This window comes from Acipenser ruthenus, chromosome 20 (genome assembly GCF_902713425.1).
Source record: "Acipenser ruthenus chromosome 20, fAciRut3.2 maternal haplotype, whole genome shotgun sequence".
Classification (NCBI taxonomy): domain Eukaryota; kingdom Metazoa; phylum Chordata; class Actinopteri; order Acipenseriformes; family Acipenseridae; genus Acipenser; species Acipenser ruthenus.
In genome coordinates this window covers 17933000-18054997 of record NC_081208.1, presented here as the reverse complement: position 1 = coordinate 18054997, position 121998 = coordinate 17933000, and the positions used below count along the sequence as shown (strand labels likewise).

Below are 121998 nucleotides of genomic sequence, written 5' to 3'. Positions count from 1 at the left end.
AAAAAAAAAACAGTGGAAATGGGCAACTTTTTTTTCAAATCGAATTACGTATAACAAAAAAGACAGCAGACAAGCAGTGCATCGTAGACATCGGTCTGTGTAATGAAACAAGTAAACGAATGTGGCTGCTCTCAAAAAGCTGGGGCAAGATACGTTTGGTTCTGTTGGTGTGTTATATCACGTGACCAGATGAGTAACGAATAAATGTACCAGGCAAAACATTTTCATACCTGTGGTAGGCCTACTAACAACGTAACGTATATGAATAACAATCCTTGTCACCGTGATAATGATGTTATATACTGTGTCATAGAAGTATCTGACTCTAAAATGTCGAGGTTAACTTCCCACTAGGGCACGGACGTATACTCGCAGCTATATGCTTAGCATAGCCACTGCAAGGCAATACAATGTTTGCGTCACTCAAGGAATACAATCCAACCTCTAACCACCAAGTGGCCTATACAACTACTTCTGTCATTTTGTCATTTTTTAAAATATATTTTTATTACATACAATAGATTTTCATAATGTTCTGCCAGGGAGCACGAGACTGGTAAACCCACGCGCCTCAGCCAATACAATAAGTTTTTAAGAAAGAAATACTATGCTAAAAAAAGTAAATGTGGCAATATTTTTCAGTGGTGACATTTTAAAGATAAAAGGCCCAAACCACTATGGAATAATTGTGAAATCCACTTCTGTCACAATATACATGTCTGTGAATGGCAATGCGCTGCATTTTCAAAAACACAGATTGAGTGACTGCTGTATGAAAACTTGACTGGCACTATTACAGTGAAGAAAGGGCTGATTTCCCAGTGTTACAAATAACATGTAAATGTGTGGTGGTTTGAAAATATTTTATCTTTTAACATAAGCTCACTTTTTGTAACGTGTTTGTCTTTCCCAAAACTGGTTCCAATTGAATTTCCAAGCAAATACCTTTATGACCAAAGACCAGACCAGAAATGACACAAACGGGGCTCTGCAGCTTTAAGATTGCTTGCAATAATTCGTTCAGAATGCTGTTGATTTTGAGCCCAGGCGCTTTAACAGAAAATCTGCAAGGGTCCGACCAAATTTCTGTGTGGAAAAATTGAGATTAGATGTAGTATTCGACAATGGAAGCACTCTGAGATGTGGTTAGTGTGTGTGTAAAAGTTACTGGAAAACGAACCTGCTCATTAGCCTATATAACGTCAATACTGGAATTCACTCAACCGCACGGACTTGCGCTGATGTGGACTCACTTCCTTGGTACACGGGAGGAGGAGGCTCTGTTTTACGCAGCCGGGGTTGACACAATTCTGTTGTTTCTGTAAATTTAAAGACGGTCACTAAAATCATGGGACAAATGGTCACTTAATGTGTATGTGTGTGTGTGTGTGCGTGTGTGTGTGCGTGTGTGTGTGTGTGTGTGTATTACTACTACAACTACTAAGACTACTAAAACTAATAATAATAATAATAATAATAATAATAATAATAATAATAATAATAATAATAATAATAATAATAATAATATGTTGTTTTTTTTTTATTGTGAGCTGTAGGCCTACTTTTGTAATAAACTAGGCGTTCTACTGATATTAGATAACGGTAGACTAATATTGGCACAAATGCCATATTTAAAAGATTATAAGCTCTGGTAATATTTTATTTTAAAAATCGTAAGTGAAAGAGTACAAGAAACAGAAAGGTGCGGGTAATTGAAAAGCGCCTGAACGAGATAGCAAGCCTGAATTTAGTCATTCACATGATGCTTGTAAAGGTTGTTGGCATTTGTCTTATTTGTTTTAAACCACGTGGGAAAAAAATGCATGCAAGCCTTTTTTATTATGCACATATCTCCTTGGACCTATTGTGGAGAGGGGGTTAATTGTTTGAAGGGTCTGTAATTCGAGCTAGCTTAATGGATTTGACACAGCTACTACAGAGAGATGCTGACAAAACAAGATCCATAGAGCACTCTCTTTAAATCACACAGTGCTGCTTCTTCGATTCCTGTGCGAGAATATATTTACGAAGTTCATATGGAAGAGTCTGAGTAGAGCGGCGTGTTTTTGGTGCGATTGTAATTTTAGAATTAAGCTATTTATTTTATCGCAGTTGTTTGTTTGCAGATAAACCCAGTAATACAACAATATAATAATATAGCAATTACCCATCTATCGCTCATTATCACAAATAAAAAAAAGCTCATGCTGTATGCACACTTGGCATTCAGAAAGCTATGTTACATTACCTGGACTGTGTTAAACTGGCCCCCTTGTTTTAAAAGATTATTACATTTATGTTCAGTTACACCTGGAAAAAAAAAAAAGGTTTTGTCCATCTATTGCAATTTTTTTTTGGATCGGTTCAAGCAATCCTTGAGTAATACTACCACTTGTTTATAACATTATCTTTAATAATATTTTAGAAATATTTAAAACTCTTTATTTAAGTAGAAAACTGGAAAATTATTTTTCTTTCTTTTTATTGAAGCTTACTGCGAAAAAAAAATGGTCTTCTACCAAACACACACACACACACACACACACACACACACACACACACACACAGGCATACTACCATTCTACAGCATGTATTTCCTTGTTAGACCTTGTTCAGTTGAGTCGTGTATTTTAAAAAGAGTTGACAAATTGACAGATTCTGTCTTGTATTCGGGACCCGCCATAAACATGACTACTTAACTGTGTGTGTGTGTGTGTGTGTGTGTGTGTGTGTGTGTGTGTGTGTGTGTGTGTGTGTGTGTGTGTGTGTGTTTTTTTTTTTTCACATGTATTATTACAAACCATTAGGCTAGTTTACGTAACCCAAAAATATTTACACTATTTCAGTGAAACCAAATACAGGTTTGTACGTTGTATGTTGCCGTCCTCAGAATGTGAACTATAGTAACTTCTAGTTCAGAAACAATATGTGTGTTATTACTATTTGTTCTACCAGTAAACTATAGCGTGCAGCAGTAACATATGTAATCCTAACGTTGTTTTAGTTCTACAATAGGCTACAGAATTTAAAATGACCCAATTGATTTAGCGTTAAACTGAAATATGTTTGTATACTACATTTAAAAGTAATCCAATTTAAATGCCTTCATGTTTAAGTGTAATTAAACTGGTTTGCCTACAACAAATAATGTAACACCAGTTGTTTCAATTTGACTTCTATGTGTACATTTAAAGTGTTTGTAAATGTTTACGGTTAATACAACAACTGTTACAAAATGTCCTGTCACCCAACATTAGGGATAATGTTCACCTCTCTCTCTCTCTCTCTTTCTTTCTCTCTCTCTCTCTCAAAATAATAATAATAATAATAATACACTTAAAACATATCCTTGTTTTTTTATTATTAGTTGTGATTTCTTATATAAACGCATAAGCTAAACTTAGTCTGTACATAATTGTAGAAATAGATCACATATGGGGTTGTTATTCACGATTTTTTTTTTTTCATAATAATTTTCACAAAACGTTTGGGCTCACACAACCCAAAACAAGCAGCAATAATTTGACGGACGCACGGTGCGTCCGACTTTAGTTGCACACACATATATACCTATATATACCTTCTAATAGTTCAAAAAATCAAATTCATTTTAAGCAAAAGAAAAACATTTATTTTCAACGTAAGTACAACGTATGTCAGATACTAATTCAACAAACTGAGGTCAAAAGCAAAAAAATAGTTCGGATAGTGAGACGCAAAGCCAATCCCCCCCCCCCCCCCCCCCCCCCCCAAAAACAAAAAAAAAAACACTCACATATTGTTAAAAAAAAAGGGAAATGATGGATGAAGAAAAGTTTTCCCAAATAAATAAGTTTGGTTCACAAAACCACAAATACAGACTTGAAGAAATAATTTGGATAAAACAAAACAGATTGAATTTTGGCACTTAATGAGTTTGGGTAACAGCTTACCAAAATAATCCAGTGAACTCAACTTTAAATATAATATTAATGGCTCTGTTACTGGACCCATTTAAAGATTCATAGCATTTACAAAAAGACAGGATTTGAAAAAAGAAAGAAAAACAACAGAGAATTTTGAAAGAAAAAAATACAACCTGCACTGTACAATATTGGTCCAAAACTTACTTCTGAGACCTTTTGGCACAGTTGCCTTTCTGCGTAATAAAGTTTTTTTTTTTTTTTTTTTTTTTAAATTTCAAGTAGTTTTTCGTTGTATTAAACACCAAGCACAGGTTGTGCGCGAACATAAAATAAAGTATTTACATTTTCTACACCTAAACTTTGGCCTTGTGTCCATTCGCTGGCAGTTTGCATATCTCCTATGTGTATCTTTAGTTCACGGTTACAGTTTTTAAGATTTCCAATACGATTTTAAAAGAGGTGTCTTTTATCAATATTTAGTGCAGTCATATGCATACGGACTCGTATGGCGGTAAATGGAAGAAGTCGATCTATACGGGATCTGACAGCTTGTGTTGCCGCTCACCTGGTGCTCGCTGAGGGCTGAACTCTCAATGCCGAGTCGGTGTGAGCTGAACATATCCCGAACATTGGGGAAAGTCTGCTGCTGGCTGCTAAAGCTATGTCCCGAAAGATGATTCAGATCGGCTCCGTGATTAAGATACCAAGAAGCTGTCTGTCCGGTGCCACCAGTCTGTTGGTGATGACTGGAAGCAAGGACGCTGTCTTGACTTGCGGCGAGGTTCATAGAGTTTAGCGGCGACGTTGTGCTACTGTGGTGATCTGAGATCGCTTCTTCCAGAGTGGTGGGGACGCACATGGGTCCCGTCCTGTCCCCTGCATACAAGCTCATTGCCCGCATGCTGCACTGGTAGCTAGCGTTAGAGTCCATGCCCTGGCTGCAAGCCTGGCTGTAAATAGACGATTGTGATTGAGGGTAGCTAAGCGAAAGAGAGGGCACCATGCCTGGCCTGCTTGGCGGCGCAGACACCGGGCTCTGGTCTCCTTGAGGGGAAGTTCTTAAGGTCATGATGTTCTCCACGCTGAACCCCGAAAGGCCGTTGTTTGAAGTGTGGTGGTCGGGGATGGAGCTCTCGGTGGACACTGACGGGGTTGATGCCATGCTCCTCGGGCTGTCTTGCATGACGTTACCGCTGTCTGGGCTCATATTTTCCACTTTGGTGATGACAGGTATATCTGGAGATGATGCCTCACTTTTGATCACGACCTTCTTTTCTGAAAGCATTTCTTTCGGCGTGCCGTCGCATTTGGACCCCGGACTCTGGATTTTCGTTTGCTCTTTAATCTGACTGGCCCTGTCCTCCTTCTCCCGACCAGAATCCTTCTTCTTGAATCGCCTCCGTCTTCGGAGAAAGCTGCCGTTTTCGAACATGTTATACGAGTCCGGGTCCAAACTCCAGTAGCTGCCCTTGCCAGGCTTTTTATCATCCCGGGGTACTTTCACAAAGCACTCGTTTAGGGACAAGTTGTGACGTATGCTGTTCTGCCAGCCTTGTTTATTTTCACGGTAGAAAGGGAAGCGATCCATGATAAACTGATAAATTCCATTGAGGGTAATTTTCTTATCAGGCGCATTTTGGATTGCCATGGTGATCAGCGCGATGTAGCTGTAAGGAGGTTTTACCAAGTCCTTGGGTGCTGTCTGTTGATGGTGGTAAGGTCCATATGATCTGGCCATGCCAGCAGCGTACTGGTCGTGACCCGAATATACACTCATCGGGGTGGGCATGCTGCCATAGCTGCCCGCTGTCCTGTAGTAGTTCTGGTCACTCAGGTAAGGAACGACGCCCAAAGTGTTGGGGTCTGACACTGCGTAGCGTGCCTGCATCATTGATGGTTCAAAACAGTGTAAACCAAGTTATAATACTGAATTGGTAATAGAAAAAAGTCTTAAATGCTTGTAGTTGTCCCCCAATATGCGCCTCAGTAATAAACGCAAGTCTGCATCATTTCTTCGCTGATTTTAAACAATGTGTAAACGCACACCACTGAAAAGCTGAAATAATCAACAATAAGCAACGCGAACTGGGTGCCAGCGCGCCTGTAAGTTAAACTCTGGAAAAGATTTGGGAAAGTTTCAAAACTTCTCAGGCGAGTTGCGCTTTTACTCCAGAAGCACCAAAGCCCTCCTCCAAACTGTAGACCAATCAGGATCGAGCTGGAAAACTTCTTGGCCAATGGAATCAGGGGAAGCGTTGCAAACCTTGAGCGCTAGGACCCCAGAATAAGAGCTGATTGTTTTACAGTGTTCAAAAAGTTATGAGGGTATCCAGCTGCACAAAACAAAACGTATTAAAACTTCCATTTAATTTGTTTCGACTGAGGGTGTTTAGCACATATAAATAGTATCTCTAAATGTTATTTTCATTCTGCACCTCTGTACTGTTTCTATTTGATCCTCCACAAAACTATCAGAGAACACTGTCAATTACAAGTAATTCATTCAGCTGGTTTCCATTTTAGTTACTTAAACAACTTTCAAATCAATTACAAGTATTTAACCGCAACATATTAAAAATACATACATGTAACCCAGGGTTACATTTCAAAATATTATGTGATTATCAGAACTGTACTGCAAAATAGTTTTACAATGAAAATCAAAACGCTCTGTGAAGAAATAAACCAAATAGAGTATTATAGCAGTTTTGTAAATGCACATTTGCAACAGCCTAAAAACGATGTTTATACAATGCTATCTCGAGTCGTGTAATTGCGCAGAATTGTAAACGGAATCTGGTCCGTTTAATATATTGATTCGCTTTGTTTTATATGTATTTTGTTAAAGGGAATAAGCTGTCTGCCCCAATAAATGATGTGTGTATTGTAGAAGAGGAGGGTCTTTGTTTATTTATCTTTTTGTTAGGTATAACTTTACCAGATTTCGTTAATTAATGAACCATGCAGAGAGGTGTTACAATCAGCCGCTTAACGCCATTCTGTTACATCGGGTAATCTTTCCCCTTTTAGGAAAGAACGACAAAAGTTTTAACAGTAACCTAAATGAAGTCACACTAATGTTAGAAACATACACGATTATCTTGTTTAATAGTATTCGTTTTATTTCAAATCAAATTAGGTTTCACAAATTTTAAAAAAAAGCGCATAGGTTTTAGTTAAGGGATTTCGATTTGCATAATACAAAACATATATAGGCTATTAACTGTTAGGGAAACTGTTTTGTCTTTTTTTTTTCAAGAGAAAACTTCAAATAAGCCGGAGTGTGTGTATCATTTTAATGTTCTATTTTATTTAGTCTTACTAATGCATGTAGCTTAACTCCTATGGTTTTGGAGAAATTATACATCTTTGTTATTTAAAAAAAAAAGACTGGTACATTATTTTTTATGGCTAAAAAAACATTTGTTAAATACAGCTTACAGGTTAGATATATTCTCTTTGTGTAAGTGCAATTTCTCATGTCCGAGTTTGCTTGTGCCAACTGATTTTATTGTAATTATTTGAACTATTGAGATTAATTACAGGCATACGCGTTTTACTTTTGCAACAAGAAACACATTTTTTTAGACATATATGCCACAACATAAAACACTTTTTTTCTTTTTTTTACCGTTACTTTTGAATGTAATTGTTCACCAAAATTCTAATCATTTTTGGGTTTTAACTGTCCCGATTTTACTATTAACATAACAGTAAAACAAAAGTATAAATTATTCTGATAAATTTATTTGCGTTTATGGTCTACATTTTTTTTTTTTTTAAGATAAAGGTAAATTGTGTATTTAAATGCCCTTTTATTTTAAAACTTTTTTTTAAAAAACTGTCAAATTCGTCATATTGTTTTTAACACATGAACATAGTAGTTTTTTTCAGGACATAACATTTCCTTTTTCTATTAATATAAATATATTGAGAATTCGTGTTGCGGCAAATTTAAACGCTTGATATAGGTCATACCTAATTCGTTTGTATCCACTTGAGTCTCTTTATTTAAAGAAACGTCAAACGTCTGCTCAAAACTGACATCTTCTTATAAACCTAAAACGAAATGCTGCTTCCCGACTCAGTGCTGCTTGTATTTGTATTAATGCCGAGGCGAAAGTCAAAATCAACTGAACGCACACGGATCAGTGGCAACAAAAACATTTCACTTGAGGGGGAAAAAAAGTCCACTAACGTAAAGGAGCGAAAGCGTTTTTTTTTCTTTCTAAATTACACATGTATATATATATTTGTCTTTGTAAAGTTTATACATACAGATATGCCTTCTCAGCAAGACTTTGACCTGCATTAGGGAAGTTGGGCTTTTCTGTACAATTTTTGCAATTTACAAACCAAAGCTTATATTGTTTTGTTGTACATATAGATAGATTTAAATACTTGTTTTAGAAGCTCGGTTCCTTGTTTTGAAGTACATACAGGAACAAAACCCACCATGTACTGCCTCACGTTTAACATTATCTTTACATACAGAATTCAGAACTTTTGAACTTTAGATGCTTACAGTTGTGAAGCAACATGATACTGCAGATTTTGAGAATAACCCATTCTATCCACTCACTTAAAGCAGAGTAAAAGCAGTCTAAAAAAATAAAGATACTCTTTCCATTTATTTTATTGGCAATGCTCCCATCTAGCGCTGAAAAAAAAACACTGAAGGTCTCCTTTTTGCAATGCGTTTTCTTGTGTGTTGCTGCTGCCACCTAGTGGATATTCAAGAAGTTGTCTCTTTTACCTATGTGACGATAACCCAGCTAATAACCCAGTTGATAACCCAACACAGTGTAGAGGAATTTTTAATAATGTGTATGTCATTCAGCGGCTTGCAGCAATTTGGAAACGTTTGGTCATTTATCAAGGAAAAAATATACATAGATTTAATTTATATATTTATTTATTTTTGTGAACAAAACTAAGCATCTGTTTAGTATAGTGTAAGGGCAAGTCAACTCTGTTGAGAAATAATTTGTAAACATGAAGTAAAATGGATTTGTGGGGAGAAAAAAATGTTCTTTTGATTTGGCCAGATGTTCAAATGAGGTGACAGTGAAATAGCTGGTTTGTATTGTAATGGAATGGAATGTGACTCAAAGAATCATAGGAAAAGCTGTGGCAGTATCACCAAGTGTGCTGTCAGTATCACTAATATGGCCAGAAGATTAAACAAAATGGCAGTGAAATCAAACTGGAAACTCATAGAAAACAGCTCTGTACCAAATATTAAGACAATACAAGAGACAGGGCAGCAGTATTCCATCAAACACCTTTAGCATGCCATGTTTACACATTCCTGTAAATATTAATGTACAAGCATTCCAGCAAGCTTTTCCAATTAAATAAACTAAAATATGTTTTATGCCTAATTTCAAAATACCCTTTGTCACAGGAGCTTCTAAATCTGACTGCCTCAGCACAGTGGCTTTTTAAACCCTTCCATGCATTAAATATTGAAAATAGATGAAAAAAAAATAGTTTTCATACATAATAAATATATATTTTCATTAAAAAAAAAGTTATCATTTGCTATATGGGGAAAAATGACATCCTCGTATGAGGTCCTCAACATCTGCGTCTTCCATAGAAGAGAGTTTTTTTTTGTATCCGTCCCCATATGAGGTCGCAATGCATGAAAGGGTTAATTGGGCCCTTAGATTTCAAAGAAAGGGCCAGGATGCAGGGGGTAAGCAGCTCAGTGACTGAAGTAACTGGGACCATAGACCATATAGCTGTATAGGTGAGGAGAAAAGTCACAACAGGATCAAAGATAAGCCTTGAGTTCCGAGCAAGAGACAAGAAACAGAAAGCTACCATCAAAAGGGAGTTGTAGTGCTGACCCCAAAACTGCAATCACTCTTGTACGATACCCATGATCGTACCTAAAGAACATAATTCATTGCTGAACCGAGTATGAAGCCAGTATCGCAAAGTGTTTGGTCTTTATCACCCTGAAGTCACATGACCACAACATGGCAGCTATCCTTGGTCACAGGCTAAAGTGAAAGGGTACAGTTAGATTTTGACTGAGGAGTTTCCATAACAAATAGCAATGACAGCAGTGTACATATAAGCTCCCTACATGGGGTTAATATTTACCTGTATACGTTTGCTACAATGATCCAGAATTCCAAATAGATTTGAAATATGTCTGAAGGTACAACAATTGTGTGCTATGTGATATACAGGCCAGTATTCAGAGAAGTCACTCACATTCACACTTTATTGTACGGCTACACAATTCTAATCATGAAGGGTCATTCCACGCCAGGTTTACTTGGTTCAATCAAACAATTCAGACACATGTTTTACCCACCCCTGGTTTATATTGTTTTAAAAAAGGGTAACCAACCCTGTGGGCAAACTGAAAGAAATTGGATCTCGCAAACCTAGGTGTGTTTTATCATTTCTCCAAATCTGTGATGGTTAATAACATGTGCCTGGTTTTCTTGGAGAAGGGTAACAATCAAGGCTTGAAAATGTGTTTTCTTAAATCTACAGGGATGGAAATAACACTCCTGCTGCACAGCTGCTCGATGCATTCCTGGTTTCACACTGAGTTTAATCAGACACAACTGAGCTTGTTGCCTATACACCGTGGTTAAACAAGCTTGCAGTAAAACCTGGAATGGTGGGTGAAACCGAATTAAGAGTCTTATTTCCATCCCTGATCTAATTAGCATAGAAATATCATACTGAGTGCTCTACTCATAAATTGAATATGGTTTTGGTTCTTGGTTTTAACTATACTTTAATAAACTAACATGCACACATTTCAAAAGCTGTAGATGTTGCTGCTGCTTCCTGGTAATTAATCACGTCCTGTGTCGTAGATCAGATGATCCCCAATTATTTAAATCTAACCTGAAAACATACCATGTGCCCTTCAGACAGGAAAAATAATAGTAACACAAGAAAATTAAGACATTATTATTATTATTATTATTATTATTATTATTATTATTATTATTATTATTTATTTCTTAGCAGACGCCCTTATCCAGGGCGACTTACAATCGCAAGCAAATACAAATACATTCAAGTGTTACAATACAAGTCACACAATTACATTATTTGCGTACCACAGTGACCAGCAGGGCAGCGATATTAAGGTTACTTGTGCAAATAGCCAGAAAAGGATCCTTGGGTCGCCTACCAGATTAGAAAAGTGTCACACTCTCTGAAGTATGGGCAGAAAGCATACTATTATAAAAGCATATGGACAGGGAAGGTTTTTAAATGTTTTTATAACTTGACCATTGTTAACCCTGGCCATTACAGGCAAGTGTGTCTGTTACTTAAAACATTTACAGTTGATGAATAAGCAGCATTTTCTCTTTAAAGAAAATAATAAACTATGCTGATGTTTCTTTTTTGAGAGCAACAATGCCTTACCTAAATTGTATGACGTTGCACTCAGTTGCCACTCTGCTGTTTTGTGATTTGCTACTGAAGCAACACGTTCCTGTTTTCCCCGCCCTCTGCATGTGGAAAGTGAATTGTCTGGGCGCTGGAAAATGACGTTTCCAGGAAACAACGTCGTTCATAATTTGCAAAAGGGAGTAGTATACAGCGCAGTAAGCTTGCCACGGCAAAAGACTGAGAAAGAGATTTTTGACTAATAAATACAAAAAAGTAAAAAGAAAAAAAAAACATAACTTAAAATGCTAACAAGAAACGCAGTTGGAATGGAACGGCATTGTATTTAAATACAGACAATTGCTACGTTGCTGTGGAAACTTTCATTACACATTGGATAAACTTAAAAAAAAACAACAACAACAAAACAAACAAACAAACCTAAAAAACAGGTGACAATTGTTTTTTTTTTAGCTCTGCTTTTTAAACCCCAAAAGGATACAGAAAACAGTAGCTGCACTGTGTCTGTTAACCTTGCCTTTTTTTTTTAATCTTGTATGCATTACCGGGAACGTCTTGCGACTCGGAAAAGTGTGCTGTTATGTCTGATTCGGCTGTGAGCTGTGGTTCGGTAGTCTCGGACCCAAAACATTCGTGCAAGGTGCTCCGGGCCCTCCGTTCATTCCGGGAGGAAAATTGTTTCCAAGATGCGGTACTTGTTCTTGATGGAGAAGAGATTCCGGTCCAGAAAAACATCTTGGCAGCCGCCAGCCCTTACATAAGGTACATATTTATATTGTTATTATTAATGCAATTTCTCCTAAAAGCTGCGTATGTCAATTATTACTCAAATAACGCTTTTGTGGCTAATGATGCTTTCTACAACTAACTATCCTTCCTTCCTGCATATAAAATATGTACTGTGTATCGTTTTGTGGCTTTTTAAGTTTAGGACATTTATAGTACCATATGAATAAGTCAACCACGTTTTTCATGAGTAATATCATCCTGTCTGATCCCAAACTGCAAAATCGCTTTGAAAGAACCGCAGCTGCAAAACATTTTATACTTGCATAATACATACACTAGCACAGGAACAACAGCCTATAGACTGGTAAGTTCTGCTTTTCACTGTACAATACCAGTTTGGACTGAGGTTCAAGTCGGCCGAATTTTGTCTGATGTTTCTGTACCTGCAAAGCAGCTCAGGTGTGAGTCATGTTGAGTGCTGAGTCAGCTGCATGCAATAAAGGACAGCTTCATGTGCAGGCTTGCACATTTGGGATTGTTCTTTTTTTATTTTTTATTTTTTTCACAGTACTAGGGCTTTACACTTGCACTAACCCTGCACCCAGTCCTGGATTTACAGTTTAGTATATTATCTAAACTATTAGGAGCTAGGAGTTTCATGTTAAATACGTCATCGTTATGTATTTACAAACTCCTATTAGTTAAGAGTGAGGTGTGACTTACTCATTTCAATAATATACCTAAACAAAGGACGATCAAGTTTCAAGCACTTTAGTCCATTGGTTGCTGGTCCCTACATTTGTAAATGTCAGGCTACTGTTTCCTGTCTCAGCCACATTAAACAATTCCAGTCCAGTTGCATGACTGTTTTACAGACTGCTCAGGTTTCCCTGCATGCACTCAATAACATCATGCAGATGAGCATCTGCAGCAAGGGTGAGACTTGCCAGTTTGGTATTGATGACCTGTCTAATCTAACAACCATTACATTTTAAATAAAGGGTCTTGAAGGAGTTTGTTCTAATGGCAACTTCTAAGTGGCATCGCAGGGTTTATTAGGCTGCTACACTCAGGGTTAAATATTTTTTTTTGTTTTGTTATCTGTGCAACATTACATCTTGAGTGAATGCCAGGAAAAGTGTTTTTCTTCTTCAATACAGATGGGTTATTTCCTTGGCGGAAATAAAGTTGCCATGCACCCAGTAGAATTTAATAGAGGCAAGATCAGAAATGTAGTCGTACATTTATCCAAACATTGACTAAATCAAAACACAAGGTGTTCAGACTTCCCCTTCTTTTAAATAAGTTCTTATTCATACATACATTAGAGTAAGTGGCTTCAAATGGAAGTTTCTCTTTCTATTTTAGTGTCTGCAGTCATTCAGAATCACTCAGTTATTGCAAAAACAATTAAAAGCAGAGTGAAGCGGTCTACTCTTTGAGCAAATGTCAATATAACTTGATCATGTGTCACATGTTTGGTTTTAAAGTGAGTATCCATTCTTTTAGATTAGGACACAAGTTGATGAGCCATGTAAAAACATTTGTATTTGAGCTACAATAGGTAGCTTATTCTACTTTCTTCTAGTATTATATGACCAAGTAGTGATTAATATGATGACAAATGCACTAATCTGTTAATTGTCACAATTGTACACCCCTTCCTTGGCTTCTTGTCTCATCCTGGACTGGTTTCAAGATTCTCCTCCTAAAACTCATTAGAGCAGACTTGTTCCAGCATGTGTTTTATCTACTGGTTTTACAGCAATCTGCATGTGCAATCTGTTGGGGAATAAAGTTTGAAAGCGGAATAGGTTGAGTGACCAACCTTGTTCTGAAATACAGTTTCACGAGAGGACATAAAAGACCAACTTGGTTCGGGTCTGAAAAACCACAGTTATATTAACTAATGTATTCTTGTTTGAATCGCTTTACCTCATTTTCTGTATCGGTCACCTTCCTCTAAAAGCACCCCTTTTGCCTCAACAGAACTCCTTAAAACATGTTTTATCTTAAAGTATAGCGAGTACACCAGAGCGTAACCAGTAAATATATCGGCAAGAAACCCCACATTGAACAAATTATCTTTCATACAAACACTGCGATGCAGGAGAAATCTCTTTCCCTGCAACACCATGCATGTAAGAAATACCTCATTCGTTCAATATGGGGTTTCTTACAGATTTATTTGATATACCCCAGGGGCAGAGTGTTGCAGGGGGAGCAGGTAAAGTTTACACTCTGGTGTACCTCAGTTGATCTTTGTAAGGTTGTAGCACTTTTTTATTTAAAGTTTTAAGTTTCCCTTTTTCATCTAAAAAGGTTACATGTAAGAAAACGTTTTACACCAAACCGGTATTTGATTTAAACACTGAAAGTATGCTGTAAGGTGCTTGAGGTATTGGTGCTTCATGAATCTAGAATGTTACAATTGAGTGTTAATTAAATTGAACCTGACCAACTGACTTGCAGGTCCTGGAACTAGGTCAGCGAGTCATGGTAACAAGCTGTAGCCAGATTCCTCAGTAACGAAGCACAATTTCATTGGACAGCAGCAAGATATAAATGAAATTAATTCGCAGCATTTTAAAAGCTGTTGCTCAAGTTATATTTAGTTTAATAAAGACAAAAATCTTACAAAGCAGACCGTAACAGTAAAAAAAGAACAATTTTAAAGATGTGCAAATCAACAGGTTCCATTTTTGCTTCTAGAAAATCCATTTAGAAACTGCTGGTCAACTACACATTGACTATTTTAAACAGTTTGTTGTCTGAAAGATTGTATGAGCACCACACACCATTAGTGCGTCTTATTTTTTTTTTTTTTTTTTTGCAGAACTAAATTGAATTACAACCCTCCGAAGGAAGATGGCTCTGTGTATAGGATTGAGCTTCAGGGGATCTCTGTCAGTGTGATGAATGAGCTTCTGGACTACATCTTCTCTGGCGAGGTGGGGTTTGTATGCAGCAGTAAATCTTTGACGGATTCAAATTTAACTCTTTTCTTTCTCTCTTTTAATTGCTTCCGTTAAACTTATGTGACTCTGCTTTGTCACGGTTTTAAGCAACATGTACCGTCATATTTGTACCGTCACAATTCATTACATATTACAGTAATAAATGACTGTTTCCACTAAGGAAGATGTTTGGTGCAATGCTGAAAATCTTATGCATGTAGCTTCAATGTTTTTTTTTTGCATCCCCCCCTCACTATTATGGAGTTTACAGTCCTGAGTGGTTGTGGGTTCTGTTGCTTCCATATGAGGTATCATTCTCCTCTTACTATGCCTTTTCTTGGATTTGAGCTTGTCTGGATATCCTAAAAGTGTGGCAATGCGACTAGTTGAATAGTTGGAATGGAATGAGGAAGGCTGTTAAGTCCCAATATATAGGATTCTTTGGACCAGCTCAAAGCCAGGTAAAGACAAATTTATAAGAAAGAGCATCGAAACCACTCAATGATTGAAAACACCATAAAAAGCTATTAAAATGATATCTGAAGCTACTTACTCTTTTAAAGTATGCCCAGCTACAAGTATAGGTTTTGTTGTAGCAGAGCATTCTGGATAAATGTAATTTTAGGTGAGTGTTCCTCAAGGCAACAAGTACAACCAAATGACACCACCAGGAAGATCACACATATATCTTCACTATCCTAGAAGAAAGTCTTTGTAGAGTTACATTCTAGGTTGCTATTAATTTATATCTTTTTGGATTGATAATGGAGAACCAACTGTCTGATTTTGGGTGAAAAGATGTTTTTTCTTTCTTTCTTTCTTTCTTTCTTTCTTTCTTTCTTTCTTTACTGTAAGCTGTCATTGCCTTGTTACACTTCCATACCAGGGTTATGATGAACCATCCTTGATCTCATTTATGTTATATTTGTATCCTGTGCTTGGTCAGCTTATGTCGGTGAGCTTTCTTTTCATGCAGATCCGACTCAGTGAAGAGACCATCCAGGACATCGTGCAGGCAGCAGACCTGCTGCTCCTCACTGACCTCAAGACCCTGTGCTGCGAGTTCCTGGAGGGCTGCATCGTGGCAGAGAACTGCATCGGGATCCGTCAGTTTGCACTGCACTACTGCCTTCATCACGTGCACTACCTGGCCACGGAGTTCCTGGAGACGCACTTCCGGGATGTGAGCAGCACCGAGGAGTTCCTGGAGCTGAGCCCAGAGAGACTCAAAGAGATCATCGCCTTGGAGAAACTCAACGTGGGCAATGAGAAGTACATCTTCGAAGCAGTGGTCAGGTGGATATCGGACGATGTGGATGCCAGGAGGGTAAGTGGACAGGATCCACTGCTATAAAACCCTCAATAGTGTGTGGAATTTTGTCTACACTTGGCATCCAAAAATAGTTTACAGTGGAGGTTGTTTTAGCTTAGACATTTAGAAAAAAAAAAAAAAATGTCGCCATGAACTATTATTGGTCAATTATGCGTCTACTTCAAAATTTTACACAAATGCATTCTCTAGGTGTTCATGAAAGATGTGATGTCAGAGGTGTGGGTGCACGGTTTGGACTCGACCTACCTGCGAGATCAGATGATGGCTGACCCTTTGGTGCGAGACATCATCCGGGAGTGTAACAACATCCCCCTGAGCCCAACACAGCACGGAGAGAACCAGCTCGCCACCTTCAAGCCCCGCGGCTACTCCGAGTGCATCATCACACTGGGAGGGGAGGAGAGGGCGTGAGTCACTCTGTCCCTTTCAGTGCTTTTCTTAGGGTTTGGACGATAATGACGTTTTCAGTTATTTACTATAAATCAGCTACAGCTGTGGCCAAAACTTTTGCATCACCCTAAATAATTAACTACATAAAGTCGAATGAAACCTGCTGAATAATGTCACGTTAACATGTTGAGTTACATACCGCTTTGAAGTTTTCGATATACTTAACGGAAAACGGAGAAATTGAAAAATGTGCAAAATGTTTGGCCATAGCTGTATAAATGGTCACTGTAGCAGGATAGCGTCAAGAATGAGACTCAGAGGCTAGAAACTGCATGGGTGAAAGTTTTCCATCTGTAGATGCAATTACTTCAAAATGACCTCTCCCAGATTCACGTAGAAATGTAAAAACAATTCAGTGGTGTTGAGGGTATATATATATATATATATATATATATATATATACTATTGTGGAAAACAGCTTAAAACACTCAATTGTTGTGCTGTTTTTAGAATGAAACACTCACCTATAGGTACCAAAACAGACTTGGTGTTACTGAATAAGAAAGTTTACTGGTCTAGAGCTTATCTGTATTCAAAGTGAGTATAAGTTAGATTTTGTTTTTATACAATTAAATAAACTGGGCTGAAGCTGTAGTTAAAGCGCTGTCACACGTTTATTAACAAAATAAACAAAACAAACACAGGAACAAAGCAGCTGGCACAAGGGCCAAAATAAACGTTTAAAATAACGTTTACTCAAAACTAAATAATACCTCTGTCCAGCTGGGCATTCGCCTTCACCGACCAAAACAAAAATGCACAGCTAGACTCTCCTAACTCCTCTCCAAACACTCTCCCCTAAACAAATAATTTTCTTCCCTTGTATCCCAAGTGGCTGGAGCAAATTAAGCATCCAGTATTCAGTTAAGGCCCCAGCCACTTCCCACATTGAGATTGAATACCCTTGTCCCTGGCTACAATTTATTTGAAAACGGAGGTGTAATACAAGTAAAAGGCCTCAGGGTGGTGCCAGAGTGTCAAACTTATCTGACTTCTCCAGCGACTTGAGTATTTATTTATCTATTTATTAATGTATTTAATTATTAGACACCCTTATCCAGGGCGACATACAATTGTTACAAAGTATCACATTACAAAGTATTACATTTCAGAATGTCACATTAAAGATAAGAGCAGTTGTAAGTAAAGTACAATAAAATCAGCAGAAAAAGATCAAATTCAAGTAAGAGCAAAAAAACAGAGATTACAGTAAATAATTACATGTAAGAGCGTGTTTGACTGAGAGCAGTTAACTTATATTAAAAATATTTGCTTATACGAGTAAAGTCCAGTATGAGCACGTAAGTACGATGAATAGATGAGAATGATTTCAAATAAGAGCAATTACAAAAACCGTGAATACGGATACAAGTCATTCCACGCCAGCTCAACCAGAAAAGGGGCATTTTGTTGCCCTGCCGTCTCAGATTTAGCTAGAAAAATTCACCTGGGGGGTTTCGGGCCCGCTGAGTTAGAAATGCTAATCTGTTTTTTATTTTTTTATTTATTTTTTTAATATATATTTTTTAAATTTCCACTTCGAGCTGTGACCTGGCAAAGGTCAACCTAAAGTGAAAAAGTGACCCTGACAAGAAAAATCACCCTGGGCTCAACTTAGACTCTATCATTATGTATATCACCTCGTTCAACTCTTAATGAATAGGACTTGAGAGAAAAACATACCAGGAGCACTTAACTCACTTTTGGCAAGTTGCCAGACATGGGGTAAGTGACGAGTTTTATTCGAACTTCAGCCCAACCCTTTACCCTGTAGGGGATGCAGGTCCTAAAATGTTAGTATTGCTGTAAGAACCTTAGGAACCAGTCTTCCAAATTTTGTGAAACATTTTTGGTTTCAAGTTCCCCCACTGGTCATTAACATCGCCTGAAATTTGAATTTTTTGGTATTTCTACCAAGTTTAGGATGAAATAACTCACATGGGGGGGCTCCAAAAAATCACCTAAAGATATTTTTGGATAGATGTTGATGAGATCTTCAAGAATCAAGCAAAACATTTTGGTATCCACGATTTTGGCCACTTTGGTGAGGCTAAAGTACCACATAGTCCTAACCGAACTGGCGTTATTCTTCAATTTTGCATTGTCTGGGGTTAGATCTAGAGTAAAAAGTAACAGGGTGTGCTTCCAGTGGCACTAGCTTGGAGTTGAGGAGTTACAAACTTGCATGTGGAACTTAGATTTCTTTGTTACAATGACACATTTGAAACTACCAAAACCTCAATTAGGTGTGTTTTTAAAAACTACAAACTGATCGAAAACACAAAAAAATAGATTACCATGGTAAACTTAAGGAACTTGAGGGGTTAACAACTTCCGGTGCCACTAGAATTTCACGTCTAATCCTACTGGAATTGAACTAAAATTCTCAGTTCTTGTGATAAGTATATAACTACGCATAAAGAATTGGATCTTAAACATTTTAAAAGTTGCATGCAAAATGTGGTTGGTTAACAACTGCTGTAGAAACCACACATCACATAGTTAAGTAATTATCACATTTAAAATTATTGCGGGCGTGAACCCGAATGGGGAGTGAGATTTTCTTCACAATGTTCTTCTCTTTCCTTGTGGTTTCTTTCCAACAAAAGAAAACTCTTTATTTTATAGGGCGTGGTGCCTACCTAGGGGGATAACTGACTGATTGGCCAACCATTCATGAGAGCCATTTGCAGCATTCTTAAGCATCCTAGGCAGGCGCACCTGAAAGTCTTTGGAGTTTAAGTCTTCAGTGGCAGGAAAGCTCTACCTTGCCACAATAAGCCAAGTCCTATTTCTTCAGGATGTGCCAGTTGCCAGTATGCATGGCGCCAGGACACTGGAGCGCCGCACGGAGTAGTGTTAAAAACCACATGGCAACCACGTTGCATTGTCAAGATGGCTGAAGACATGCATATTATGCAAACGGTGGGGTAATAGGTGTAGGGTTTTTTTTTTTTTGAAAAACAGTGAATTTCCCATTTTTTTTCAACACCAGACCTCACAGCCAAAGGATATTAAGATTGGAAGCCACATACAGTACGGTAAGCATAGATCATTAAATGGTTAACCCCTCAAGCACCTAAAGTCTGACAAGATTATCTATTTTTTGTGTTTTCGATCAGTTTGTAGTTTTTAAAACACACCTAAATGATGTTTTGGTAGTTTCAAATGTGTCACTGTAACAAAGAAATCCAAGTTCCACATGCAAGTTCATAACCCTTCAGCTTCAAGCTAGTGCCACTGGAAACACACCCTGTCACCTTTTACTATAGATCTAACCCCAGACAATGCAAAATTGAATAACACCAGTTCGGTTAGGACTATGTGGTACTTTAGCTTCACCAAAGTGGCCATAAGCAACAAACACAAATTCAAAAATCCAAAATCTGCAGATACCAAAATGTTTTTCTTGATTCTTGTAGATCTCATCAAATTGGTGGAAATACCAAAAATTCAAATTTCAGGAAGGGGTTATGACCAGTGGGGGGACTTGAAAACAAAAGTGTTTCACAGAATTTGGAAGAGTTCTTACAGAAATACTAACATTTTAGGACCTGCATCCCCTACAGGGTAAAGGGTTGGGCTGAAATTCAAATAAAACCCGTCACTTACACCTCGTCTGGCAACTTGCCAAAAGTGAATTAGGTGCTCCTGATATGTTTTTATCGAAAACCCTATTCTTTAAGGGTCGAATGAGTTGCTACACATGATGGTAGCGTCTAAGTTGAGCCCAGGGTGATTTTTCACTTTAGGTTGCCAGGTGACAGCTCGAAGGGGAAATTAAAAAGAAAAAAAGATTGGTATTTCTGAACTCAGCGGGCCTGAAAATCCCCAGGTGAATATTTCTAGCGGAGACAGTCGGGCAACAGCACTGGTTGAGTTGGTATGGAATGACCCATGCCTATAATAGTAAAGTCGAATACAAGATACAGGAAGTAGTTATAATTAAGAGCAGTAATAGAATATGGCAAAGTATGGAACAGTTCCGTACAAGTACAAGCTGATGCAAGTACTGGTACAATTGGGTGCCACATAGCCCAGTATAGTCCCGAGTTGTAAGGTTTACAGATGCCGTCTGAACAGGTGTGTCTTGAGGAGGCACCGCAAGGTGGTCAGGGACTGAGCAGTCCTGATATCCGTGGGTAGGTCGTTCCACCGCTGAGGGGCAAGGCTGGAGAAGGAGTGGGCTCTAGGAGCGGAGGGATGGGTACAGCCAATCTGCCGGTGACGGAGGAGCAGAGGGGCGAGAGGGGGTGTAGGGAAAAATGATAGTCTGGAGATAGGAGGTGAGCAGCAGAGTTTTGGATGAGCTGGGCAGAGGCAGGGAGGCCGGCCAGGAGGGAGTTGCAGTAGTCAAGATGGGACAGCTTTTTTTAATTTTATTTTTTTAAGATTGGGTGATGCAGGTCTGTTTTGAAGGCAGGGGGGAAGCAGCCAGAGAGCAAAGAGGTGTTGAGAAGAGAGGAGATGAAAGTGAGTAGAGCAGGGGCAGCAGTCTGTAAGAGATGAGTGAGGAGGGGGCCCAGAGCACAGAATGATTGTACTTCCTATTCTTGGCTAACTGTGAACTGGGGAGGAGGGGGGTAGCTGGAATAGTAAAATCTTCCTCTTTCATTTCAGCACTCGCAAGCCATCTAAAGTCATGCGCTGCATGTGCCCGCTGTATGATCCAAACAGACAGCTCTGGATAGAGCTGATGCCCATGAGCATTGCAAGGTTCAGCCATGGAGTGCTGGCTGCAGGTGAGCCTTCCTCACATCCCTGGGAGTTTTTTGGGTGTCCCAGATCCGTTTTTTATATTGCTACAGATGCCATTAATTAAAGCTGCATGATTTCTGACAAACTGCAAATGGTTCTTCCTCAAAAACACTTCTCCTGAATTTTTTCAATGTAGTATGTTTTGCTTTTAGGGAGGGGGCTAATCTGGATTTGGGTGGGCACAAACAGGGTGGTGGTGTAAAAATATTGTGACATGGGTCCTTCCTGTTTTTACCCACCCAGTACCAAGTACAACTGCGACACAACCATAATAATTATAGAATGTTACAAAGCAACATTTACCACTTTAAAATAATTGCTAAATCACTTGAAAACTACATCACAGCAAGCCACCTCATAAAGTAGAGAGCAAAAGCTTTCATTAAGGTATGTTTTTGTGAATGTGTGGCTCTCCTTTAAACTAAACAGTGTTTCGCCAGTAGCATTGCTCACTCAATTTTGGTTAGACCCAAATAGCAAAAAAACAAAAGTCTTGTATAAAGTATGGAATGTGTTGATTGTTTCTAGTTCTCAATATTGTCTCTTACGCCTATGAGTTGATTTAACAATTTTACTCCTGTTTCCCTGTTGGTGTCTATACAAATTCAACATGAGATCAGAATGCCAATGCTCTGTGTTGTTCTCTGTTCTACCAGAAGGTGGCAGTGAACCCGTATCTTGCTTGCCTTTTGGGAAACTTAATTGTTAGAGAAAACTCTGTCAGGAGCAAGTTATGAGAGCAATCACAACATTGCACGGTGACAAACACATTTTTGTAATTTCGGCTGCATGTTTATAACCAGTTTCCATCATTCCTTTTGTTCATGCATCTTGTTACTGAGTCCAGCTATTGTATTAAGCTGAGGGCTTAGGAGATTTCACAGAGTAAAACCAGTAATCTTTGCGTTCTCTTTCTAGAGGGCTTACTGTTTGTGGTTGGAGGATTGGATGAAAATAAAACTTCTCTCAACTCAGGGGAAAAGTATGACCCTGATACCAACACCTGGAGTGCCATTTCACCTATGCTTGAGGTCAGTGAAGGCTTTCACTGCAACAAAGGGAAGCTGTGGGCTCTGTAAAGCTATTCAATAGCTACCAGTTCTGTTTGCTCAGGCACGTCTGAGGCTGGTACAGCAGACCAGCCGCAACAGATTTCAACATGCATTGTTCCGTGTGCTAATCCACTCTGTATTTGTTGTTGATATAAGCAGTATCATGTTCTATACTGTGTCGAAGGGGCTGCATGCTCACAGAGTATTCCATCATCAGTGACACTCTTGGCATCTTGTCAAAATGTGAATAGTTCTTAAAGAATGTTGGGCTACGCTTTTTGCTTGGAATCGGAAACCTGGCTAGAAATGTTTATAACATTCTAGGAACTGTTTATATTAGTACTGGGACAAATAATCGAATATTCAAACAACCTACTTGAAAATGACTGTTCAGCTTTGTTCATGCAATACAATTTATAAATGACGTAAATGGCTGTTTCAAAAAGGTGACATCTGAAATAAATAACACACATTCTACTGCACGGTAGAGTGTTTTTCATTGTTCTTTAATAGATGAGGTAATGGATTTATTTTACTCCCAAGAGGTTTGTTTTTTTTGCAATGTTATATGGCAGCTGATTCAAAATTAAAAAAAAAATAATATTTATATATACAGTATATCTATATATATATTTTTTTATATACTGTATGTATATGTACATTTTAAATGGAAGTTGGAACATGAGAGGCCCATGTTTGCCCCAGCACTAATTTGCTAGACACAGAGGTGAATGGAATTTGTATTTTCAGGTGTTGCCTGAACTAGTCTTGTGGTTAGTTTCTACGTACGCATATTCATGTGTCCTACTTTTTATTTCTTGATTTATTTTTAGGCCAGGCATAACTTTGGGATAGTGGAGATTGACGGATTGATTTACGTCCTGGGAGGGGAGGATGGAGAGAAAGAGATGGTCTCAATAGAGGTGTACGACATCCACACCAACGTCTGGAAGACTCAGTCTGACATGACCATGGTTCGAAAGGTGTGTAGCATGTTACACCATGCTGGTATTTACTAGTAATATTTACTACAGTTGGGTCTGCGTAGTAGAAATATAGTTTAGATATAACAAGGGTTCTTCATTATCTGTGAGGAGCGCACAATGCTGTAATAACACAGTGCTGTAATAATTTGTTAATCTTTTGATCTTCATTGAAACATCACAAAACCTGCTAATTGTCAGATTTTATGACAATGGACAGTTGTATCAGGTAAACAATAAAAAGGGAATTAATTGGATGGAAAACATATATCAGCTTTCATATTCAGCCCTTTGCATATTATTTTAATGTTATTATTTGATATTTGTATATGTTTATCTTTTTGTATAGAATCTAAAAAATGTAGCTTCAATATGTAAGTGTGTTACAAATACAGTCCCTGCTTTTAGTACAATACATGTCTTTTCGATTTACTGCAAGTCCGCCAAGGCGTGTGTTAAACAGGCCAGGCTTTGTTTTTCAGCTGGTCAGAAACAACAAATAAATCGAATATGAATGCAGGAAGCAGTAAGGCCTGTACCAGTACCTCTTGCACAATTAACAGGTTTTACTGATGTTTCCATAAACCAGTTCCGGCTGAAAAAAGAAATACGTATTTTGTGCTGTTCTTAAAAATAAACACTTAAAACGAAGAACCTTAGAGAAAAGCTGTGTCACTACAAGCTGGAGAATGGCAGACAAGGTTTTCCTGTGTTGGCAAGGGAATATAATATGACAACGTGCTCTCTTTACAGATTGGATGTTATGCAACCATGAACAAGAAGATCTATGCAATGGGTGGAGGCTCTTATGGGAAGCTCTATGAATCGGTGGAGTGCTATGACCCAAAGACGCAGCAGTGGACAGCTATCTGCCCTCTGAAGGAAAGGAGGTAAAGCATTGAAAAGAATCCTCAGGTTGCACGCAATGTTGAACTCTGGGATAAAGCAGTAATGAGATTGCATTATTTTATTTGTTTTAATAAACTAAATACACCATTTTTGGATAAGGCCTATTCTATGTTACATGTGTTTCAGTTTGGAGCACACCCTCCATCATTGTCATGTAGGCTGAAAACTTAAGTGTAACACATATTAAAGTTATATAGCCAAAAGCTTCCTAAACAAACATTTTCTTGATTCAAATGATAAAAACTCATAAGGAATGATTTCTTGAGTCCTTAACCCTGTAATGCCCAAACATTTTTTTTTAAATGAGAAAAGCTACTTTATTTATGTAACTAGATTCCTGTCTGGCAATACACAATGTACTGCATATTAACTATTCTGGCTTGTGAGGCTGCATTTAAAAAATAATCTTAGAGAGGTGGTTGAGCATTGTATCATTGTGATAAGGAAATGGGCATTTCCTTATCACAAAATTGTCTTGTACAACAAGCTTGTTGTGGACAAGTTGCCCTTTTAATAAACCTGTTTATTAAACCCCCTGCTCCCATCAGATTTGGAGCCGTAGCCTGTGGTGTGGGACAGGAGCTTTATGTGTTTGGAGGGGTACGCAGCCGGGAGACAGACCACCCCCAAACTACTGAGATGTTGACCTGCAAATCTGAGTTCTACCATGATGAATACAAAAGGTAAGTGTAGAGAAAATGCAATAAAAATAAATCTAAATCTTAACGTGATTTTTTTATTAGTGCAACGTCCCCATTGTGTGTTTTTTTTTTTTTTTTTTTTTTTTTTTTTTTTAATTTACTTAGCAGGGTTGTGCTTGTAGGGGAGACTTTAGGAGAACCCTTAACTGCGGAAGTGTGTGGTGTTCAGCTGTATTTCAGCTGTCATGAACCCTGTTCCAAGCACCATTCTGAAGCACTGTGCTGTTTTAATAATTGCCCTCCTCTCCCTCCTGTAAGCAGGTTTATTCATGTCTCTGTGTGAAGAATGTGTAGTAGTGCATTCTCAGAGTAGGTGCAGTGAGCACACAGCACGGTTCAAAACAAGGTAAACATTGAGGGTCAGAATCATACACTACTTTTGAAAAGCTGAGATTTTAAATGTGCACCTCTTGGAGAATCAATATTAGGATTTAAACAAACACAGAAATCTAACTTTTGATTTGTATTTTGTTTTATGTTACTGATTCTTCTTATGTTTAAAATCAATAATATATATTTTTTTAAACTCAACTTTTTTAAACTCACATGTAAACCCCAGTTCTACATAGAGTTTGATCCTTAATGTTATTGGAAACTATGACGAGTCTCAAGAACACGATTCTCAATGTGAAGGCATCTCTGCATGCACCTGAGAACGACAACACCAGGCAGTAAACCGGAGCTCTAGCAGTTTGGTTGTGGGCACTTTCCCATGTGAACTCCACTCCTGTCCCAGCATTGCTGCTGTGGGCACTGTACTGTTAATGGGTTGGCTTTTTGGAATAAAATGGATCCCGTCTACTTTTGTGGACGTTCCCATGACTTAACCGCAAAAAAAAACAAAAAACAGATTGGTAACCATTCTATCATTCCTGATTTTATTTCAGGTCTCCTAACAACATGTTTTGGGTTTTTTTTTTTATAAATGAAAAAATGTAAAAGTAACAGGTTTTAGACCCAGTTTTCCAGTTGCTGAAGCAAGGTGAAGTAACTTGATTCGGCTTCACAAATCAATTGTGAGAGCGAGCTGGAGTTTCACTGCAGGGTCTCTTGTTGCTCTAACCATTAAAACACAGTCACAGAGAAATGTCATGATGCCTGGGGGACTTGTCTCATCTTTGATCTTGATCTACTGAGTTTTAAATACAGCGCTTTGCATAATGTATCTTTGTCTGTTCCAAACCAGATATGTACAGTGACTTCATATCAGTTGCAAGCACCTTAACACAAATAGTCATAAACATAAGCACTTAACTGTATGAATAATAAAAGTTATATGAAACTTGGACATTAATGTAACATGTGAAATATTAGCCCTGTGTGTGGATCTAATGACACCACTTAGTAAAATGAGTGAAGGGTGTGAAAGTCAAACACCCAATAGAGCTTCATAGTCTCTTTAGTTTGTCGCTGTTAAACCTATGTAAATCTTTTACCATTTAAATGGCATCTTTATTAAGATCCACTGCTATGTAGGTCAATCAAATAGATATTTGCCATGTAAAAAATCCATTAAAATGATTGTAAATTTAAAATGTTGATGGGCGGGTCATTTTAGGCATCCTTATTTTATTATTATTTGTACATTTACTTTAAAATAGTCAACTTGATCAGAATAGAATGTAACTCAAACTAAAATTAGATAATAACGGCACATGAATATCAACAGAAAAAAAAATCTAATTAAACATAGTTATTGGAAAGATAACTGAAAAATGCAAACTTTCTTTTAGGATATATCGCAAGAACGATAGGTACAGGTAGGCTTCCCTTTGGTGCTTCTTTATTTCAATAAACATACAGTTGGTCAATATGTAAAAACTGGACTAGCAAAGTACTCTGGCTTAAACATCGCCTTCTAGTGGAAAAGCACAATATGGCCAAAGTCCTTTGAATTCCGGGCTGCAAGATAATCAAGCTGCAATTCTTGTTTTTAAAGTCAGGTGGCATCTGTACAGCATGATAGATAGAAAGAACACAACTAAACAAACAAACGGCAAATTCAACAAAGAGAAGTAGAAAGATAACCGAGAAGCCAGCCACTATTACTCCAGTTTTTTCTGATTTCATATTCCTTATTGCTTAACCCTTAACTACTGTGGTGAAATGAGCCAATAACTACACATGAAAATGGGCTTTTAGAGCATGTTTCATGTTTCGTGAAAAGGCACAACAAGCACTGTACTGCATAGCAAAGGTAAATGTGTCATAGTCTTTGACCCATCCCAGCAATTAAGGGTTAATTTTGTGTAGGTATAAATATGCATACTGTAAGTAAAATGTTTTTTTTTTTTTTAAACTTACTAACATTAATGTTCTTGTGTTCCAGTAAAACCTTGCTTTAAGGCCAACTTAATAAAGGCCACTTTTTTTTTTTTTTTTTTTTATACAGTCCTGATATATAAAGTCACTTTCTGTAGGTCTACAGGGATGGAAATAAGACTCCCATTGTATAGCACTTTGATCCATTCCTGGTTTTACTATGAGTTTAATAAGACTCAGCTGAACTTGTTACCTGCACACTGTGGCTAATCAAACATGTATTAACCTGGAATGGGTGAAACTGCTATGTAATAGGGGTCTTTATTTCCATCACTGGCTGCTTGTCACTATTAAGAGTACTATGTGCAAGTGAATTTGTTGAATGACCTCTCTAACAAAACCAACTTGCAGTAAATTACCAATAATAAATAAATCTATAAGCATGGGTGAAGCATGATGTAATTCATCTGATGAAAAAAAAAAAAAATACAACTAAAATAAGGTTTTTAGAAACTTAAACCGTAAAGCATGCTTGCCTGCAAACACTAAAATAAATCAAATCAAATATGAAGAAACATGGTTAACAAGTTAAATAATTAAAAGATCCAAATCCTCTAGTGGAACTTCAATAGTACCCTTATAAAAGTGTCCCACAGTAAAAGCATAGCAAGGTGTTAAAAAGCACAGTGAAAGCATTGTAAAGCACAGAGAAGTATGGTAAAACATATTAAAAACATGGCAAACCAGGGTAAACTATGGTAAATGCATAGCATAACTGACCCTTAATAGCGAGGTTTCATTGTACTTGCAAAAACAGGTTCCAGAACATAATTACTAAACATTGATTACTCTTGTTATTCAGTGTTGCTGGTGCACCACTGCCTTTACTTTGCCCCAGTAAGCACTGAACGCAGTGCACGTGGCTCACTTAGTTAATAAGTAGCGTTTGGCTGGCAGCGACGGTCGTGTAGTGCCATTGACCTTTTCCGCTTCTCCACTGTTGGTGTGTCGCCATCATATGGCCCTGAACATATGTTCTGAACTGGTGTCTGACTCAGAGGTCAGTACTGCCCTTGATGTCCATGAGATTAGATGGACCCATATTATCCGTAGCACAACCTGCTTCAAGGTCCAGAATATACCAGGGGAAACGTATAAGAAACAAATGTTTCATCTAGTGCCTTCATCAGTATATAGCAGAATATACTAAACTGCCATAGAAGAGTATCCAGGCTTTGAGGATAAAGATTAGGACCAGTTAATGCTGGTTTACAGTTTAAGATAAACCACTTAAAAGTTTCTTAATCCCTTTTGGTCAATCTAGCCCCTCCAATTCACAATGTATGTTGCTTGTTTTCATGCAGGAATAATAATTTGCAGTACATCATGTTTTTTTTCACATGCATGGTGGAGTTACATAATAATGTATAAAGTAGAGTGCTGAACAGTGTGGTGCGGAAAGCTGATCTGACATCTGCCCCAGGTGTTTAAATTGCAGCTGCAGTGTAATTGTACACCTGATCTCACCCTATATTACGAGCCTCCAACATCTACCTGAAGTCCTGTACAAAGAGCTCTCGTCTAATGAAATCTTTGGAATGCACAGGTGTCCTAATTAAGTGGTTCTCAGTCCTGGTCCTCTGGGACCCCTGTGTCTTCTGGGGCCAGTTTTTCAAAATTGGATTTCCGCGTTTTGATCTGGATTATATTGTGCAATTGGGTTTTTCAAAACATCGAAATGCGATCGGGATTACTGTGATCCGGATTTCGTTTTGGTAATCCGATCGCACTTTTAATCATGATTTAAATGTTGCAATTGGGTTTTTCAGAATTAAGAGGAAATCAGGATTACTTTGATCCAAAATACCAGGATTTTTGTGATCCTACTGTGGAGGTGGATTTAGCTTTTAAATGATCATAGAACATAGATATTTTGTTGGAATTGTCATAGCAAACACACGCTTTATGTCCAAATAGAGTGTTAGAATGTAATATTTACATATTTATTTAAGTTTTGTATCCATGCAAGCAAAAAGGAAAACACGTATTTCGTGGTATAGTTTTAATAAAAACGCATACACATACGCCTTCACATATGCTTCCTTAAATCTTGTCGGGGATGCTGGACTCCCTACCAAAGAGGAATACGATGAAGATGTCTAAAAGCACATATCCTTTTTTCAAAAGTTTTATTTTTATTCAATTTAGATTTAGTTATTTAATTTCTGCTAAGTAGGCATAAATAAAATAACCATTATTTGCGTGCACTAACATTAAAAGTGATTTAGATTTTGTTAAAAAAATAATATAAAACAAAATAAAGTTGTGTATTAATCAATATTACCACAATCTTATGTATTTTGTTAAATTAGGTTATATCATAAATAAGGTCTCTATCTATCTATCTATCTATCTATCTATCTATCTATCTATCTATCTATATATAAATTAACTAGCCTACTTAAAAAAAAAAAAACTCGATTTCGTAATCGTGATTGTTTCTTATCTGGATAAATGTAATCCAGCAGTGACATTTTCGGAAAAACCGGATCAAACTGATCCAGATAAAAGTAATCTCGATCACAAAATATAGGCTTACAAAATCCGGATCACTTTGATCCAGATTAAATGTTTTGAAAAAACGGCACCTGGTTTTCATTCCAACTGAGCTCTCAATTACTTAACTAACCCTTTAATTGAACTAATTAGCTTAATTTGGCCTTTTTAATTGTGTTATGCTCTTAAACAGTTGATGAGTTCAGTTTAACTGTAAAATGTTACAAGTAATGTGAAAACTGCAACTTTTTAGGAGTCATACAATTAAAAAGGCCTAATTAAGATACTTGTTAGTTCAATTAAGGCTTTAGTCAAGTAATTGAGAACTTGGTTGGAATGGAAACCAGAAGACACAGGGGTCCCTGAGGACCAGCATTGAGAACCACTGTAATAATTAACCTGGTTGTTACAAAAAACGATCCACTATTTATACCTCCAAGTCATTCTCCTTTTATAATACAGTCACAGACAAAAGTATTTGGGAATTAAAAAAAAAAAAAAAAAGAGAAAAACCACAAAAACTGATTTTCTATCATTTCAAGCATAACATGAAAAATAACATGCAAAAACAAATTTCTTTGACAAGTATTTGGGCAATCAACATATTTTGTATGAAACCCATTTGTTGCTGATTATTGACAATTGTGATTGAAAATCAACACCTGATGATGATTATGTATTTATTTATTCTATAATTAAGTGCTGCAAAATAAATTGGAAATTTGTGATTTAAAAAAAAAAAGCAACACAAAATGGTTAAAACTAAAGAGTACAGCAACAATCTCAAAGTGGCAGTGATACAACTAAACGAAAAAGGAGATACTACTGGAAAAATAGCAGAAAGACTTGGTTTACCGAAAAGCACTGTGTGGGCTATTATTGACAAACACAGGAGAACAGGAACTACTGCAAGTAGCTCCAGGTGTGGAAGACCAAGAAAGATTTCTGCAAAATCTGGAAGAAGAATCGTTTGAGCAGCCTGGCAAAATCCTCGGATTACTGCAAAAGATTTGGCAGAATTGATAGAAGATGGTCAAGAAATTCATGAACAATTCAACGATACCTTAACAAGATGAATGTCCATGGGCGAAAACCAAGATGCAAACCTTTGTTAAAAAACAATACACAAAAGAAAGTGATTGGACTTTTTTCACCAAGAAAGGAACATTATGTTTGGAGGAAGAGAGGAGAAGAATTTAAAGAAAAGTTACTAATGCCCACATGGTGGAGGTTGTGTGATGGTATTATTATTATTATTTGTTTATTTAGCAGACGCCTTTATCCAAGGCGACTTACAGAGACTAGGGTGTGTGAACTATGCATCAGCTGCAGAGTCACTTACAATTACGTCTCACCCGAAAGACGGAGCACAAGGAGGTTAAGTGACTTGCTCAGGGTCACACAATGAGTCAGTGGCTGAGGTGGGATTTGAACCGGGGACCTCCTGGTTACAAGCCCTTTTCTTTCACCACTGGACCACACACTGGTGACCTTTGTATTGTAGAAGGATCAATGAATGCTGCAAAATATCAAGACATTTTGCACTCTCACTTGTTACCCAATGCTAGAAGGCTTATTGGGCCAAAGTTTGTATTCCAGCAGGATAATGAACCTAAGCATTCTGCAAAGTCTACAAAGGAATTTCTGAAAAAAAGGAAGATTACAGTTATGATTGGCCATCTCGGTCCCCAGACTTGAATCCCATTGATGTTGTGGATTGATTGAAGGCTGCTGTTGCAAAAAGGAAACCAAAGTCGATTGCAGAACTCAAAGCAATAGTTTCAGTCTGTCATGTGATTGGTTCACATCACTGTCAGTCCTGCCCCTTTTCAAAGGAATGCCCTGCACCTCAACTCCAAACCAGATAAAATGGCTGAATGAAGAAACTGCTGAACGGCGATTCATTTCTGTAATTTATTTTTGTGACTTAGTTATTTTACTTATGCTGTATTTAAACAAAATACTGTAAAGCCATAAATATTTATCATCAAAATATTTTTTTTTTCATATGCGAAAAACACATAATAAAAGGCTTGCAAATATTTATGGCTTTATTATCCAAATTTTTATTATCCAAACTTGCCTCTTTATTTTAACTGACTCGTGTATTAAATATGTACTGCAGACACGGCTAATAGTGGAAAATTAAATGCCCCTCGGGAAGACTATTGTTACCTCCAGGGTGCAATGCCCTCAGCCTGCGGCTTCAGGCATTATAACATCGGTAACAATAGTCTTCCCTCAGGTCAATAATTTTCAACTATAGCCCTCCTCTCCAGTCCCTATATATAATATATATAAATAAAATCTATGGAGAGGAGGGCTATAGTTTTAAGTCATTTTGAACCCTTTTTTTTTTGGTTTCTAACTCCATGTGAAACTAATGAAGACAATGTTTTTGGAACTGCTTCCCTATTAATTACAGGTCTGCTATTTTAAAATATTCCCATTATATTTTTTTATGATTGCATCGGCATGATTATAAAACCACTGGGCATGCAGAAGTGTAATATGGTCCCTGCATCTGCTTTCAATTGTACGAATGCAAACCTTATGAGCAGCACGACTGTGCCCCAGTTCAGGAATTAATGCTGTTTTAAAGGGCTGTTGAATCTCTGGTTGCTCTTCCCTCCCGGTGGGAACGTTCAGGCTTTAATAGTATTTTTATTTCTCCACTGGAGTGGACCTCATCCCCAGGGTAAGATTTTAAAAATAATACAGCAGGTGAAAGAATAGAAATGTGCAACTGAACACTAATTGAAAAAGCTGTTGCAATGAACCCTGTAGCAAAAGTAAGAAACAGGAAGAAGTCCTGTTCCCTTTTTGGGTGGTTTGAATTCTTATTCCCTTTAGTGACGTCAATTGAACATTCTGGTCACTACTGTTGCAGACATTGGTATGACCTTCCAACACCATTTCCTGCTAATCTTTGTGCTTTGTTGCTTTTCTGGGAACACATTTGTAAAAAAATAATAATAACAATAATGTAACTGAAGCTTTTGAAGAAAGATATGAAGTGTATTTTTTTGTTAATGTATGTTTTAAAAATGCACGAATGGGACTGAACTAATATTATTATTATAAAACTGACGCTTTTAAAGAAAGGTGTGCCCTTTTATATTTTAATGTATTAAATATATGCTCAAAGAACTCACTGGTGGTGGTGGTGGTTGTTGTTGTTAGTTACATGCATTGCTTAATTCCGCTGAGTGAATGAGATATTTTGATGTTGGGAATGTGTGCATTTGGACATTTGTTACAAAATTAAGCAGTTCCTTTTTTTTCAGTAAGTGCATTTAACCATTAGTATTGTTATATGTTCACCTCAGTGTGGTGCAAGCATACAATAACATGAATGTGACTTTTCCAGATGGATGTATTTGGACGACCAGAACCTTTGCATTCCTACCAGCTCCTCTTTTGTATATGGGGCTGTACCGATCGGGGCCAGTATCTATGTAGTTGGTGATCTAGACACGGGTAAGAATTTGAGAACTCAATAGCAAAAAAATAAATTCAAAACAAATTATAGCTGTTTTATTATCAGTCCCAGATATCTGACTTAATTTCAACGAGTTTGGAAGTCAAGTGGTCCACAAACACACATCACAGAACCAGCCCCTACTTGATTAGTGCATAGGACAGGATTGACTGGTTAATGGGGGCTCTTTGTGGGGAAAGCATGGAAAGCCTGCATACCTACACTGGGCCTAACAGTCCTAGGGGTAGATTTGATCAGCCTTTTTTTGTTTTTATAACATTTTACTGTACCAGCATCTGGATTGATTCACTACTGCTGTAAAAAACTATTTTAAAAAGCCAAAGGGGTGTATCAGAATATTCACAAGTGGCCACAGAGGTAAAGTAAAATGTAAAATGTGAAAAAAAAAAGAAATGATATAAACTCAAAGCACAGGGGGCTGACTGTAGACAAGTAGCTTTAAATTGAACTGACTTGATTGCTGTTGCTAGCTCTGATACTGAACGTTGACAAAAATTTGTAAGTTATATTCTTTGTCCAACATCAGCTTGAGTTTGCTGAGAGATTTTCCTTTCAATTGAGTATGTGCAGGTGTATATAGAATGCCTGAAGCTCAGCTCACCTTTACATTATCTTAACTGTTTGTTTGACTTTATTGACGCTTGAAGGTACCAGCTATGATTATGTGCGGGAGTTCCGGAGAAGCACAGGGACCTGGCACCGAACCAAACCTTTGCTGCCCTCTGACCTGCGACGCACCGGCTGTGCTGCGCTCCGCATTGCCAACTGCAAGCTCTTCCGTCTCCAGCTGCAGCAGGGCCTGTTCCGAATCCGGGTCCCATCGTAAGACCCCCGCCCTGCATCTCGGAGGAGAACCACTGCAGAACAGACCACAATGCAAGGCATCCACACCAGTTGTACTCCTAAATGCTTTGCTTTGGTATGTTAACAGAGAAATCGGCAGGGACTGTGGGGAATGCCTGAATCTTAACTGATGTTACAAGTCATTTCTAATCCTGCATTTGGGAATAGGACTTGTTTGTAAACTAAGACACTTATTTTTTTAGCAAGCATCATTTTTTTTTTTTTTAATTATTATTATTATTATTACTTTTTTTAATTCTAACATGCGGATATTTATATTTTAAGTGGTTCACTAAGACTTTGTTGCCTTTTCTGAATCTTTTTCATACTGCCTGAGGCTAGGGTTGCACCTATGCTCCAGGAGTAGTTTGGCTTTTACTCCTTACTGAATTCATCTGTGTGGTTTGCAAATTTTCTAACTGTTATGCTTCGAATTATTTTTGGCTTGCAAATGTTTAGCCTTGAACAGGCTTGGCACAGGTTACTGGTGTGGTTTTCAAAGTGTTTTCTTAAGTGTTAAACTTTGTTCTTGGAGATCGTATTCTCATGTAAAGTAATAGCAGCAAACAAAATCGGTCCATGAATTTCCTCCGCCATGCACTTCCGTTTACATGTGCAGTTTTGAAAGAAACACAACATTTTCATTTCAAAACATGATGTCTGGTACAGCACTAGGTCAAGAAGTCTGTTTGCAAAAGTGGAGTCAGCGGTATGTCAGTTTTTAAAATGAAAATACATGTTTCTTTAAAAACTGCATATTTCAGATCTATGTAGCTAATGGAAGTGCAAAATGTGTAAGATTATAAACTATCACTACTCAGCCGCTGAACTTGGTTAATAGCTGTAGGACATGGTATTGGTTATATATGGTTGTAAAGCAATCATTACAATACGTCCTAACATACATGTGGGTCCAGATGTACTAATATGCAAAGTTTTAACTTTTTTTCAAAACTAGAAAAAACACTGAGTTTAAATTAAACCATTTATATATTTTTTTTTATTTTGCATATTTGGGATGCATTTTTTTTTTTTCTTGATTTTGGAATAGGAAGATATCCATGATTATACTAAATGGAAGGGCCTGGAAGGTATATGCCATTGTTGTATTCTCTACAAGTATAATATTTAAGGATGAAAACATACTGTTGCAAAAAAATATATACTAAATAAAGACATCATTAAAAAATAAAATAGAAATACACACAAAATAAAACTTACAAATGGTACTTTCATACAATACTGGAGTTTAAGCTTAACAAGTGTCCCATTGTTTCTGATAGTTTGTCTTTGCAAAGTTACAGTATTGCAAATGTACCAAACAAATACAATGTTTACAGTTGAAGAATGTGTAAATACTGGTGTAGGCTGTAAAGATAAAAAAAAAAAAAAAAATTCAATGAGATAGAATAAAACAGGTATACTCAAAGAAATGAACTCCAGCTGCTTGTACTCTGTCAACAAGATTGGTAGCTAAATAGTTTAAAATCTAACTCCGCAGTCATTGATAGAGGAGATGAAATACTTCATGAACCTCGACAGACCTCGGTGCTTATCTGCTTCTACTGGGATACAGCACTTTGCCAGAGACATTATTGAGAAGCTGAATTTAGAAACATTTGAAGAATGACATTCGGGGAACAAGTTTAGTAAAAGTAAAAATTGTATATTTCAGGATCCTGCTGCAAAGCTTAGACTATGCAGGTTGATGGCTGTACTGTAATATATTACTGTTGATTCACAAGTGTGCATTTAATGCATTTGTTTGTTTAATTTATATTTGCATTTTAAACTTACTAAAACATGAACACCTGGACAATCTTGAATGATGAGAAAACGGCATTTTGATCATTTGTATATGCTAGCCTAGATTTAAATTACAATAAATAATACAATGGAGCTCTCCAGTTGGCACAACAATAGTTTTGTTTTAAGTTAAGTAAAAAAAAAATCCTTAACTTCAAAACGCTAATCGGAATGAAAAAAACTATAATAAAGTAAGTCACAAGTAGTTGAGTGTTTCAACTAGTACCTTCTTCAGTGTCTATTTGGCTTAATTTCTGAATTAAACTGTTTTTACAATAGAAAATAAAACCGGCAATACTTGTTTGTGTATTTTGCACATAGAAGTTAGGCAGTCCCTTTTAATATCGCTTCAAAGGGACTGCAAAAGTGGTGGCAAAACTGAGTTAACTTTAACCATTAATCTGGTAAATGTAAGCATTTAAAATACAAAAGAAGCATTGGTACAACAATCATTTTGCTATGGAACTATTATATCCTGGGCTGAATATTTCAACTAGGCATGTAACAATTCATCATGTACACCCTGTGCATTCTTTAAGTGATATATCGCATTGTGGTATGTATTGTGATACAACGTGGCAACATGCAAACTCAAGAGCCCTTGCATTGAGTCCTGCTATGTTCCCTATTGTGATTTTGAATATTGCAAAGGCTGGACTTATGTTTTTGTTTTGATTTTGTTAGCACTGGACAATCCATGGAAAGTGGGAGGCAGAAATGTGTAAAATCTGAAAAACTCAGGGCTTGGATTTTGCCTAAAAGGGTAACACTCCAAAGAGAACTAAAACAAGCTGCATAAATGAACAAACAATAAATGTCCCTTTTGAAAAAACATGTCCCATGATAGATGCGCTACGGGGATTTGAAAGCCATTCAAATGTTTGGAATGCTTTAGAAAAAAATCATTCATTGTCTGCTGTGTAGTTTTGACTATTTTTAAATTGCCCCGAACCAGGTGACCTTAACTGGATGCTGCTCCTAAACTGTGCGAGAAGGTGAAGGGTTAGGCTGACACGACTGGGTAACAGCTGGAACTCCTGCTAATGTTTTTGTTTTGTTTGTTCAGTTTTTGGCGCAGTGTTTGTTTTTTTTATCTACATGGTTGTCTTTGCAAACTGCGTTGTTCAGTTTGAGACTTTGCCAAAATCTAGCAAGGATTATTCTTTTTTTTTTCCCCTCCTCTTCTCTCAATAGACGTAGAGAAGACAGTGACCAGGGTGCGTAGATACAAAAGCAGCCGATTGTTTGTTTTGTTTTACATTGGGTGAAGAAAATGATCAAAAAGCGAGAATGTTTTCCAAAAGCACTGTGTTAGAGATGCAGGTTTCCCTGACACAGGATTGCATGCTGGTTTTAAGGTTTGTGGTCTTGCTAAAGGGGGCCGAGCACAAGTGACGGTTCGGGACCAACCAGAGTTACAGGAAATGCTGCTTGCTTACTGTGTGTGGTTTAAATAAATAAATAAATAAAAAATGATATCTATCTATATCGATAGATAGGTAGGTAGATTGATATAGGTTAACAGCATAGCTTTTTTTGCTGTCCCTGGATAGAACCCAACAGTAAAGCCTGAAGGCAGCTTACAACTGTAATGTCAGACAGCTCTATAGACAACCAATAAAAAAATATTGAAACAGCTCTTGGCTGTTTGTGCAGCTGTTACCAGCTGTTGTTTTGAATGCATTTATAGTCCCTTTTCTGTTGTGGATCTCAAATGGAGGGGAAAGGATTAATGAAAAAGTGGAGTGTGTTCCCTAAATTTGGGGGGAGGGGAGAGCTGCCCTGTATTTTTTTATCCTTTCGTATTCTGTTTTAGAGAAGCCCACAGTTATTAGGAGAAGGAACTTTCCGCAAACTGCAGGAAATGTGTGCAGTTTTCAGCAGAGCCAAGACGCTTGCACAGCATGTTGCATGAGGGAATTCACCCGTCCTTTCCAGAGGTCAGGAGTTAATTTCAGATCCCAGCTCTGCGTTGCCTCTTGTGCTTTAGACAGGAGCTGGACTAAAGCCTCCACGGATTGTGCTACCTTGCTTGCCAAAATACCAAGCATCGTTTTTAGGGATACAATTTAGCAACCTTAAATTTTGAGAGTTCTCTCTGTGTTGTTTATTAGGACCCATCTACTTTCTTGGATTTGGCCTTCCTCAAATTAGGTTCATCATGTGATGATCCCTACAGCACTATAAATCGCCATAGTTTATTTAAGCAGTAATACACCCATCCACCATGGCAGAACTCCAGCATCTTCCACGGGCCCCACTATCCCTGGGTCTGATGAACTTGAACGACATTCTGCCAACCTCAAATTTGCACCAATTTCTTGAAATATTTCTTGAAATATTAATGACTGAATAGATTAATAGATTAACGTCCCTCAACTTCCAGCACTCGAGTCAAGTGTGTGATCATGGCAAACGCTGGCCAAACCTGATATTTAGGTAGAAGTCTCAATACAGTGTGGTGCATGTTGTATGTCCCCCATCTAACTATAAAGTATAAAAGCACATTTTAATTTGCACCTGAGTGGGATGTGAATGGAGAAAGTTTCTTTTGATGATTTCCTAAATGCATAATGTGTGCCTGTTTGCTTTCACTAATATTATTAAATCTTAAAATGTGGGCCATGAAATTTCGTTTAGATGATAACAAAAAGAAGAGATCAGAGGAAGCTTAAGGTCAGGAGAACAGGACCGGTGTCAAGAGTGATTTCCTGCTGGGGTATCGACAGGCACTGGCAGCAGCGAATACTCTGAATACTTATTCAAAGACAAAAAGATGTTCAGTTTCCACATGTTTCTGAAAGATGAGTACACTGCTGTTCATCTTGTGTCCTTTTACACCAGCATTACTAAATGTTTAAAAATGATGACAATCGGGAAGAAAAGATAACTTTGATTGCACGTTGTGGAGTCAAATGTTTATTAACGGGATTTGCAGGCGTGCGTCAACACTACGCACTGATGCGTCTTAAATGAAACAGGCCAAGAGAAAGCAGAATAGTGTGCCATACTGTTTATATTTGAACCACATTACCACATTTAGCATATCTGTACTGAAATTGCTTATATTCTTTTTTTTAATTCTACTCTTGCTGGGGATATAGGGGAGGCGCCCAGAAGTATAGTATGTTCGTGGTGAAACTTGGTTGAACTTGGTCTTAAGAAATTGTCGGAGTATCGGAGTCACTATAATGTATAGTGTATGGAGACAATATAAGGACATGCCTTTTAAACTTTAAGTTTAAACTTTAAAAATGAAGTATAGTATTGAAAGGATCAGGAGCCAGGAGTTTGATGTTGAATACATTGTTCTTCCCTTATTGCTCCATGAACAACTCCTATTAGTAAACCTACAGGTTCCATAAAGCCAAATTTATTACACAGTTGCACAAAAGCATGTGCAAGTGTTTTTCATAAGTGGTATATTAGGTACTATTAATAGATCAGTTTTAACTTTATATTATATATAGATAGATAGATCTCTCTCTCTCTCTCTATAGATATAGATATAGATATAGATATAGATATATCTATCTATCTATTTATTTATCTATCCATCATCTACTGACTGAATTTAGCTTTCCTCAGTCCTTCTGTAAAAGTTATTCAGTTTTGTAAATTTAATTGTACAAAATTGATGGTACCTCTGTTTCTTTCCTAATTTTTAAGATATAGATACAAAAATAATTCAGGACTGAAGGTATTAAACCCTTTGGCCAGAGATTCTAACTGAGCGTTGCTATGCAATCTGTAGCACAGTACAAATCAACCTCTTTCACTGAGAACTGTAAGTGTCCTTAACTTGAAATGTAAGCTACTCCTAGTCCTAGCCTCTGAAGATATTCCATATTGAATTGTGCATTGGTACTATAGCTCATTGAATACAGTTTATTGATGCAGAAATGATAAAGAACAATTGAATAAACATAGGTTTTTTGTTTTGTTTCTTCAATCCATTGTTTTTCATAAACACTTTACTTTTTTGTCTTTAGTACTTGATGATGTTTAACACTTTTTTTTTTTAAATAGTACAGTAACACTAGTACATAATTCTCTTATTTTTCTGACACTTTGTTGTTCGTTGTTGTAATGTTAATACTGAAGTGTGGGGAGGTTTTATACCTGTTGGAAGTCACAGTGGTGCACATTTATTATCTGTATTCTCTGTATACTTTGTGTCACTGATTGTGTGTATCATCTTCGAAAGGTGTTTAGTAAACCCAGAAACTATATTTCATCATTGTATTTCTTGTGTTTCTGTAGGATAATAAGACCATTATCCTTACCCTGTTGACTGCTCCACCTATACAACCTGTTGAAGTACTGGCTTATCAAAAACATCTGTAATGGAGCTGCAAAGAAAGAAAATAAAAAAGGCTTTTTTGAACTGCAGTTAGTGTGTTTAAAACAACACCAGGTATTCCTAATGAAGTACTGGTGGGGGGTACATTAGGTGCTTTCTTTCTCAAATATTTTAGAATGTGTGTGCAATAACAAATACATAACTGCGTGGCCACTTTATTAGGACCTGTGCATGTTACCTTGGGTCCCTTTATTCCTCTCAAATGCCGTAGTTTGCATAAACATTGTTGCAGATTATTTCCACCCATTAATACTGCACTTGTACCCTGATGACGATGCACCCATCCACCGTGCCAGAAATGTGCGCAAATGGTTTGAGATGGCTTTAGGCATCTCAATCCAATTGAGCATGCCTGGGACGAACTTGAGACGCATTCCTCATTGTGATCCTATGCTCAATTATGTGACTAAATGTATTAACAGGCCTTGTGACACCTTCCAGCCCCTTGTGGAGTCTGACGACACATGTCAAGCTTGTGACGAGGGCAGATCTGAAATTAGGTACAGGTCTTAGTGGCCAGGCAGTGTACAGTAAGTGAGCAAGGTAATATAGATACCGTCTACAACATTATGATACAAAGGGGAAGTATACAAATAGGTTACCCTTTCAAATCACACCTAATATATCACAGGAATAATATTGACCTTTGTAAAATAAACATATTTGTCAATATAAAGCGTTAGACATTTTTATTAGCCTTCATATGCATATCATATTCAGATGAGGATAAAGATGACATATATTGCTGGAAAGCATTTTACCTTTCTACAGGTACGTTCAGACTAAAATTGTATTGTGATTTTAATAATTGTAATATTGACAATAGTGAAATAGGGCAATCTTGTACAAAGCACTAGGGTATATACAAAAATGAAATGCCTGTTTTTGCTAATTTAAAGGTTTTTGTTTTTATTGTGAGTGCCACATTTGAAGAACTTTGGAATGTTTCGTATTATGAGATGAATAGTAAAGGATGATTTTAAAGATGGGCACTCATATTAAGAAATGGGATGCAAAGTAGGATAATGTTCTTTTAAAATTAGAAAATAACACTTGAGCTACATATGATTCAATACACATGGAAAAACATAACTGGCAAAAGACCAGTTAATTTCTGTAAATAAACCCTATAGTAGTTCCATTAAAGGTGAAACAACTATGGTAATGATCTCATTTTTGGCTGTTGCTTGTGGTCAAATTTCCCTTTGTTCAGACCTGTGTCCTTTTTAATGCACTTCTAAATCAATGGAAGACACACTGAAGTTACCAATTTTCTGTTCCAAAAGTCAGCCTTTTCTTTACAGCTCCAACTAAGCAAGTATGAAAATGGGACTAACTAACTTTGACCAAATAAAATGTTTTGTGAAAGTCAGCTGTTGTTTCTTTGTTTTATAAATCAACGTAATCAACTGACAGAGATATATATGGTTGAGAAAACATATTTGAACAAGAATTAACCTTTTAACTGAAAATCTGTAAACTTCATGTTTAATATACTACCTGTGTCGTTCACCACCATAATGGCCACTTAGTATATTTTCACAAGCCACTTACTCTATTTTCAGCTTGAGCTCTAAAGCAGGGAGGTTCAGGCAAACCATGCAGACAACTTTGCAATTGTGCCCTGCAAGACAAAATATGTACATTTTGTATTTGCTTTTCAGAAAAACGCTGAATGGTGTCAAACAAATGGTGTTGAAATGCATCCATCGAAGCTTTTTACTTCAGTGTACCAAAACTGAGACTTTCAAACTTTAATGTGAAACAACACACTTTTAAAGTAAAAAGCACCAATAATTCCAGTTAATCTTACCTAACGTATATTATCATTACTTAGATATTTGTTATAAGAGACTCATTACGGTGAGCATGGGTGTGTGTGTGTGTGTTTTATTGGTATATTATCTAATAATCAACTTAAGGACAATATCATTTTTTAATTTGTGTCACATTTCATAATTCTTAACAACATACTGAAAACTGAAGTTAAGAATTATGAGATGGCACTCATTTAAAAAAAAATGTAAAGTTTATTATTTTTTTACAGTTATACTTGGCAGCAGTGTGGAGTAGTGGTTAGGGCTCTGGACTCTTGACCGGAGGGTTGTGGGTTCAATCCCCAGTGGGGGGACACTGCTGCTGTACCCTTGAGCAAGGTACTTTACCTAGATTGCTCCAGTAAAAACCCAACTGTATAAATGGGTAATTGTATGTAAAAATAATGTGATATCTGTATAATGTGAAATAATGTATAATGTGATATCTTGTAACAATTGTAAGTCGCCCTGGATAAGGGTGTCTGCTAAGAAATAAATAGTAATAGTAGTAGTAGTATATTTGTGTGCCTATAAACTGATGGTTTGCAGATGACTTGAAAATGACATCTTCATTTGTTCCATTAGCCTAATCCTAATTCCTCCACTCCTAAAGCAGTGCCACAACAATAGTGGTTATGCGCTCCATGCAAATGTATCCTAGTTTACCCCCTTAAACTCCAACCAGAGCCTCTCCTTTTCTTACCAGATTTCACTTGCTTCAGTGCTGAGTTCCATTCTATTACCGTATTACTTCAAATTTAAGATGCAGCCCAAATTTCCCACCCTCAACTTGAGGGCAGAAAATTAAAATCAAATAAATATGCATTTACTCATAAGAAAATTATGTATGGAGGCAGTTTGCAGCCGTCTGCTGTCACACAGAGCATTACAGTTATGCGTTGCTTCTCATTTCTAGTCGTTTTTACTCGCACCTGTTTTTCTTCCTTTTTGTGAACTGTGGTATTGCTTGGTAGTAGAAAAATATGGGGGTCTGAGCCTAATAACAAAATGCTAAAATTGTAAAAGCTTCTCTTCGAATTCCTCAGGAAGCTAATGTCGCTGATTCAGCTGTGAGGCTGCTATGGAAAACAGGAAGGCTTGCCCAGGGCTGTGCTGATCGGAAGATCCTGATTGACTGGGGGGCATGACCAGGGAGCCTACGCCTGTTTTAAGAACGCAGCATCGCCAGTTTCGAGACTATTGCACGGCCATAGCTACACAGACAGGAGCTGAGCGACCACTTGCTTTGTTTGCAACGAGGAGAGTTTCCTCTCTGCAGGGTAACTACTACAGAACTCTTCAACTGCCAGTCAGTCTCGTTGCTGTTTGTCTACTCGGGCAATCGCATCTTTTGTTGCCGATTTTTAATACACACATCACTATCGAATTTAATACGCAGGCCATTTTTGAGAAGAAAAAAAGGTTTAAAAAGTGCGTCTTGAATTCGAAGGAATACGGTATTTCAGTCTCTCAAGTGACTCCCTTCTTGCTGTTGCTATAACATTACACACCCAGCTGTGTTCTCTCTGACATCTGGAAACTTCACAAGGGTACTTCTGGCATAAAGCCACAGGCTTTCAGTTTATTAGAACTAGCCTGTCAAGGTTTGTATTTGTGCTGGGGTACTAGGTGGTAATAAAACCTTACTCTTCAGCATCTATACTTTGTGTAAGGCATTCCTTTGCAGTGTGCTTTCCATCTTGATATTCAGGGTGAACAAAAAGCATGCTTTGTATTCTATGCTGAATTAGTATTGACCATGGAATACCTTAAAGATGAAGAAGTAGTTTCAAATTGAAATCCTTTTTTATGATGTTTGCAATAATTTTAAGTGGTTCTTTCTGTCTTATTCCGATTGTTCTAAGGTGATTTGACTATGAGTTCAGGAGTTGCTCTTCTGTTCTAGTAGTTTGTCATAGACATGTTAGGTGGGCTAGGTCAGCCAAAGTGTCTTTATATTCGGAAGCACCAGTGCCTTCTAGTGCTGTGGTGCGCAAACTTTTTATATGACGCACCCCTTACTTCGCATCATTTAACCACAAAAAGTCCAGATTTAGCTAAATATACAAATGTTAACATAAACATTCTTACACCTTTTGAAAATTGTACTTTCAGATATAATTCATAAATGTTGAAAACGCATATCGTAAATTCAACATTTTAAAATCAGTCTACAAATCTTTTTTTTTTTTAAACTTGGCGATTCAACATTTTCCTAACAGATACACCTGAAAAACATTATCGTTCAGCAATTAAATGTGAAAAAATAAATCTGCGTTTTCACTAAATAAATATTTATTTTGCCTGCTAAATGAGTACCCGCCCATTGACGCGTTTGATTTGGTATTGTATGCTGCTGAGCTGCTCACTGCAAGAGCCCAAGGCCCAGATATTCGAAGAGATGCGCAATCCACTCACAAAATTTGTACCTCGCAAAAATGAGTGCTTTTGCACAAAACTTGATATTTTCTAACACGGTACAAAACAGTTGCGCGAAGCTGGAAAATAGCTGTTTTTGGCTCAATTCGCAAATGTGTTTGTGCCTCGCAAAACCACCTGCGCATTCAATATCAGTATAGTAGAAATGCACAAGAGCTACGCGTGACTGCGCAGAATTGGAATGCTACACGACAATGGACTGTTACCAATACCCTGCCAAGTAGCTATCATAGTTGTACAGTAAATACCAATATTCCTCAGACGAGTCTACACTCAAATGTAACCTGCACATGGAATGCAGAATCAAAGCTCAACACACATCGGTAGCATTGGCACCCCCGAAGTTGCATGCCCACCCCCACAAATATATAAAGAAGCTACTAAATGGAGAAATTAAACAATGGACCACATGATAGTGCAGGCTATTCAACATTATAACTTAAATAAAAAATATATATTGTAGCGACTTGCTAACTGGATAAGTGCCAACATGAAGAAGACAGACAAAATATCTCTGTAGCATCAAACTCCACTCTTTATTTTACAGAAACACGCGTCAGTCGGTGTTCTGAGAAGCTCCGACCAGTGCTCCTTACACTATACATAAACATATTTACAGAAGTGTGGACTGTAAAAAAACCCACAATGCTGTAAACACTACTAGGAGGCTGTGTGATCCAGTGGTTAAAGAAAAGGGCTTGTAACCAGAAGGTCTCCGGTTCAAATCCCGGCTCAGCCACTGACTCATTGTGTGACCCTGAGCAAGTCACTTAACCTCCTTGTGCTCCGTCTTTCGGGTGAGACGTAATTGTAAGTGACTCTGCAGCTGATGCATAGTTCACACACCCGAGTCTCTGTAAGTCGCCTTGGATAAAGGCCTCTGCTAAATAAACAAATAATAATAATATTCGGAAGCCCCGAAGACGGGAATTTCAGCATGGAGCTGGCCAAGAATGCTGCCAGCTCCATGCGCATACTCCTGCTCCTGCTGAAAGCCCCTTCCATACCTTATACCTGAGTGTGGCATGAAATGGAAAGGGAGCCTTTGGAGAATGCAACGCAGCGATATGTTACGGATTGAGCCCTTGGGCACTGCGGCCCTTTGCCAATGTTGCTCAGGATAGGACACTTAGCTAAACGCATGTAACGGAATGCGCATTGCAAACCTGTCACCCTTATCGCAAAACTTAGCCATTTCATTTTTTCAGATTTGGCCTTCGGAGCTATTCAGATAATTGTATGCTTAAGCATATTAAATGTGCGCACATGCATACATTTGTATCTAATGTTTATCATTATCACAGGCATCAGCATGGCTAATAAGCTAAATATTAATTCAACTTAAATAAAACGGGCAAACGTGCAGTGGAATAAGAAAGGAGCACCTTTCGTAATTTTACATTCAAAATGCTGACAACATTTACCAATACTGTAATCAGTAGCCTAGCTTACTACTGTATAAGCAGTGTCTTTGATATTGAAATCTATGTGAATGCAAGGTAAGCAGGTGCAAACTGTTGCTTGATCGATCTAGGGTTGATATACTGCTGTGTGTGTCTATTAAAGTAAAGCTTTCCTGCATTATACAGGTAGTTGCTTAGTATCTGCCGGCTCGGTCTACGGTATGTACTATGATACCGTGCTGTACTCTGGATTCTGTTTTGGGAGTTATTCTTTCAGCACCAAGAAAGCGTGCTTGAGAAAGTGATTCGTTTTGTTTCAGTCTGAAAGAACCATCATGATTGCAGCTTCCCTGCTTATTTTTTAAACTTGTATTAATACTAGTGATGCTGCTATCATAATTCTTCTTTTTTTTCTGCATTTCACTTCAGTGATTGGGTGAGTGAGTGCTGGAGTGATGTGCCCCCCCCCCCCCCCCCCCCCACACACACACCCGGCCCGCTCGCTTACTGACTGTCGGTATTGCATTGCTGTGTGATTACATTGTAAACCACTAGTGTGGGGCAACGTAAAGTCATGTTTGTGGCTTACAGGACAATCAAGGGTTAACTAACAAACACACCCGTGTACGCTCGCGCAGTACAAAGAAGAGGGACAGAATCGGGCAGAGGGGATGAAAATAAAAATAATAAACTGGACTCTATTCCTCGCTCTGGACCCTGGAGATATTGTTCAGGATGATATTTTTTATAACCATAGAATACTATTTATTTAGTGAACACGTGATAAAGATGCAAATAGGGTTCACCATAGGCTATTATGGGTGGATTAGAAACAATTTGCGTACCTATTTAAATAGAATACATTTGCATGCCAGTCGTTGTATGTACAGAAACCCCACAAGAACCTCTCCTTCTAACTGGATAGTACGGACTGTCGCAAGACAATGACGTATCTGTATGTGTAATGCAACAAAGTGCATTAACAATGTGTATAATGCTTATAGTTCTGATCAATGTTCCTACATTGTCAAGGTTACATCCCAGGGGAATGTAAGCAGACATCATACTGTTTATATTGACCCAGTAAAGAGAAAACGTGAGCATCTTCAAACATACATTATAATTGGGTCTTTTTTCTAACATTGTTCCTACTGTTTTATAATGTTTGCAGTGATTCTGAGCGATTCTTGGTTCTGTTATCATTTTTCTCTAAAATCTGCCTTTAACTGGCTTTGAGCTGCTGGAGCACGCACACACACACATATAGAGGTCAGCACGGGTAGAAAATCCTAACCCGGGTACACGTATCTTCTAGAGGTAATGATAGAAAATTACATATATTAATGTTTTGAGTGCATGATACATATATAGTGCACATACACTTAGCCCCTTTAGATCTGTAGACTTGTGTAACCTTTTTCAGTACTTGAAACATCGAAATAATAATAATAATAATAATAATAATAATAATAATAATAATAATAATAATACCTTCATTGCTCATTTCTTGTAAAGACGCCGACATATCTGAATTCTGGTCATTGTGATTTTCTTTTGAAACTTCTCCAATCACATGAAAATAATTTGTTATGTTCCTCATCTTGGTTCGACAAGTTTTCAAACTGCCTGGAAACGAGTAGCCATCACACTGAAAAATCAGTGAAATGTGCGGGGTATGGGATTTGTAGTTCTTAATGTGTGATTAACAGTGGGCAGGGGACAGCAATAAACTACATTCCAAAAGTACATTAGATTGGACTATGAGAGTTTAGAGCTGTTTATCTATCTATCTGAGATGTTTTGTAATTTCCACAATTTTTATGTTTTCCATGCGTAATTTTATTGTTTAAATCAATTTTTACAAAACATGTGCCACAATGGCACAGTGCAACAGGGCTAATCTTGATCTGGAGAAAGTTAGCTTTAAAATGATGCATGTTGTAGCCATGTAGCCAATGGTCCATTAAGTCACTTTAAAACGTGCCCCATCTGCTCAGCCAATAGTGTCTGTACATTTTTTTTTTTAACAAAATATGTTTTTTTAAAGGATTTTTAATACTATAAATCAGGTGATGCTTTGCGATGCGTCTTGGAGTTAAAGACCGTGGATCAGAGGGGGTGTAATATCTCATAGGGTGCAGTTTTTCATGCTACACTGGTTTTGGATTGCCCATACATGCTTTCCTATCTATAGTTACTAGCAATATTGACCACATTTGATACCTGTACAAAGTTATATTATTAATATATTATAACTTACCGAAAATGGTAGCTCGAATTTATGGGCATGTATCGAAGGGGGAGGAAGTAAAGTCAAAAAAATATCATGGCGCATGCGAATTTTGTGTGGGCATGCGCACTTTGTGTGGTAGCTCATCTTAAGCGGTAGCTCAGATTGTCACTACACTAGCCAGAGACCCGTGCTTACAAATGTATTTTCAAATTAATAAATCAAAACCCAGATAGTAAAAAGAGACCCGAGTAGCGCCGTGTAATTTAAAACCCGGGTTTTACCCGGATTTTCAGGTAAAAAAAAAAAAAGCATAAATCATGTTTTAATTTTTTTTTTTTTTTGTTAATATCCTTACGCCAATAAAGTAGTTCCATTTATAACTTTGAACCACACACTAAGTTAAGATGAGTAAATTAATTTTATTGGAACATGCAAAAGAAAGTACATCTGTATTTTTTGATATTGTATACACTGTCATTGAAAAAAATACAATCGGGGTGGAGTTGAGACGGCACTGAGTTGCTGTTTTTCCCCCTGTCAATGACAGTGCAGACTCACTGTTAGAGCAGAACAGATGGGAGGAATTAAAATAAATAGATAACACCGTGTAACAATTTCTTTTTTTTTTTTTTTTTTTTGGTTCCTGGGTAGTAAGTGTTATTTCCTAATTGCTTATGCCTCAAAAGTATAGAAAATGGCTATTATTCCCCACAAACTTTGCTTTTGTGACCAGGACAATGATATTTTGAAATTTACCTATTTTCCAGAACATTCCAGATAGATTCAGTGCTGAGTAAACTTGGAGTAACTTCTAGAACTTTCTAGAACTTTACAGTAATATAAATAGTAGTATAAATACAGGGGCCTTAAGCCCACCAGTTCAGTTTAGTTCCAGCTGCCTAAGTGGATACATATCTGCATTTTTCTGAGATGGCATCAAGATCATAGGAGACTTCAAAATGGTGGCATTCCTGATGGGTCCCCAAGGCGGTTTTACCAAGTTTCCCTACTATCTTTGCCTTTGGGATAGCAGGGACACCAAGGCACACTACCACAGGCGGGACTGGCCACAGCGGACCGAGTTCTCTGTGGGGAGGAACAACGTCAAGTGAGAGCCACTGGTGGACCCCCGGAAGGTGCTGATGCCACCACTGCACATCAAATTGGGCCTTATGAAACAATTTGTCAGAGCTCTAGATAAGGAGTCGGCAGCCTTCAAGTACCTTCAAGACTTCTTCCCTAAGCTGTCTGAGGCAAAGGTCAAAGCCGGTATCTTCGTCGGACCACAGATAAAGAAGATCCTGGAGTGCAATGAATTCCCCAAGAAGCTCACTAGTAAGGAGAAAGCGGCTTGGAACAGCTTTGTCACAGTGGTTCGGGGCTTCCTGGGCAATCACAAGGCCGAAAACTATGTGGAGCTGGCTGAGACTCTGGTGAGGAACTACGGCACAATGGGCTGTAGGATGTCCCTCAAAGTCCATATCCTTGATGCTCATCTTGATAAATTCAAGGAGAACATGGGAGCGTACTCGGAGGAGCAAGGCGAGCGCTTCCACCAGGATATACTGGACTTTGAACGCCGCTACCAAGGACAGTATAATGAGAACATGATGGGAGACTACATTTCGAGGCTGATTCGTGAAAGTGATTTACAGTATAATCGTAAATCTCGAGAAACTACTCACTTCTAAATCTTTTGTAGTCATTTATGTATTACTTTAGTATAAATACATATTAATTTGGATTCATATGTTGTTTTTTTCTGACTTTATGTGAACGAAAAGACACAAATTCGCCCGTTTTCTCATTGGAAATAGGTACATTTAAAAATATCACTGTCCTGGTCACAAAAGCAAAGTTTGTGGGGAATAATAGCCATTTTCTATACTTTTGAGGCATAAGCAATTAGGAAATAACACTTACTACCCAGGAACAAAAATTGTGTTACATAGTGTAATGTGCAGAAGTGTCTTTTTGTGTTTTTCTGTAATGTTTACAAACCGCTAAAAATACATTATTTCAAGTAACAGTCGGGGTGACTGAGTTTAAAGACTGTGATTTATTATATTTTGTATTTCTTTATTTATTTATTTGCTATCTTTCAGTTCATTTAATTGTTCTTCATCCAAATCGGAATGTCTACTTACTACCTTGGGATTTTTTTGCAGGTAATTATTATTATTATTATTATTATTATTATTATTATTATTATTATTATTTATTTCTTAGCAGACGCCCTTATCCAGGGCGACTTACAATCGTAAGCAAATACATTTCAAGTGTTACAATACAGGTAATTGGTCACTCAGTTTCATAGTTACAGATGTTCATCTGTAACTGTAAAAGCAAGATGGCTACTGTCCCATACTTTAAATTCTGTGAGACAGCGCAGTGATTTAGAATATGTGACAAGGCTCCAACTGTCCGTATCCATCCAATATATAGAGACAGCTGGAACCTTGCTTGATCACATTGTTTGTTTCACGTTCCATTGCTAGCCCTGGATTATATATATATATATATATATATATATATATATATATATATATATATATATATATATATATATATATATATAATGTAGAACAGTGGAGGCTCCTTAGAGGAGGCAAGGGAGGCAGTGGCTCCTCAATTCCAAAGTGAAAAAAAAATATATACGTGTTCTGAGCATGGGTTTGAATTGGAGGAGCAACTCATACCCTCCCGTCTGCTGTTGTGTGCTCGGTTATGAGTGAAGTGTTGAATTTGGAATTGCCAGTTAGTTTTCTCATTTTAATTGGGAAAGCCCAATTAATTTTTTTTTATTTCAGCCCAGCTCACCGCTGCCACATGCATCCTCCGAAACGTGTGCCGTCAGCCAGTGGCACTGGAACAATTGTTAAAGTGGGGGTGCTGAAAGCCATTGAACAAAACTGTAACCCCTGTATATGATGGAAGCCATGCAAAGCCAGGGGTGCTGCCACAACCCCAGCACCCCTAATTCCAGCACCCCTGCCCTCAGCTGTCCGCTTCTTTTCACTCTGCATGCCCGCCATGCAGCCACCTCAGAGCTACAGCAACTCACAGGCAGCCCTACAGGGGTCGCTGGTGTGCGGAAAGACTAGGACACCCTGGCGGGCCTAAGCCCTCCTCACCCGAGGAGCACTCGGCCAATTCTGCACCACCCCCTCAGAACTCCTGTCCACGGTTGGCAGTGAAATAGCCTGGATTCAAACCGGCAATCTGCAAGCTATAGGGTGCATCCTGCACTCCACGCGGCATGCCTTTACCGGATGAGCCACCCTATATTTGATTTTCTGAAGGAGATTTTAAAAAGTGACAGGAATTAAATAGAAAACCAGCATGTTGTTGACATGCGTGGGTGATGGAAGTTGCTGTTTTTGTCTGCATTTCTGCTGATTGGAAACACCTTTCAGAGTGTATCAGATAAACTGCCATTCCTGGAAGACACTGCTTGCCTATATGCCTATTGCATTGTAACACTGGGAGCGTCAGTGAAGTGAGATACATTGTCAAAGTTTCATATTATGATACCACTTCCTTTCTCTGGGAACAAATGTAGTTGTTGGTGTTGTTTTCTTTTCTCTGTTAGTGTTTGTTGGAAGTTGTATTTATATTATTTTAGCCCTTCCCCAGCAGTGTTTGTTCATTTTCCACAGCAATAAGTGCTCTTTAGTATCATAAATCTTCCTTGTGCATTGTCTTGATGCAGTGCCCCCCAAATAGGGAACACCACCAGTGAGGTGTGGTTAACATTATAAATAGAGACACTGTACATTCCTGCCTCCGTGCTTTTAAAGCTGTGCTTTGGCAAACTGATTAATGGGTATGTCTGGCATATTGCAAATGGAGCTCCCGGGCTCAATGTGAAGGGAGTTGTTCACCAAGAATGAACATAAGAAAAGTTTGAGAATGAGAAAAGCCCACTCGGCCCATCGAGGTTCATCCCTTGTTTGAGCACCATTTTTCCATACCGCGAGGAACTCATTTAAAAGCACTAGTCTTTTTTTTTTTTGGTTTGTTTCCAGTGTTTTAGATTCTACTACTTCACCTGGTAGGCTTTTCATGTAAAAAAAAGTGCTTCCTGCTGTCTGTTGTGAACTTTTACTCAGCTTCCACTAATGCTTATGCAGTAAGTAAAAAGTATGTTATCAATATACCGTATTTGGTGGAAATATAAATCTCTCTTTTGATGAAGGAGGAAAGAGCAGACATATTGCAATCAGGTAGCATTGTAGGTTTTCAGCTGAGTTCTCTTTTGTTTTGTTTTTTGTCTGTACACTGCACCCTCTAAAGGCAGCATGATCACACTGTCACTACTGAAGAAGGGAGATACACAGTTTGCAAGCAGTGACACAAGCAGGGTCTATGCAGTGTGACAATAATGGATGCCATAGCAAGAGTCCAGAGCCCTAACCACTATTTCACACTGCTGCCCTTACGGTCAGAATCCTTCTCAGTAAATTTTACAAAGTGTATTTTAGCATTTCTAAATACTGGTATTGTGTAGTGTTTTACAAAAGCAATTTACATACATTCCTACATAATTTCCTATTATGATTATTACAGTACATAGTTCAATGTTTTATTATAGGAGTCATCTCACACTTACTTAGTAACCTAAGCTTTATTTGCCAGGCATAGAAGGTCTACTTAGAACTCTACTAACACATTTGGGTCCTTATTATTATTATTATTATTATTATTATTATTATTATTATTATTATTATTATTATATATTTTTAAATTAACTCCTGTATTTGGCAAAGGTTATTGTAACAAAATCAGACACAACAATTTAATAGTGGTCAGGTCCTCCCTGCACAATAGACACATTGCTCCCACACTACAACGTGAAAAGAACAGGTGTTTGTGTCCAAATACAGACATTACCCCTGGTAAACTACTCTACTATATTGTTTTTCTTTTAAACCAGATTAAACAGTACATGGCTCAAAATACTGATCTGTAGATTACCACTGAAATATACCTAAACAGAGGAGCCTTGATTGAATTCTGCAAAGAAAGCGTTGCACGTTGAAGTCTTAATGAGGGTTATAAGTCTTGCAGTGAAGGCTATGTGTATAAATAAACGTGCAGGCACAGTGCGGTTTCAACAATGCAGACGGAGATGAGGCTCTGTAAGCGGCTCTCTTATCTGTTTTTATTAACGCTCCTCTCCATAAGATAGACACGCAGTGCATCCGCTCTGCTCCCAATTGACGTCATCCTGACATCACGTGACCGAGCCGAAACCAACCAGAGACGTTTGTTGCTTCTGCAATCTTTCACCAACTGCCTTGTTCTACCACCAAGAAAAAGAAAGAAACAAACAAAAAAACCTTCCGATCAGGCATTAAGAGGAAACACGAACCCAGTCTTTGTCTTTTTTAAATTTGTTTTTACGTCGTATTATGGATATTATTATGGCCTTTGAAAAGTAAATATTGGTGGACCCAAAAATCACCGGGAGGTGAACGATTTATGGGGATCTATTGAGAGTGGACTCGGATTGTCCTTTTTCCTCCTCCTCTGGTTTCCTCGGTTTCTCCGTGTCCACTCTCTCTGTCTCTTTCCCCTAACCCCATTGTTACTACTCGTACGGAATTCTTATTTTTAATTTTTTTTTTGAGGCTGGATTAATATCACACGACAAAGAACCCGCTGCTTGCTGTTATGGATTTCAATAGCAGCTCGGGTGGAGGCAGCGATCTCCACAATAACCAGCACCAGCTCCAGACAGACGAAAGCAAGCCCTTGCTGGGTGAGGTGTCTGCTTCTGGACCACCGGACGGGAATAAAATGGGAGCAAGTCTGTATCGGAGAGCCTTGCTCCACTGCAACGGGATGAGGTATAAACTACTTCAAGAAGGGGACATACAGGTTTGTGTCATCCGACACCCGAGGACCTTTCTCAGCAAGGTCCTCAGTTCCAAATATTTGAGGAGATGGGAAGCTCACCACTTGACCCTGACGGATAAGAGTCTGGCATCTGCTACTGTAAGCGACCCCCTCTTTATAAAATAATGTAAATTCACATAACAGTGCTCAGTGTTTGCGATAGCCTACAACAGTACCCGTTCTTTTTATTCAAAGCACTGCGGAGTGCATTTAATTACGTTTTCTTAGAACGCAGTATTTTTAATTTCACACAAACAGCGTTCATTTATGTAAGCAATTGTTACTGACATTTAAAATATCACAGTTTAAAACATAATACTACAAGTGATCATATTGTAGTAGAAGGCTACCTGACACACATCCGCTTTTATGTATGTGTCACACAAGTTTTTTTTTTTTTTTTTTCATAGCACCCACATATGCTGTACATATATGTAGATTACTGTGTGTGTATGTATGTTTGTGCCTTTTACAATAAGATGGAGCGTGGGTTCCGAGAATGTTTGTTTAAAAATCAATCATTCTCCATGTATTGCAGTCAGATGGAAAATAGCAACAATAACGCAATTACGAAAACAAAATAACACATACTCTGTTATAGGCTAACAGTTTTTATATAATTTGTGAGGTGTATTGTCTCTGGGTATTATTATGTATCAATGGTGTAGGTTCCGTATATTTGGTCGACTTTGACATGACAAATTACAGCACAGCATTTGCTTAGTTATGCAAATATTTAAGGAAGCTTAAAATGTACATTACATAAAAAATAATAATAATAATAATAAAAAAGTAGGATCCCAACGTAGTGCAGACTAGAATGGATTTCATTCTTAAATTCAGATTCTTTCATTTCTTGTTTCCTTACAATGTTATCCACTCTGCGTATTTTTTCTGGTAGACATTTTCTGTAATTCAATGGAAAATTAAGACGTGTATGCCCATGTTTTTTTATTGGAGCTGAATGCATTCGTTTAAACCACGAATTGTGTATTTGGTCAAATTATCACAGTGTTACATTTATGTGATTTTCATATAGGCTACTATTGGGACATATAATTAATCTAGGAAACCAATTACAAAAAGAACATAATATATTATATTTTAACATGTTTAATTTTGGAATCGCAGTTCAAAATATAGGTTCTTGCTAACCCAAAATGCTTACGATTCGTTTAAGGAGGTTTAAATAACATACTGGTAATGCTTAAATCTGCTTACGATGTATAACATTCATTCGACGTTTCGTAAAATGACAAGGCCTTGTTTCTACAAAAACAAACAAACCAAAAAAAAAAAAAAAAAAAAAAGAAATAATAATTAGCAAACAAACAAAAAAAAAAAAATTCAAAACAGACAGTGAAAGCTGCGACTAGGTGTTGGAGACAACACATTTGTGCTAATCGTGTATAGTTTACAACCAAATTAGCACATAAACACAGGGAACAAAAAGAAATACATATCTCGGCCTCAACGAAGAAATTAAATTACGTTTCTTTAAAATATGCGTCTAAATCGCGGAATGTGGTGTATTTAGCATGATGCATTTAGGAACAGACGTTTCTACACACAGTAATTATTGATATAAATGTACCTGATTAGTTAGTCGTTTTCATTTGGACGTTAGTTTTAAACTAATATGTTAAACCGATGTAGTGTTAGAAAGTGGTACATCGTCACAATGCGGTACGTGTACCAAAGCTTGACTGTGTAATGTTAGAAAGTAGTACACTGAGATTTTGGTACAGGTACAAACAATTGGGTTGTGATATGTTTTCCTATTGTCAAACAGATGTATATTTACTATTAATTATCCATAATTTTTTTTTGCAAACCATTAAATTTTACAAGCTTAAACTGGAAATAGACAAGCAGTTTCTCTAAAACGAAAAAAAAATCAAGACGCACAAGACAAAATGAGAAGTCCACCTCAATGTTGCAGTAAAAAAAAAAAAAAATGTACAAGACCTAATGTATTGCATATGATAAATATTTGCATACCATTTTCTTAATGGTGGAAAAATATATGATAATTTAAAAAACGATGAAAAAGACTGAAAATGTACCAGATTTGAATGGGCACTTCCATGTTTTCTAAGTTGTTTAGGCATGCGCAAGCAACCACAGCCCGCTGTGTACCACTTTCTATTCGTGTACCTGAAAATAACACTACACCTGTGGCAGATTCTAACCATTCTCTATATATACATTGGTATGTTGTTGCAGTCATTATTTGAAGTATAGTCTTAATGCATTTTCAAAGTGGTCTATTCAGCTAAACTCTTAATTATGGACAATGGCCGATTTGCCCTTTTTAAAGTTCAGTTTAAATCATTTTTGAAAGTACTGCGCGCGTCCTGTATTTCAAATAGGATCTTCAGTGATGTGTACTCACAGATTCTAGGCCTGAACGTGAAGGTCTCACGTCCTGTACAAACAAGTAGAGGGACATGTTTTAATAGGGACCCCCTCTTCCTACAATCCTAGTGCTTTCTGGGGTGTACAGTGGTGTACAGTAATAATACCTAGACATGCTTAATCCTGTTCTTGTTATTGAGACACTTATGTTTTTTCATGGTTTTCTGATGATGGTTTTGTCCATTCTCTTCTTTGGTATGGTGGTCCTGATTAACATGCAGAAACAGAGGCCTACCTGCTAAACCTGATTAGAGAGCTAGACAGACACTTGGTATATCCTAGCAGAACTGTGCTGCATTTAATGTACACCTTTTTACATGTAAAATAATAATACATACATAAAATATTATTTAGACTATAAAGGTATTATTTATTGATTTATTTCCCCTTTCCTAACTCATTGGCTAGTTAAGTCCCATAAAAACACTCGAAGGCTACCGTACACTGGAAGAATGCATCTGTACTGTACTTATTGTACACATGTATGCCATTTTGTACTTGGTCTCTTTGTGCTGTGGTACAATTAGGAAAGTAATCAAACAACATGCTTTTCAGCCATTGCGGAACTGTTTTCACAAATTTGAGACTCCCAGTGCTAAAATACTCTGAGTACTGTACATTTACAATCATTTTGTGACCTTTCTCACCTGTGCTCAGTCTGTTTGATCACACTGCACTGGGGTTGACAAGATCGTACTTGCCACTTGGAGAGAGATCCTTGTGGTAGTTTGATTTGTCTTGACAACTGGATTGGATACATTTTTAGGTAGAAATTACTTACATTTCCAAAGGACAACGTAGAACTGTTATGCAAGTCATAAGTTCACATGAACTTGACATTTTGATTTGTTTTTGTTGTAGCAAACCAATTTTAAATAAGAGGTACAAACCTTGGGCTAACCTCCTTTAAGGATCATTTCAACACGGTTTTATATTCGGCAGAATTAGGAAGAAATGAGTAGTAACTGCCCTATACCTGTACAAAAGATTGGGTAAAATGAAGAATAGATGTCTCGCCCTGGCAATTAGAATTAAAGCTCCCAGACAGCATCTTAAAAAAATAACTCAATATTGGAGAAATTGTAATACAAACCATTTGGAATAGTGGCAAACGGTATAAAAATGTAGGGGGAAAAAAACAGAAAAAAAAAGAAATTCATGTAAGTTGCTTCTTGGGTGAAAAATCTTGTTCTTTGCAGCTGTTGGAATATTCAAGAAAATGACACCTTGATAGGAGCAGTTGCTTTGATCTGGTGTGAATGAGGCATTGTTAAAGTACCTTTGGAATGCTGATGGTTGGGTTATTTAACAGTGATAGTGTTGATCGGGAAGGCACATGGCTCCACTATGCTGGTGTTTCTATTAGAACAAAGTCTGACCACTGACCATTATTCATGGCATGATTGTTATATTCCTTAAGGGAAATCTCCCCTATAATTAAGGTCACAAGATTTTTTTTTTTTTTCTGATAAGAATAAAGATACTTTACCATCAAATGGTGAAGCTGCTGTAGTGCATATTTGAACAAGAAACACAAAGGGCCCCTCTTGCCTGTATCTGTAACATGTTAGGCTGCACCACGGATTCCATTACAAAGATGTTAATCAGACTCCCATTGCGTAGCATTTTCTTTTTTTCTTTTTTTATAAATGTAGTCATTGCCAATTTTTTACCCCGGTTTTCTCCCCAATTTAGAATGCCCACAATTATTATCTGTATCCTCTGCTCAATGCTCGCACCCCCCCCCCTCCGCCGACTCGGGAAACGGTGGCTGGAACATGCATCCTCCGAAACGTGCTCCTGCCAAGCCGTCATTTTTCGCACTGCAGATCCACAGCGATGCCACCAGACCTATAGTACCGGAGGACAACACAGATCTGGCGGCTCCACTACAGAACCACAGACGCCCTATCGGCCACAGGGGTCGCTCCTCAATCAACCAGATTGCCCCTCCTCAATCAACATCTCTGTATCAACAGGGCACAAAGTTAAACATCTGGTCGAACGCTCATAACTGAATGTAAATTTGGTGTGTGAAACGTCGTGGAAAAAATTAAAGTGCTGCTGTAACCGTGTGAATCATCAAACAACATTGCAAATCCGCTGCTTTCACACAGAGATGAGCGATACAGAGATTATTGGTGTGTGTGACTTTCAAGGCAGAGAAACAAAAGCTTGTTGCAGCACTGTTTCAGTATCAACAGCAGCTTTGCATTACGCTTCCCACAATCACTTCCCAGAGCTCATGACATTAGTTAACAGGAGGGAGAATGCCCAGTAAATGAAAAATCACAGATTTATGATTAGCTGATTAGCCTATGGTCTGGGAACACATTTTTTTTTCTTTAAGTGTTTGTTACATTTTCCTATTAGGGAGTTTGTTGAGCAGAAACAGAGCATAGGCTGTGTGCTGTCTGACGTGTTATCTCAGAAACCCTCCAGCATCTTCCTACTGCTTTCCCTGCGACAAAGGCATTGCAGAGGCTAAGAAAGCTGTAATGAAGCCAGCAAGCAACCTTCATCAGAAAATGCTAGAGATTGTGAAGGGGCACGAGGCCTTAGCATTGTACTTAAATCTTCCTTTAAGTCTTCCATTTTACATTTTGAAAATAATTAGTACAGCTGCAGACTATTATAATGAAATGCATTTGTATACCATGAGATACAGAGAATACCATCTGTACAATACCACCCAATCTAATCCTTAGAAAAGATTACATTTACACTGTCATTTTACATTTTCCCCCATTCTTTTCTCGTGGTTATGCTATGCATTTACCACAGCTTACCATGGTTTGCCATGTGTTTCAGCACACTTTATAGTAGGGTACCTCTCTGTAGTATAGAAAACGTTCATTTTTATAAAAGGAATTTTTGTTCTTGTCTAGTCTTGATGTTTGTAAATACATTTCTAATGGTTCACGTCATGGAGGGGAAGGGGTGTGGTTTATGTGAAACGCACAAAGGGAGGTTTACTGGTTATGAGTCACAGCAGGAAGAGATATTGTTGGCCTAATCAAATATCTCTTCTGCATTTTTTTTTTTTTTTTTTCGTAATCATTTCGTATCTCGGTGATTTGGTAATCGGTTGGTTAAAGTTTGTTTCTGAAACAAGGACAGGCACCACTGCAAATGGAATTGCAGATTATAATCATCTTGGATTTCAGGGATTTTTAGTTGTTTTACCAGCAGATTTGTCCCCACAGTATCACATAGAAGTTATTAAAAAAAAAAAAAAAAGATTACAGAAGACATCAAATGCAGCCTGCAACTAATTTCCTTATTAAATATCAGACCGACCAATAATAATCAACAGTAATCGATGCATTGTGAACACTTTAGTGTTCAAAAGCAATAATAAAAAATGTGCAGATGTAACAGGGTGGAGGCTGGGTGTGAACTGGTCACCCCATGCACTGGAAGAGAGTCTCTTAACCACAATGCAAAAGAGCCAGGCTGCCTGCATTTGTGGTTTTAGAGCTTTTGATCTCAGCCCTTTAAAAAAAAAACAAAAAAAAAAAAACATACAGTCCCACCCCTCTGGTAAATGTAAGTAAGGTGTGTAGAGGGATAATTGTTTTTTATCTGCAGTTCCCCTTCACAGTAACTCCACTTTACTGATAGGATTAACCCTGTGTAATCTTAATTAGCTCTTGTCCTGTGCTGCAAAATAAAGCCATTTGTACAGGCCAATGTCCCGTAATAGTCTTATTGAAATAACAATGCACCAAATTTTAAGTATTTACTTAAATTCCTTTCTGTGTGTTCTGTATGTCTCTTAACAAAAACCTCCGCCTGCCATGTTCTGTGTGACAAACAGTGAAACTAGGGGGAATTTACCTACAAATGGTCTGGTTTGTGGTAGACATACTGGGAGCAACAGAAAATGTCACCATTGGGTCGGGCTTGAGAACCACATAACTCCAATGTCATAGAAATATAGGTACCAGGAAGCTGGTGCATCTAACCACGCAACCATACATTATGAAGTAAAACCGTGAGAAAACAAATTTATAATGCATGTGGTTAGACATGTGATTGTCTCCTTTAAATAAACAGGAGAGGTATAAAGCTAGTAGGCAAGCATTGTGATAACATTTTTTACATTGGTTTAAAGAGTGACTTGGCACTGGTATGAAATATCAATTACCTTAACTATTTTATTTATCTTCTTGTTTAGATTCACTTTGTCATTTTCTGTTTCAGTCGTCACATCCTGATGACTTTTTAAAAACTTTAAAGCGCCTTTATGGACTCAAAAAAGCTCTCCAAAAAAAAAACAAAAAAAAAAAACACAACAGTTTTCATCCCTGAAAATATGCTTAGTCTGCCTAAAATTCTTAGATAATGACTTTTAATGAAGCTGTATAGTTTTGGTTTGGCAGAATAGGGGATTTTGTACATAAACCAGATGCCTTTTTTTCATACAGTCAGTAAACAAATCACTTACACACACACACACACACTGGGGATGCTAATGATAAATATGCTTAATGATATCACCTGTTCTTTGCATGTCCCCATCTGACACAAGACTAGTCTATACAACAGACTGGCAGTTCTGCTGGGTCAGTTCATGGTAAGAAAGACTTCATTCAGAAACACTATAAAGGCTGATTGTCAGGGTTTCTTGTCCTGATCACAGAAGGCAGGTACTGTAAATGGACAAAGCAACCCAGGTTACCGAGTGCATCCCAGCAACCCAATTAAACACAAGCTAGAGAGTGTATGCATTGAAGATTTTAGTGCTAAATGAGCAAATATGTGGCACAGGAGAACATAGAAATACTAAAAAACATTCAATGACCAATTTTTTGATTAAAAGTTATTTTTTAATGTCTTAGACATTTGCAATGTTTCTTTTCTATATGTATAACCATAATAATAATAATAATAATAATAGCAACATGGTGCCTAAATCTTGCTGGTTCATATCAAATGGTGTCACTAAATCAAAATGGTAGCATAATCGATAAATCACAATAATATTTGTTTAACTTCCTCATATAATTTCCTAAAAAAGGTTGCTCCAAATGTTTCAGGTTTAGAATTAAAACTTGAGTTTTTAGTTTCGCTCACCTGCACGTCGATTTTATATATGTAAAAAAGAACATTGGGTATCCATCTAATGCATGGGTTTCAACAGTTGTGAAAGAATTAGGGCAGCAGTGTGGAGTAGTGGTTAGGGCTCTGGACTCTTGACCGGAGGGTCGTGGGTTCAATCCCAGGTGGGGGACACTGCTGCTGTACCCTTGCTCAAGGTACTTTACCTAGATTGCTCCAGTAAAAACCCAACTGTATAAATGGGTAATTGTATATAAAAATAATGTGTAAAAAATAATGTGATGTCTTGTAACAATTGTAACTCATCCCGTATAAGGGCGTCGGCTAATAAATAAATAAATAAATAAAAATTAGTGGCACCCAGGCCCAAGAAAATAAACAGTTCCGTATCCAGGCCCATATATACAGAATATACACCGTTTCAGAAATCACACAATATATATATATATATATATATATATATATATATATATATATATATATATATATAAAATATATTCAACATTTGGCTTTTAACAGAAGCTTGATGAGCCCATCAGGTGACATACACAGTTGCTGCCAGGACTACAGTACGTTTTACTCCAGATAACTACAGTACTGAGCTTGCAGGAGGAGTTGAGCCTGCCTGAGTTACAGGGCCCTGCATTACTCGGAGAGCACATGCACAGCATCGTGACTTGGAGCTGTTTTCAAAGCAAACGCCGCTGTAGTCATCAGGCTCTTAACAACATCCTTTCCCCTCCTGCTGGACATGCAGTATCCCCTTTTGCTTGTCCCTCCATTGTCCTTGAATCCCAGGGAGCATTGGTTCTTGTCTAAACATCCTGGTCAAACCTTATTTCCATGAATTAACCCTATCTATTGTTCTGTATGGTAGGAAACACTTTCTCTGGTTAGTACATTCAAACACTTCTAAGGGACTGGGCAAAAATGTATGCTGTATTGTGCTACTTTGCCAGAATATTTGCATACTGTACATCAACTTAATTGCATGTAAACCTTCAAATCCTGTGCTTTTATTTCCCAAGGTGATAGAAAGTGAGTGGAAATCAGTGGCAAAACACGTGTGATATTAACCAGGGTGTGATCATAAGTGATATTATTAGGAGCTTTTCCCCTTTTAACTCCCTTTGTGTTTTGTGTAGGAGATTTTAATGTGGTGATAATATGCAGGGTATTAAACCTTTGGAGGCTGTATTCCAGTTTCAATCTAAAGGTCCATTGTTTTCCCATCTCACAAAGAAACAGTCAACATAGAGGTTGTTTATTTGTTGTTTGGCACCTCAGAGACTTCAGTTCCCGAAAACTGCGTCAAAATGATTGTTTGTATTGCAAAACCCTGAGTAAAATAAGCTATGTGTTTTGAAAATTAAACCACAGGCTACAGCGTTTCAGCTCTGGTCCGTCATCAAGCAGACACAAGTTTGAATTGCTTGCTGTGTCTAACCACCTAGAAAAGGGTTGATTTGAGACCTAGCAAACTAAACACACTAATTACTGTGTGGTAAACGTTGGTTTGCTTTTTGCACAACTGCATTCAAAACCAAACGTGGCCTCAGAAGTCTTTAAAACTCCTGCAAATAACCGTTGTCCAATAGACATTTCCGGATTGCATTTGGGTATAAAAAGATAAACTCCTTTTTATTCAAGTATTTTAATACTTTCACTTACTGTGCACTTATTACAGGATTATGAGGCCCTTCTGCATTTTTTGTACACTGGTTAATGATAATAACGCAGAAGCACATGACCAAATGTCTCCCTATTTGTAGTGACTTAAATTGTGATCTGTTTAGCATAACCATGCTGTATTCAATACAATGTTTCTATTCTGATAACAATGGGAGTAATAGTAAGCAGTTGTATATGATGTTGAGTGTATTCAGTGTGCTCTGCAGTACCCCATGCAGACATAAGAGTGTTTTTTATGAAGAGAAGTTGAATGTCTTCACACAGTGTGCTGACACACCTTTTTTTATATACTTTTAGAACCTAGAACTACCCAGAAGTTATTTGTAGCTGGCTAGAAACCAGTGCATAGGCCTTTGCTCTGAGAAGCTACTCGGCACGCTGTGAATGAATGTCAAAGTGACCTACTCTGTCTGGTTACAGAGACTGCAGTGTTCAGGATATGATGTGTTTGTGGGGCATGTTACTATTGAAAAAAACAAGAAAGCAATACTGTATGTTTGTTTTATATGTGTGCACCCCTTTTAATGCTTTATAAATTAAATGCAATAAATAATATATAGTGTATTTTATTCATATTGATTAATGAAGATTAATTGCATGAATAATTATGTGCTCAAGGATGAGACGTTGAAGTTTCCATTCTTATTAGAAGTTTAATTGGAAACCAGTTTCCTAATAGAATAGCAGACAGGGAATAGTTGACCATAATCAATGCATTGAGAGCACTTTCATATTCAAAAACAAAGTGTAGATTTTTTTTTACAAAATCCTTCAAATACAACAGAATTTTTTTTTTTTTAATCAAAGCAAGCCTTATAATAGAGTTCTGCTGAAAAAAAATTAAAAGGAGTTTTCAGGTAATTGGAAAACATGAAGCAAATCTATATATATGTATGTGTGTGTGTGTGTGTATATATATATATATATATATATATATATATATATATATATATATATATATATATAAATAACACAAAGCACAGAGAAGAAAGTAGCGGCAGTGCTGTAGACCCAGGCTCTTGGTTACCACGGTGAAATTAAAATGTACTAACATAACAGATCCATCCAGGTGTACAAAGAGCTAAATACAGTCTTTATTGTGACAGGGACAGAAAACAGCAGTTGCAGATATTCACAGAACACACTCCAATCATAGCAAAGGCTGCCAGCTACACAAGTCGACCGGAGTTACTGAAACTCCAGCGAGGCTGCTGTTGAAATGGCAGGGTACTTAAAGAACACAGGAAGACGCTGTGCGGTTTCTTTTAATGCGTTACAGCACAGTGGGGGTGGGGTGGGAGGCTGTCTGCGTCAGAAGTGTGGTTTGGAGCGGGTTACAAGGCTCAAGGTTACTTCTCCTCCCACTGAGCTGCTACAACAAGCTTCTGTCAGGGCTTTGGAAACATACAGAAGAATCCTAAATCCATTATGATAAACCTTTAACAATTGCAGTCCCTTGTCCAACCCGGGTGTAATCAGTTCCTGATCAAACAAACCAAAACAAGGTGATGTAGGACTTTAGACCCCAGGCAGGTGTGTTTACTTTAATGTTTCAAAGGATCAATCTGGAGAGAAGCAAAGGATAACAAACACCAGCACAGTCACTGTGCTGTGTGTCCCCAAACTTCATTAAGCACAAGTTATTACAGGAATTGGCATAAGTTCTGTCCAATTAAAAAACATTAGTACCTATATGAGGACTAAAGAACCACCCAGAACAGTAAGTTCAACTCATCAGGTGACTGCAGTGACTCTGTCGTTTGTGAAAGGGCAATAGGATTCATATAATAAGATAGGAACTAGAGACTTTTTTACATTATCTTTGTACGTATCAGGAAAAAAACCCTCTTTCAGCAACAGTAAAGATTACTAACAGAAGGAAACATTTGGCGAATCAGACTCTTTATTGTTAGGCCTTGTAAAGAGTTGAAAGTGAGGGAAGGTGGTGTCTTAGCAGAATGAAGCCATGCTGAACTGCAGTACTGTAGTGGGGTTGCATGAAAACCTTGCAGAAGAAGTTGGATTAAGAGGGAATATGACATATCTTCACAGAATGAGGAAAGATTTTGGTGGCAGTTTGTTTCACAGCTTACGATTTATGTATGTATTTATTTATTTCTTTATTTCTTTATTTATTTTATACAGAGGCGTTTGTCAAAACCGAAACCATACAGGGACAGGTGCATGAAAGAGTAAGCAAATGGCATTTCTGACACTTGTTTATGTTGTTTGCAATCCTGGTTCCATTGCCCCAATATTAGTTCTTATCTTTCCTCTAAATCTGCCTTTTTTTTTTTTTTTTTTTTTTTACCTGGTTCTGAACTTGCATTGAGCTTGTCCACTTAAAGAAGAGACTTCCTCATTACATTCAAATCCTTTGACAGTATAACCTTTCAACTCTGTTGCCCCACTTACTCTCCTGTGTATGTGATTGATTACTATGGTAGACCTGAAATTGTCACAAGCTCAAAGCCAGTTCAAACCCAGGCACAGGCAGATTTAGAGAAAAATGAAAACTTGATTTTGGACCAATTAATCGAATGATAGCACACGTCATACAGTAAAGTGCATAAAAACAAGCAACTACAATGACGTTTTGAAGCTGCTTGCTCATTAAATTTAATTGATGCAGTTATGTGACTGCTGTCAGTCCTAATATTAAAGAAATAGGAAGAACAGATGGCCATCCCAAATATGAAACCCATAAACACCAGTGTCTGGCAACCACACCTAGAAGACAGCTGCTGGCTGCTTCATACCTGCTCCTGGGTGGCATCGGTTACCACAAGCTGTGGATGCTTCAGGTTCTGGTTTCCACCCACTGGCTGTCGGCCAGGAATTCGGCTCCCAAGCAAAGGTGAGGCTTGGCCGGGTGTTTGCTGTATCGTTTATCAAGTCAGTCACCTGTTGAGGCAATCACATGTTGACACAGAATTGTTCCCAGCAATCGTGGAAGTCTGACATTCAAACCTCAGTTTGCTGCGAGGCACAGTAGTGTTGCTTCCGCTTGTGGTTTATACTGGCAGGTCAAGTGCAATCCCTAGTGATTTTCTTAAGTAAGCCATAACAAGTTTTCTCCATTTGAATTGACAAATTTGAATTGGCTGCGTTATTACACATTAATATTCCAACTTTTAAATTTGTTTCTTTATTGGTTTAGTGTTTGAAATGTTTAATACTGAAAAAAAAAGTCTTAGGAGCTTGCAAGATATCAACAAAGCAACAAAGAAATGCTTGTTTTTTTCGACGTCAGAACCACTAAGAGTCTCTTGACTAGTCCCAATGAGTTGCAGCTTTTGGCTTCTCTTATAAAAAGAAATGTATTCCCAATAAAACTGCTTGAGATTGGGAAACAGTTTCAGCTTGATAGCCAGTAAAACATGTTATAATATTTGTTTGCTCTGGCTATGGTGTTAGAAATTCTTGGCTTTTAGAACTGGAACACATTTTTTGGTTTGTTTGCTTGTTTTATTGCTTCTAGTTTTACCTCAGTTGTTAATTGAGCGTTTTTGATATATTTGATAACCTTTTGTAAATGTACACTTTCTTTTCCCTTTTATGCTATGTACAGGAAGTATGTACAACATGTTATTGTTGTTTTAGTACTAAATAATTATTCAGGTTACCAAGCTGAAATAAATAAAAATAAACTAGAATACTGTTATTTTAATAATATTAGTTTATTAAATTAATATTGGTTTAATGGAAAATGTGCTATACTGCACTCATAAAAATGTCTAGCATGATTCACTTGTGCAAATAAGCAATAACATACTTTTATGAATGGAAGACATTGTACCTGTTAGAACAGGCTCCTTACAAAAGACACACTGAGCTTAATTATTGAACTAGCTGAAAACCTAGCAACATGCTACAGCTTGCTTTTAAAACGCTTGCTTTTTTTTTTTTTTTTTAGTTCATAACACAATTTAAAAATGGTCAGTAGAATCCATGCATATTATATTCATAACAAAAGAAGTCAACTGGTAGTGTGCATAGTAAAAATAATAATAATAATAATAATAATAATAATAATAATAATAATAATAATAATAATAATAATTTACAGGAAAAAAAATAAATAAATACAGTTGGTATACTACTGATGAAGGGAAACAATGGAACATGGGCCATGGGCCAACCAAAATCTTATCCTGGTTTTGGCAAATCCAGTGTGACATTGTATAAACAGACTCCTGGTCTGGTGAAAAACCTGACCACATATCACTCAAGTACTTGGTAAAATTTAAACAAACACTGTAAAGTGGACAATAATAGGTTACATTCAAAACAAAAATATGGACAATTTGATGTGAAAGGGGCTATAGAATATATAAAGTAATAATATGGGTCAGAATATATTACCACACAAAAATATGTCTTGTGTTAGTTTTGAGCAGGTACACCACTCTTGCCTTACTGCTCAAAACTAACTTGTGACATATATTTATAAAAATATAGCTAAAACTATTAAATCAAGATTTGATTCTACTCTTTAAATAAACAGCTGTTTTGAAAATTTGGAAATACATCAATACTGCTTAGAAACTTTAGACGACCCGTGCATTGTCTGTGACCGATTGAATAGAATTCAGTGCACACCTTTGGGGACTAGACCGGCATCGTATTCTGGGTCATGGGGAAATCCTGGCTTTTCAGTCTCTGCATTGCGTAGAGTTTAATCTTACAGGAACCCCAGGTTACAAAACACACAGAACTCATCCACTTGTGTGTTCCCCTGGCAGACTGTGTACTTAGATTATCTGTAGCCAAGGACTTTGGGAATATTATATTAAAATCAATATTACCATATCGTGGTGTTGGAAACAGGCACGTCGCTGTTGCTTGTTCACTAAACAAAAATAATAAAGGTATTGGAGGCCAGTAACTCTCAGCTCTTAAAATAGCTTTCTAACCACTAGCCAAGCTTCTCAGGCATACAGACATCTGTGTTCTGTTAGGGTTATTACTCTTCAATAAATACATCAATACACCTGAGCTTCATAATGTTTAATGAAAAACCCAGTCCAAAACATAGATATGTTGGTTTCCCCCGTCATACATATCATTTTGGCCTCTCTTTTCATGCAATCTAGAACAAAATCTACAAATGACTGGGTGATCCGCAAACTGTTCCAAATTAGTTCACATTGCTAAGCAGATGCACAGCTTGATCTAAGGAAAGTGATTATACACATTCAATCTGTCAATCTATGTTAGGGATGTGTTTTTGGTACATTTTTATGAACATTTAAATGTTATACACGTGTCAGCGTTTCAACATTTAAACCATATCTACATACGCGCACTCTTTTATATATTGACAGCACTGGTTAGTAGTTTCTAAGCAAAGAAACCCTAAATAAGCAAATAACGTTTGAACATCGCAAATACTTAACTACAAAGTAAAAAAAAAAAAACACCAAAGTATATATTGAAATGAATTTATGGCATTAGTTGATTAACCAGTAGATTCATCCGTACACATTTTTAATAAAGGTGTTAAACCTTTTTTTTATGTATTATATCAAAAAAACAAAACCATTCATCATCATCATCATCATTAATAATTATAATAATAATAATAATAATAATAATAATAATAATAATAATAATAATAAAAACACAGCTGCATAATCTATGAAATGATTCCAATACATTGTTATAATAACGCTACTGTTCAGGGATTGGTTATATATCCCCTTCTGTGGACAAATTAACATAGATATCAAGGAGATACTTTTTTTTTTTTTAAAACAACGATTTGCGTAAAAGTGTACTGGTAAATTACTGGTAAAATTTTGTTTGGCACAATTATTTACATACCACGGTTTTCTCGTCTGGTTCCTCAAAATACTTCTAAACGTGTCTAAGCTTCGTTCCTTTGTTTACAAATGCCATTTTATTAAAGAAATATATAACAAACTTCAGAAAAAAAAGGCTTGTCATTAACTTCATTACACCATGGAATTGATACCATACCGCGCCTACTAGAGCAGAAAAACAGAGTGCACCAATGAAGCGCCAGATCGATTGAGAATAAAACCCGCCCCAGTGTCCATCTTTCTGTTGAACCAATTAGAAAAGCTACTTAGAGGCAATTGCCAAACCCCTTCCTTTTTATAATATCCACCCTTACTGTGGCACCACAGCAGGCGGATACGTGATGGACTGCTGTATAGGGACGACAAATTACTAAAATTAATACATTAAAAAAATATGCGTTTGGTGAAATTTGTCACTTGACCGATTTAGCATACTATTCAACGTTTAACCACTTCTTTGGAGTTTATACATTTAAACGTTTAAAATTCCCTTCCCTATTATCTATCTATCTATCTATCTATCTATCTATCTATCTATCTATCTATCTCTATCTATCTATCTATCTATCTGAGAGTCCATCTACATTGTGTGGTAGAGATACAGTATATAAATATAGCGTGTTTATAGAGGAACACAATGTTCTAACCGGGACCCTATGTACTATCAGTCTTTATCGGTACAGTGTGTGTTTCTATAAATGGCCCATTGTTGTTCTGTACAATCCTGTTGCTTTTAATCATCTCATCAACCAGAACAAACTGCTGCTATCCTGCATTTTTCCTCCAGCCTTCCAGGCATGTGCTCACACATGTGTGCGGTGAGGCATTGTGGTGAAGGAAGCAGTACACGGAGTGCGATTATATAAAAATGGAATATAGTTGGGCTGTTATAGCTTTCACACAAGATAGGGCTTTTTTATGCTGTTGCCTTAGCAACCTAGTGTTCTGCTCTGTGATGCTTGGAGACAAAGCTCTGGAAGGATGCTACAGTCTTGTTAAGGGAGAGCAGTTCAAGGCTGCAGCTTCTGCTGATGCAGGCACTGCTGCATTTGTCTACGATGGCATTTTTGGTGTTAGCAAACGGTTACATGAAAATGTCACTGCCTTTGAAGAGCAGTGTGTGCACTCAGCACTAGGGCTGCACGATAATGAAATTATTGTGGATTTATCGTCTAAAATGATCTTAAATCATGTATGAATACCCGTTAATTGTGACTTTCCTCCTTAGTATAGTAGTTATTTCTCCTTCGCACACTGGTTCTATTTTTCTGTCTGCTTTTCGCTTGTTCCTAGTTCAATTTTGTGGCACTTACTGTAACACCCTCCCAGCATCTCCTTGTGGACAAACTGGTTGTCTGCAGGAAGCGAGAGGAACAAAATATCTCGGTAGTGGGGCACTGATCCTTTTTAACTTTTATATGACTATTAAAAGCACATTTAAATACGATTTATTGTCGATAAATAATTTTTCGGTACAATTAATAATCAAGACTAAATTAATTATTGATAATATCACAATTCCAATCCTGGTACACCACCTTCTACCAATAAGTTGTGACACCTTTACTTCCCAGAATTGCACCATTGACATTTACATCAAGGTGATTGGGAACTACTGAAGAATACCTTCTGACAAGATTTCAGTGCTCAATCAAGCAGTGCTTTTTACAAAATGCTTCACGTTGTTTTATTACGTGGTTGTTCAAGGCTGTGATTGTTTATGGTCAATGCATAGGCCTACTCATACAATCTCAGAGTAAAGCGCTTTGAAGCTCTTTAACTTTGACATTCGTTGAAATTTGGAGTGTGTTCTAGAAATCTGCTGTTGTAGTGCCAGGCATTAGGGGCCTGAGAAGGAAGCGTCTTGCATGTAGCAGACTCTTGTTTTGGGGATATTTTAAAAAATGTGACATTAAAGTATGTGTGCTATTTTTAGACTAAACAAACTAATATGCGTACAAAATAACGATATTCCCGGGCGGGCGAGGGGGAGGGTGGAATTCCTATTGAGGCATATTTGTCATATGAATAAGGTTCCCCTGGAATAAAGAAATATCAAGTGGTTAAAAATAAGTTAATTTGACGACACAAATCTCTTTCACATTCATCAAAGCATACTGCCTTGACATGTATTTTCTTAAATGTCACGAAGAACAGCAGACCAGTACTTTGAAATGGCAGTTGTTCCCAGTGTCAGTAGACTCTACACAGATACAGCCTATCGGCTTTTGAATAAAGTGTTACTGCTACTGCTTACCTCTGTTTTTTCTTTGTTCTGTTCTCTGACTAAATACCACAGTATATTTGCCATTTTTCTGTAATTCTTAGTGATGAAAAAAAACACTTTTGGGTGATTTAAATGCTGTTTCAGTTGTATGTTGACATTTTTACCAACAGAAACACTGTTTAGATAATTGTTACTATTTAGGTGTAGTAATATTAATAGATCAGGTTTAGTAAGTTGGCCTATGATGTCACAGCCGTGCGGTAAGACAATTCTTACTGCACGGTCATGTGATCTTGTTAAGCCAATCACAGCACTTAATTTATCCAAGCCATTTTATAAAGAAAAATAAATACACTTTGGAACACCCACATGCATTGAAGTAGGAATGCCCTTTGTGCACTCTATATCTGATAGTAAATGTGGACACAGATCCCCAGTCACTCTTCAAGGTAGCCAGGGGGGTCAGGTGAGCCAGTAACAGATAAACGTTGCTGCAGCCTCGGGAGCAAGATTGTCATATCAAGTGAGAGACGGGATCTGCAGGCTTGAATTCCATTTGGAATATTAATTAATGACGTCAGGAAAATCTAGACGTTTAACCTGGCCAAACCTGAAATCCTATGGATGTGTGTGTGTGTGCGCATGCGTGTGTGTGTTTATATATATATATATATATATATATATAAAATGCACAAAAGCAACTAAAGGTAACTGATTTAAAAAAAAAAGCTGTATCACGGTATCTAAAACTGTTAAATGATTAACTGTTTTACATTACCGTAGCTTGTCTTGTTCATTTTGTTTTTGCTGCATTTTCGTCATGTGAAACTGGAGGAAGCACTATGTAACTGCACAATAAAGACAGACTGATTTGGCATGCGAGAATTTTTTTTTAGAAAAAAAGGCGGGCTGTGAAGGAATCAAATAAATTGTAACATTGAAGAGATGGGCTTTGTATCAGAAAACTGGTGAGGGAGTCGGAAATCGCGTATGACGGGCAAGTGCATATTCAATATTTCTTCATTGTCTGTTCCATAGTAGTACTGTACACAGTCTTAGAACCACTTTTTCAGAAACAGTATCTTGAAACCTGGTTCCAGGAGCCCGGGGGACCTAGTTTGAGGCAACTTGGCTGTATCAAATTCCAAGTCTCCCCTGGTGTGCCTGAAACCTAGTCTCCTGAAATGAAGCTTAATTCACATTAATAGAGCAGACACCATACAGGCTGTTGTTGTTGTTCCTAATACAATAAAGCTGGTTGTTTTGATTTTCAGGACTGCACATCGAAGGAACTCATCCAGAGCATAAGAACAGGCAGCTGTTTGTTTGTTTGTTTGTTTGTTTGTTTGTTTGTTTGTTACAGAGACGTTGCTATAGACAGTAATTCTGTCAATGCTAATAACCAGAGAGATCTAACAAAGTTAGTGGCCCGTGTCATGCTATTGTCTGGTACGTGTCAGAAATTGTTACACAAACTACTGCGCATGTCCATTACTGGTCATGCATGCCCAAATCATTTCCGTGGCTAAAACAGGAATGCCCATCAGAACCTAGTATGTGACTACAACTCGATAGAAGTGCTTTGGGTAACAATGTTCTTGAAGTGATTTACTTATTTGTAGGGATGTTTTTTAAATGTATATTGTAGTCCTCTGTTAAGTAATATTACTTCACTGTTAATCGAAGACCATTTAATGTTGTAAAGTTGTTTGTGAATAATTTCGTAGTTCGTTTAAACATAATGAAAAAAAAGATTATGCATTGTTGTTTTCTTGGTTAAAATGTCAATAGGTAATGGAGCTAGTCTTCAATGTGGTGTTGTTGTTGTTGTTGTTGTTGTTGTTGTTGTTGTTGTTTTAATTTAAAAATAATAATTTAGTAATAATAGATAATGAATGACGAAATGCTAATCGAGCAAGTACGTGGCTGTCCATGGCTGTATGATATGGGAAGGCCAGATTATAAAGACAACATTAAGAAAATTCCTGGCAGGCTATCGTGAAAGCCTTGAAGTCGGGTGGTGAGCACGATATGTACGCATTTCTTTTTCATCTTCAGCTGAATCAAGCATCAGCACAGCAGTAAATAAAAGAATGAAAAACTAACAAGGGGAGGAAATTAAATAGTTGTACATTGTAGGAAGCAAGTTATATGCAAATGAGGCCGTATACGTTTTACATTCTCACTGATCACAATGGGGCCTTTATACCCACATATTCACTGATCTGAAAACTCCACAAGAGCATCAATAAAATAAACACTGCGCACTGTGACTTAATGCATTTTAACTTTCAATTATATTTTATTTATTTTAGAAAAAAAATCTCTAACAGCGAATGTGTGGAAAACGCTAGTATAGAAGGCTATTTTAGTCACAGAATGTATGGCGAGATGGAGAAGTTTGAGGCACAAGTTTGCCAGGGAGTAAAAGTCTATTCGGGGGGAAAAAAAAGTGGCTCTGAGATGAGCAGGAAGGAGAAGTGGGCTTTTTTTGAAACCCTGGGCTTTTTATCTCCCCACATAGACACAAAAGAAGGTAGGAATCATGTATTTTCAGAAGGCTTGTCTGTGTGGGAGGGTGGAGAGTCCCTGGAATACTCCTGTCCTGAGTTTTTAGTTTTGAACATTGGTGGTCTGAACTGTAATGCATGTGGGATGTACTCCGCAAATTGTTTTTTTTGGCTCGGCTCAATCAGCATAGAAACAGTTGTGGGTGGCTCGAGTCGAGGAGCCTCAGGAGATACAGGCGATTTGGAGGGGGGGATAGAAAATCCTCATAAAACAGTACATTTTCGATTTGTACTATTTTCATGTGACATTTTAAATGTTTTAATGCCTTAATGCTGCTCCCTAGCCAAGGTGTCTTGATCCTAGTGTAAGCACTCACTGAAGGATTAGCTCCCCATAACTGTGCTAATGGCTTTCCTAAGGGACTTAACTGGTCTCCTTAGAACCTGTTGTGATTTCATGAAACAATCAGAACTCAATTCACCCCCACATCCAATCATTCTCAAGAGGCAAATTAGTTTTAATCCCTGTGTCCTGGACTGAAAGTAATCTAGATATGCTTTTAAACAATCAGATGACCCCACCCTCCACAATGATTAATACGAGATGTCTAGCAATGACTGAGCTGCATCTGAGAGGACACTGTAAAAAATCTCTGGCACCCTGCAGTACTAGCTGGATGCAATATGTGCCTGAGGGTTTCCCTGTCATTTTCTTTGTTGCTGCTGCAGGATATACTGTAACAACCCCACTTGGAGTTTCATGTGGAGGTCCTATATAGGAATATTTTGCACTGTATGCTGTAGAAACCTGTCTTGTTTTGTTTCTACTAGCTGTAAGGTGTCCCAAGGTGTGTTCACTTGAGATGCATTGTTTAATCATTGTTTTTTTTGTTTTTCATGGCTTAAACATTCATTGCTCTATAATTGCCCTGGTGCCCCATTTTGGAGCCTAGCTAGCTACAGTATGTAGAAACGCATGCTTTCCTTGCTAGACTAATTCTCCTACGTCTGTTTTTGTTTTGTGATGAGAAATGGCACAATCTAATGAAAGGATCGTCTGACTGTCTTGATTTTTGTTGCAAACTTCTCAGTACATACATGGCATAACTATGTATAACGATATGCGCATGCATGTTTTCAGTTGTGTTGTGTAAAGACATTTTTTTTCCAGCTTTTGTACGCAATTGTACAAGTAACAGAAATTCCTGATACTATTCACAGCACTCGAGAGACGTCATGGTCTGTCCATGGGGATTTGAATGTCTCAAGGCGCTCCAGTAATGATATGCAGACAAGCCAAAAACAACGTTTAGGAAAATATGAATCATTCCTAGGGACCAAATGACCTCTTGCTTGACCTGGTTGTGTTAATGATGACAAATCACAAAAGCTCTGCAGTACGACTGCCATTTATACCAAAATAAATTATTATTCAAAATAAAAATAAAATTAACTACTTGTTTCCACTGTTGCTGTTTTCAACTGCCGTTATGTTATCTGATTCAAATGAAATGCCTTCATCAGCTGTTTACACCCGACTAATATACAGATTGAGTAGAAGGAGTGAGTTTGATTTTACTTTGACAGCAAACAAAGAAGATGACCTTCCTGGAAGGTCAAGAACGATGTATGCTTGCATATTCTCCAGATAGATATTTATTTTAATCCTCATGTAATCTCCAATAATATGATACAAAAAATAGCACAAAAAGTACAGTATTGGTATCAAGAATGAGAATGAAAGTGTCTTTAAATCCTTCACCACAGTATAAGCGGATAAGTCGGTTTGTCACAAGATTTGACTACAGTGTATCCCATAGGCCAGGGGCTTGCATTCATCATTTGAAATATAAAGACAGTTATGGTACTTTCTATTTAATTTAAGTAAGTGATTCTTTCTTGTGTGTAGACTTGACCAAAGACGACTCAACTATATTCCAAACACAACATTAAAACTGCAAATTATTCAAACAGGGACACTCCGTGGGACTTTAAACCTTTTTAAACAGTTTTAAACATTTCTCCAAGGGAGTAAAACGAAAGCCTGTACGTATGACATAAACCGGTCATAAACGATGAGGTTTATACGTGTATCATTTTACAACCGCTAACGTAAGATTAAGTTTTGCATGTTTGGTGATCGTCGGTAATTTTGTTCAGTCTCTGTTTATTTTAGTGCTTGGATGTGGGCCACTGTTATTTATAAACTGAATAGCAGCTGCCCATGTAATAAACAGGAAGCTGGATAGACTGAATGTGAGCGATTATTGTTTGGAGGGATGTTTTCACGAGAGATCCCCACACAACTCCCTCACCTCCCTGTCAACTAGTCTTGTGTCGTGTGGTTGCTTGTCTCTGCAATGAGCTTTCTTGTCTTCAGAGTAGAAGAATTCAGGGTTCAGGTTTGATGTGGTATTAACTCTGGATGCTTCATCTATCAGCAGGAGACACACTCTTCTGTTTTAGTTGTGTTGTCTGTATTGTAGATAAAACGACTGAGAAATGGCATTATCTCGAAACAGTCAGCAATGCCTGTCCTGCATGCTTAGATTCACCATTTTAACTGGAGATTGGGCCCTTCCTTGTCGCTCAATGAGATGTGCAGTCTGTCTCCATTGGAACCTATTACAGCAACACTTACAATTTTGTTGAGATTGTAAATCTCACACTCAGAATGTCACTGAAAGCATTTTAGATATTTAAACCAAATTTGTATTTTTTTGTACTGTATGTTTGTAAGTGTTGGGTGGCTACCTATAATCAAGTTTCCAGTGTACTTTCTCTTGCACTGTATGACAGACCCTGACACAGCCACAAATGCACAAGAAATACACTCTCACCTTGATTAGAGGTAGCCACTGAACACTTGGAAACATACAATAGTCACCAAGACTAGTGTTTGACCTCGGCTCCTTCTGGTTTTCTGATGTTAGACACCCAACGTGCTGGTCCACCACTGTTTACAAGGCTCTGTTCTTGTACAATTGTTGCAGTTTTCATTTTGTAAATAAATCCCTCTGTTAATATGCTTGCCTTTTTTAGCGAAGTTGCAGATTTGTATCCCAATTGTTTTTCTTTTCCTGCCAGCACTCATCCCTTCAAGTGGTGAGCCTCTTAGATCATTACCTGAAAAAAAAGAATGAACAATACTGCAAGGTTGCTATGGCAACAGTGCATGATGTGGTTCCCATGGTGATCAATTGCAGTGCCATGAAGATTGTAATTGGGTCTGACTTGTCTGCTGGCCTGTTTTAATATATGTGTGCGTGTGTGTTTATTTTTTATTTGCATTTGCATTTGTTTCAACTGTTGCTCTTTTTGTGAATCCACAGTGACGCAATTCAGATTTTTTGAGGGGCTCATGATTCTCAAATCTTTACACAGTTAAACCTTGATGTTAGGGAGCACAAAATGAGCCTCATAGACAGGCAAAAAACCTGGAAATGATTTCAAAATGGAACGCAGCAGACATCTTCTGAGACATGAACTCTGTGCGGCCCACACAGGTTGAAATACATGCTTCATTTCAGTTCATACTAAGGTTTGCCTGGTCTTTCTCTTATGTCTTTTATGTTGTGTGCTGCTATTCTGTGAACAGCAACTGGAATTTTTAACCGTCCTTAAGCCCTTATTTTCTTGCTGGTGTGAAGACCCGGTTGGACTCAGTTCTTCCCTTGTGTATGTAACAGGCAGTGTTGTGTGCTGCACTGCTGTTGCAGATTGTCCTGTCCCCTGTTGGTGAGATGGGATGAGATGAAAGGCTCTAAAACCATGAATGCAGACAAGCTCGGCTCTTTGGTATTGTGGTTAAGACGCTCGCTTGTGGTGCACAGGGTCGCCGGTTCGGACCTCGCCACCGCCCTGTTACATGACACAAATCACATTCTTAATAGAGCAATCATTATTTGTTAGATACACAAAACATTGGTTTGGTTAATATTAGCACCAATACCCTCCGCAGGTGATTGTAGATAATTATAGATGATTGTCTACAGGTCACTGCAGTCAGTTGTCTAGCAGGTAATGTCTGCTGTTTATATTTAAGTTTTTGGTGTATTAAATCAAACAATGGAAATTGTTTGTAATGCACATATAATGAATACCTGTACACCTTCTCTAAGTGGTACCAATTAGGGTTCAAAAGGAAACAATTTCTAAAACTTGTACTGTAAACAAAAGGTCCTCAAGGTGCCTCCATTATGGGTTATTACCAAGCAGGACAAGAAGGATGATGCATATTGTGTATTTTAAGGTTGGTTGTAATGGGACTCCACTCGTTCTCAAGCAGCAGTATGTGAAAGGGGATTGTATTGCCTGTTTTTCTCAAAGACCCCTTACTTACTAAGTACCCTGGTGTATCTGAATAGAAAATAGTCTCCTCTTTAAAAATATGCCAAATATTTTAACAAGCAAGACATCTCACAAGTAGAATGGTACCCCAAAATGTTCTCCTTTTTCTAGGAAAGCAGTATAACTGGCAATGGGGAATTTGTTGCCAGATAACTACTATTTTTTCCTCCCTGTGATTCAGTCTTGCATACAAGGTGGTGTAGTCTAAGGGTGGGGTGAAAGACAAAGACAAGTAAAAACAAGTTTGCAAACTCATTCTTTCTGTCAAGGAATGAGAGAACCTCATGTATCCTGACGTCCTTCTTATAGATATGCAGTGTGAAAAGAGACATCCCTGAAGCCTGTATAGTCTGACCAAGTCTTTTTGTAAGCTTTGTCAATTTGAATATCCTCGCTGCCCTTTTCTTTTCATTTCATTGATTAATTTCCCTGTACTGGAGGCAATGTGAAATGTGCTTTCAAAAGTTTGCAGCACATAAAATGGCCCATTAGTTCCGGCTGATAATTAATTATTTTGTCAGCAATCTTTTCCGGTGAAAGCTTTAACACACCCAGGCCATGTGACAGTGATGTCATCATGCCGGCTGCCTAGGCATGCTTGGCTCTTGGAAGATCTGGACCCACAGGGATCAAATTAATAACGGCAGGTATTCCTTCGCTGGGTCATTTGTACAGAGGTTCACTGGACAGAGGCCAGGATGAATTTCAGGGCAGTTTCCCCTTGGCCTTTCTGCCTCTAAACAGATCTTCCATGAAATATGATTTTATTACAGTAACCTGCCTAACATCTGTCTCATTAATGAAGTCACAGGTGTCCACCACAGAGATAACGGGGAATTGAGGTCCTTGTGAATTTTGAAGTTATTCGGGAATCGTGAAATGGCAGGTGGTGTTGCATTTTTGATTTTGCAACATTTTCTTTGCAAAGGATTTGCTCTGTTCAGATAGCAGGGACGTCATATGGACACCTGTTGTTGACTCAGCTATCAGTATCAGTTGCCAGTTTTTTGCTGTTGACATGACAACATGCTGTGCTTATATTTTACAAGGAAATGTTTCCTTTTGTCTGAGTTGATACACCAACTCCTAAAGATTAATTTAAACTCAGTAACCTATGTGACTATACTTTTGTTATTTTTTTAAGCCAGCCTCAAGCCCTGTGCTGCACTGTATGTGGGCCTCTCACTGGACATACTGCTGGTTTATCATGCTGTTGTTTTTTATCACAAATCCATTTTTTTGAAGATGGTTATGGATCATTGTTGCTCAAGTGGACCAAATCCTGGGAGGTGTTTTCCTCCTTTTGTGGTTGATGATCCATAAACCACATGTGAGAGAGGAAATGCTGCCACAAATTACATAATTCATTGAGCAATCACCCTTGATTCACTAGAGCTGGGATGACCCTTAGGACTTCTTAAGTAACAAATGACCAAATTCGTCAACACTTATTGACGCTTGTTAAATCTGTAGTCTTAACCTCTGCCCTGTTTATTTCACTGTAGTCGTCTCTTTGCTACTACAGTAGGCAGCTACCTGTGATTAGTCAGTAGACAGGTTGACACGTCAGGATAAACAAACATTGGGAGAGGGCTCTTGGGATCTGCTAATGAAGTTCCTCAGGTTACAGGACAGGCCAGGATGTCTGTGTCTCAGCATATTTGCTTCTGGTAGTAAGTTTCAAGACATCCCAGTGTTTTGGCTGCAAGTGTCCTTGTCAGCATCAGCTTACCATTCCATTTAAAGGATTGGGTTTCAGCATTCTAGAATTAAGATTTTTTTTTTTTTTAACTGGTGTGCTCTACAGTACAGTGGGTATAGGAATGAAGGAACTATTGATTTTCTTTCCTCCTCACATCTAGGGACTAGCATCACTACAAAATGGACCTTGAATTAATAGTTTCAGTCCTTTTGACCTAATCAAAATCTCAATGACAATTTCACCCCAAAAGTAATAACCCAAACCTTAAAGTCCTGCATCATATTCTGTAACTAAAAACACACACTCTGGCTTATGGTGCCTGTTGGCTTAGATTTGGGCCTGGCTTTGGGACAGGTCTAGCAGTAATTCAGCTGGCCTGCCTCTCAAGATGTGAAATCAGTCTTGGATTCAAAGGTCACTAGATGGATACAGTAGGTGAAGGTCAATTAATCAATTCCAATCTATTAATAGCCTCTGAAATGGAGTCGTGCTAGCACGGCTGTTACTAAGGCAGCATGTAATATTACAAATAAAAAAGAAACTTACTGCTTATACAGTGTATACAGTATAGTAGTTGTTGGTACTATATTCCTATATAGTAGTAGATCTTTACAAAACAGGGAAGAGGAAGCTAACATTGTACCCCAGTGAGTGCAAAAAAACTAAACAAGCATGTTTCACCTTGTCCTGAGTTCAGTGCTTAGCAGGGGAATTAAACTGGAGACAAGAATTGTATAAATAAATAAATACATAGATTTTTGATGTCCAATTTAATTACAAGCTGCTTAATCCCCTATCGTTTAGCTGAGGGAACACAAAGCCCCTTTGTGGTTTGGAACTTCGTTTCATGAGGCTATGTTTCAGGCCACTGCATCGCACACCAGGAGAGAATTGGGATTTGATACAGCAAAGTTGACTCAAACTAGGTTTCCTGGAACCAGGTTTCAATCCATTGTTCCTGAAAAAGTGGCTTCATATTCGCTTAGCTTTAGAAACATGAGTATTGGTGAATAAAATACCTATTTTTAGTACAATAAATAATAAGACTAAACAGATTATCGATAAAGTCACGATAATGGTTTATTGTTCCAAACCTGCCCTTAACTGCAGTAAAATCTGAGATGCTAGAATTATAAATAATTCTGGTGTGCATACAGTTGCTTCAGCCTCTTCATTATTCAGATTCAAACACAAAACAAAGGTGAAAGGTTAGGTAATTGACCCAGAGTGCCACCTATCCCCCTCATTACATCAGGACTTTCTGCTGGGAGACAGTAGAAAACAATGCGTCCACATTGCTTGTGCAAAAATAATACTCTGTTTGTATGAAGATACCAGTTTCTGAAAGTCAGCTTCTATTTCTGGCCCAGTAATTAGATGTTGTTTGAAGTTTGATGGATAACTTTAATGAATCTAATTTAAAGTGATCCCAGCTCTTGGGATAGGTGGCACCACCTCAGCGACTACTGGCTTGCTGGCAGACCTGGATCCTCACAGCTGTGTTTAGCAGAGAGTATTTATGAAGTTTGATGAAGGGATGCCAATTGATTTCACAGACCTGAGAAAGCCACAGCATTGCGGCTCTAGAAACACGATGAAGCCTGCTTTCATATTCAGTATACTGCATGGGTCTGTATCTACACTGCTTGACTTCTTCATTAGGACATGTAACTAATGGTTTGTTTGCCATAATCACAGATGTTGATACTACGTGGCATAGACTCCACAAGGTCCTGGAAGGTGTCTTGAGGGATCCGTACAGTCATTGGCATGAGTATTGAAATCTGGGTTTCTATAGAAGCACTGTATGTATGCCATATTTTTACATCCAGTTGCAGTGTAATGTAACATTATTTAGCAGGTTTCATTCAAATTTATGAAGCAAAATCAGTTAATTCTATAGGACGATGCAAAACGTTTGGCCATAGTTGTAGATCAGGGTGAGGTAGCTCCTCATAATATTGATACTGTAGTTCTAATTTTATATTTGCGGTCTTGCATTCTTTTGGGTTCGGAGGGGGTGAAGTTTTAGAATGATTAGTCAGTTTCATTTTTATGTTATGGCCTTCAGAGATGGGATAGGAATGAGTAAAATGGATATGTAGAGAAAGCTCAGTTTAAAGGCAGCAGTAGCAGCCAGGGGGGCTTCCATGTTTTAATATACTGTGAGACTGTGTGTTTTAAAGATGTAGGTCACAGTGACATTGAGAATCCCTCCTATCTCTGATCTTTGCACTGTCCCATGAATTTAAGAACAAACTGTTTGCAACCAGTTTGGATAAAAAGAATATATATATATATATATATATATATATATATATATATATATATAAGAGATTATTGGACAAAACAATACAATGTAATGCTAGAATTGTGGGCTTTGGATGGAGGTTGTGAAAAAAATGTGTGAAAGTCGTGAACTTTAAAAAGTGTTTGTTTTCAATGACGGAGTTCAGAGGGGCGAGAGTGTTGGACATGAGAATAAGAGAAGTATAAATCCATGGGATAACCTATCAAATGAAGTATCTCAAAACACTGGAACTTCAAAAAATAATTTGATTCTGTCCTAATACATAAAGTAGATCCCGCTTAGTTGGGTGCATGGTTTGCTAAGATTGGACGAGTCTTGATGGGTTGAATAAACTCTTCCAAAACTTTCAGTTCTTACTACTCTAGCCCCAGATGCCTGAATCATTTTTTGTGGTCTTATCCTAACCCCCCCACCCCCACCCCCACCACCAGTGTATATTAATCCAGATAACAACCAGTCCGCACCAAGCTTGTCTCTCCCAGTGAGCAGCATGTGACTAATGCAGGCTCTGTGTAAACACTCCAGAGCCACCACCACCACCACTGCTGCTCTCATGTGTACAGAAAGCTTTTGTGTCTCCCGGCAACAAAGGCCAGTTAATGACAACACCTGCTCAGCCATCAATTTACTGCAGTTTAATGTTCCAAACTCTGACCTTTTACAGTGGAAGACCACTGAGCCAACACATATAGTGGGTCATGTGAGGACATTAGCTTTGGGGAATGTTCTACTGTTGTCCTTGGTTTCCGTTAAAAGGGTGCTGTTCCAGCATTTAATACAGTGGCTCTGGCGGGTAAATAGATTCTGGAAACTCCAAACAGTTCCAAACCCCGATTTAACAACTCTGATTGCTAATCTCTGATATGCTACCTTTCTCCGTGTTGTCTTGTATTTTAATATAACTAAAATAATTTACATGCTGTCCTATATTTTGTAAATAAATATTTGTTTTCAGTAGCACTTTAGATAAATAGCAGTGTAATTTAATTTTAATAACTGGGTAAATAGTCCGGCTAACTGTTGTGTAATTACATGGTAACACCATAGTACAGGCCATTTAAATGTAATTACACACATATTCAGTAGTTGGCATGTAAAAACACTTGACCTTTTCCTGGATTTGAAAATAAGTGGCAGGCTTATTGGTGACTTGTGTACAAGGAGCAGTTTTTGTCACTGGGTTCTGCAGTAGCCACCATAACCACTTAACATAATGTCTGTTTTCCAGGTGGTGAAATATTCCCACAGCAGGTTGTGTCTCACTACAGTACTGTAGTCAGCATTGGAGTGGTATTCCCTTCATATTTAAAACACCCCTGTGACATCATCCCTACTTGGGATACCAGAATTAATGACAACTGTCCCACAAGTTGTTAGTGGTCAGATGCTTTACTCAGATGAGTCGAGACTTGACTTGTAAGAATCATATTTCAATGAGGGATCCCTGCTACATCTCCACCTGTCACCTGGCAACAATCTGGCCCTAGTGGATGTAAGACATACCACATTTGTTCTATGTGGTATTTCTTACTGATAGATTTCTTAAATCCACTACAGTGTTGCAGGGGGCTGGCTAATGTTCACACTATGGGGTATAAACAAGAATACATTAGTGAAGATAACTAATATTTCACCCACATGTCTGTGTGGTGTGCACGGTGAGTCATATAGTCATAGGAGTGCAGATTGGCATCCTGGCTGAGCAAAGCTAACGATCTTCGCTTGGGATTCCACATGACCGTCGCTTTAGCTCTGGCGTTCGAGTTTGGGAGACAGTCCTCAGGGACTGTTTCTCCTCATGTGCTACAGCTGCCCCGGCTGGCCAGGTGCCCGGTCTCTAACAGACACCTTCAGGGCTGGTCTTTCTCCTTCAGGGGCTGGTAGCTCGCTGACATCCGCTGTAGTCCTCCTGGGTGTAAAGAGGCGACTGGCTCAGTAAAACAATTAGCTAACAGTAAAACTCTCTGACAATGGAAGGCAGGGAAATCCTAATTTAAATATACAGTGTTAATAATGCAAAACAAAAAGGTCTTGTGATCACTATCAAAGCTTTTTTGTTGTTGTTTAAAGCTTTTGATCGCACTAGAGTGCTGTCTCTTACTCCACATACAGCACATGCAGTGAATGTAACAGGAAGTGACATGTGATGCACAGCCATTGATACGACAAAAGTACAACCTGCAAGTTCAAAAGGAAGCATGGCTCAAACTTGTCCAGAATGGAGCAACCTTTCTGTTTGGGTTAAGAGCCAATTTTCAGTTCCTAATTTTTCAAGAGGCCCAATTCTCCAGGTGCATTGTGTTGTGACCAAACACTGAGCTTTACAGATAGAAGGCTGGGGTGGCAGGAAGTGTGTGTGAAATACAGAGAGTTATCACTTGATATCAGTAGCTTTTTAACAGGAAACCCTGTACAGCTGGTCTCTATGTTGTCAGTACTTAGAATCTCAAGCCATACCCCTGCCTAATTTAGTGTTTGAGTCACACCCCGCCTCTGCGTACAAACATTTCAAGGAGCAGTGATCACATTCCTGCCTCTGTCTAGTTCTTTAGAAAGTGACGTGATAGGTTGGTTACTTGTGGGTTCATAAATAAATAAAGGTAATGCTGTACGTACAAATCAAGACGTCATGGGGTTTTGCCTTTTGGCTTCTTCTAATTCTTACTAACTTACTAAATTAACTTGTTGGTACTAAATGCAGCATTTCCCCAAAACACATTGTTTCTTTTAAGATGTATTATTGGCACTTTTATGGGTCAGACTTAAAAGGTGAGAAAATATCATACATTACCCTTACCCCACTCAATGTTGACCTGATACTGAGAGGGTTGGTGTGTTCTTTGGGTGAAACTCAGCTTCATAGATTGGGTGTCCCTGACCATTAAATCAAAGACATAGACCTTCAAGATATTTGCTGCCTATAGTGCCTTAAACATGGCAGAATTCCATTTTAGAGTGGCTATGGAGTAATTATGGATAGGAAACTAAGAAATCACGAATGGAGGGGTTAAGATCAGCAGACACAACTGCTGTGCAGAGAAACCTCCTACTTTTTAACCTCCATAATTAATGAATAAAGAATACAAGTAAAGAGATGAAGAAATTCTGATATAATTTGAGTTTTTGTATGAGTGCGGACATCCAAAACGTTAACAGGTACCGATTCTTAACATTTTTATAGATGTTATTCAATCTGTGGGTAACAGAATACAAGCCAATGCCATTCTGTCTGATTAGTCTTTAGTTACTGGCAGTAATACAGTACACATGTATACAGACATTCCCCTTGTATGTGCTGTGTGTTTCCCTTTGTAATAGCCAGATATGGTTCTGAAAGCCACTGATAAGCAGGTTGGAACGAGGAATAAATGTAGCTCATTCACCTCTGCCTGCTTGGCCTGCTTGGCCTGGTTTGGGGAGTAGACTTCTAAAGCAGATACCAAGGCCTCCAGCAGCTTTTAAGTCATTAATCTGGACAAAGGACATTTCTAGAATGCATTACTGTTGGGATATTCCCTCTCAACATGATTAACTCTTAGAACCATTCACATATTACTTGTATAGGGAATTTCTTGGAAAACCCCTTTGAACACACGGTTTCTTTTGAAATGCACTTCCTAAAACTTCTCTTGAAATTCCACGGGTCACAGGTTCAAATCTGTCTTAAGGATAGGTAACTCCTGGCTGTGGAAACATCACCCTTTGACAGGTTCTAAAATGCCATCTGCGTTTCAGAAATGAAAGACCTCATTGATGTTTTCAAAAGGGGCGTGGAGGGGTTCTAATCTAGGATACCTTCATAGACAGACTGGCTAATGTTCTAGGGGATTTTAATGGATCTGCTACTGTGGGAACCCTCAAGAACTTTGCACCTTATGTAAGAATGCAGGTGCTATCACCCTGGAAGAAACAGCGATACTCTTCATTGGTCTGTAAAGTATTGTATTGTTGACAAGGAGAGTTTCCCACACTCTGATTAGTGTCACTTAAGCTGTGTCTGTTGTTTCCTCTGCACAAGTGATACATTAAATAAGGATTTTGTTTTTATTTTAGAAAACAAATTATACAAACAGGTCTGATTTTTAAGGGGGGTTGCATTCACGGTGAGTGGTTCTGGGTTCTGTAAGCCTGGCTTTGAGCTTGCTATCAGCTTGTCTGTAGAATTCAAGACTGAACAACCTTCCTCGTCATGTGACAGTGACCATTAAACCACTTTGAACAATTGCAAACACCATAAAATAGCAAGGAGAATATAACCAAGCATTTCATAAAATGGTATTTGATACCTTTTTTTTTAATTGGGGGGGATACAAGAATAGCGTTGCACTGGTTTTATAGCTTAGTTAATCTGTCCTGAAGTTTGTTATTGTGCAACAATTCCAAATCAGTTCTGGCACACGTGCTATTTGTAAACATTGCTATCACTCTTCTAAGGTTGAAGGGCATGGGGGTTGCTGTTAAGAGCCAAAGCAGGTGATCTCCTAACACAAAGATATGCCACAGTAACAGCAGGATTTCAGCAAAAGCCCACACATGTCTGTTTAGTATTGTTGCTATGGTAATACCAGCTTCAGCTGACCGATTTTAACTTTTCAGTGTTAAATTAACCTCACAATAAAAGGTATTATTTAAACAAAGGTGTGTCATCTTTTGTTGACTCTCTCTCCTTCAACACCTTACAGACTCTTTCTCGGGTGGAGTAAAGAATGTGTCTGTCAGCTGATGTATTCTTGTCAGTATGGGCTGGCACTGTGGCTGAAGCCTATCCCAGAATAGTTTTTCAAACTTAGAAAGCCCAGATTGGTGCCCATAACCTGGCCGCCTAGTCTTTGATGTTTAAAGCAGTAGGAAGAATTTAAAGGGGAAGCAGCTTCAAATATCATTCTCATATTTTATGACCAGCCCCTTACCGTTTTATTGTTTTATTTACCCAAATACTGTGTTTTTATTATTTACTGTTCAGCCTCTGTAAAGGTGTTTTTACCTGAGTTCAGGGACTGCTCTACAGTTCCAGTTGCCTGCAAAAGATATCTGCTACACAGACAAGATGAGCCACAAGCTTTTTCTGGCAGTACACTGCTGTGTACTAGATGTTGCAGGCTCTTACTACTATAGAGACATCTAGGCTGCATTGCATACGTCTCTGGCAGGGAACTAGAACTGAAAAGCAGCTGCTGAACTCAATGCACAGTATACAGATTTATCAAAAAATACAAAAACATATCTGCAAATAATCTGATATTTTGTTTATCTCATCTATAAGCAGATCTTGTCGCATTTTCTCTAAAATTTCAGACGGCCCGTAAACTTGGCAGCCCTCTCACATATGTTCTTTCCATCTCACCAACATTAAAAATCCTTTTTTTTATTTGGACTGTCTTCTGGTAAAAGCCAATCTTTAAGCATATTGGGATGCTGCAGCTTGGGCTTTGTGTCACAAACAAACAAAATACGCTTTGAGTTTACTTTGAGTTTCGTTTTACTGTCGTTGTGCTCATTTCTTATAGCCACCAAAATAGCATTTACTCCTGACCACAAAAGAACTCGACCAATTACCAGAAACTTAAACAATTTGCTTCAATGTATCCCCCTTCCACTTTTGCAACTTTCAAGAGGCCGGCCTGTAAACCCAGCCTATATATTTAATAGGCTTCAGCGTTCAACAGCTATGATGTTGGAAGGTTTACACCCAAGAAGGCTGGTGACGAGCTGCACTGGGGCGATTTTTCCACCCTAATCCAGTAAGAGCACAAAGGTCAGTGCAGCGCTCCTGTGGATTCTTAGCCAACTTGACGACAGCAGGATTCAAACCCTATTGCATGACTCATTCTGCAGACGTCAGTGCTTTTACTAGGTGAGCCGCTGGGGAACTACCAGTGACCAAATGATGTAACTGTTTGAAGTGTTATGATACCAGCAATGATGTTAAAGCTCATTTTAAGTTTTCCTTTAAAAAAAGTTTTTCTTGCTGTCATCTTACCATTTGAAGCTGTTTGCAATCGTTTGCCATGCTTTATGTAACACAGGCTAGATCAGCCAAAGTGTCTTTATAGAAGCAAGAGCTGGCGCCATCTAGTGACTGGATTTCCTTTAGTTTTGCTGGCAGTACACTGCTGTGCACTAGATGATAGTGACACTTACTAAAGACAGTTTGGCTGAGCTGCAGAGTAGCTCAAAGTTAAAGCACTTTAACAAACACGCCAAATACACACCATAATAAGAAACAATGAAAACCAATGAATGTAATTTGAAGCTAACCTAATAATTGAAGGTTGTGTTGACTGTCATTGTACCGTACGACTTGTAGAGTGTCTCCTTCTAGCCCATGCGCTGACGTGTGAGGCAAAGGGCAGCCAAACACACATGGTGACGTGGCTGGCTGTTTTATTTTTTAAATCATGAGGAAGTGATAATTAAGTCAGACAGCTTCCATTTATTACACGCCTCAATGTATTGTTTCAAATTAGCTGGGGTATTTTGCATTTGTCATCACCAGTAAAATTTAATATATTGTAAGTGGAACCTTGTGCTAAACTGGTGTTTATTTTTCTCTGTTGTGTTTGGCTCGCTGGTTCTGAGGGGTTTATAGCTTTCAGTTGTTCTTAGTGATAGTCCGTGTCAGCCCTTGTTTTGATTGCTGAACAATGTTTCCAGTAAATGATTAAACACAACCATATCTCGCTTCCTGAATTCGGGTCTCCATTAAAGCAACAGTGTACTTTTCCATGTCAATAGAAAAAATGTGATAACATGCTGGACTTGGAGAAGAAAGATTTCGTGATCAAAACAAAAATAAACCTATTTGTTCAAGATGGTTAGTAGATTTTCTTTTCGTATAGTATTACCTTAGAATTATCTTTAAAAAAAAAATGGTATACTGTATTGACAAAATACTGGTATGAAAATAAGCATCAAACGCTGTGCCTTCACACGGAACCTTCTGCGCTATTGCTTCTAGATTTGTATTACAGTGGTTTTAAACCAAGGGTGTACTGTACATTGCATTGAAGCCCTGTTTCATTGCATACTCCATTACAAATAATCAAGGACAAGAAACAGGAAGTTATGGAGGAACAGTTTCAGGTAGTGTCAGTAATGCTATAAAACAAGAGTCCACAAAGCTGCCCTGTCAGTTTATGACATTTGATGCATAAAACGCAGCACAGACTGGAGGACAAAGGTCCCTGTGTGCTCAGGCCAGCGGAGTGCCATTATTTCCAGGCTTACTACAGGGCTTGGCCAATCTGCCAAGGATTCTGGGAACTCTGAGAGAAACAAACAACCGCAAAGGTGCAGTATTGGTATCATTAGCCGCAGTAGTTCATAATTAGTGCTGTGTCTTTTTAGAAATTACAAAACACAACTATAAACTTTTTATTTTGGCTGAATTGCTCAATCTTTACCCTGGCATGATAAGGCAGAGATGGATTTTTGGAGCATTTTACAGCACTGGAGAATCGCCCTGGATTGCTTCAACCTTCTATCCATGCTAATCCTATAATTCATGGTGCATTCCTGGTACTGCAGAATGTTCTAAGAAAATCTTACTGTGACGCTTCCCATTGGGGTATACATTGATTAAATAGACACTTTTATTGCAGCAATCAACTCCTTATTGTGGCGCCCCCTCCCTCTTTTCCAATGTCAATATTCTATTATTTTTCAAGAGCATGTCAGTTGTACCAGAGCTTGCAGGGCCGGCAGTGATTGTGGGAGTTTCTGTGTGTACTGTAGCTGCTCAAACATGCGGCAGAAATGACATGTGTCACCTTGCCCATGCACTGTAGAATCCCTCCTGGGAGTTGTTATGGGAAGAGATAAGCCCCATTTAATGTATCGTGGAAGTGTGGGAAGCAAAAAGACAACTGCTTATGTAAACTTGCCGAGCCTGATACCTTTCCAGCCGGTCTGATAAGTTTGTTTTCTCTTCACAGCCGATTGGTTACATGGAAAACGCCATCTCTTACAGCGCCATAGAGGACGTTCAGCTACTGTCCTGGGAAAACGCACCCAAATACTGTTTACAGCTAACTATCCCGGGAGGGACTGTACTGCTGCAGGTAAGTGCTGATCTTGTTTTATGATTTATTGTTTATATGTATTTATGTGTGTGTGTGTGTATTTTGATAGATAGATATACATTGATATATATCTCTTTATCTATCTATCTATCTCTATCGTAAATGTTCCACAAAACGATCTGCTAAACGTCTTTTAGTTTCCCCAATCTATAATTGGTTGCATTTTGTGCAAATGATGCAGTGCACTACTCCTTTAGAAGTACATGTACAGGGCTGGTGGATGTGGAGTGATGATTTAGGGCCTCTGATCTCAGTTTGGGAGTTAATATATTTGCATGTCATACATCGTGGTCTGCTGCATGGGACTGTGCCTTTTAAAGATTCTGCAGAAGAGCAAATTTCACTGTGAACCACGTATTCTTAGTGGAGGATTTTTAAAAATCGGTGCTGTAGATGGATCTTGCTGTAGAATTTAAACATTTCTTTGCACAATTTTTTGTACTTCTCTGTTGGTGGGATGGTAAGTGAGGACTAGATGAATTCTGTTCACTATGTGTTTTTTAATAGTATGTAAAACATTTTTTGCTCAAACACAATAGAGAAAGTAAACCAGTTATCTTGTCTGTTAAAAATGGGACACCTAGTAAGAAATGTTACAGGGCGGAGACTGGGCACGAATCGGTGGCCCCACACATCGCAAGCGAGTGACTCAACCACTGCAAAAGCGCTGGGCTCATCTGCATTTCTCATGACAAGGGACAGAATCCGTAATGGCAGTGAATCACACAACACGTTACAGAAGCAGTGAGGTTTATTCACAAGTAGCGGTGTCATAATTCAGCTGGAAGTGTATGCCTCCACATTTAAGTTTCTCCTATGAGCATCTGTTTAACTGTCGCAATTCCCAGAGCCTGCTCTCCTATGTATGTTACAGTATACAGGAACTCTGTTTTAGCTTTCAAGTGATATGTTTTGTTGACCTGTCAGTTCATAAGTGTTTGTAAAAGTGAGGTTCTTTCTACTCAACTGCTCCACATTGCCTTCTGTCTTTCAGGCTGCCAACAGTTATCTCCGTGATCAATGGTTTCACTCACTGCAGTGGAAGGTAATAACAAAAAAAACACATTTGTCCATTTTTTGTAATTTTTAATTTTCTAAAGTGTTGTTTTAGTATCCCTACAAAGGGAGCAAAGGTAAAACCTCAATAATGGAGGCAATTAAGCAGATTGATTTCTAGTTTATTATTTAAACTCTTGTGGTGGGACCTATTTTCACTTTTTGACAGTGCCAGTTAACATTGTATTATTGTATATGAGAGAGAGAGAGAGAGAGACTACTGCAGCAGATCATGCCAAGTGCTCTTGATGTCAAGCTACAGTTTATATGGGGTTGTCAATTGTCAGCAGCTGTTCCTACAAGAGTGCTTCAAAAAAAACCCTGAAAATGACAGATATCACTGACAGATGACTAATGTCACACAGTGAACACCTATGCACAGCTTTACATTATAGTCTAATATTTGTGTTTTTGTAAGATAACATTTAGGAAGGCTGGAGCTGTTGAAATAATTAGACGTGAAAGCAATTCAGATTCTAACATACTGTATGTATAATCTCCAGGTGTTTTAAATCTGTACATAAATACATGCAGTAAAATTAACTGCATGAAGGGTGTTTCTTGGTGCAGTGCCCCACAAGTCTGACATTCAACCGTTGTCTTCTCAGAAAAAGATCTACAAGTACAGGAAGGTTCTGAGTAACCCGAGTCGCTGGGAGGTGGTTCTGAAGGAGATCCGAACCCTGGTGGACATGGCGCTCTCCTCTCCTCTGCAGGACGACTCTATCCACCAGGCCCCCCTGGAGATCATCTCCAAACTGCTGTCAGAGGTGAGGGGAAGCACAGGCAAGCTCAACACTGCTGGTGGCTCAGGATATATGAAACAGAGCTGCAGAACACTTGCCTGCTGAGCACTTCCATTCGTTATATACAGTCGAATGAAACCTGCTGAATAACGTTATGTTAACATGTTGAATTTTATACCGCTTTGTAGTTTTTCCATATACTTAATGAAAAACTGACCAAAATACTGTACTACTATTATGGCTTCCGGTAGACATTGTAAATAATGTCTCAATCCTAAAATTCTAGGTGTTGCAAAACTTTTAACCATAGCTATAGGTGCTGGCAAGATTTCAGCAGATCTTATCCTGGGTATAGATGTCATCTGGTGCATAGAACTTACAGAATACTTTTTATTTATTTATTTATTTATGTATTTATTTATTAATAGTGGTTCTCAGTACAATCCTTGTTTCTCCTGCCTGTTATAACAGAAATCCTTTTGTACAGTTATATAGTACCAGTCCACTTTTGAGATCTACTGTAAGTTTCTGGAATTATTGTGTTAGCTTGGAAAGGTACTGGTGAAGCACGACTGGGTTATAGTGTCTTAAACACATTGCCATGCAGATTCATTGCATCTACTGTAGGACAGTAACTGCTCTACATGGATCCTGATTGGCTGAGACCATGTGGTTTATAATACTAATTAGAATGGTATTGTACTATAACCTAGCAGACCATAGTTGCATAAGCTCAGTTAGCCTGTCTGTAAACAGTCTACTTTGGATATTGGAAACTATATATTTTGTGTGTTTCTCGTGTGATAAGGCTTTGCATTTTTTTAGATTGATTGCGCATAAGGAGTGTTCTTTTTTTTTTTTTTTTTTTTTTACTGAATTTTGTTTTATTTTCAGAATACAAATCTAAGTACACTGGAACATGAAAACATTATAGAGGTAAGTTTGTGCCATTGGTTAATTTGGGGGACTATTGGTAGCTTCAGTTGGGAGGGGTGGATCAAAAGCCAGTAAAAATTGTTATTCTCATACTAACGGTGAATAATGCAAATACAAGAGGACATAACCACTCCATTGTAAGTTTCATTGTGGTTTCTTGTAGGCAATCGCACCCTTGCTGGAAAACAACCACCCACCTCCAGACCTCTGTGAATTCTTCTGCAAGGTAACTTGAGAACACTGAGACTGTTGCTATGAATAACATAGTTTATCCTCCAGTAAAACCGAGAACCCACTCAGCAAGTAACTTCATCTATCAAGCATTTTTGCCTCTTGTTATCAATATTAAAATATAACCCTTTGGTAAACAAGGTTTTAAAATAAATCTTATATTGCCATTGCTATTTACTTTTCTATTCTGCATTCTAGATTGCTTATTGCTAGTTTTGTTATTGTGTTTTCTTTTGCTTATTACAACTGAATAATAAAAAAAAAACTCAATAGTGTTACATTTAGAAATACTAAGAGAGTTCACACAATCAAAGACAAACATTGACGAGAAGACGTTGAAACGTTTGCCATTGAATTTAACACGTTACTTTGTATAGTATTAGTTTTGAATATTTAAAGATGTGTTTTGACGTTGGATAAACTCAGTCTGTCAGAATCTCCCATATTATTATTATTATTATTATTATTATTATTATTATTATTATTATTATTATTATTATTATTATTATTATTATTATTTCAATAAGCAGAAGCAGTAAAGAAATTCACATTCCACAAAGATGACTGCATTCTTTATCATGTGTAACAAAACTCAATCCAGCCGCCCTCACAAAAACCCTGCCATTCATGTGGCTGGCAAGTGACTTAGTTCCCTACCTCACACAACCTTACATAAGCATAGTCGCTGCTTGATTCCCGTCTGCGGGTATAAATGTGATTATGAAATGCCACAAAACATTAGGAAGTGGTTAAACAAGCCTGTGCATGGTTCTGATTGTTGATCACATGTATTTTCAGAATAATCTGTTTCCAAAATGATCAACAAATCTAGAAAATGGTTATGAGAATCTAATCTGTATAGGGGGATCTAGATTAGATGGTGCAATCATACAGCGCAGGTTCGCATCCTGGCTGTGAGAAGTAGACCAGTCTTTGCTGGGCACTCCAAAGGGAGTGTCGCATTGGCTGTGGCGCTCCTGTGGGTTAGGGAGGCAAAACTGCCAAGTGCTATGTCTAGGTGAAAAAGGAAGCTGGCTTGGTCATGGGATCGGAGGATGCCCACTGAACCTTCTGGCCCGATTTTATAATGGGTTTAAGATGCATTTTTCAGTTAACTGCAGTTTAGTTTGTACTGAGCACTGATCGTGTGCATTGTCAATCTCTCAGTAAATGTATATGCTTTGACAATAAAAAAAATGATTTAAATCTGGCACCTTATCAATTAGTGTGCCTGTCTAATGAAACGTTTCTTTGTGTGTGTGTGTGTGTGTGTGTGTTTCCATGTAAATCACTTATCTGTCATATTTAATTTTTCCAGTACTGTTATTTATTGGTGTGAAATGGTTCCACGCTTGGTATGAATGTTTTTTAATGAGATGGCTTCCTCCCCTTGGATCATAACCACAGGTACGAGAGAGCTTGTTCATTGCTGGTGTCTCTGCTCTTTGTTCTAGCACTGCAGGGAACGCCCCAGGTCTATGGTGGTGATAGAAGTGTTCACACCTGTGGTACAGAGAATCCTCAAACACAATATGGTGAGTAGTTCCTTCAGCTTTCTCATGTATAATCGTACGCCTGTCCACCGTCGTGGAGTTCTACCACTAAAGCAGATTCAATTTCAGCTCCTTTATAAATAATACTAAAGAGTACCCCTTACCTTTTTTATGGCATTTCAAATTATTCAATGACTCAAATACTGTTTTAAGGTGCTTTCGTCTGAGTTCAAGAGCAGTTCTTCAGCTCTAGTTGACTTCCAGAGATGGATGTAACCTAGGCAATGTCAGCCGAAGTGTCTTCATAGAAGTAAGACAATGAGGGGGGATCTGCTGTAGGCGAACTGTTTGGTTTGGATCAAAAAGGACATCTTTTCTGTTTTGCCCTCAGGATTTTGGGAAATGCCCTCGGTTGCGGCTCTTTACTCAGGAATACATACTGGCACTGAACGAGTTAAACGGTGGAATGGAGGTGGTGAAAAAGTTCATTCAGAGGTGAGCTTCTGTAGTTCTGTGGTTTTAATTTCAGAATTAAGCAGTTGGCTGGATGTATTCTTTGTCCATCATTGCCATCAACATACTTTCTATATTTGTATTACACTACACTGAAGCCTGTAAGGGAAAGGATTGTGCACTGACACTGTCATTTTTCCCCACTGAAGATTTTCCATTGCAAATAAAACTCTTTTGGGGGAAGAAATTACCAATGCACACCCCTAGTGGTTGTTTTATACTGATGCCATTTTAATTTGGTGAACATTCCTTAAACCTCCACCAATAACCTCTAAACAACAGACACATGTGTTTACCTCCATTCATATTATATGTGGCTGTTGTTTTCCAGCATGCACGGGCCAACTGGACAATGTCCTCATCCCAGGGTCCTGCCAAACCTTGTGGCTGTCTGCTTAGCTGCCATTTATTCCTGCTACGAAGAATTTATCAACAGGTCAGTGTGACGTCACCTCGAGGTTCTTTAAAACAACCATGAAAATTGCAAATAGTATGCTGTGGTAGAGAACATTTCCAGGAAGCAGTGGGTGGTTTCTGTAGTGCTGTCTGTGCAATCTTTAGAACTCATAAGCAGTGTTAGATGTTGAATATGCACTCCAAGTGCTTGTATGTGTTTTTAAAGGATTGTGTGGGAGAAGAACCTGCTTTAGACTCCACAGAAGGGCTGGGGGAAAGGGGTGAACATCAATAGAATTGTTTAAATAACTGAGAAACATTTATATTTAGTTTCAGACCTCTAAAAGCAACCACGTTTGTGTGTGTCGTGCTCCTCCCTTCCTTTTTTGTCCTGGTGGTTGTACTGTTTTCTATAAATACTTCCTTTGGCTAATTCTGCCATGGCTTGAAACTAACACTAGACTTGGGTTTCAGAGATACCTACAGTTAAGTGCATTATTTATATGGCCAAGAGTTTGATGTTAAATATGTTGTTCTTCCCTAAAGCTGCAAGGACAAGTCCTTTTAGTAAACCTACAGACACATGTTTGAGTTAGTCATTCTGCTTTAAGTGTGATCGATACACATTTACCAGGGGCCTAATTCTTCAAACTCATGGCACCTGGTCATTTTCAATAATTTACTTAAATAACAGTAGTTCTGAAACCCAGGAATGTGCAGGGCTTGTGTGAGTGTCAAGCCCTGTTCTGGACTTCCTGAGCAAAGAACAGTATAGCATATCCTAGATTCACCAGAAACAGTTTTAGAAAGCATTACAACTTTGATGGGTTGGGAGACTACATATAGGTTTAGAGATGGTGGTCAGCATCTCTTTGAACTTGGGTTAGGGAGTACCTGTGCATTGATTGCTACAAGCCTATGTAAGAGACTTCACTGTGCCATCGATTCACTATGGGTTACAGTATTTTTAGTTTGTGTAACTGTACATTGCCTGGAAATATAAAGTGGTTTCATGCCATCCCTTCTTGTGTAAGCATATATATTTATATACCTAAAGCTTTAGCTCATTGTTCCCCTAAGGGAGTTCTTTAACATGAAGTCCCATTTGAAGTATTGCATTGTTCCCACTTAGTCTTTATTTCCACTGTTTACCCTGAAGGAGTAATTTCCCTAAACACTGCACTGTAACAAGCCACAATAAAGTATAATTTTGCAACTCTGATTTAAAACCCTAGAGCTCCCATGATTTAAACTGGAAAATACAGTAAGATTTTCTTAATCTTTTTTCATTCCAGTTGTTAATAGAATCTATCATGTTTTACATTCTGTTTTCTGTATTATTAAACTCTGTTGCCCACAATTAACAAAATGGTCGACCAGCCACAGTGTCGCATATTTCTTTGGATGAATAATTTTGAATACGAGTTTTAGAAATTTGAGTTCATTAAAACAGATACAGTGCTGCCTCTTTGTTTTTCAGTCTGACTTCCTCATAACGAAATAATAATGAAATGTTGAAAACAGTGAATTACTGAAGGGGCCCTATAAAGAAAGATCTAGGATAATTTACTCTCAACATGGCCTAACAGTAAATTAATCAAATTAGCAAGTTATAAAACAGTGTAGTATTGACTTCATGGTGAAAAACTGTTCCTCTTGAAAAGAAAAAATATCCTCTAGTGAGCAATTAACCCTTTATTCCCCTGCACCTGGTACTTTTTCCACCCTAGAGGCAGCAGTTTTTCAAGCCTCAAGCTCCAGTCAGTATTTGTATACTGTACCTTCATCCCTGTTCTCTTCCTCCCCCCCAGCCGAGACAACTCTCCCAGTCTCAAAGAGATTCGGAACGGGTGCCAACAGCAGTGCGAGCGCAAACCCAACCTGCCACTGCGCCTCATGAGGACCAGCCCTGCCCTGGGCTCCCAGGAGGTCACCTCGCCCGTGGAGACCCGCATCAAGATCGTCAACTCCAGCGAGATCCACGTGGACCTGGAGCGCAACAACGTAGCCAATCAGAAGCTGAAGGGGCCGGTGGGGGGCAGCGAGAGCGAGCCCAGCCTGATTGACTGCCTGCTGGTGAGCCCGGCCTGCAGCACCATGAGCATCGAGCTGAGCCCCCAGGCTGACCGCGTGCTCGTCTGCTACGTCGAGATCCTCAAGATGCTGTGAGTTCCCAGTCGGCTTTTTCATTGGTCAGGAGTACCTGGATACTTCTGTTTCCCGGGGTCATTCTAGCTCAAGTGGACCCAAGAACAGGGTGTATTTGCAAAAATGAATAGTCTGTTTTTTCCATGTGTATTGAATCCTATGTAGGTAATTTTGCTCATTTTTATGATTTTTCCTGCATCCACTGGGATGGAAATCTCCCTTTGCATAGCACAATGAGTTTACAATGACACACCTGAGCTTGTTACCTATACTGTGGCTAATGAAGCTCATATTAAAACCTAGAATGCATGAAACTGCTATGCAGTAGGAGTCTTATTTCTGTCCCTGATGCATTTATTTTGCCATTTTAAACAATGTCATCTTTTTAAACAATGATCACATCTCATAATGATAAAATAAATACTAAAATAAATGTTCAAATAAATAAGTTTTGCAGCACCCTGTTGAATAAACTAATTTTGCTTCATAAAGTTGAATGAAACCTGCTGAATAATGTTAAGTCAACATTGAATACATACAGCTTTGTAGTTTTCCATATACCAACAATGGGAAAATTTGACATTTGGAAATCCTAACATGAAATACTGTGGCTTCCGGTAGACTTTTGCGATATCATTTCATATATATATATATATATATATATATATTATATATATATATATATTGTGACAAAGCACAACTCACTCGGGTTCGTGCCCCTTTAAAAATACGACCCAGAACAATGAAATGGGGGTTCAGCGCTTCTGCGCACTTTTAATAACACAAACAATAAACAAAATACAGAACAAAAACAAACACCTAGCTCCTCTTGGAGCACTAACTCAACTTCCAGGAACACCCTTCCTAACACGGGACAGCTAAGCTGTTTTCCCGTCCTTACAAAAACACACTGGTGTCACACCGCACTTACTTCTTCTCTGGCTACTCGGAGACAGAGCACCTCTCCTGCCTCCTTCTACTCAGCAGCCTAGAGCAGACTGACTGCTCTCCTTATAAACCCTGCACCTGGCTCTAATTTACAATCATAGCCAGGTGCAGGTGATAATTAACAATAAAACAATTAACAGAAAACATTCCGCACATGTTTTTACTGCAGAGAGGTTTTAACCCCCTCCCTGCTGTCTCACACATCCCCCCCCATGTCTTTTCAAGACACCGGCCATGCCACGGCCACCTCCCTCCACCCTTAAAAGACCACCCAGCCTCAAGTCCAGCAATGTCCATTGCCGCCCTCTTCCACGGGCGGGCTTGAGGATGGGTCGGTCCTTCCGGCGCTGCCAGGAAGGGACCGCAAACCGGCGACACGGGACCCCACCGGGCTAACAGGGCCGACCGAAGCGTAGGCCGGGGCACTGGAGGATGCCGCAGTGGACACAGGTCTTCCCCTGGGAACTGGCGCAGTGATGTCCGATCACCCAGGGGGAGCGAAGCAGCTAACAGGGGGAGCATCAGCGACGTCTGGCAGCAGCCCAGCGACGTCTGGGTGCTCGGGGAGAGCGGAGCAGGTAACCAGGGGCAGAGCTGTGGCCAGTGCTGCAGACTCCTGGGCTCCAGGTCCAGCACAGGGAGGTCCAGGAAGACCGGCAGGGTGTCCAGGAGCAAGGGGTGAGGGACTGGACGCAGCGGCGCCGAACTGGACTGTAGGGGTGGTGGTCGGGGCTGTGGTGGAGGTATGCTTTTCACCTCCTCCCCTCTGGGCTCCGGAAGCGGCGGCTCCTCCCCTCTGGGCTCCGGAAGCGGCGGCTCCTCCCCTCTGGGCTCCGGAAGCGGCGGCTCCTCCCCTCTGGGCTCCGGAAGCGGCGGCTCCTCCCCTCTGGGCTCCGGAAGCGGCGGCTCCTCCCCTCTGGGCTCCGGAAGCGGCGGCTCCTCCCCTCTGGGCTCTGGAGCTGGAGTCAGCGGGGTACCTCTTGCTTGCTCCCATTTTTGGAGTAGCAGGTCTAGCTCTGTCGGCTCCGGATCCGGTAGCCCCCACTCCTGTCTCCACTTCTTTGTCTGCTCTTTCTGAGCAGCGGTGTTACGATTGATCATTGCGATCAATTCTTTAAAATCCATTTTCTGGGTCGTAGGGGTGCCCACACACTCTGCCCGCATTCTCCACCAAATGTGACAAAGCACAACTCACTCGGGTTCGTGCCCCTTTAAAAATACGACCCAGAACAATGAAATGGGGGTTCAGCGCTTCTGCGCACTTTTAATAACACAAACAATAAACAAAATACAGAACAAAAACAAACACCTAGCTCCTCTTGGAGCACTAACTCAACTTCCAGGAACACCCTTCCTAACACGGGACAGCTAAGCTGTTTTCCCGTCCTTACAAAAACACACTGGTGTCACACCGCACTTACTTCTTCTCTGGCTACTCGGAGACAGAGCACCTCTCCTGCCTCCTTCTACTCAGCAGCCTAGAGCAGACTGACTGCTCTCCTTATAAACCCTGCACCTGGCTCTAATTTACAATCATAGCCAGGTGCAGGTGATAATTAACAATAAAACAATTAACAGAAAACATTCCGCACATGTTTTTACTGCAGAGAGGTTTTAACCCCCTCCCTGCTGTCTCACAATATATATATATATATATATATATATATATATATATATATATATATATATATATATATATATATATATATATATATATATATATATATATATATATATATAAAAATGAGTGTGGAGTAGTGGTTAGGGCTCTGGACCTTTGACCGGAGGGTTGTGGGTTCAATCCCAGGTGGGGGACATTGCTGTATATATAAAATATAGTATTTATTTATTTATTTTATTTTTTTAAACAATGCTAAATACATTTTTGGCCACAGCTGTATATATAAGTTTGGTGTGTGTTCCTATTGCTGACCTTCCGTCACTCTACAGGTCAGACTATGATGACTGGAGACCAGCCTTGGCCAGCCTTCTGCAGCCTATTCCCTTTCCTAAAGAGTAAGTAAAGTGTTTATACAGTGTTCCACGTGATAAAAGGCAGAATTGGCTGTGATTTAACTTTTACAAGTAGTTGTGGTATTTAGCTTGGAACCCTGCTTGCTTATAAATCTGCATTTCCTGGCAAGACATTGGTAGTGATATTGAACTTCACTGGCAAACACTGTTCAGAGAACAGGTTCAGCAGCCGTCCAGCCACTTATAGTCACAACTTGTAGTGCATTCTAAACTGCATGTGGATTTGTGTGTTTCTGTGAATCGTGTACCTAGTTTGATATGATATATGGTCCACAAATGATCTTATAGGCCCAAGTGTGTTTGATTTCATGTTAAGTTAACACTTAAAAGTTGGCCAGAGAGCAGAGGTTCTTATCAGTTGCTGATGCAAAGTGTGTGCTATTCAAACAGAATTTGTAGATTTGAAAAAAAATACCAAATAGAAAAGGACAAGGGTTTATATGATGGAAAGTGATGGTCCAAAATGAAACCTTTACTAAGTTGTTCCACCTTTTTAATGGGTATACTATCGGGTATATTTGCAGAAATTAACTTGTATATTGCCACACGTGTATCGCAATTTACAGTATGTAAGCTCACTTATGCAAGTCTGCTCATTTTAAGATCATTTCCTTCTTTGCATCAGTTTTTTATGTAAGCTACATCTTTAAATATCATATTTTAATATTAATCTCAAAATGCTAAACAACATACTGCAGACGGAAGATGTTTAAAAATTACGCTCATGTTGCATGCAAAGTAGGAAAGTTCACATTTTAGTGTCAAAAGTTTGCACAAGTGGGCCTAAAAAGCATTCAATACATATGAGAATGCGGCAATAGACACGTTAATTTCTGCGTATATTATGGACTTCTATGAAAGGTGAAACAGAGGCTGGGTAACCATGGGAACTAGACCAGTGACATTATGAAGCACCAGTGTGGTTATACACTAAGGTATTGCAAACATGGGGGAGCACTTTGCTGAAATTACTCTTCGTTCTCTTTGTTTTCCTACTGCTTGCATGCGGTGGCAGTGGGAGTCACCTGGTCCTGACTATTCCTTGTGGTACAGTGGAGTAATAGTTAACAAACTAATATCGTGCGAAAAGAGAGAACACAAACTGAATGTTTGTTTATGGCCCAGCCTGACACCTCACAGGTGATAACTTTCAGAGTCTGGAAAATGTAACTCCCCGGGGTGACCATTACCACCTGTAATTACACTGTTTACGACCTGTCACTTCCTGTCGTTTGTTGTATATTGTTTTGTTCTTGAACAAGCTTCGTGTATAATTGTAACCTCCAGTTGCAAGGCCTCTGTTAAGCAGGGCAGGCCAGGAGAACCAGAGAGACTCAGAGTGACGTCCTGCTTGACAAATAGGACTCCAGAGGGCTGTGCTGCAGTGACATACGCAGAAATGTTTTAACAAAACAAAATCCCTTAATTGCTTCTTCAAAGGGTTACACTAATTATTCATGACCTTACTCTTCATTACTGAGGCTCCTTGAAATCACCTGAGCCACGAACACACCTAAATACCAACCTAAATACCTTTTTGCAAAGTAGTGCTTTGTAATTACTGCATAACTGTTAACTTGTTACATTATTTACTGGTAATAAATGCTTTCTTATGCCAGGCACATTTAGCTAAAACATTTTGTGGTTTTAAAATGTGGAAATGGGCCTTTACTGTAATTCTCAACCCAGAAAGAAATTCAGCCATTTATTAATAAGTTATTTGTAGCTTTAAAAGGGTATATATGGACCTTTTTATTTTACTGTGTTACATGTTCCCATGTGTTGCTACAACTTTTTACGTAAGGGGTGTGTATTGTTTTATTTTATTATTTTTACATTTTGACCACTTTTTAAAACTTTTATATTGCATTCCCTGTCTCAAGATGGCTTCCCATGTACCCACATGGGCCTCTCAGAACTACATTTCCCATCATCCTCCTGCTCCCTGGTAAATCCATCTGTTACATATGTGATCAGGAGGGTGATGGGAAATGTAGTTCTGAGAGGTCCATGCAGGTACATGGGAAGCCATCTTGAGGCAGGGAATGCAATTTAAAAGTTTTAAAAAAGTGGTCAAAATGTAAAAAAAAAAAAAATGAAAACAATACACACACCTTGTATCCTTTAAACTCATTTGTGTGCTGCTGTTGGACTTTGTTGATTAAAAATGAAATAGCTTTTTTGTCATGTTAAAAACTCCTAAAGGCTCATTTGTATGACACAGCAATTATAATGTGTTTTAATTGAATTGTAATAGCTAACACTTTGTCTATCTTTGCCTTATTTAATATGAACATTGTGTGATACTTTTTCATTTAAATTGTTTTGATTTTTTTTTTTCTTTAAAGGGCTCTCGCACATGAAAAATTCACAAAGTAAGTACTTTATAAAAAGTTTTTTCTACAATGAGGGAATGACTATCCTTTTATCCCCTTCATCCCTCTCTCCCTCTGTCTTTCTTCATCTCTTGACCCTAATTATCCTTCATAAATTATTAAAACAAACAGGATTTTAAAAAATAAATAAATAAAGACTATGTTTTAATAAATTTACCATATTTTATAAATTATGAAAACGGCTTGCAATATTTATGTAAACATAAGCTGATGTTTGTTTTTTTTATTTCCAGGGAGTTAAAGTATGTCATTAAGAGGTTTGCTGAGGATCCCAGACAGGAGGTGAGCAGTGACCTATTAAATAGAATGACATCATCGGTCAAGGCATTAGCTAGAAGTGGTTTACCTGTTAAAGCCAAAAGCATTTCTTCAGAGGTTTGTGGTTCAAATACAGCGATGACGTCCCATGTGTGACGCACATTATACATAAAAACATCCCCTTTCTCATAGACTATCGAAAATACATTCACACACTGATCTCAATATTTTATTTCTTGAATACGGTCCTGTGCCTTAAATAGTAGACTGAAGAGCAGCTCCTAAGCTCTGGTGAAAGCATATTAACACAGACTGATACAATAATATTAACACAAAACAGTATTTCAATAAGTACTTGTTAAAGAAAAACATTAAGGAAATAAAGAAAAAAGAAAATGTCATTTGAAGCTACTACACAGCTAAAATGCATTCTACGTTCCAGCTGAAAGGTGGTGGGTGTTGTCAGCCCCAGTACTTGTTCTTCCACCCTCAGTCATCTTCACTCTTCTGAAATATTTGGAGCAGACCAGGAAATGCTAATTGTTAGAAGACTAACAATGTGTCAGTAACCCGTTAGTCTAATTATAATGAGGTTGCAGTGCCATATGTTGTACTGTATGGTATACTAGCGCACCAGGGCCTAACACTGCTCAGGATATATGTATCCAGGATGGTGTGAGCTGTGCGTTTCATTAGCAGTGGCAGTGCTTGCTCGCATTAAGCAGGGTTACAAGGCTTTAACAAGGATTCAGGGTAGGGGTTTCCAGCTATTGATTATTAAATTCACCTGCTTACTGGTCAAGGATAAATAAAAATACTAATCTGAAGATCTAAGGTTCTTTATTTTTAATTGTTAAGCGCATCAAATACAGTATAAATCACTCACCTTTTGGGAGTAATTTGTTTTGAGCTGACGTGGGTTGAAAGGCCACAGAAACTGTAGTTAATAAACATTTGTTTTTGATCAGCTGGTCACAAACAACACATTGAATATTATCACATGCAAGCAGCAATGGTTCTTCCTACTGTATACTGCCAAACTATTGCACAATTAACAGGTTTTAATGAGTCAGCTCAGGCTCATTTTGGTACTGTAAAAAGTAAGTGCTATATTACAACATGTGGTGCTCTACCCAAAATAAAAACAAAGATCTCAATGTGTACCCAGAATGAATCCTTGAGTCTTGAGTTCGAAGCTGTTTTTGAGTTTGTTTGTAGCTTGGCTGACCCAGAGCTTGTTTGTGTTCCCGTTCAGGTCCACTCGTGCTTGCTGAGTGTCCGTGCTGGCAAAGATGGCTGGTTCCAGCTCTACAGCCCCGGAGGAGTGGCGTGTGATGATGATGGGGAGCTCTTTGCCAGTATGGTACGTGTCTGCAATAATGTGAGTCTCTAGTCTTCTGCCTAGCATCACCTCCTCCACCAACATCCCATCATCAATGGACACCAATCATTCACCACATTCGATTGCTGCCTAGCCAGTGGTGTATAGATAGCATGCTGTATTTGTGAGTTTCCATGTGTATCCGTTTCTGTGTGTGAACTATTCAGTTACCGGTGATAATTAGGATGATCCATCTTAATAGGAAATGCATTTTGGTTATTCATGCCATCACCTCATGTGTCATATTTTGATGTGAATTTGTATTACATTTTGGGGAAAATAGTAATGTACAAGATTTTTTGTTTTTTATTATTTATTTCTGTAGTTTTAGGAAGAGCTAGTTAAGGGGTCAGGATTTGAGTGCTTGACTTATTTATAATAAGTAGGTCTTGTATTCTATTTTCAGTTATGTGTAATGTGTTTGAAATAGTGCTGGGACCAATGTGTCTTTTTTCATGTTTCAGTATGCTTTCAAAAATTGTTCATAAATTGCATTTGAATCCTATAAAAATGCCTTGAGAGTAAAACCCCAGAGTAGTCTTGGTGAGCGGAGATTTAATTGACCTAATTTTACCATGATTTCATATGCATGATAATAATCCTGAGTTCTGTGTTGGAAGACAACTTGATGACTGAAACGTGTGGCAAAAAAAGAATAAACCACAGTGCTTACCCTGAGCAGCCTCGCTGCAGCTCCTCCATCAGAGAGGTTTCAGAAACCACAGCCTCACATGCTTTGTCCTTAATCGCACTGATGTTATCAAGCTTCAAGGAGTGCTGTGCATTCACAGGCAGCTTCATGCACCAATGAATTCAAAGCTTGTCAAGGTTCAAAGCAAAATAACTACCCTTTTTTCTGAAGAAATTTGCAGACCATGTCACAAATAATTCCTTCCCACTCGATTCCAGGTTCACATTTTGATGGGTTCCTGCTACAAGACAAAGAAGTTCCTGCTTTCGTTGGCTGAGAACAAGCTGGGACCCTGCATGCTGCTGGCATTGAGGGGCAGCCAGACCATGGTGGAGGTATGTCTATTAGAGCGAGCAGTGCAGTTTGGAAACCCCCATAGTGTGTGAGAGGACGGGCACTGCTTACCAGTTTCCAGTCACAAGAAGCCATGTTATTGGGCATTACCTTGGTAGTTGACTTACAAGTTTACCCCCAGTCATGATCTTCCAGGTTCCACTAATACATTAGGATCTGTTCCAGCTTATCGCAGCAGGCTATATTATAGGTTCATTTTTTTGAAGTTATGGATGTGACTGTATTAATACACACCTTAGCTTGTTACCTATACACTGGATAATCAAGCTCATATTAAAACTTGGAATGTGTGAAACTGCTCTGCAAAAGGAGTCCCCTGTGGTCCATCAGCCTCCCCACACAGCCCCACAATGACACGTTCCTATTTGTGTGTGTTCCAGATCCTGTGCTTGATGCTGGAATATAACATCATTGAAAACAATGACACACAGCTGCAGATCATCTCCACGCTGGAGAGCACAGAGGTGGGGAAGAGGATGTACGAGCAGCTGTGCGACCGCCAGAGAGAACTCAAGGAGCTGGTAAGGAAACTCTCAGCCTCCACTCTCTCTCTGCTTTAACACTAACATTAAAAAAAAAAAAAAAAAACATAAGGGGAGAATGAACCTGTTTGTACTGTAAAATAAGTCTCGCTCAAATAATGTTTTTTACAAAACTTTTAGTGCTCCTCTGTTTTGTAGATGTAAGCCGATTTTAAGATGCTACCTGTGTTGTTTCCTCCTTGTTTAAATGTTTATTTTTTGTTTCCCCACAGCAAAGAAAGGGTGGTCCCACAAGGCTTACTCTACCATCCAAGTCAACAGTAAGTCATTCACCCTTTTAACTTCAGGAAACAATTTAGGGTAGCTAACAATAGCTGGGAGATATTTTTCTCTCTATGTATCTGTAGACGAGGTTTGCTCAACCATTATCCCACAGTGCTGGCTATCATCTATGTTGTGTTTTGAATACACTGTCAGACACTAAAAGTACCATAGCTTTAAAAGTGGTTTGGGAAATATTTTCTTCCAATGTATTTGTATTGTATTTAGTGATATTAATAAGAGGGACAATGAATCATCAATGGGGGGGATAAACACTAGCTGGATTCCAGTAAATGTTGGGGAGTGTTTAGATCAAGAAGTGACCCCTTTCTCTTAGTGACAAGGCAATCACATTGGGTGTGCATATTACACAGGACTTTAAATGAGTGGTAAGCAATGCTGTTTATTTTCCCTGTGTCTCCAGGACGCGGACCTGGCTCGCCTGCTGAGCTCAGGCTCCTTCGGTAACCTGGAGAACCTCAGCCTGGCCTTCACCAACGTCACCAGTGCCTGTGCGGAGCAGCTTATCAAGCTGCCCTCACTCAAACAGCTCAACCTGTGGTCAACCCAGGTCAGGACCTCCCTCTCCCCCCTCCTCTCTCCTGATTCCCCTACCCTGTTGTCCTCCTCCAAGCCAACTGCATCTTGTTTCTCCTATATTGTGTTCACTCGCCACCCAATTTCACTCGAGTTAAGGACCACTCTTTAGTTCTAATTGTCTGTTATAGTGTCTTTGCAGAAGCAAGAGCCAGCATCATCTGGTGCTCAGTCACTAGATCACATTTTCTATTGTTTTGCAGGCAATAAATACACTGCTGGGCACTGGAAATCACTACTAAGACACTGGCTGATCTAGCCTACATTTACGTATAGCTAGCTCCTCAGTGACTAGTCAAAACACCTTAACAGAGATTGATTGCATATCAGAAAAAGCATACAGTAACACACTAAGAAAATTACATTTTTAATTACTTACAGAATTAGAGTAGGAAGCAAAGTGTGCACACTAAGATTTAAGAAACACACATCTTAAATAGCCTCTGAACCCAACACTTTCCTTAAAGATTAAGCAGCTTCAAGTGACGTTTTCAAGCTGTGTGCTTCTTATTGCAACGACTCAAACACTGTTTTTTACTAGTTAGAAAGTCTGTTTTAAGGTGTGCCCTTCAGTTCGAGTTGCCTGCCTTAAACATATGTAACATAAGCTAGATCAGCCAAAGTGTTCTTATAATAGTAAGAGCTCACTACTGCACAGCTTTCCTGTCTCTTTCAAATGGATTCACTACCTGCTGCAATTCAAACTTTCAGTGGCCTCATCTCTGAGTTGCAGTGCATTCTGTCTCACGCTTGTGCTTGCCTCCCATTTGTCTCTGCTCTCCATTTTTCCCCCATGAAGGTGCGCTCTGTTTTAACACCATCTCTGATTACTTCTCTCGTTGGTGTTTAGTTTGGAGATGCTGGATTGAGGCTCCTCTCTGAGCACCTTACTACTCTGCAAGTTCTCAATCTGTGTGAGACCCCAGTTACTGATGCTGGACTTCATGCGCTAAGCTGTAAGAAAAACCTTTTTGTAAAAAAATATTAGTTTAAAATGTATTTCAATATCCCCCTTTTTAATATCACTTCAAAGAGACTGAGCGAAAACAGTGGCCTGTGGTGTATACGTCTTTTACAGTAAATGTATTACTTGGGCAATTTGCCCACAGTAGAAGCATTCAAGCCACTCTCGCTGTCCAACAGCTAAATCAGGCATATTTATCTTATCAAGAGGTTCTTATTAAAATTCCAATGCATCAATAAGTGCTTCATTACTATCCATTTGAGTTTTGTTGGATGCTAATTGAATTCTTGATGTTCCAGCTATGAAAAGCTTGTGTAGCCTCAACATGAACAGTACTAAACTGTCTGCTGACACATACGAAGATCTGAAGGTAAGACACCTTAAAAAAAAAAAAGAAAAAATCTCTCTATTATATTTTATAGAACAGGGGTGTCCAATTCCAATTTTATATAAATTGTGCTTTTTTTTTCTCGCAGGCCAAGTTGCCTAACCTCAAGGAAGTGGATGTTCGTTATACTGAAGCCTGGTGAACTTTCTGTAGAGACGATGAAAGAAAAACAAATCTCTAAAACAAAACCTCTTTTTAGTGAGATCTGTTCAGCTCATCTTTTTTGTAGAGCAGGAAGTTTGGGTACTGTGAAAGAAGCTCTCTTTGCCCAGCGTCCCCCTCATTCCATGACCCACGTTGTGACTGCCGGCCTAGCTCGGCACCCATAGGCTTTGCCATTTGAAATAGTGAAAGACTTTTTAGCGGTTAGCGGACCACGCGACGAAAAGGAAAAAACAACTGAACTGTACATTTTGATTGCCTTTGTGTTTTAATGATGCTGTATGTATGAAATTTTTGCCGACTTGAAACAGACTATTATTTTTTTCTTCAAATGACTCTGCTTTCTTCTTTTGCTTTATTGAAACAAAGACAAATCTGTACAGAATGCTATTGGAGAGAAAAAGACCATCCAATGACCCCAAATGCTAGCCTCTGTATTTTTTTTTTTTTTTTTAATTGCTTTGTTTGTTTTTGTACATAACATTATACATAACTCACATATTTAAGATAATTGTTCACAATGATCAGGTCTGGGACCTGAATTTTATTTATAAATGGTTTAATTCTTTTAATTCCCTTTGTGTTTGTTTGTTTGTTTGTTTTTTTGTTGGCTATATAGTACTGTAAAAACTAGCTTGCAGGTATCCTATCTAGCTAATTTGTTTACTCTATTGAAACATATGCCCACAACAACTGCTACATGTATTTTTTTTAGTTATGATTTTATATATATATATATATATATATATATATATATATATATATATATATATTATTATTATTATTATGCCATTTGTTTGTTTGGTTGGTTGTTTTATTTTATTTTTTATGTTATCCCTGTGCCAGACTAGAGAAATTGGAAATAAATAAATAAATAAATAACAAACCAAAAAAAACCCTTGTGTACAAAAAAAATAAATGAATAAAAGGGTCTCTTAAAAGGAGCCCAAACAAAGGGTGTTTTTAATAATTTCACAAAGACCAACGTTGCTTTTGTTTTATATTATTGTTGTTGTTGTTGCTATTATTATTATTATTATTATTATTATTATTATTATTATTATTGGTAATGTTTTCAGTTGTACACATACATTCACTTTAAAAAAAAAATTCAGATCCATTTTTAAAGTGCACTGCTGTTTTGTTTTTCTTTGTGCAGAGCTTTTTTTGCATGCTAAAGCATATGTTTTTTTGTTTTTTGTTTTTTTGTTTTTTTTTTAAGAATGGAAAAAGGGGACAATATATTTCAGGTAAGTGTAAAGCAAACTGAAACCTGGTAGCACCATAGACAAGTGTCAACTGTCCCATTTTGTCAGGATTTTATACAAATGCTACTAAAAGTAAAAAAAAATAAAAATAAAATAAACATTTCAAACCTTTTTCCATTTGAGCCAGCGATGTACAGATAATCTTTCATTTTAATTTAATTATTATTTTAGCATGGCTTTCAGTGCTACGTTATCCCTGAAAAATGGAGAACTGAACCTACCACATCCTTTTTTTTTTTTGTTTGCGGTATTTACTGTATAAACTGTAAAGAAACATACACACATCTGACAGTACGCTACCCACAGGTAGAGGTCTGTTTTATGAGGTGGTGACATGCTGGGGATTAAGTTAAGCGTGACTCTTAGCTGCTGCCCTGTAATTGCCAAATCTCTAGCGTGTGCAGGTTTCTGTTTTATAATATATTGTTTCTGTTTAAACTGTGCAACAGTAACAGAAGCAGTGTGCAAATATTGATGTATAGGAAATTATTTCCTAAAGGAGGGCCATCTCCTGTTGTTAAATCTCATGTCTTGTTGCTAGGTAGATTACGCAATCCCCTCTCCACGCACACACGACTAATTTTATTTGTGTGTTTTTTTTTTTTAATTTTTTTTATTTAATTGGTTAAGTCTTAATTTGGTTAGAGTGCCAGGTTTTCTCTGCATCAAGACTTGAGCTGCATGACAGTGGAGTAGTGTATAAAACAAAATCGAATTGAAAAAAAAAAAAAAAGTAATTGCTGCCATTGTTTTTCTCTTCAGCACAGTTGCTTTTACGGATGGTTTACTGTTCTGTAGCTGTTGTAAAAATAAAAAAAAAATTAAAAAAATAAGAAATTAAGGTGTGAAATAATTGAGCAAAATAAAATTTAAGTGAATATGTTTCAGCGGTGCACCTTGTCTTTTTATATATATACCAAGCAGCAAAAGAAACTTATCACTATTGTATAACACATTTATTTTCGGAAAAAAAATAAGGTATATAAATGATGGACATTGACGAAATGTTTTTCGTTTCTTTTTAATCACTCGATCATTCAACCTTGACCATGACACGCTTGAGTGACTATGACTGAAGCATATGCACTTAATCAAATAATTAGTGAGACAGTTGATTGGACACTGTTGAATTGCAAGCAATAAAGAAAATCACAGAAAAAAAACCCCAAAAAAACAATATGCCAAGTCTGTCAAGAGAGCAGCGCCTTCGTGCAATCGGCATGTTGGAGGCTGGACTAGGGCAGCGTACTGTGGCTTGCCGTCTTGGGTGCTCACAACCAGCAATTTCAAACCTGGTGAGACGGTATAACCAGACACACTCTGTCAATGACAGGCCACAAACTGGGAGACCAAGAGTCAACACCTGCCCAAGATCGACAGATCATTTTGCATCATCTTTGTGATGTCAATTGTTAATCAGCACAATAAAAAGTCACTGCACCTGCTCTAAAACAGAGTTTGTCATTTTTCGATCACATCTAGTGAATTTTATCCAAATATAAGTGATAAGTTTCTCTTGATGCTCAAATATAAGTGATAAGTTTATTTTGATGCTCAGTGTGTGTGTGTGTATTCTGTTTTTTTTATTGTAGCTAACAAAGTAATTAAATACATCTTACCAGTTTTGAACTTCCAGTAGCCCCCCCCCCCCCCCCACACACACACATACACTTTTTTTATCCTTGATGGCACCTCTGCTGGTGTAACTTTTTTTTTTTAACCTAATGATGTAGTATGACCTAAAAGGCTGTATATTTCTTGATGTAGTGTCTTGCCGGTAAACCTTTCTAGAATTAATCCAGTTGGTTCATGAAACAGAACCATGAAATATCTTTAGGTAAAATCTGTTCTTTGTATTGAGCAGTTTAAGGATTGCATTACTGTTTCCTGTATTTTCACATCTCCAAATGCTCTCATTCCTGTCTACTCAATTATGTCTCGTTAGTATCGCATGCTATCCACAGCGGTTGAAGCTGATATTGGGATGGCGTGGTCTTCAAGAATGCCAGTCGGTTACCAAACTGGGTGTAAAGGCATTCAGTATTACACTCCTGCTCGGAGTACGAGCTGATTGTGATGCTGTTCAATGTGTAGAAAATGACCTTTCCCAAGGGCACATGGTCTTTGGTTTGATTTCATACCTATGAAATGCTATGTGTGTGTTTGTGAGTCTTCTGTGTCCTATTTCTCTGTATTTGCTGTCAGTGTTTTAACTCTTGTTAGCGTGAGCAAACAGTAAGTAGACTGCTATGCCTTTGTTTATGCTCCCCATCTTCCATCTCCTGTTATTTTGAAGTACAATTTCCAGACTGTTACTGTGTGGATATTTAATTGTATTTACATTGCTCTATTCACACAACTGGAAAGGACTATTTCTAAACAAATATATAGAGAGAGAGATTTATCCTCATTTTTCAAAGAACCTAAGAGAACATTTATTACACTTTAAAAAAAAAAAAACATGCCTTACTGTTTTGAGAATTGCGCTTGATAGTCAACATTAAAATGGTATCAAAATGTTAACAAATCTATAAACAGAGTGCTCCTTTTGCTAGTATAACCAAATGCCCATTATTTTGATTTAAAAACTATATATATATACAGAATTACATTGGTTTATTTTTCATCACGATGCAAGCATGCATATAGTGGTTTTTAAAGATTTTTTTATATATTTTTATATTTTTTACAACAAAACTGAAGCTAAGTCTTTGTCATACTGGAGATCTTATGATTTACAAACTGCTGGTCTCAAGTTTAGCCGCTGGCTGTCCCTGTCTGTTTTACTTGTACCAGCTGCATCAAAATGCAAAGTGACTCACCCCTACTGTGCAGTTTCAGAAACCCACTGGAAGTTGATGATGGTGGAATGAAGTGTAGGGATTTCCAGGAAAGTGAAACAACTTTCATGGTAATTATTTCATTTTTGGCTAAATTCCATCTGCAAGTTCCTTGCCGTTTTAAACCCACCTCCCCATGCTGTAAGTCCTACCTTCTCGCTTTTGACATTGCTGGGGGTGGGTTGGCGTTCGAACTGCCTCCCTGCCTGTATCTTCATGTCGGCTGGATGGTAATGTGTGGAAATTAAAAGAGTTGACTAAAAAAAAAAAAAAAACATACCCATGCAGGTCTCAAGTATAATTGAAAAGGGTTTTGGGAATATGTAGTGGTGGTTCCTGATTGAGTTTGTGATGAACAATTTCTGTAGACCTGTGAAAAACAATGCGTACAGAATACCAATCCAAACTCACTGTGATCCAACAACATGCAGGGCTATTGCTACTTAAACCCACCCCCTTCTTGTAAGAGTCATTTAAAACTTTGTAATCTTTCTCAAGCCAAGTACTTTTCTAAAAAAAACTATTACATATGTTTCTTTGTTCTAGTCATAACCATCATTCACTGTATCACCAGCGAGGAGGGCTGATTTCAAGTTGTTATACATGCTCTGTGTGGGTTTTTAAAAATGAAGCAATGCCAGATCGTAGGATATGCTAATCAATTCCCCTACAACATGCACACAAACACACATAGTACTTATCATGCAAGTGCTTCCATGATAAACATCTAGCAGTGTCTTTTATTAGTGTATCCTGAAATATAAACCAGTCATGTAATATTGGTACAGTTAGTCTGAATACAAATGGTGGTCTTTTGCAGATTGTCTTTTGAATACTCTGAATGGTAAGTAAGCCCGACTAAAATATATAAATACAATAATAATCCAATGAAATTAACTATTGTACTACCGTTGTTTTTTGTTTTGTTTTGTTTTCTTGTATGATCTTGTGTGATCATACGAATGTGTTTGGAAGTGTTATCTTTGGGGGAATTTTTTTTTTTTTAGGCAAAACTGTGAGATTTAATACAGTACAATATTTCACTTTGATCCATATGAAACTGATAATTATAGGACTGTTTGTTTAGTTTGACATTAAGGAGGAGTTGTGCTTGTTATGAAATAATTCTGCCTAACATGTCTCAATAGTTATTTTGTTCTTCCAAACAGCCACACAAGCACACGATAACAATATACCCATCCTTTGCTTTTTGTTGTTTTATCTCCCTTTCCCCAAACAAATGTAGTTTCCCCTTAGCATTTATCTCAAACTGAGCATTCTCTCCTCATCCCTCATTAACATTCTTACTGCTCAATGACCCTTTAATAAGAAGTGGAACCTGCGTGAGTGCAACTCTGCCACCCAGTGTTTATTATGTGTATTTCAGCGTAGACAGCATTGCATGTAAACTGTTTTCCTCAACTATCACTACAAAGCGGAGGTGTAGATACACATTAAGAGGCAGCCGAGGAGCCCACCTTGGTAAAAATCACATCTAAAGATTAAAAAAATATATATAATGTGCCCATATGGCATATATTCAACGTGTTTTCATGTTATAATATTTTATTTGCTATTTATTTATTTGCAAAGGCTGTATATAAATTTGACAGCCAGGGTACTAAAACTTCACGCCACACAGACTTAGTACAGTGGTACACAACTCTGGCCCTTGAGATCTATTGCAGTCCAGGTTTTTACTCCAAGAAGGTTCTAATGTAGTTAATAGAAGCTGCTAAGAGGCAATTAACTAATTGGGTTGGAATAAAGACCAGAACTGGAATAGATCTCGAGGGCCAGACTAACACATTCTCATAATCCGACCAGTGAACACGGATCCGATCCCATTTTATGTTCTCGTCAGTACAACAGGCCCCAGGAGCAGTGGGTAGTCCAGTATATTATTTAATGGACGGTTTGGTACTGTACATACTCAAAGATGAAACGAATCTATAAGAATTGGATGTAATTATATTTATAAATTCACTGTTTGGCAACAGCAGTTAATTTTTTTTTTTAATCATTTTCAGCATCTTTAAACAGCTTGTTCAGTGGTACCAACGCACTGGATACTGAAGTAAACTGCAGCTACGTTCCAGCATGAATGCACGGCTCCTCGTTCAACCTTGACCTCTGTACACCAGAAGCAGTTTAAAGTATATAAAGCAATGCAAAAATGTAGTTTGAGACCAATTTAAACCATTTCACCCAGTAAACCAGTATAGTTAGCAAGCATTTAAGCCTCCTGCTGTTTTTGTTTTAATAATTATTATTTTAATGTTTTTATATTACTCTTAATATTAAGATATGTTTGGATAGTTTTCATGCTGATCATCATATTGTATGTTTCTCTTTTTAAATCATTAATTAATTTTGGACAAATAAAAAGATCTGCAAACACACTACTGAGGCTGCTACCATATATAACCAAGTGTTTACAAGTATACATAATCAGAATAAAGTACTTATGATCTTCATTTCTTTGAGGTTTCACCAAGATCTATAAGAGAAATGCTGCAGCCAAATAATTTGAGACATTTTAAAATATTTTGTCATCCTTCTATATCGAGTGCTTTTGGGGGGCAATGCTCTGCCTCATGAATTAGTAGTACTGTATAGATTGCTTATAGGCAGACTGTTTACTACTCATCCCCAATCAATTTTTGTGATGATATGGAAATGTCAAAGTAGGATAGTATGCAATGTCTCATTAGTAAATTGTGGTCAATAGGTGGCACTGTGGACAGTACTGAATGCTAGCAGATTCAAAGCATATGAGAGAAAAAAAAATGTTATCTGTGCATGTTTGCCTTCCAAGTGAAAGTATGATAGTTCTTCTTTTACTGTAAACACGACACACACAAGATAAAAAAAAAAAAAAAAAAGTTGAACTTGAGGCAACTACCGCTTCCTGGCACAGACTTGCTGACGTCATCAGAATCTCCATGGAGACACAGTGCCCCAGAGTTTACTTACTCGCTACCTTGGCAACCGTTCAGGACAGCAGCCGGATTCACTGCTAGAGATGGCGTCGGTATAGAATAACATTGTGCTGTCACAACATAGTACTGCTGGTGCTCAAGTCTTGACCCTAGTTGCAGTAAGAAATGTAGCCGATTATCACTAGCAACTGGCCTAATATAACTTTAATTAAAGTAGTTCAAGATTACTGCTAATTGAGGTCTGTGACACCAGCCATGTCATAATTCAGGGCTAATGACATTGCTAGGCAATAATACCTTGTAACTATTAAACTACAAGTTAGTTGTTTATTTGCTATTTGTCTGTCTGAAATAATCATTGTAGTCGACTGAACGAGTGAACTTTTCTGAGAGCAGAGCTTGAGTGTCCCCTTGAAGCGTTTCATCAGTAAGCAGAGGTTTTAGAACAGGTCGTTCAAAATTAGTGTCATCTCTCAGCCTTGCTTTATTTGCCATTCCATTATTGAGTAATAACTGAACGGCTGACCTCATATTTTCTCATATATTCAATAATAGCGCTGGTAACTACACAGTAATGTCTAGTTTGCACAGCAAAATAATACTGTGTTTTAGTCCCGAAACAATAATAAACAAAGGCATTGTCCAGACACGGCTCTGCATCCTTTTGTGGTGCTCCCATGCTGGTGGGGAATACACAGTGATTAGTGACTTGGTGCAGTAGTTGTAATCTGGGTTTTAATGCAGCTCCTGGGTGTTTAGCCATCTAATAATTACAAATGAACAGTTATAAACACAAACAAAATACAGCACTCACGGTTATCTTATCTCTGTACTCCTTTTACAGGTCCGTCCGTAACCATAACAAAGGAACAGATTGCTTGGGCACATCCCCTGAAATACCCTTAGTCACGCCTCATTCCAATCACATATCCTCCAATCCGTGACTGATGCATCGCCTACCACATTAAGGCGATGACTTCTGGTATTGTGGCTCCGCCCCCTTTCTGGATGGCCGACTTCCAACTGACCCTGGAATGAACTGTCAAACCATCCAGTCCGGGGCACACTGATCCTGTTACACCGTGCCTTCACAGGTCGGGAGGGAGATTGTTGACTAGGATTCATTCGCTCTCTGTCACAATGGGTAAAAGTAAAACAATTGTCAGCTGATTTGACAGGCCCTCGTTAGCACTAATCTTCCACCACCAAACCTAATGTTAATTTGGTAATATGGGGTGTATAACCAGCTGTATATGTAGCATGTGTTAAGGTAGCATAATGTCTGTGGGCCTTTTGACCACAAAGCATAGCGTACGGCAAGGACTTGACAAAGAGAATGAATATTGTTTTGTTTTGTTAGTAAATGGATAATATTTGGGGAGCTTACTCATTAAAATCTTTTGTATGTAATTGAATGGGATGATTATCTATTCAGGGACACCAAGATGATTACAGTGCGGAGAAAAGGTGGTCTATTAGTACAAATTCCCCATCTTCAGTCATTATCACAAAATAAAAAAAATTATAACAATTTAGGGTACTTGTGAGACGGCTTGCTCAATAAATGATCTAAAGATCAAATGGCCAACGAAGCAAAGCTAAAAATAGTATTTGAATTAGTAAATGGAAAATATGTGTTTTGATGTTTTTTTAGGGAAGCCATTTACCATATAGAGCATCAGAGTTTATCCTGAGAAGCCTGTGCGAGTGACGCTCTGAGATCGAACTAGGGCTTACATGACTCAGGAAGTTTCCTAGACGTAAATATGATGAAACCATGAAGCCACAAAGGCAAGGTCTGCACGTACAAGAGCCTGGTCCACACTGACTGCAGCATTTTAGACTAATTACAAGTCAACATCAAGGGAGTCTACATCTACGTCAACAAAGGTAGCTTGGATCCCAAATCCAATTCCTTTTGAGCTTTATTGCATCAGTGCATCCTTTGGGTGGCAAATAGCAAATTAATGAATGAAACAAAGGGTTCCTCTGGATCATACCAAATGAAGAAAGCCATAGACTGTCACAGGGGAGCAATTAACACAATTAGGTGTCTTCACATATCATTATGTTTCTTGCTTACTGAGAATGCACAATATTTGTTTTTTAATACAGTAAATACACACAGGACAGAATGGGTCAATTGCAGTTCAGTCAGGGAACTTATGCCATAGATAGATAACAGATTAACATATAATACATCTTTGGCCTTTGACCTCGCCTCGGGGCTGATAAGTGGAGAGGCTGACTGTAGGAAAGCCTTGGGCAGGGGTCAGGATAGCTGCCCTCCCCCTTAAACAAAGCCAAAAAACAGGTTGAGGCTGGGGAGGAGGAGGCAAACTCTAACTTGCAGCCGGAAGGTAATGGATCAGGTAAGATTTATATCCTTTCCTTGACAATCATTGGACAAGTAATTACATTGTTAGCGATAAGGTACTGCTATTTCGATTGACAATTGAGTCTATATCCATATTGTTATGGATCACCTGTATTATAAAGGAACAAAGCTGAAACAATATTCATATTCTTTAAAATAAACTCCCCTAACAGTCTACCAAAAGAAACACAAGGATGACAAATAAAAGTTGTAGTTTAAGCAAAAAAAAAGTAATAAAACACACCACAATGTAATGTGTGAAAGCACAAGGCACAAGAAGGTATAGTAAGCATAATAATAATAATAATAATAATAATAATAATAATAATAATAATAATAATAATAATAATAATAATAATAAACACTGTAAATGCACAGTACTGATATTAGAAAAGCATCTGAAAGTGTAACATCACCTTGCACATTTCTTGTGACCACAAGGGTCTGGTTTAGTACGCTGCGATCAACACTGAGCTTGATCTAGTTTAACAGATGATCCCAATGATCGAATTAACTTTTGGTACGCTACAAGTGGGATTAGCAATGGTACTAATGTTAGACCAAGCAAGTGGATCAAACAGTGTATTGTTTTGATAGGTGCTAAGACCAAGGGGTAACATTTTCCTGAATGTTCCACCTTTGTATATAAAACAACTCCATTATTTAAGCGAAAACTATATAGTTTTGGATATAGTGCCTTCTTCACTGTATACTGCTGTGATACATGTCTGTAGTAGAATGATTCACAGACCAAATAAAGAGACATACACTTCACTGCTACTGAAACAAAAACTGTGCAGAACTGTTACACATACCTCTATAAACAATAGCACCACCCCCTGCCCGTACTGTAGCACTAGCTCTATTAAACACTGTGAAAGAGTAACTGTGAACTGGAATCTCATCCTTAATGGACTGAACATTACAGTGTCAGCTGTTTTTATTCCCTCATAAAAGTTGCCCTGACTAATTAGTTTCATCCATAATGTGTCTCCCCTTAAAGAAGCTGTTTGGAGTGCAGGGTGAGCCAAAAGTGCAGGAGTGTCCACTCTCCAGGTTAAACAGGTACAATGATATAGTTACAGTAAACTACTTCAGGGTCTGGATGGAGGTTTAATTGGTTCAATTAAACAATTTAGAACAGGGTTGGAACAAAGACCAGGAGTAAAAAGGCTAACTTTGGCCACCCCTGCATAAGAGCATGGTTTGAATTGGCTTGGGACCCACAGGGAATGTTGTGTTGAATTGGCTTGGGACCCACAGGGAATGCTGTGTTGAATTGGCTTGGGACCCACAGGGAATGTTGTGTTGAATTGGCTTGGGACCCACAGGGAATGCTGTGTTGAATTGGCTTGGGACCCACAGGGAATGTTGCGTTGAATTGGCTTGGGACCCACAGGGAATGCTGCGTCGAATTGGCTTGGGACCCACAGGGAATGCTGTGTTGAATTGGCTTGGGACCCACAGGGAATGTTGCGTTGAATTGGCTTGGGACCCACAGGGAATGCTGCGTTGAATTGGTTTGGGACCCACAGGGAATGTTGTGTTGAATTGGCTTGGGACCCACAGGGAATGCTGCGTTGAATTGGCTTGGGACACACAGGGAATGCTGCGTTGAATAGACTTGGGACCCGCAGGGAATGCTGCATTTGCCTTGCATTGGATACAGTGAGCTGGGGCTAGTTAGTTTCTTCATTGGGCTTCAGCGACACCTACTGACCAGGTACACCGCGAGTCCCGGCAGAGACTTACCAGGCTGAGCCCTGCCTCCAGGGTTCAGTCGCGTGGTAACATCCATTGCTGAGGTTCAGTGGGTGAAAAGAGGAGATAGGCTTGACAGCAGGGACCGATTTATTGAGTTTTCCTGATTGTTCGGTGTGTTGTAGTGATGAGGTGACATTCATTTCACATTGGGTAGAAAAATGGGTGGACAAATTGAGAAATAATTAACCAAAGAAAAGGAAAGAAATATATTTGTGATCATCATCATGAGCAAATACCTTTTGTGAATTGGGCCATAGATTACATAATAGAAAAACAATGCCATCTAGTGAGCAATTGAAGGAAGTAAAATCTATTTTCTCCCATGCGAGAAAATTCAGTCATTTTTCTAGTTGCATTATGTAAATAGAAATGTTCTCTACTGCAACTGGGTGGGGCAGGTTAATGGTTACAATCTGGTGTACCAGCTGTACTTGAAGATTATACATGTTTGAGATCAGTATTGGGACCACAGGAGTGCTTTAAACTTAAAGTCACCAGGATAAGATCACTGAAACAGAATATACAGTGAAGCTACACAAAAAAATACATCAGTTAAGATAAGTGATAGGCTATATCATATATATATATATATATATATATATATATATATATATATATATATCAATCAAATTACACGATTTTAAGGCAATGTAGCCTCTTTTACCCTAAATACCAGTAACGTGACACACACTCATCAAGTAATAAAAGTGAACACAAAATACTGTAGTACCGAAAAGAACTACAATTGTTTATGTTTATATAAGCATGCAGTCAGAGGTTTTGCTGTACATTACTACAGCAGACCAGTACACAATAGCAAAATGCTTTGTTGTAGCTCCTCAAAAAGAAGAAAAAAGAATAATTTGAGATACTGTAGATTGATTTCCTGTGTGCAGATCAAGCAGTTTCCTGCTCCACTTTCATTCACAGAGACATAGACCAGGAGGGAAGCCAACTCAAAATCTTCACTGTATCTATTTATCAAGGGAACTGATCTGTAATTCTTAAAAAGAAATAAAGGTTGATATTGAAAGAAAAAAGAAAAACAGTGAATACACTGATTTAGAGTAGGGTAGCCCCTGAGTGGAGGGCCATGGAGTCCTACTGGTCAATAGTCGTATATTTGGAGTTGCCATTTATTTAACCCCATTGTACTCCCTTATTTAGAATGTTCAATTATGTTCCCTCACCATAGCAACTCTCCACAACAACTCAGGACAACTTAATGTCAGTGGGGTCTACTTTAGCTCACTGGTTGCACGGCCAGCTTAACACTTACCACCCTTGATTCCTTTGACAGGAAGAGTGGCCTGAGACTTGCTTCCATTAAGAGCAAGTAGTACGTACAATAAATGCACAAGATAGAACGATTTCAAATAACAGCAATTACAAAAAAAACGTGAATACGGTTACCTTTAAGAGTAAAAATTAAGTACTCTGGGAATGGCTGCTAACATCGTAAAATAGCAAAAGCCATTCAAATTACTTATGTATTCTAATTCAAATTGGTATGTATTCTTTAAATAACAGTAGAACTCCCTTAATAATGGTTCAGCATTCAGATAAAAACAGTTTAATTCCTGCTGACATTTCTTCAGGTTTTGAAGGTCTTGTTTTTAGGGGTGAGTTGTGGTTGATAACTGGGAGGTCATGAACCTATTTGGACAAATAACCAATTCCCACTGTGGTCATATTATTTTACCATTCCAGTAAAAGTAACTTCGTGAACAAGTAAACAGGTCTGTAAAAATAAAACTTAGATTTTTAATTTCTTTGTAGCAGAGCTGAAACATGACAGAAATATAAATTCCGTTCACTAGACTAGATAACGATGT

The 121998-nt window shown here is 38.2% G+C and overlaps 3 protein-coding genes across 4 annotated transcripts; 2 read left to right on the top strand and 1 right to left on the bottom strand.

The window, feature by feature from the left end:
* Nucleotides 1–3741: 3741 nt before the first annotated feature.
* LOC117425527 (forkhead box protein C2-like) lies at nt 3742–6028 on the bottom strand. Its single transcript, XM_034042502.3, has one exon. It carries the CDS (start codon nt 5794–5796, stop codon nt 4375–4377), a length of 1422 nt encoding a protein of 473 aa, XP_033898393.1. The 5' UTR covers nt 5797–6028; the 3' UTR covers nt 3742–4374.
* A 5339-nt stretch (nt 6029–11367) lies between these two features.
* gan (gigaxonin) lies at nt 11368–41876 on the top strand. The gene is made up of 11 exons (XM_034042622.3): nt 11368–12062; nt 14866–14980; nt 15963–16313; nt 16509–16726; nt 21390–21511; nt 22446–22558; nt 23413–23562; nt 24316–24452; nt 25020–25154; nt 33361–33470; nt 34140–41876. The coding sequence occupies exons 1-11, from the start codon at nt 11881–11883 to the stop codon at nt 34316–34318; spliced, it is 1812 nt and encodes a 603-aa protein (XP_033898513.1). The 5' UTR covers nt 11368–11880; the 3' UTR covers nt 34319–41876.
* Nucleotides 41877–53508: 11632 nt separating this feature from the next.
* LOC117425707 (C-Maf-inducing protein) lies at nt 53509–110999 on the top strand. 2 transcript variants are annotated; one of them, XM_034042911.3, is made up of 21 exons: nt 53509–54396; nt 90331–90456; nt 91472–91522; nt 92142–92303; nt 93174–93215; nt 93379–93441; nt 94901–94981; nt 95331–95434; nt 95784–95888; nt 97660–98013; nt 100895–100960; nt 103327–103353; nt 103608–103656; nt 104888–104995; nt 105923–106039; nt 106439–106579; nt 106813–106860; nt 107286–107432; nt 108309–108414; nt 108722–108792; nt 108899–110999. In XM_034042911.3, exons 1-21 carry the CDS (start codon nt 54073–54075, stop codon nt 108950–108952), a joined length of 2346 nt encoding a protein of 781 aa, XP_033898802.1. In that variant the 5' UTR covers nt 53509–54072; the 3' UTR covers nt 108953–110999. The 2 variants fall into 2 exon arrangements, with proteins under 2 accessions (XP_033898802.1, XP_033898801.1); XM_034042910.3 differs by having other exon boundaries at nt 104888–105013.
* Nucleotides 111000–121998: the final 10999 nt, after the last annotated feature.

Bases quoted from the DNA above. Each gene is read 5' to 3' on its own strand.
- LOC117425527 (XM_034042502.3), bottom strand. From the start codon at position 5,796: ATGATGCAGGCACGCTACGCAGTGTCAGACCCCAACACTTTGGGCGTC.
- LOC117425707 (XM_034042910.3), top strand. From the start codon at position 54,073: ATGGATTTCAATAGCAGCTCGGGTGGAGGCAGCGATCTCCACAATAAC. The intron at 91,523-92,141 runs GTAATAACAAAA...TTGTCTTCTCAG, and splicing joins TTCACTCACTGCAGTGGAAG to AAAAAGATCTACAAGTACAG. The intron at 108,415-108,721 runs GTAAGAAAAACC...TTGATGTTCCAG, and splicing joins TGGACTTCATGCGCTAAGCT to CTATGAAAAGCTTGTGTAGC.
- gan (XM_034042622.3), top strand. From the start codon at position 11,881: ATGTCTGATTCGGCTGTGAGCTGTGGTTCGGTAGTCTCGGACCCAAAA. The intron at 12,063-14,865 runs GTACATATTTAT...TTTTTTTTGCAG, and splicing joins GCCGCCAGCCCTTACATAAG to AACTAAATTGAATTACAACC. The intron at 21,512-22,445 runs GTGAGCCTTCCT...TTCTCTTTCTAG, and splicing joins CCATGGAGTGCTGGCTGCAG to AGGGCTTACTGTTTGTGGTT.